The sequence below is a fragment of the Coregonus clupeaformis genome, chromosome 7, assembly GCF_020615455.1.
Source record: "Coregonus clupeaformis isolate EN_2021a chromosome 7, ASM2061545v1, whole genome shotgun sequence".
Lineage (NCBI taxonomy): Eukaryota > Metazoa > Chordata > Actinopteri > Salmoniformes > Salmonidae > Coregonus > Coregonus clupeaformis.
Window position 1 is genome coordinate 15,335,052 of NC_059198.1, and position 119,732 is coordinate 15,454,783.

The following is a 119,732-nucleotide window of genomic DNA, read 5'->3' on the forward strand; positions in this document are numbered from 1 at the left end:
CTTCATGGTCGAATTTCTGCAAAGAAACCACTACTAAAGGACACCAATAAGAAGAAGAGACTTGCTTGGGCCAAGAAACACAAGCAATGGACATTAGACCGGTGGAAATGTGTCCTTTGGTCTGGAGTCCAAATTGGAGATTTTTGGTTCCAACCGCTGTGTCTTTGTGAGACGCAGTGTGGGTGAACGGATGATCTCCGCATGTGTAGTTCCCACCGTGAAGCATGGAGGAGGAGGTGTGATGGTGCTTTGCTGGTGACACTCTCTGTGATTTATTTAGAATTCAAGACACACTTAACCAGCATGGCTACCACAGCATTCTGCAGCGATACGCCATCCCATCTGGTTTGGGCTTAGTGGGACTATTTTTTGTTTTTCATCAGGACAATGACCCAACCCACCTCGAGGCTGTGTAAGGGCTTTTTGACCAAGAAGGAGAGTAATGGAGTGCTGCATCAGATGACCTGGCCTCAACAATCAACCGACCTCAACACAATTGAGATGGTTTGGGATGAGTCGGACCGCAGAGTGAAGGAAAAGCAGCCAACAAGTGCTCAGCATATGTGGGAACTCCTTCAAGACTGTTGGAAAAGCATTCCAGGTGAAGCTGGTTGAGAGAATGCCAAGAGTGTGCAAAGCTGTCATCAAGGCAAAGGGTGGCTGCTTTGAAGAATCTCAAATATAAAATATATTTTGATTTGTTTAACACTTTTTTGGTTACTACATGATTCCATATGTGTTATTTCATAGTTTTGATGTCTCACTATTATTCTACAATGTAGAAAATAGCACAAATAAAGAAAAACCCTTGAATGTGTACAGTTTTGAGAATGACACAAGTATTGGTCTTCACAAAGTTCGCTGCTTCAGTGTTATGAGATATTATTGTCAGATGTTACTATGGTATACTGAAGTATAATTACAAGCATTCCATAAGTGTCAAAGGCTTTTATTGACAATTACATTAAGTTTATGCAAAGAGTCAATATTTGCAGTGTTGACCCTTCTTTTTCAAAACCTCTGCAATCCGCCCTGGCATGCTGTCAATTCACTTCTGGGCCACATCCTGACAGATGCTTGGAGTTTGTCAGAATTTGTGGGTTTTTGTTTGTCCACCCGCCTCTTGAGGATCAACCATAAATTCTCAATGGGATTAAGGTCTGGGGAGTTTCCTGGCCATGGACCCAAAATGTCGATGTTTTGGTCCCCGAGCCACTTAGTTATCACTTTTGCCTTATGGCAAGGTGCTCCATCATGCTGGAAAAGGCATTGGTCGTCACCAAACTGTTCTTGGATGATTGGGAGAAGTTGCTCTCGGAGGATGTGTTGGTACCATTCTTTATTCATGGCTGTGTTCTTAGGCAAAATTGTGAGTGAGCCCCACTCCCTTGGTTGAGAAGCAACCCCACACATGAATGGTCTCAGGATGCTTTACTGTTGGCATGACACAGGACTGATGATAGCGCTCTCCTTGTCTTCTCCGGACAAGGTGTTTTCCGGATGCCCCAAACAATCGGAAAGGGGATTCATCAGAGAAAATGACTTTACCCAAGTCCTCAGCAGTCCAATCCCTGTACCTTTTGCAGAATATCAGTCTGTCCCTGATGTTTTTCCTGGAGAGAAGTGCCCTTCTTGACACCAGGCCATCCTCCAAAAGTATTTGCCTCACTGTGCATGCAGATGCAGTCACACCTGCCTACTGCCATTCCTGAGCAAGCTCTGCACTGGTGGTGCCCCGATCCCGCAGCTGAATCAACTTTCGGAGACTGTCCTGGCGCTTGCTGGACTTTCTTGGGCGCCCTGATGCCTTCTTCACAACAATTGAACCTCTCCCTTTGACGACACAACAGTGGTAGGCCTGATCACCGACAACGATGAGACAGCCTATAGGGAGGAGGTCAGAGATCTGGCCGTGTGGTGCCAGGACAACAACCTCTCCCTCAACGTGACCAAGACAAAGGAGATGATTGTGGACTACAGGAAAAAAAAGAGGACTGAGCACGCCCCCATTCTCATCGACGGGGCTGTAGTGGAACAGGTTGAGAGCTTCAAGTTCCTTGGTGTCCACATCACCAACGAACTATCATGGTCCAAACACACCATGACAGTCGTGAAGAGGGCACGACAAAGCCTATTCCCCCTCAGGAGACTAAAAAGATTTGGCATGGGTCCTCAGATCCTCAAAAAATTCTACAGCTGCACCATCGGGAGCATCCTGACTGGTTGCATCACCGCCTGGTATGGCAACTGCTTGGCCTCTGACCGCAAGGCACTACAGAGGGTAGTGCGTACGGCCCAGTACATCACTGGGGCAAAGCTCCCTGCCATCCAGGACCTCTATACCAGGCGGTGTCAGAGGAAGGCCCTCAAAATTGTCAAAGACTCCAGCCACCCTAGTCATAGACTGTTCTCTCTGCTACCGCACGGCAAGCGGTACCGGAGTGCCAAGTCTAGGTCCAAAAGACTTCTCAACAGCTTCTACCCCCAAGCCATAAGACTCCTGAACAGCTAATCATGGCTACCCGGACTATTTGCACTGCCCCCCCACCCCATCCTTTTTACGCTGCTGCTACTCTGTTAAGTATTTATGCATAGTCACTTTAACTCTACCCACATGTACATATTACCTCAACTACCTCAACTAGCCGGTGCCCCCGCACATTGACTATGCAACGGTACCCCCCTGTGTATATATAGCCTCCCTACTGTCACTTTATTCTATTGTATATATAGCCTCCCTACTGTCACTTTATTTTACTTCTGCTCTTTTTTTTGTTTTTTTTTTTGTTTTATTCTTACTTTTTTGTTTAAAATAAATGCACTGTTGGTTAAGGGCTGTAAGTAAGCATTTCACTGTAATGTCTGCACCTGTTGTATTCGGCGCATGTGACCAATAAAATTTGATTTGATTTGATTTGATTTGAAGTTCTTGACGATCCGATAAATGGTTGATTTAGGTGCAATCTTACTAGTGGCAATATCCTTGCCTGTGAAGCCCTTTTTGTGCAAAGCAATGATGACGGCACGTGTTTCCTTGCAGGTAACCATGGTTAACAGAGGAAGAACAATGATTTCAAGCACCACCCTCCTTTTTAATGCTTCCAATCTGTTTTTCTAACTCAATTAGCATGACAGAGTGATCTCCAGCCTTGTCCTCGTCAACACTCTTACCTATGTTAACGAGAGAATCACTGACATGATGTCAGCTGGTCCTTTTGTGGCAGGGCTGAAATGCAGTGGATATGTATTTTGGGGATTAAGTTCATTTTCATGGCAAAGAGGGCCCTTGCAATTAATTGCAATTCATCTGATCACTCTTCATGACATTCTGGAGTATATGCAAATTGCCATCATCAAAACTGAGGCAGCAGACTTTGTGAAAATTAGGATTTGTGTCATTCTCAAAACTTTTGACCACGACTGTAGGTGTGTCCAAACTTTTGACTGGTACTGTATATTTTTTTGCATTCTTCTCTAAGGTCCAAACACTGATCTTTCCAATAATTACAGTGGGGGAAAAAAGTATTTAGTCAGCCACCAATTGTGCAAGTTCTCCCACGTAAAAAGATGAGAGAGGCCTGTAATTTTCATCATAGGTACACGTCAACTATGACAGACAAAATGAGAAAAAAAATTCCAGAAAATCACATTGTAGGATTTTTAATGAATTTATTTGCAAATTATGGTGGAAAATAAGTATTTGGTCAATAACAAAAGTTTCTCAATACTTTGTTATATACCCTTTGTTGGCAATGACACAGGTCAAACGTTTTCTGTAAGTCTTCACAAGGTTTTCACACACTGTTGCTGGTATTTTGGCCCATTCCTCCATGCAGATCTCCTCTAGAGCAGTGATGTTTTGGGGCTGTCGCTGGGCAACACGGACTTTCAACTCCCTCCAAAGATTTTCTATGGGGTTGAGATCTGGAGACTGGCTAGGCCACTCCAGGACCTTGAAATGCTTCTTACGAAGCCATTCCTTCGTTGCCCGGGCGGTGTGTTTGGGATCATTGTCATGCTGAAAGACCCAGCCACGTTTCATCTTCAATGCCCTTGCTGATGGAAGGAGGTTTTCACTCAAAATCTCACGATACATGGCCCCATTCATTCTTTCCTTTACACGGATCAGTCGTCCTGGTCCCTTTGCAGAAAAACAGCCCCAAAGCATGATGTTTCCACCCCCATGCTTCACAGTAGGTATGGTGTTCTTTGGATGCAACTCAGCATTCTTTGTCCTCCAAACACGACGAGGTTGAGTTTTTACCAAAAAGTTCTATTTTGGTTTCATCTGACCATATGACATTATCCCAATCCTCTTCTGGATCATCCAAATGCACTCTAGCAAACTTCAGACGGGCCTGGACATGTACTGGCTTAAGCAGGGGGACACGTCTGGCACTGCAGGATTTGAGTCCCTGGCGGCGTAGTGTGTTACTGATGGTAGGCTTTGTTACTTTGGTCCCAGCTCTCTGCAGGTCATTCACTAGGTCCCCCCGTGTGGTTCTGGGATCTTTGCTCACCGTTCTTGTGATCATTTTGACCCCACTGGGTGAGATCTTGCGTGGAGCCCCAGATCGAGGGAGATTATCAGTGGTCTTGTATGTCTTCCATTTCCTAATAATTGCTCCCACAGTTGATTTCTTCAAACCAAGCTGCTTACCTATTGCAGATTCAGTCTTCCCAGCCTGGTGCAGGTCTACAATTTTGTTTCTGGTGTCCTTTGACAGCTCTTTGGTCTTGGCCATAGTGGAGTTTGGAGTGTGACTGTTTGAGGTTGTGGACAGGTGTCTTTCATACTGATAACAAGTTCAAACAGGTGCCATTAATACAGGTAACGAGTGGAGGACAGAGGAGCCTCTTAAAGAAGAAGTTACAGGTCTGTGAGAGCCAGAAATCTTGCTTGTTTGTAGGTGACCAAATACTTATTTTCCACCATAATTTGCAAATAAATTCATAAAAAATCCTACAATGTGATTTTCTGGATTTTTTTCCTCCATTTGTCTGTCATAGTTGACGTGTACCTATGATGAAAATTACAGGCCTCTCTCATATTTTTAAGTGGGAGAACTTGCACAATTGGTGGCTGACTAAATACTTTTTTTCCCCACTGTATTTGATATGCTAAAACAGGATACAATGGTAAGAAAATTAAGAAAATATGTCAATCATACTATGTAAACATTTCCCTCACTAACTTCCCTCAAGATATTTTGTAATGTTATACTATATGCTATGATTCCTAATATGTACCATTAGCCATGACTCTATTCACTAACATGGAGCTCTGAATTACGCCATCTGAATACATATAAATAGACGTTGCATCATGCCTTTGCTACATGTACAAAGAACTAGATGAAAAAGAACATACTGTCTTGAAAGGACAATAATTCATGAGTTGGTGTCATGGAAAAAATTACCCATCACTATCAGACAAATATATATGGCTGCAAAGCTTCAGGCATATCTCTCTTATTCAGAAGGCCTCCTTTTTAGACAGCGAGTCAAGGATGTGAAAGTATTTGCATAGTGCAGTGAGGAAAACCTACTACTACACACACAAAGCTTCAGCTACTAGATATAGGACTCCAACTCCTAGATATGGGACAGAATAGAGAAGCAAAGGGACAGAGACATTCAAGGTTATTCTCCCAGTGAGACTGACCATAGGACGCTCTGTCGATTAGCCCCCCACCCTTAATCCCCCACAATCCTCTCCTAAAGCTAATGACTACAAAAGCTGCTGGATCAGCGAGATGATACGATTCTTCTGGAAGGTTCTGAACTACTGGTGAACTGTGATATTCTCAAGTCCACTTTTAATTCCAAACCTCCTGCTCCTGCAGTGGGGTAGAATAAACGATGAATGGGCCAAAACCTTCTCCACCGTGACCATCCCTGGTTTTGGGCCATTTCCACCCTCTTGCCATACGTTTTAACCTCCATTTTGTGTCTTGTCGTGTGAGGCAAAGGGTTCATTCATCTGACTCGTATCTGGAAATTAAATATGGGAAACGTTAGCAAAAAAGGTTGTTAGACAGGAACTGCAAACAATCATCATTCAGCAGAAGATGAATTAATCAATCCGTCTATCATTCCTGATAATTTCTTATAATAATCAACCGACTCACTTTGAAAGGCGTTTCCTGATGTCCTTGATCTGCTCGTTCTTCTTGGTGAGGATCTCCTTCATGTTGCGGTAGGCAGACGTCTGCTGGAACTTCCTATCCAGCTCCTATACACACACACACACACACACACACACACACACACACACACACACACACACACACACAGGGTTGCATGATAACCTCTTATTGGCAAATATAGCGGATATAATTGGGTCCATAGCTCTTGAGCCAAATGCTTACTTGAGACACTTCACCTAAGTTCACCCAATCTTCCATTGATTGCCATCAATGCATGATTTCTATGAAAGGTACCAGTATGGGGTAGAGGGACGTACCTTCTCTGCTAGGGCCAGCTGTTCCTGTACCCTGAGCAGGTCGTGTTTGGCAGAGACCAGGTTGTCCTGCAGGTCTCTCTGGGAAGCAGCATTGACACTCAGGGACTTCTGGTAGTCCTCCTGCAGTGCTGCCACCGTGTCCTCGAGACTAGTGATCTCCTGAGAACGGGTGGCCATCTTGGGGAAAGAAACACAGCACTTCAGTGGGTGGACTTTTAGGCTACGTCCCAAATGGCACCCTTTTCCCTATACATTGCAGAGCCCTATGGGAATAGGGAGCCATTTGGGATGCACCCTTAGATGGACATGTATTCAACACACAAAACATAGTGTCGGATTGATACATACCAGTTGTTTTCCATGAAAGCAAACAAAATAATAGTAATTGTTCAGAAAAAAATACGACAAAAGCTTCAACACATCATAAATACAAGGGGTCAACTTAGTTAAAAGGCAAAAATACTACAATGCACAAATCAAAATAGGAAGGAAACAGGAAATACTACTGAGTGAAAAGTAAAGTGCAATAGTCATCTTATGTTCCTTTGGCCCAGGTTTGTCTGTTATATTGTTAATCCATGACCTTATAGTGCTACAGTACCTGCTGTTCCCCCTGGACCTTATGCAGGTCTTTGAGAGCCCTCTCTGCCTTGGTCTTCTCATCCAACACACCCATGGCCTGAAACACAATCAGTATACTGCAAGATACTTCATAAAAGTGATACCAACATTGATCATTCAATTAGCAAGGTCAGGTGTAGGTTAGATGAAAACATGAGCACAAAATATGATGAAAGTTACAAGAAGTAGAGTGCATTTCAGTAAGAATAACAAAATAGGAAAAATCCCAAGGGGGGGTGAATACTTCCGCAAGCCACTGTACCTGGGTTTCCAAAGTCCGGAGCCTGCCTTTGAGCTTATCGTTTTCCTCTTGTAGCCTGGATATCTCCTGATGAAAAACCAATGTCATGTAACAATTACGCATGAGTCTCATACAATGACCTGGTGTTAATTCTGCTAACTCTATATTACCACAGGAGAGTTGAGTTCTTTACCTTGTTGAGAAGTTCAGATACCCCCCCACCTTCATTCAGCGGTGCTAACTTGGGCTTGCTAATTTCCTGGTTAGTCTAGGTAAGGAAGCAAGGCATGTTTCAAGTTTCAAATTACATTTTCACGTGCATAAGTACAGTGAAATGCATTTCTTGCAAGCTCTTTCCCAACAATGCAGTAATCAATATCAGTAGTACTATAAAATGAAGTAAAGTAGAGCACATACTCTCCCATCAATAAATGGCATGTATGCATGATTTCAGCCGTCAATGACCTTGATATCATGGACTTAAAACATTCACTTAAAAACAAAGTGAAACACACGAGTTGTTGTTGGTGAATTGTTCGGCCTCAAGTGAAAACCCACACCTCGACAAGCCTGAAGTGTGGATTTCATAGAATTGTTTTGCATTGGGGGTGGGTGTGAAGCGCTAGAAGAGATGTTACTATCAGAGGGCTGATGACCACACTGTTGTTCTTTATCTATGGTCACGTCGTGTGGTCTGCAGTTTCCAATTGTGATACGATTCAAGTGCTGTGTATCAAATCAACTCAAATTGTATTTGTCACATGCGCAGAATACAACAGGTGTAGACCTTACAGTGAAATGCTTACTTACAAGCCCTTAACTAACAATGCAGTTTTTTCATGTAAGTGCAATAACTCAGCTTTACCAGTATGAATAAACATGTAATAAATTCACACTTATTTTCAATGCGTGATTTCAGCTGTCAATGACTTTGATAACATCGACTTAAAACATTAACTTATAAACTAAGTGAAACTTAGTAGTTGTTGTTGTTGTTCAGCCTCAAGTGAAAACCCACACCTCCACAAGCCTGAAGTCTGGATTTCATAGAAATGTGTTGCATGGGTGTGAAGTGATAGAAATGTTTTGCATGGGGTGGGCGTGAAGTGCTAGAAGAGATGTTCCTATCAGAGGGCTGATGACTACAAATTGTTGATTTTCTATGGTCACATTGTGTGGTCTGCAGTTTCCAATTGTGATACGATTCAAGTGCTGTGTATTTAAAGTAAGTGCAATAATTCAGCTTAACCAGTATGAATAAACATGTAATAAATTCATGCTTATTTTTATATAGGGGAAATGGTTGCATAAAAGTCTAAGTGGTTGGGCTTTACAGTTAGCACTCACCTTATTTAGGTTTTTAAATTCAGTCTTCTCAAACTCCGCCACTTGCTCTAACAACTCTCTGCAGATAATTAAAATAAAAAAGGGGGAGAGAAAAAGAAAGACTAAATATTATGACATGTAAATTAGACAATTAGCACATTTATGGCTTAATTAATTTTTTTGTCATTTAGCAGACACTCTTATCCAGAGTGACTTACAGTAGTGAATGCATACATTTTCCATACTGGTTCCCCGTGGGAATCGAACCCACAACCCTGGCATTGCAAGCGCCATGCTCTACCAACTGAGCCACACAGGACCCCATGTGGGATACAAACAAAGCAGAGTAATGACAGAATGTTTGATATCATACAGTGAGTGTCAGTGTACTGACTTGTTGGCCTATTACAGCTACATGTTTCATTATGAAATTGATGTATAACATATTGCAAAACATTTGACGTCAAGTATAGCGGAGCAGCCAACTGATAGTTAAGTATCTTTAAGAAAAATAAAACACACTTGTCCTCCTGAAGACAGTTTAACATGAAATGCTTGTGGAGAACAAAGCACCTACACGCTTACTGCATATGTGGTTTGAAAAAGCTGCAGAACGCACGTAGATATGTGGCTACTAGGGGCGTATTCCCTGCTTCTGACGCCCTACTAACAGCCACACAGGATTGGGGCCTACCTAACACTTTCAAGGGCTTGGTTATCTTATCAAGTGACTGTAGGCGTACTACAAACTCAACAAAAACAATCTACAAAAGCACAGGCCTTGTTTTTTTTATGTTTTGTTTTTGTTTGACTGGTGTCAGTGTAATAAAGGTCAAATGGAGTTTAAGCTCCGTTAGCTAATATTCTCAATTCAGCAGATGTTAGTTGTTAGATGTCAAATACAAACAAAGACCTGCTAGCAGTGCCATAACTCAAATAGAATCCATATGGGCTCATGGCTTTTGTTGCACAGTAGTCATTCTAGTCCCTTGGAGTGAATTGTGCAGCATTATATAGCTCATCCCCTCACACTCATGCACCAACCTCGCAACTACAGTATATTCACAGCCACAGTATAGGCAAATCAAAGTCTTGTCTGTAAAGTACAAAAATGGTCTCTCTCGGTCAATTTGCCATGTAACCACAGCATTCTACCGTGCTGATGGACTGCCAGCTTTTCAATATCAAAAAGTTGGGGCTGTAAAAGGAATGGCTTTCCCCTCCCTCTCTAAAAGACACATTAACACAGTCCATGGGCCTGGAATTGTCCTCCACATCACAGAGCTATGCTATACATTTCACAGTGGCATGTTCCTGTGCCCCAGTAACAAGTTCAGATCCATCCACAGAGTGGGGGAGTGAGTGAGTGTGAGGGAAAAGTCCTTGGCCTCATCCTCCCATTTCATCTTATTGGTGGGGAAAAGAGGGAATGGAGTGCGGGAAACTGTTACCTGATAATCTATTACGTAATTGCTCCAAAAGCCCTAAATCAGAGTTTAGATTTCGGAAGGGAGGCATTGAGATGAATTGCGCGACCAGCTAGTTGCCAACGTTTCACTGCTGACCCGACTGTATTGTTCCCTGTTATATCTTTAGCAACTCTGATCTGAGGCACCATGATGAATGATCCTGTGGTAAATTCAGCGTGATAAAAGGGAATGCGCTAATACGTTTTTTGGCACAGTATCAGTATGCCCTCGAGGGGCAAAGTAAAAATGTGACAACACCTCCCCATGAGATATATAGCTGTTTTTAACGGTAGCGAACATTCCCACATCCCTCTGTGTCCAGGCTTGTTATTAAGCACTGCTGTAAGACATTCTTGGCAGCCATGCTTAGTAACCCTGGATGCAACAGGGACCTTTCATTGGCAGTTTTTTCTACACATTTTGTTTTGTCTCCACGTAGCCTAGTACATTTATATTTTCTTAATGGCATTAATTTGGACAAAAGTAGCTGCCAAAATACAGAAATGTACATGTTAACTTAAAAAAAAAAATCACTACACTGCATGTGGAGAAAAGCAAACTTCCTGACAATATATGCCAGGCAAGGCAGGCAGCATCAACCCAAACAAACATCACCTAGGTATCGTATCATATGAACTACTCCACCCGCACAGGTCACACAAGCTGTGGTTGGATCTGGCTACATTTCAGTGAGAGTAAGAAACCACAGAAATGGAAAAGCAGGGTACCATTCGCATAAGAATGAGTGGCTCGGCAATGACCTCAGTGCCTTGCATACACAGTGCACATGAAAAACACTGAAGGAAGTGGCTTCTGCTTTGAATGCGGGGGGGGCTCACTGCTCAAACACTTGATACATACATAATAAGTGGCTCTACTGACAGGCTACACACAGAGGCATGTTGGGGTTAAAAGGTTGCTTCCCACCTGAGTTTCACCCTGTTATTAACCCTTGAAATCCCATATACCTTCACACACTGCCTAATTCTCAGTACTACCTACTGCTATTTTTTATTATTTAACCTTTATTTAACTAGGCAAGTCAGTTAAGAACAAATTCTTATTTACAATGACGGCCTACACCGGCCAAACCCGGATGACGCTGGGCTAATTGTGTGCCGCCCTATGGGACTCCCAATCACGGCCGGTTGTGATACAGCCTGGAATCGAACCAGGGGGTCTGTTGTGACGCCTCAAGCACTGAGATTTACATTTACATTTTAGTCATTTAGCAGACGCTCTTATCCAGAGCGACTTACAGTTAATGCATACATTATTTATTTTTTCATACCCCCTGTGGGAATTGAACCCACAACCCTGGCGTTGCAAACGCCATGCTCTATCAACTGAGCTACATCCCTGCCGGCCATTCCCTCCCCTACCCTGGACGACGCTGGGCCAATTGCGCGCCGCCCCATTGGTCTCCCGGTCGCGGCCGGCTATGACAGAGCCTGGATTCGAACCAGGATCTCTAGTGGCACAGCTAGCACTGCGATGCAGTGCCTTAGACCACTGCGATGCAGTGCCTTAGACCACTGCGCCACTCGGGAGTCTATCATGTACTTCCATCTGTTTTAAATCTGAAAGTGGGCCTCAGCCTGCCCTCGCAGCCACCCCTCATCCCACCTCCAAGCCATCCCACCCCTCCTCACAGCCACCCCACAGCCCACCTGTTCTCCAGCTCCGAGATGTCAGTCTGCAGATGGAGGTAGAACTTCTCTGCCTGGGAGAAGAGCTGCCGGAGCAGCAGCACGTTGGTGTGGGCTGTGTTGATGAGCTCTGTCTCCACCTCTCCTCGCACCACTAGCTGCAGCCCGTCCAGCATGTCCCGCACCTCGTCCACCGTGAAGGTCTCATCCACTAGCCTAGAATAGAATAGAATAACTTGATTTCCCCGTGGGGGAACTTCTTTTAAAGAGAAAAACAATAATACACAAATACCATAAAATGCAGTCCTAAAAAGACGGACTTGCATTCCTCCGACCAACATTGTTGGTTAGCTGTGATAAAAAAAATTCTACAATTGTGTGACACAACACCTGCTGTCTTTGAGGTCCTCAAAGCAGGAGTCAATGGTCTTGAGTCTGATGGCCCTCTTGGAGCGTGCAAAGCGCATGTAGTTGATCGCCTCATTCTGATGGCCTTTATTGAAACCAAACTCAGCCTTCAAGGAGAGACAAGGAGGAACAGGGTCAATGAATCTGCAGATAAGTAACGTTAACTAGAATATCTAATCAGTGGCAGTGGCCCTCTTGATTGATTCACTATAGATTTGTTCCTTAGCTAACGTTAACTGCCTAGTTATTGTCTCAAGCACAACATCGAACAAGGCAATGGAGGGGGTCCTCCTATTCAATAAATGTACAGTACTGCAAGGTTATCTGGCTGCAATCACTAAACTATTATATGGATGGATGGCTAGCTAACCAGCAAAGAGCGCTGCGTTGTCATGGAAACATCATACCATGTAACTTCTAGCTAGGCAGCTAACGTTAGCGAGCCTAGTTGTTGGCTAGCTAGCTAACGTTTACGATTTGAATTCATATTCAGCACTTCGCTAGCTACTAAACTAGCTAACGTTAGTTAACTATCCGTGCAGTAGACCGCATCGATTACAGTGATTGGTCGAGCACTCGCTAGACAGCAAACTGTCCATACCATGTTGCTAGCTTAGCCAAATATACTGCTGGATAGGCTACTGGGCTCGTTTGAGTGGTAAGGCGAACTTAACCGACTGTCGACGAGAGTCGATGAGTGAAGTCGAGGTAGGTGCATATGCGACAGTCGAAAGTCGGACACTGATGTGGTTTTGTGAACAGTAAGGCTCAGTGCCATATGGCAGTGTTGCCATTGTTGATAAAATGTGTTATTTATCATGTCGAAATAAACATGTCGCCAACCCCCATATCCCACACTCACAAACTGGAAATATGTGTGTACATTCAATTGTTGAGAGAGCCTCAAATATCACATACATTTCACTTGTACATATCCACTGTATACATGAATTGTAGCAAAGTGGGTTCCTGTGTCAGTCATGTCTTTGGTCACGTTCGCGTGGGTCTAACAAAAACACCCTAATGATTGGTTGACAATAGAGCCTCCCACAATGAAGGCGATGGCTGCAGCATGAAGTTGGCTAAGAGCACCTGCAGAAACTTGCAGTCAAAAGTTAATGACCTTTAATCACATGATTTTCATGCAGTTGACATGTAGGCGCACGTCGGACAATTTTTATCCCCATAATGCAACACACTTTGAAAGGCGGTGACCATTGACAAAAGTGATCCGCTCGAACGTGCCCACTAGTAACTGCTCCTTGTTCTATCTGTGGCTAAACGTTACTAGTAGCTTACAGTACTGTTAGCTACTATAACTAGCTAGCAAGCTGTCTGCCAACATTTGGCTAATGTTACTCACCATTGTGACGGCAAACACCGAACTCATTTACTGCTAAATTGTAGGTTAACTGGCTAGGCCACAATGCACAAACTAACAGGTACAGTACGACTTATATGTATTTATTTATAGTGATATCTGAGAAGATTATCTAATAACGTTATCAGCGAGCCCTGCTTTTCAGTGCAGAGTGGAGATTCTTGGATACGGAACAGCGTCATTGCTTTGGTAACCACGGGGACCTTCTTCTTCGTCTTCTTCTTCTGTGGGGTTTATCGGCGGTTGGCATCCAACATTATGGTGCATTACCGCTACATACTGTACTGGAGTGTGAGACAGGGAGAATCTAAATCCTACCTACCAGCCCCGTTTCTCTTAAAAAAGATAACAAAATGTTTGAGACTGTATCTAATTACGTTCTACTCAGTATACTCTTTAAACTCATTTCCTGTAGCCCCTTCTCCCTCATACTGGTTCTCAGCCTCTCTCTTTCCCTCTCATACTGTCCACACTGTATCAGTCCATGCTCCACTGTCTGTGTTTCCTGGCAATAATCACACTTTCCTGTTGGATGCTTTCCTATCACATTTACAGTCTTATTCAACCGGCTGTGTCCCACCCTTAATCTTGTAAAAAATAGCCTCCTCTCTTCTGTCTCTTCCTGCCGTCGTCCCCTCCCCGACTTTCCTCTGTACTTGGAAAAAATGCCTGCCCTTAGTATCTCTATTCCACTGCTCCTACCATCTCTGCACCAACACTGTCCATATCAGTAATTTTTTCCTCTACCTTGCTCATTGAAACTACAACATCAACATCCCCACTACTAACTGCTTGTCTAGCCAGTACATCAACTGCCTCGTTCCCCTCCATCCCCACATGGGCTGGGACCCAAGTAAATCTTGTCTGTGTACCCATCTGGCTAACCCTGCCATGGGTTTGTAGTATCGTCATAAAGCAGGTATTGTCTGCTACGTGAGTTAAAGGACTGCAGACTCAACACTGCACATGAATCAGAGCAAATACACTACATTACCAAAAGTATGTGCTCGTCGAACATCTCATTCCAAAATTTATGGGCATTAATATGGAGTTGGTCCTCCCTTTGCTGCTGTAACAGCCTCCACTCTTCTGGGAAGACTTTCCACTAGATGTTGGAACATTGCTGCGGGGACTTGCTTCCATTCAGCCACAAGAGCATTAGTGAGATCAGGCACTGATGTTGGGCGATTAGGCCTGGCTCGCAGTCGTCCTTCCAATTCATCTCAAAGGTGTTCGATGGGGTTGAGGTCAGGGCTCTGTGCAGGCCAGTCAAGTTCTTCCACACTGATCCCGACAAACCATTTCTGTATGGACCTCGCTTTGTGCACGGGGGAATTGTCATGCTGAAAGAGGAAAAGGCCTTCCCCAAACTGTTGCCACAAAGTTGGAAGCACAGAATCGTCTACAATGTCATTGTATGCTGTAGCGTTAAGATTTCCCTTCACTGGAACTAAGGGGCCTAGCCCGAACCATGAAAAACAGGCCCAGAACCTTAATCCTCCTCCACCAAACTTTACAGTTGGTACAATGCATTGGGGGCAGGTAGCATTCTCCAGGCATCTACCAAACCCAGTTTAGAACTCGGTAGTGAGTTTTGCAACTGAGGACAGACAATTTTTACACGTTAAGCGCTTCAACACCCTGCGGTCCCGTTCTGTGAGCTTGTGTGGCCTACCACTTCACGGCAGAGCCATTGTTGCTCCTGTTGCTCAAGTCTGGTTCATCCTTGGGAGCAATTTCCAAACGCCTGAAGGTACCACGTTCATCTGTACAAACAATAGTACGCAAGTATAAACACCATGGGACCACGCAGCCATCATACCGCTCAGGAAGGAGACGCGTTCTGTCTCCTAGAGATGAACGTACTTTGGTGCGAAAAGTGCAAATCAATCCCAAAACAACAGCAAAGGACCTTGTGAAGATGCTGGAGGAAACAGGTACGCAAGTATCTATATCGACAGTAAAACTAGTCCTATATCGACGTAACCTGAAAGGCCGCTCAGCAAAGAAGAAGCCACTGCTCCAAAGCAGCCATAAAAAAGCCAGACTAGGGTTTGCAACTGCACATGGGGACAAAGATCGTACTTTTTGGAGAAATGTCCTCTGCTCTGATGAAACAATAATAGGACTGTTTGGCCATAATGACCATCGTTTGTTTGGAGGAAAAAGGGGGTGCCTTGCAAGCCGAAGAACACCATCCCAACCATGAAGCACGGGGGTGGCAGCATCATGCTGTGGGGGTGCTTTGCTGCAGGAGGGACTGGTGCACTTCACAAAATAGATGGCATCATGAGGAAGGAAAATTATGTGGATATATTGAAGCAACATCTCAAGACATCAGTCAGGAAGTTAAAGCTTGGTCGCAAATGGGTCTTCCAAATGGACAATGACCCCAAGCATACTTCCAAAGTTGTTGCAAAATAACTTAAGGACAACAAAGTCAAGGTATTGGAGTGGCCATCACAAAGCCCTGACCTCAATCCTATAGAAAATGTGTTGGCATACCTTTGGCTAAGTGTAAGGAAATGGAATCAGCACCAAGTTCAAGTGCAGTCATTGGACAGAGGGCTTATTCTTAGAGGTGATTGTAATAGCTATAGATCCTGCAATGAGTGACAATAAGGTAACAGTAAACAAAATGGGACAAACCATGAATATCAAATCAAAATCAAATTGTATTTGTCACATGCGCCGAAGACAACAGGTGTAATAGACCTTACTGTGAAATGCTTACTTACAAGCCCTTAACCAACAATGCAGTTTTAAGAAAAATATGTGTTAAGTAAGGAATAGATAAGTAAAAATAACAAAATAACAAAAATAGAAAAGTAACAAATAATTAAAGAGCAGCAGTAAAATAACAGTAGCGAGGCTATATACAGGGGGTACCGGTACAGAGTCAATGTGCCGAGGCACAGGTTAGTCGAGGTAATTGAGGTAATATGTACATGTGGGTAGAGGTGAAGTGACTTTGCATAGATTATAAACAGAGAGTAGCAGCAGCGTAAAAAGAGAGGGGGGGGATCCAAATAATCTGGGTAGTCATTTGATTAGCTGTTCAGGAGTCTTATGGCTTGGGGGTAGAAGCTGTTAAGAAGCCTTTTGGACCTAGACTTGGCGCTCCGGTACCGCTTGCTGACACTGCCTGGTATAGAGGTCCTGGATGGCAGGAAGCTTGGCCCCAGTGATGTACTGGGCCGTACGCACTACACTCTGTAGTGCGTTGCGGTCGGAGGCCGAGCAGTTGCCATACCAGGCGGTGATGCAACCAGTCAGGATGCTCTCGATGGTGCAGCTGTATAACTTTTTGAGGATCTGAGGACCCATGCCAAATCTTTTCAGTCTCCTGGGGGAATAGGCTTTGTCGTGCCCTCTTCACGACTGTCTTGGTGTGTTTGGACCATGATAGTTTGTTGGTGATGTGGACACCAAGGAACTTGAAGCTCTCAACCTGCTCCACTAGAGCCCTGTCGATGAGAATGGGGCCGTGCTCGGTCCTCCTTTTCCTGTAGTCCACAATCATCTCATTTGTCTATGTACCATGGTACAAACCGTGAATATGTATTGTACCATGGTACAAACTGTGAATGGGTATAAACTCTGTGGATTGGGAAACTACAAGTGCTCCCTTTTACTGCCAAACAACAAACAGATAATTTTGTATGGTGCAATGTGTATGTCCAATGTGAAAAAACGATTGGATTTAAGTTGATGGGCCTCTATAAGGGCCGCCAAATGAGCAGCGACGCTCCTCTGGGTGTAAAGTCTGTGGATTTGGAAACTAGAAGTGTTCCTGAGTAGAATGGACCCTTTACTCTGATACAACGTACAGATAATTTTGTATGGTGCAATAAATGATAGGAGTAGACACACAAAAAACATTGTTGAACATTTAGGCTTGACCTTTTTTTAAATAAACAAATAAATTACATAATATATTATATAAATAATTTAATTTATTCTTTGTATGATAACTAACATAAAACATATCGATAATTGTGCAAATTTTCCATCATTTTCGCCCTAATTATTCATTTACAAAGTATACAGGATGGGACTTTTATTCTGAAGGATTCCAAAAATCTGTGTTACCCATAGGTACTTATTTATTCACGCCTGCTTCACAGCGGTAACATGGGTCACCTTCAGGGGACCGTTGCGCTCTCCCAGAAGCTTGGCTGGTGCATAAAACCCACTAATTCAGACAAACAAAAAGTGTAATGGATCCACCTATAGAAATAGAATAAATAGAATGGAAATCCCATTTAAGTCAATGCTCCTTGATGGGTTGGCAATTCTATTTCTATGCATTCAATAGTCCAACGTTTACAACCTTGCAGATAGAGCTTGGAGTGAGTGTCTTGACTGGCTAGGTCTTTATCATACTTATTTTCCTGTGTATAATATGATCATAGAACATTATCCTAGTTGGCAACCTTCATTTATTTTCTAAATGACATTGTGGACAAGGACATAAAGTCATAGCCACTTCCTGCTGCTATGCGGAAAGTTGTTAGATTTTGGAACATTATATTGTAGAACCTATGGTAATGTTTATACAAATCATATATGCTCAATTAGTGTCTGCTAGACCCTACACCCCCTTAATGGAAAGCTATGATGACGAAAGGAATGTTACCATCCTACTATAAAAAACTACAAATGATTACAAAAAGCCTAAATCAACTCTGAATATCCAAAACCTATGTGCAATTCCATACAAATTTCAAGCATACTGGGAAGATGTCTTTGACACCCTAATACCATGGAAGCAGGACTTCAATTTTGCATATAAAACTTCAATAGATACATATTCAAGAGCCTCTCAGTTTAAAGATTTTCTATAAAATCTTGTCAACAAAGTCAAAATGCAGGTTCTGTAATGAAGAGGAGGAGGATATAGAACTAATGCATTTTTTTTTGGTACTGTCCGACAGTGGTTCCATTGTTACAGGTTCAAGACTGGCTTTCCCATCATTCCATCAAACTACATATTACCCCCAAATTATCATATTGAGAGACCTCAAAGTCCATATTCCCTCAATTAATAACATAATACTTCTGCTAGGTCAAATATTAATATTCAAAACACAAAGTTCTTTATCTCTAACACCCAACCTATTTATACAATTTGTTAGGCACAAATTAATCTTAGAAAGTACACTACAAACCAGAAAACTCAACAGCATTAAAGTAGGAGATTCTGAGCAATAGGGAGTGGTTTGGAAACTATTATTGAGAAAGTCCACAAAATTGTTATTGAATTCAAATGAATACACGTTACTATAAGGGCAAAACGTTCCATGTCTGCTTTATTTATAATTGATTGATCACATGGCATTGCTTATACACAGTGGTAATTATATACGGTAGTAGGCCTATCGTCTGTGTCGTGTACATCTTCCTCAGTTTTTTATGTCTTGTCATTGTCTTGTTTGTATTTCGTAATTTTTTGTATTATTTTTTTTTTAACCTAGACAGACACAGATATCAGTCCTTTCCACTCCTTGGGTTTTCTGCACTGTCATTTGCTTTGTTTACGTGGGTGCAAGGTGCAATAACGTAATGTCAGCAGCCAATCACTGATCCGTTGTTCAACTCTGTCCCAGACAATTATCAACATAACCCCTTATGCCTGCAAACATCTGCAACACACACACACACACACACACACACACACACACACACACACACACACACACACACACACATACACACACACACACACACACACAAACAGTCAGGCAGGCAACATAGACAGACAACCACTGCTGCACAGAGAGAAGGTAAACACTAAAGAGAGGTGGGTTAAAAAAGAAGAATAAAGAAAAAGAAGAACAACAAGATCAAGAGACGCTGTTTGTTTTGGAGGCCGGAGTAATGGAGATATTTAGTAAAGTGATGTTGGGAGGCCTGGTGTTGGTTCTACTGTGGTTGTTCATGCTGAGGAGGAAGAGACAAGTCCATCTACCCCCTGGACCCCGCGCCCTGCCGCTGATAGGCAACCTGCCTCAGATGGACAAACAGGCCCCCTTCAAGAGCCTTGTCAAGTGGAGTGGTGTGTATGGGCCAGTGATGACAGTGTATCTGGGGCGCCAGCGGGCCGTGGTGCTGGTGGGGTATGAGGCGGTCAAGGAGGCTCTGGTGGACCAGGCTGAGGACTTCACAGGACGAGCTCCCATCCCCTTCCTGGTCCGAGCTACCAGGGGATATGGCCTGGTCATCAGTAACGGGGAGCGTTGGCGCCAGCTACGTCGTTTCACCCTGACCACGCTAAGAGACTTTGGGATGGGCCGTAAGAGGATGGAGGAGTGGATACAGGAGGAGAGCCAACAGCTCATAGACAGTCTGGACGGCACTAAAGCCATGCCCTTTGACCCCCATCCCTTCCTGAGTCGCACCGTGTCCAACGTCATCTGCTCTCTGGTGTTCGGCCAGCGCTTCGACTACGAGGACGACAACTTCTTGCGCTTGCTCAACATCCTCACAAACATACTGCGCTTTGGAAGCACCCCCTGGGGACAGCTCTACAACATCTTCCCCTGGCTGATGGAATGCCTGCCTGGTCGGCAGCATGTCATGTTCAGCCAGGTGGATGAGCTGAGAGGCTTTGTGATGAAGAAGATCCACGAGCACCAGGAGACCATGGACCCAGGCATCCCTAGAGACTTCATAGACTGTTTCCTCACCAGACTCAACCAGGAGAAGGATGTGTCCTCCTCTGAGTTCCATTATGAGAACCTGGTGTCCACAGTGTTAAACCTCTTCCTGGCAGGAACAGAGACCACTAGCACCACTATCAGATACGCCCTCATGCTTCTCATCAAATACCCTAACATTCAGGACCACATGCAGCAGGAGATCGACACAGTGATTGGTCGACACCGCGTCCCTCGGGTGGAGGACAGGAAGTCCCTCCCCTTCACAGACGCTGTCATCCACGAGGTGCATCGATTCCTGGACATCATCCCGTTCAGCCTCCCGCACTACGCTACCAAGAATATCTCATTCAGAGGGTACACTATCCCTCAGGGCACCGTGATCCTTCCCCTGCTGCACTCTGTTCTGCGAGACCAGGACCACTGGGCCACGCCCACAACCTTCAACCCCGATCACTTCCTAGATCAGAGCGGAAACTTCCAGAAGAACCCCGCTTTCTTGGCCTTCTCTGCAGGTAAGCGTGCCTGTGTGGGGGAATCTCTGGCTCGTATGGAGATATTTCTGTTCCTGGTGTCTCTGCTGCAGCGTTTCTCCTTCTCCTGCCCTGGAGGACCTGACAGCATTGACCTCAGCCCAGAGTTCAGCAGCTTCGGTAACATGCCGCGCCGCTTCCAGCTCATCTCTACTCCCCGCTGACCAAGAGGGGAACTGCAGCTGCACCACAGGAGGAACACTCAGGAGGAGGAGGTGTAGAGATGAGGGACAGGTGTTTGGACCAGATAGTAATGCAATGTATGCTGAGGATTCAGGCCAGTGTAATCTGATGAGTTGGAGGCTGATCGGTCAAGCCGGCTGTCAGTCAGGGGGTCCAGGTAGCAGTGTATCTTTCACTTTATCAGTGTATTTGTGTCTAAGCAATTAAGTCAATGTACACTACCAGTCAAAAGTTTGGACACACCTACTCATTCAAGGGTTTTTCTTTATTTTTACAATTTTTTACATTGTAGAATAATAGTGAAGACATCAAAACTATGAAATAACACATATGGAATCATGTAGTAACCAGAAGAGTGTTCAAACAATAAAAATATATTTGAGATTTAAGATTCTTCAAATAGCCACATTTTGCCTTGATGACAGCTTTGCACACTCTTGGCATTCTCTCAACCAGATTCATGAGGTAGTCACCTGGAATTCATTTCAACTAACAAGTGTGCCTTCTTAAAAGTTAATGCGTTTGAGACAATCAGTTGTGTTGTGACGACAAGGTATACAGAAGATAGCCCTATTTGGTAAAATACCAAGTCCATATTATGTCAAGAACAGCTCAAATAAGCAAAGAGAAACAACAGTCCATCATTACTTTAAGATATGAAGGTCAGTCAATACAGAACATTTCAAGAACTTTGAAAGTTTCTTCAAGTGCAGTCGCAAAAACCATCACGCGCTATGATGAAACTGGCTCTCATGAGGACCGCCACAGGAATGGAAGACCCAGAGTTACCTCTGCTGCAGAGGATAAGTTCATTAGAGTTACCAGCCTCAGAAATTGCAGCCCAAATAAATGCTTCACAGAGTTCAAGTAACAGACACATCTCAACATCAACTGTTCAGAGGGGATTGTGTGAATCAGGCCTTCATTGTCAAATTGCTGCAAAGAAACCACTACTAGAGGACACCAATAAGAAGAAGAGACTTGCTTGGACCAAGAAACACGAGCAATGGACATTAGACCGGTGGAAATGTGTCCTTTGGTCTGGTCCAAATTGGAGATTTTTGGTTCCAACCGCCGTGGCTTTGTGAGATGCGGTGTGGGTGAACGGATGATCTTTGCATTTGTATTTCCCAACGTAAAGCATGGAGGAGGAGGTGTCATCAAGGCAAAGGGTGGCTATTTGAAGAATCTCAAATCTCAAATGTGTTTAACACTTTTTTGGTTACTACATGATTCCATATGTGTTGTTTCATAGTTTTGATGTCTTCACTATTATTCTACAATGTAGAAAATAATAAAAATCAAAAACTCTGGAATGAGTAGGTGTGTCCAAACATTTGACTGGTACTGTATACAGGGGTGAGCTAGGCGATGATGCTGCATGTTAGTTAGAGGATGCATCACATTGCATAGGAAGGAAAACTATCAGATTATACAATTGTGAAGTATTTTTCTACTCTTTCGCTGGCTTTATTCTTCTTTTTTAATCAGAAAGAAATACTATATTATGTATACAGTATACCGTCTTCATACAACTTTGGAATTTGTGTAATTAATTGTTCAAGGATGACATACATGACAATACAATAGAGTACATAAAGACAGTATACATTAGGCCTATTACATGACATGTTGACCTCTTGATGTGTGGATGCATATTATGCTGCCCTGTTTTTCTAAATGGCTCAGATAAGGTATGTTAACTAGCTAATTATGTGATCTGTGACCTTTTTACAGGCCCCTGACTCTGTTAACTTGTTGCTGCAGATCGGAAACCCCTTATCTGTTTGTTTGACAATATCTGATACAAAAAATGAATATGATATATAAATAGACAATGTGTGTGGGCTTTCATTCCCATTTGACTCCATGTGACCCAAATAAAAAGTTAGTAATTAGTTCATTTGGCCTCCCTTTTTGCCTCCTTTCTCTGAAGCTGGTAGATATCAATGTATGTTTTGTTTTGCAGGATCGTAGGGAAGCCAAATGCTCCCTTTTCCTCTTGTGTCTATCTATAATTAAATGTAGCTAATGGGCAGCACATGGTTAGTATGCCCCTGAATCAGATGCTCCATAACGTGACCACTCTGTGTCCCTGTCCCACTCTCAACATCACTCTGCCACTCAGTCACAGAGGCCAAGATGTTTCCCATCTACATTCAAGCGCGGTGAGTTCTTACACTTTATGCCAGGCAGGGACCCAGGTGTCACTAAAATCAATACTCTCAGTTTGTGGAACTAGCTGGCAGGACACTCCTACACTGTGTTGTATTGTTTAGAGAACAACATCTGGAGAACTCCAGATCAACTGTACGCTGATTGAGTGCAGTCAGTTCACTGTCTGAGTCACATTAGACAGAAATATCCCACATTTCTAGAAACTTTGTTAGTTTGCTCATTTCTATTTTGTTTGACAAGGCTATTGGTGACTGTGACCTGAGTTTAAAAGTTCATGTGATTTTTGTCTTTACCATATTAGTGACCAGACTTGGTTTTTAGCCTATAACTCTACAAGCTGAGGTCAAAACCAGACAAGTGTAATTTTATTGTTACATTCAACTTAGCTTCTTCTTTTATTTTGTTTTATCTACTCTGGGAGGGGGGAATGCACATTTGTTGAGGATGTTCTTGTGATGTGCAATATCTAAGTCAAATGAGGTCTCTACCAAAGTGCACTGTAATGGGTGGCAGGTAGCCTAGCGGTTAAGACCATGGGGCCAGTAATTGAAAGATTGCTGGTTCGAATCCCAAGCTGACTAGGTGAAAAATCTATTGATGTTCCCTTGAGCAAGGCACTTAACCCTAATTGCTCTGGAAAAGAGCGTCTGCTAAATATAATAGGGAGGTGGTGGAGGCTTCAACTACTTTATTTAATATTTGTATTACATTTTGAGATAATAGATACAGTTGCATAGCCTACTAATTTGCAAGTAGATGCCATCAACCCTAACCTATAGGTTATGTCAGGTGAAAATAGACAGGATCCTACCGTTCCTCGCTTTGTGCAGCAAGGTCAGGATGTTGTCTATAGGTAGCGCTACTACTCTCTTGATTAACGGAATTTTACAGTTCCAGGAATGTTCACTGTAGTGGGCAAGACTTCGTTCATTTTGCACCAGTTCAAAGTTTACATAACTTTTTTTTCAGAAGAGAACAAAAACAAAACAATTATAAAGCTGCCTTTATTTGCACTAAATTATTTAGTTCCATTCTATCTCTTGTCATTTATTTGCCTATTTTGTGTTTTGTTCCCCTTCAGAAATAACAAAAACAATCTGCGCCTGAATGTGACCACTATACTGATCCTCCTCATAAATTGTGATATAACCATGACAGGGAGTGAATGTATCGAGATGTACAGTATCTTATTATTATTATTAATAATAATAATATAATTGTAATTAATGTGTAGGTAACCTCTGCTGGGAAGAGACAGAGGAAGAGGCGAAGCGAGAGTGATAACGGCCCAAAATCTGTCTTCTTCAGCAGGTAGCGTTTTTTGGTTTAGTTTTTCGCTCATCAAGCGAGGAGTTTTTGTATGGAGGTCAATGAGTGTCGAATTTGGTTAACAAAACATTTTATGGGTTATTTGCTACGTGTGGGTTATTTGATCGAATATACGTTTTGTAATGCTTAGGTTGTTACGACGGTACTGACATAAGTATGACACGTGACATCCCGGCAACTTTGAGAAAAAAAACACTTTATAGCGGAGTTCTTCTGCCTGTTGTCCACACGCGTATCTGCCCTCTCATTGGCTAGAATGGTCCCACTTGATCTTGCCTCCTCCCGACTGCCTTCCATTTCTGAAGACGTTTCTTTTCATTGTTAGAGCGGCCACTTGAGTATTTGGTCAATATAATGGATAATCTGTGGTAGAGAGACATTTATGCAGGTGTTTATTTTGGAAGGCATCTTTCTTATCCCATTTTATATTAATCTGCTAATTCTCTGGGTTCACTGATTATTGGCTGATCTAAGGTCATCTATGCATTTGTTACTCTCATTACCCAAGACTGAGTCTATTTGATATGATACTGATCCTAGATCTGCGCGTAGAGGCAACTTTGCTTAGAACCATAGACGTTAAGCTTAGAACGCGCTACTTCCTGACAAACCAATCAGTTGAAACACTCATGACCGACAGGTTTCGCGCGTGCGCTTTCAGCACTTTCGGCTATCAGGAATATGGCAGCGTCCTGAGGCCAGAGTGAAGATAGCGCAATTAAGCAGCTACAGCATCGGATTGGAAAAACAGAAACACAACAGCCACGCACATTGGAGGGTGGGGGTTCAGGGTCGGAAAATAATCGCATCGGGTAGCGAACAAACAGGTAATTTCATCTGCGATTGCCACAATGCACAACTCATTTCCTTCATGTTTCAGCTCATAGACAGAGCTAAGCTAGCTAGCGTGGCTAACCTAGCTAGCTAGGCAGCTTACTAGCTTCCCCCTTTTGCGAAAAACACATCCAGTTAAAGTGTGTTGATAATAACATAAAACACTGTGACAGTTCTAGGCTTCGCTTGTCATGATATTTACAATGTTCATCACGGGAATGGCCATTTCGACTCGTCTTTACTCGGTCTCGAGACTCCTCCCAACTTGGCCCGCTCGAGCTGCACTTGAATGTGGCCCTACTAGCCGCTAGCTTGCTACCCAAGCAGAGCCAGATACACAGCGGCTGCCAAACGGGGTGTGATCAAAGTGAGTCGGCAGTTATTTTATCAAATTGCAGAAACCCATATATACATTATCTTTCATTGTGTCTGCGAAAGCATCTACCTAGTTAGTTTTTCTAACGGAAGTTAGTTATGTCAACCTATAGCAAGGTGTTTGAAGAGCCTTGTTTTGGTCATAACCTGTGTGATATGTACTGTGAAATACATTTTCAAGTTTTATTAGTCGTATGTACAGGACACACATGGTATACACCGAGAAAACGAAATGCTTACCTGCAAGACATTTTGCAATCATATTGTACATTTGAAAGCGGCATCTACATTATCAGGCTGACTGCACTGTGTTGTGGTTGGCATACATTCTCAATAGGATTTATTGTGCTCCTACAGCTACATGAAATAATTAACTTTATTTATGGGAAGCAATTTCAGGAACAATGCTCATTATTCTGCTGTGTTATTAGTACATGTAGGGGATTTTACTTCCTAAATGAGTGGTGGTAACATGTGGGGAATAATATTTGTCGATACCTTCATTCGGTCTACAACAAATGTGATAATGTAGGTAACTCCATCCACCATTTATCCAAGATTGAAGCTTTGGAAGTAGCCTTATTAGTTAGTCAGTTAATTAATTAGTCAGTGCTCAATCAGACACATAATAAGACTAATGTCCACTACAAAGGCTGAGATCCACAAGGCCTAGGGGGGGGCAATTCCACGGTAACAGAATGATGCTGAGACTAAGATTCTACACTTTAAAATGTATGTCAAACAAAAACCAATCATTGCAAAGTTAAACAAACCATACAACTCTATACACAAGGACTACTTTTAAGAATTTCCACAAACCGTCATTCTGTTACCAAACTTTGCATCTGCACTGTTCTTCAAGTAGGCCTAAATGTGTTTTTCTAAAATGTTCAGTGGACATTGTTAAAAGTAGTCCTTGTGCATAGAGTTGTATGCTTTGTTTAACCTTCAATGTTTTTTGTTTTTACATACATTTTAATGTGAGAAATCTGAGTCTCTGCATCATTCTGTTACAATGGAATTGCCCCTAGTCATTGATTGCATGGACGCTATGTAACGATAAACAGATCACAAGACCCCTTTCCCTAAAGTTATCAGTTGCAGCAATATTACCAACTGATACAATGTTAAAGAACCCTAGTGGAAATGTTGAGGCACAGAATTATCAAACCTCAAGTGTGTAAAGCCAGGCATTTCTTCCTCAGTAGCAGAGTGCTATTATATTAGCTATCACTAACCAGGTTTCCATCCAACCTTTTTATACAAGTGAAGTACATTTCAGATAAAATAACGTTACCACAGGCATGATGGAAACAGCAAATTTGTCGGTAAACTTTCCAAATGTCGACAAAACAAAATATGCTAGATGGGATCTTTTTGTGTCTTTAAAATGAATTATGTGAGAAATGGCGGTGGAAACACTTTTATTAGCAAATATTGACATAATAACCATCATATCGGAGTAAATTGGAATCACGCAATGATATTGTGTGGTCCTCCCACTACGACTCGGGGGAAAGCATGCAGTTTATTAGGCTACAGATGAAATAAGTTATAATGAACTTCACAGGGTGGTGAAAGTGCTGTGCACGGTAATGAGTTTGATGTTCCTTTCCAATCAATATCAAGGGTCTTATTCTGGTGAAATGATGATCGATGCTTGGCTGCCGTTTGACAAATACAAATGATATTTTGTCCATAAAAATCTCATCATATAGGTAGCCTACCTGCGCTGTATCTGTGAGCTGTTGGCTAGAGCGCACATGCCAAGACCATAGTGGGCACATTCGCTATATAACACAATTTTGTTTTTGACAAAACCATCAAAGTTGAAAATGCGATGGAAACCCATTTAACTCGTTTTTTTAATTCGGTACATGGGAATTTAACCTCAAGTTATTTTTCTATGCACTACGTCATCACACACAGCGTTTTATCCACAACAAGGTAATTTGATGTAAACATTTGCATATTGTTTTTATGCGGATTTGAGAATAGTTGCATGAAAATCTGTCGCCAATTGGATGGAAACCTAGCTTCTGTGTTATTTATATGCATCTATTTTCCCCTTTGATGGCATGGACTTAGAATTTCCCCAACGTTTAATTTGTTGTTTTAAACAGTTTCTATTTCCATCCAGGCAAGCACTGTCTGCTGTTTGTAAGATAAATCTAGCAAGTGATGATAAAAACATAGGAAACGTGTGTTGTTACACCATGCTCCTGGCTTGCTAACTGTGTTCCTCTCAGACAAATACGATTTGACTCTTTATTCCCATAATTGTTATGTGTTATCTGTGGCAGTTGCTGTTATCTTAAAATCTTGTGCAGAACTCCAATGATTTAGTGTTATTGCACAGTCACATGTCACATGAAAGCAGGTTACACAGTCACCCAACGTTCAGAGAGGCTCTGCGCAGTCAGCACTGTTCACTCACTGCTTGGAAACCATACGCTGCCTCACAGGTCGTGTAACCCCCCTACTGTGAGGTGTCCTTACAATCCTTTTGCAGCTCTGCCTTGTTGATTGTGTGTATACCATCCCTTGGCAAGCTAAGGAACTATTTTCTCCAGGACCAAAGTACTTTTCTCTATAATTCTGCCTGGTCTGAGATGGCTTGTAGCTCTGCAGCTATTGATCCACAGGAAGAGCTGGGAAGGGCCATCAGATGACCACATCCTGGAATCTGGGCGTTCTCTTAATACCCCTCATCACGGTAACATAATTAAACTGCATGGCCTTTGAGTTGAGAGGAGTGCAGGGCACGTGGTCACATTTATGCCCATTGGAAACGTCCATCGCTATTATAAAATCACATCCGTCTGGGATGGATTAAATTCATTAGGAGGAATGGTTTGATGCATAAAAAATAATGTGCACAGATTCAGAAATGTTTCTTTTAGCTTAGATGACTCTAGCTCTGGTTCTCTTTCAGAGGAAGTTTGATAACTAACTTTAGGATTAGTCAGCTAGCTCCTGTCTGGTTTTCTATAGGCTATGTGTCAGTAGTGAGTCAAGAGGGAAGAACACCCATCAAATACGTTGCCTAGGAAGTTTGAATGATGCAGTTCTCCGTGATTGAATCTTCCCATTAAGAAGGGTTCTACTCGTCTCTTGGGGACACACTGGCCTTTCATAAGGATTTATTTCGCTGCCCCTTGCTGCAGGCTGACATGGAGAGGAAGGAAAATAAGTCTGTTATTTCCAGGAGGATCTGAGCAGAGTGCTGACTACGATTCCCCATGTGACACTGACAATGCAGTGGCCAGCAGAGCGAGGTTAATACTGCTCTCTGGGCACGATTTACTACTAGTCTACTACTACTCTCTCACTGTGCTGTGTGTCTGTCTGTCTGCTAGTTACTACTAGTTTTACTTCTTTTTTTATCCAGTGACTTTCTTTGTGATTTTGTGTGACTGTAGTTACAATCCACATAGGCCTAGGTCTAGTATTCTCAACACAAGTACAGAAAATATGGAAACCTCTGTTTGCCGTCTCGTTATGACACATGGCCAATGTTCCACTTTCTAAGGGAATCTTCTGCTACGAGTCAAATTTAGTGTATATAAATATGGAGGTTTTTGAGGGTAAATCAGGAGTGAGATTTAAATAAATTATGTCTGAAAAAACGGTTCCCTCAGGTTTCATTGTTTTGTCATGATGATCAATACATTCTCTTGGTATGCTGAGATGACCGGCTCAAAGGCTGCGTTTTTATTTTTGCAATGTTGTTGACCACTTGCATGCAGTTTCCATCCCATGTTGCTGTATTGGCACTATTTCCCCCATTGCCTGTAAGTAGACTATGCCTCAGTCTCCACTGAGTGTCAGTGAATATTTGCACACATAAGCTGTCAACGAAGAGATGGAGAGAGATGAATGTAAACTCTATGTGAAAGTTGAGGGCATCCACAGTGACTCTGATTCTAATAGTTGCTGTGATGGCTTTAGAAAAGGAATCAGTCAGAAAGAGTATCACATCTATCGGTTGTGTCGATTCCACTCTAATTTGCTGTTCAACACTGTTTATTCCATGTTTAGCACAACAGAGTTTGCCAGCGATGCGACAGGACTCTCCCAGCCAGCACAGGGAGTGTCAACAAGGATTTCCATGCGAGGTGTAGAATGTGATCCGCCAGTGTGAAGTGTGTGTGTGGCAGGTTCTTTTGGACAGTGTGTGACATAAGGTGCAGTAATGGAAGTCTTTAAGAGCAGGGTGGATCCTGTCTGACTTCTCAATAGAACTAAGCTTCTGCTTATCCAGATGCCTCTACTCCACTCCCAACTCACATGACTACTTCAGATAGCAGTAGGAGGGGAATCCATCCCTCTCATTGACCTGTGCTCTTCACGCGTAATTGAATTAGCAAACCGTAGGCCTAATTCTATGCTTGCTGCCATTCGCTCAAATGAAAGTTGCCTGGTGTCCAATTCCACTGCTCTGACCTCTATGTACTCAATGAAGCGATACTAAAGCGAGACTAAAAATCCCATTTCATCATCCCTTTGTGTCTGTCTTACCCTGACCTTGTTCTCTTGTGTTGCAGGTCTTGCCAGAAGATGAATGTCGTCAAAGACAACAAAGACCTGGCCTGTTTCTACACCACCAAACACTCCTGGAGGGGAAAGTAAGAGACACCTCATATTCTAACATTCCTTTCCCTGAAAGACCTCGCATTGATACTGATAGGATTTCATTGGTTGAATGAATGTTTTCTCTGTTCTTGGGGCTGGTTTGCTAGGCCGAGTTGGGTAATTGCTCCTTACTACTTCACTAGTCAAGTACCATAACTTCTATATGCATTGCTGCTTTGTGAAAGATAGCTTCGTTTTCTTGATGTTCAGGTCAACTAGGTAATGTCAGATCCGGTACATTCCCTTCTATTCTTTATCATTCTCTACCATCCCACACAGATCCTAGTTGTAGGCCTAGCAATCAGACAGCAGAACAGACACACTGATGTCAACAAGCCAAGGGAAAGGGCTGAAATCCCTGACTCAGTGCTTCCATTGTGTGTGTGTGTTTCCTTATCTTCAATGGGGGACAAGGTGTACATAAATCACTAGTGTCAGATTCTCGCTAACCTGAATACATGTCTCTGAAATCCCAATACCTAGATACCACAGGTTAGACTGCGCTCGTGATCTATGACATAAGGTCCATAAATACAGCTCAATGGTAACAACCATGAGGTCATGAATCAATGGGATCTAGATCTATATACTATGGAAAGGGAAAATGTTACTAAACAAACTGGTCCCATCCCTTTTCTCTGGTTGGCCTCAACAGTGGTGAGACATTGAGCAGTAGACAACGGGACCACAATACCTATACCTGCTTCCTAAATAGCTTTGTCCCATAAAGGCAGCCATTGACTGTGGTAACTTTAGCAGTAGTGCTAGAGAGCAGATTATCCACGGGAAGGGGAGGGTTGAGGGCTTCATAATATATCATCTTCTACTCTTCCTGCTCATGCTCCGGGATGTGTCCTCTTGGGACCTGTGGTGTGTGTGTGGACACTGTGAACTGGACAGTCAGTGAGTGAGGCCAGGGCATTGACTGGGAGGTCGAGAGAGAAGGGTTTGGTGTATTACGTAATGTTGTTACTCCTCTTCGCTCCCTGTGGAGCATAAGGCCGAAGCAAGGTCCTTTGCGGCTTTCTCAGCTTCACCCCAAGACAGTTTTGTTTGTATAGCCTACAGTAGACTATTTGCTGTGGCTTTATGGAACTCAATGGCAATGCAGGCGACTGTACGCAGGCACTTTACTGGAGTGCAAAGCCGAGCTTCTCTACTGTGAACACAGAACATCTGCCAGGGGGCCAACCTTAATTACAATCAACCTTGATTAGCCTGCACTCTTGTTAAAGTCCCAGCGTGAGCAGCACTTTTGTCCTTTTAATTAGAACCTCCTTAGTCCTGAAATACAGTAGAGAGCAGGTCCAGTTTGAAGAAGCTAGCTACAAGCCTTGGTAGAAAAGGTTCTCCACCGATTGCACGGTTTCAAAGGGCTTTTTCTGATGTGTGTGTAGTAGTATTTTCCTCTCCCACGGCTGTGTCCCTTGTGTAGTCTTAGTCCTTTTAAATCCTGTGGCTCCTGGCATCTTAAGGCTGTATTAGATTTGGCCCGGCGTGGCAAACAGGCTGCTCAATGTTGTGGCCACACAAAGGACCTCTCTCAGAGCCATCGCTGCCTGGATCGTGGACCGTCAAGAATCTCCGCTCCCCTGCTGCCATGACGAATCTGCTCTGAGCCGAGTGTGAAGGATTCACTCTACACACACAGACCACATAAGTTATGTTTAGGCTACAGTTTACACATACTCCTTACACACAACACACGGCTGCCAAAACCAGTTTACCAGGAAACTGGTTTTGGCAGCCATGTGTTTTGTGTAAGGAGTGTGTGTTTGGCCAGTGGTGATTCTGAAGGCCTCAGGTCCTGGTTTTGCTTTATTGGATTGTTAATACCCTTAAGGTCAAGCCAAGGTTATGAGGACAAGTGCTTTCCAAGATAAGTGTTGAAGTTGTTCTAGGCGCATACTTTCCTAATGGGATCTTAATGAGGATCTATAACAGTGTGGTAGCTAGCTAGCTAATGCCTAACCAGTAGTCTACCACTTAGTTTAGCGTCACCTAGCTTCATTTAGCTTAGCTTAACCGCCAGTGAAGGAGTGAAAGCTCCATTACTCAGTAATCTGATTGACGGACTGCTTCTTTTGTCTTCTTCTGATTCAATCAAGGCTCAGACTACATATCTCATCCTGTATGATGAAGTGGAATGGAGGCTGCTGTCCAAAGGGAGGCTTTTGTTAAAATGTCAACTTACAGTGCCTTCAGAAAGTATTCATACCCCCTATTCCAAAAAAATTTGTGTTACAGCCTGAATTCAAAATGGATTAAATTTATTGTTTTTATCCAATATCTCATTAAAATAAGTATTCACACCCCTGAGTCAATACTTTGTAGAAGCACCTTTGGCAGCGATTACAGCTGTGAGTCTTTCTGGGTAAGTCTCTAAGAGCTTTCCACACCTGGATTGTGCAACATTTGCCCAATATTATTTTTAAAATTCTTCAAGCTCTGTCAAATTGGTTGTTGATCATTGCTAGACAACCATTTTCAGGTAGATCTAAGTCAAAATTGTAACTCAGCCTCTCAGGAACATTCACTGTCTTCTTGGTAAGCAACTCCAGTGTAGATTTGGCCTTGTGTTTAAGGTTATTATCCTGATGAAAGGGGAATTCATCTCCCAGTGTCTGGTGAAAAGCAAACTGATCCAGGTTTTCCTATAGGATTTTGCCTGTGCTTAGCTCCATTCTGTTTCTTTTTTATCCTGAAAAACCTCCCCAGTCCTTAATGATTACAAGTATACCCATAACATGATGCAGCCACCACTATGCTTGAAAATATGGAGAGAGGTACTCAGTAGTGTGTTGTATTGGATTTGTCCCAAACATAACACTTTGTATTCAGGACAAAAAGTGAATTATAGTGCCTTGTTGCAAACAGGATGTATGTTTTGGAATAATCGTATTATGTACAGGTGACCTTCTTTTTACTTTGTCAATTAGTATTGTGGATTATTTACAATGTTGTTAATCCATCCTCCGTTTTCTCCTATCACAGCCATTAAACTATGTAACTGTTTTAAAGTCACCATTGGCCTCATGGTGAAATCCCTGAGCGGTTTCCTTCCTCTCTGGCAACTGAGTTAGGAAGGATGACTGTATCTTTGTAGTGACTGGATGTATTGATATTTGAAACACTTCCCAAAGTGTAATTAATAACTTCACCATGCTCAAAGGGATATTAGTGTCTGCTTTATTTTTTCATACCTATCTACCAATAGGTTTCTTTAAAAAAAAGAATGTTAAACACTTAGTGCACACAGGGTGAGCATGCAACTTATTATGTGACTTGTTAAGCACATTTTTACTCCTGAATGTATTTATGCTTGCCATAACAAACATTTCAGTTTTAATTAATTTGTAAGAATTTTGAAAACCCCTTTTCTACTTTTTCCACTTTGTCAGTGACCAAAATATGTCAATTTAAGACATTTTAAGTTCAGGCTGTAAAACAACAAAATGTGGAAAAAGTCAAGGGGTGTGAATACTTTCTGAAGGCACTGTACCTGTAGTCTAATGGCGTTTTCTCACAGTTTTGAGCTATACTTTGAATCAGGGTTTGATTATTTGTTACATTGTATTTTTTGGGGGGGTTCCGGTTGATTTCACATTGCCAATGCAGTGGTGTAAAGTACTTAAGTAAAAATACTAAAAGTACTACTTAAGTAGTTTTTGGGGGTATCTGTACATTACTTTACTATTTATATATTTTTTTTACTTGCACTTTTACTTCACTACATTCCTAAAGAAAATAATGTACTTTTTACTCTATACATTTCCCTTGACTCCCAAAAGTACCCATTACGTTTCGAATGCTTAGTAGGACAGGAAAATTGTCCAATTCACACACTTATCAAGAGAACATCCCTGGTCATCCCTACTGCCTCTGATCTGGCGTACTCACTAAACACATGCTTAGTTTGTAAATTATGTCTGAGTGTTGGAGTGTGCCCCTGCTGTCTGATTTGCTTAATATAAGGAATTTGATACTTTTACTTTTTATACTTAGTATATTTAAAACCAAATACTTTAAGACTTTTACTCAAGTAATATTTTATTGGGTAACTTTCACTTCTATTAAGGTATCTTTACTTTTACTCAAGTATAACAATTGGGTACTTTTTCCACCACTGGCCAAATACCAAATGGAAAAAAATTCCTCAACAAACCACGTGTCCATGCAAGTCAGTTGTTTATTGGACAAAAATGCTCATCTATTATTATCAATCCATGTATGATTTATCATGAAGCTTCACTTGTGTGTCCCAATCTTCATATTACATTCGCTTTGGTCTTCCAACAACATGCAGAAGGAAACAGCGCAATAGCCGCTCTAACTGCAACGTGACTAGGCTATATGCAGTGGCCTATAGCCCCAGTCTCTCCTAATCTAAATCGGGTCGCTCATAAATGCGCTGCTATACTCACAGAATGTTTCAGCGATATTAAGTTATGATGATGCGTGCTGCATTTCATCAAATGTTTGCACTCAAACAACCAATAATACTGTGCGACTGGTTCTTTTCGTGTGTTTGGTCTGGACTGCATTCTCACCTGCAGTGAACTGCACCATGGTACGAATTGAATCGGACCGAGACCACCCTTTTTGAGCGAGCCACGGTGCGTTTTTTAGTGTGCTCCCGAGTATGGATAGTGTTCACACCAGTCCAAATGAACCAAACTAAGAGGGTAAACACACCAATTCGGTGTGAAAGCCCCCTAAATTGTTCAACATTTCTAGGCTAAGTCAGATTTCCATGCACATGGACGTCTCATTCAGTTTGTGCAGATGTCCATTACAAAGTCTGTTTTAAATGGCTACTGGATTTTCCTAGCATTAGCATGTTAGCTAAATGTTTGGCGGGTTGCACATAGCAACATTCCTAATGATTTGGATTCAGTTATGTTCGATTTTACCATTAGAGATGTGGGGTTTGTGTGTGAGCTGCGAAAGAGAAGTGGTTGTACCAAGGTTTCCAGCAGACACAGGAAGTTGCTTAAAGTGATGCGTTATTCTGAAATCTGAGGCCGGGAAAGGAAAGGAAAGCAAAACCCCAAAGTATGCACAGAGTGGAGGAGGGATGGCTTTAAAAGGCATAGATGACTGAAGAAGTGGTCACTTCAGTTATGCCTAGTTCATTTCTCACAGGGTTTTCTGCTGTGTCAGTGAGGTTGAGGGCTGGACTGTGCACTCTGCTGCATCTTGTGCTTTCTCTCATATAAACTCCCGTTACTGCAGGGTGTCAGTGAGGTTGAGGGCTGGACTGTGCACTCTGCTGCATCTTGTGCTTTCTCTCATATAAACTCCCGTTACTGGAGGGTGTCAGTGAGGTTGAGGGCTGGACTGTGCACTCTGCTGCATCTTGTGCTTGCTCTCATATAAACTCCCGTTACTGGAGGGTAAAACCTTCGTCTCTGTTACACCCTGGTAACATAATCTACCATAACCACCCCCTGCCTTCCTCCTCTGTCCCAGGCAACAGTGAGGAATTGTAAAGAAGGGAAGAGACATGGATTCAGTCAATGGAAAGGCTCTTTCAGTTTGTGTGTGTGCGCGTGTATACAGTGGGGAGAACAAGTATTTGATGCACTACCGATTTTGCAGGTTTTCCTACTTACAAAGCGTGTAGAGACGGAATCTAAAACAAAAATCCAGAAAATCACATTGTATGATTTTTAAGTAATTAATTTGCATTTTATTGCATGACATAAGTATTTGATCACCTACCAACCAGTAAGAATTCCGTCTCTCACAGACCTGTTAGTTTTTCTTTAAGAAGCCCTCCTGTTCTCCACTCATTACCTGTATTAACGGCACCTGTTTGAACTCGTTACCTGTATAAAAGACACCTGTCCACACACTCAATCAAACAGACTCCAACCTCTCCACAATGGCCAAGACCAGAGAGCTGTGTATGGACATCAGGGATACAATTGTAGACCTGCACAAGGCTGGGATGGGCTACAGGACAATAGGCAAGCAGCTTGGTGAGAAGTTCAAGATGACGGTCAATCACCCTCGGTCTGGGGCTCCATGCAAGTTCTCACCTTGTGGGGCATCAATGATCATGAGGAAGGTGAGGGATCAGCCCAGAACTACATGGCAGTACCTGGTCGATGACCTGAAGAGAGCTGGGACCACAGTCTCATAGAAAACCATTAGTAACACACTACGCCATCATGGATTAAAATCCTGCAATGCACGCAAGGTCCCCCTGCTCAAGCCAGCGCATGTCCAGGCCCGTCTGAAGTTTGCCAATGACCATCTGGATGATCCAGAGGAGGAATGGGAGAAGGTCATGTGGTCTGATGAGACAAAAATAGAGCTTTTTGGTCTAAACTCCACTCGCCGTGTTTGGAGAAAGAAGAAGGATGAGTACAACCCCAAGAACACCATCCCAACCGTGAAGCATGGAGGTGGAAACATCATTCTTTGGGCATGCTTTTCTGCAAACGGTACAGGACGACTGCACCGTATTGAGGGGAGGATGGATGGGGCCATGTATCGCGAGATCTTGGCCAACAACCTCCTTCCCTCAGTAAGAGCATTGAAGATGGGTCGTAGCTGGGTCTTCCAGCATGACAACGACCCGAAACACACAGCCTGGGCAACTAAGGAGTGGCTCCGTAAGAAGCATCTCAAGGTCCTGGAGTGGCCTAGCCAGTCTCCAGACCTGAACCCAATAGAAAATCTTTGGAGGGAGCTGAAAGTCCGTATTGCCCAGCGACAGCCCCGAAACCTGAAGGATCTGGAGAAGGTCTGTATGGAGGAGTGGGCCAAAATCCCTGCTGCAGTGTGTGCAAACCTGGTCAAGACCTACAGGAAACGTATGATCTCTGAAATTGCAAACAAAGGTTTCTGTACCAAATATTAAGTTCTGCTTTTCTGATGTATCAAATACTTATGTCATGCAATAAAATGCAAATTAATTACTTAAAAATCATACAATGTGATTTTCTGGATTTTTGTTTTAGATTCCGTCTCTCACAGTTGAAGTATACCTATGATAAAAATTACAGACCTCTACATGCTTTGTAAGTAGGAAAACCTGCAAAATTGGCAGTGTATCAAATACTTGTTCTCCCCACTGTATGTGCTTGTGTGTACATCATGCACCAAAGCCTGGCTGACTGTAGACAATAGATTTTCCAGCTGTAGTCAATACCCCAGTGCCTAAGTGCTTATCACTGCCTTGCTTTCCATTAGGCCTCGGCGCAACTCTAGAAGCTGTGTACAGCACAACAGCACACTAGTGTGTTTGTTTTTATATACCCAGTGTACTTTACCCTCCGTGGCGGCCAGTCCCGTCAGGTGAGAGTGATTCCTGTCTAAAGTCTCACTCGGGTTAATATGCATACTGCATACTTTACTCTAGTTGTCTATTAATGGAAATAAAGCTTGGCCTTGGAATTCATCTCTTGTTCAGGATATCTTCTGGGCTTAGCTGTGGTACGGCTTTCGAGAAAATCTAGATATTCAAACCAAACAGCAAAGGTGGGGAAGATCAAGCCTTCACCCCCATCTCCAGTAATAATGAATAGTTTATCCATCTAACCTATTGTTTTAGCCTGAGGTTTATCACTGCCAATTAAATGTTCCACTGCTTCCAATAACACTCGTATGAACTTTCATAGCAGTGCCTTTATAATGATATAAAGCTATCTCTGAGGTCATGGTGGGGGAGACTGAATGATGACTGTTGTTGTGAGGAGCAGCATATCATGCCCTGCCCTGTACATGACATAACCTCTGACCCATGTAAATAGGCTATGGCTATGTAGAGTTTCCTGACCATGTGACCTGCCCAGGAAAACAACTGAGCCCCTATTTAAAGCCTTTAACCTGGGCCCAGAGTAGAAAAACAACCCTGGCCCTGGCTACTACAGGACCGGTACCTGTCTTGGGCTGTTCTAAACTTGGGCTGGGTGAGTGGCTGTCTCTGCCTGGAGAGGATGAATAATGAACCAGTCGTGTACTTAGAGCTGAGAGCGAGGGAGGGTGGAGTTGGCTCAGGCTAGGATGAAAGGAAAACCATGTGCTTGCATGATGATAGAGGAGGAGAGGGAGCTCAGTTCTGCTACTGGGATTTATTCCACCCAAACCTTGACTCCGATTACTCTCAATCTACCTCTGGATGTCTATACTGATATCTGGGCACACTCAGATGTGGCCTTTCTACCTGTTTTATCCACTTTCTGTTTCTCTTTACCTAGTGAAGATGTGTGTGTGTGTGCACAGGGCACACGTCAGAATGTTTTGTGTTGGGGACAACAGTGATTAGGAGGTGCTGAAAGTGCTCTTTTCAGCTCATACACACTCTCCGTGCAGCTGTTGAAGAGAGGCAACTCTGTGTGAAGTCAAGGTCTACAAGCGTGACAGTCTTCTCATGAGAATATGCCTATGCCTAAATGTGTGTAGGTAGAAGATTGTAAGACGACAAAAAAGCCAAATAATAAGTAGTTGAAAATGTAGGGTCTACGTGATCGTAGTCATTTTGAGACGCAGAGCAAGGAAGGTTGCATGACTGTCGTCATAAGGCCGGTTCACCCTTCCTGTGTTGGGTCAATGTTCTTATTCTCATCTGTCAGTCAGTCAGCTTCCACCGAATCTGTTGCCTCACTCATTCAGCACATTTTAAAAGCATCAGCGTGACCCCAGCATGGTTAGCAGTATGTTGGAAGGTAGCCAGAAAAGTCCAGTCCATTCACTTTGTCCAATTAAACAACCCAGGAAATAAGTCCTTTGGCGGTTAGCTTAGCAACATCTGAGCCTCACGTCTGACTTCAGCCTGGTTTAGTGTTATAGTTCAGTTCAGATGAAAAGTTGTGGACAGGTTTTTGTTGCTATAGTATCTTGGCTCGAATATTTCATTTCAGAGCTCTCTCTTATCCTGTCAGTTTCAGTTTCGGTGCCCAAGTAGCATTTAGGTTAGTGTGTGTGTAGTCTGCCCCCAGCCTCTACACATCTACATGTTTGTATCTACAGTATCTGCCCAGGGACTACAGATGAAAACTAGCTAGCTCGTTAAATGTGGCACATTTACAGCAATGTTAATTAATGTACATTGCCCCTGTCAAATAAATAAATCCATCCTTTTTGATTTGAGGTCTTGTCTGCATCACAAATGGCACCCTATTCCCTTTGTAGTGCACTACTTTTGACCATTTGGGATGGATATTTGTTGGGATGTGATGCTACTCCTCAGTATCGCACTTAATTTCATTTTCAGCATTTGGCTGCTGGTGGTGAAGTGAGTTAAGGTTTAGCGGCCTTAGCCCTAGTGTGTTTCTCTGTGTGAGTGGCGACGTTCCCAGCTAGCCTAGTCTCCCCCTCTTTGTCTGAGCGTGGCAGTCTGATGTAGAGGAGAGGGATCAGGGGTGCAGCTTAGCGGAAACTCTTCAGCCGGTCTGAGGTAGCTAGGGTGGGGGGTAAATGGCTGGAACATCAGACCCCCCCCTCCCGGACACACGCAAACTTGCGCACACACACACACACCAGGGCTGCACGATTTGGACATATCTAATAGCCATTTTGTGATTTTCATTCACGTTGGTGAAAACTTGATAGTTCTATGAGACATGGTTAAAACAAGTGTCAAAGTAGAAAACGGCCCATCTAAAATGAGATCACAAGCTGTTCTATATGAACATTATTTTAGATGTTATATAAAAACTTCAAAACAACCAAGCACACAATTTCTTTAGGAAGTATCCTTTCAATGGTTTGGCAATGAAAAAGCCAGGAAGAAGTTGTTCCATTCAGAACAAGGCATGTCATTGCACAAACACATGCTGATGTACTTACTCTACACACCATCACGGGTACTAGGGTATGCAAACATTTGTGAGCTCAGTGCATTTAGCCAAATATTATTATAATTAACTAGGTTTCCCCTTTCATCTGTGATTTAGCTAGCTAGCGATTGGCATTAGCGGCTAATGAATTTTGTAAGCACAGACAGCATGCTAACTAGCGTTTTGCATAGAATAAGATACACAAACGAATAGTATAGCATAGAAAATGTGGATTTTGACAGTATGCTGACTGCATGCGAGTGCCATTTGCGGTGTGGTCAAGCCTCGAAGAACAGCCTCCTTGAGTGGTTGGGAGCGGGGCTGCAGGAGGTGTGTGGCGTGTGTCTGGGAGCCGGGTACAGGAGAGAGAACTCACCAGCAAAAAATCACAATTATAAACTGGGTGGTTTGAGCCCTGAATGCTGATTGGCTGAAAGCCGTGGTATAGCAGACCGTATACCTCTTGTATGACAGTTATCTTTACTGCTCTAATTACATTGGTAAACAGTTTTATAATAGCAATAAGGCACCTCCGGAGTTTGTGGTATATTGTCAATGTAAATATTGATAAATAATGAATATACTGTACATGCGCCAATTTAATTCCACACAATTATGCTAATTAACCTATAGACCGATAAGCATGATCAGTCAAATGTATTTACATCGACTGGTATTTCCATCAATGAAAAGGCTAAAAAGTCTAACATCTAATGGAAACCCTGTGTAGTAGGTGCCAGTCGCACCGGTTTGTGTGTCAAACAAGTTTCCCGTGTGTATCAAGAATGGGCCATCGCCCAAAGGACATCCAGCTAACTTGACACAATTGTGGGAAGGATTAGAGTCAACATGGGCCAGCATCCCTGTGGAACGCTTTCAACACCTTGTAAACTCCATGCCCTGACGAATTGAGGCTGTTCTGAGGGCAAAAGGGGGTGCAACTCAATATTAGGTATTCCTAATGTTTTTTACTCTGTTTTTTAAACACAGTCCGCTTCACTGTGGCTGCGCATTTCGACTCCCTCTGAATGTGGCAGGCAGTCACATTTCTCATAGATCTTGAGCACACTTCCCTTGACTTATATATTAACTCAACCGCCCTCTCCCTCAGTGTCAGCTACTACTTGGTTTATGTATGTATGTACAGTGAGGGAAAAAAGTATTTGATCCCCTGCTGATTTTGTACGTTTGTCCACTGACAAAGAAATGATCAGTCTATAATTTTAATGGTAGGTTTATTTGAACAGTGAGAGACAGAATAACAACAAAAAAATCCAGAAAAACGCATGTCACAAATGTTATAAATTGATTTGCATTTTAATGAGGGGAAATAAGTATTTGACCCCTCTGCAAAACATGACTTAGTACTTGGTGGCAAAACCCTTGTTGGCAATCACAGAGGTCAGACGTTTCTTGTAGTTGGCCACCAGGTTTGCACACATCTCAGGAGGGATTTTGTCCCACTCCTCTTTGCAGATATTCTCCAAGTCATTAAGGTTTCGAGTCTGACGTTTGGCAACTCAAACCTTCAGTTCCCTCCACAGATTTTCTATGGGATTAAGGTCTGGAGACTGGCTAGGCCACTCCAGGACCTTCATGTGCTTCTTCTTGAGCCACTCCTTTGTTGCCTTGGCCGTGTGTTTTGGGTCATGGTCATGCTGGAATACCCATCCACGACCCATTTTCAATGCCCTGGCTGAGGGAAGGAGGTTCTCACCCAAGATTTAACGGTACATGGCCCCGTCCATCGTCCCTTTGATGCAGTGAAGTTGTCCTGTCCCCTTAGCAGAAAAACACCCCCAAAGCATAATGTTTCCACCTCCATGTTTGACGGTGGGGATGGTATTCTTGGGGTCATAGGCAGCATTCCTCCTCCTCCAAACACGGCGAGTTGAGTTGATGCCAAAGAGCTCGATTTTGGTCTCATCTGACCACAACACTTTCACCCAGTGAATCATTCAGATGTTCATTGGCAAACTTCAGACGGGCATGTATATGTGCTTTCTTGACCAGGGGGACCTTGCGGGCGCTGCAGAATTTCAGTCCTTCACGGCGTAGTGTGTTACCAATTGTTTTCTTGGTGACTATGGTCCCAGCTGCCTTGAGATCATTGACAAGATCCTCCCGTGTAGTTCTGGGCTGATTCCTCACCGTTCTCATGATCATTGCAACTCCACGAGGTGAGATCTTGCATGGAGCCCCAGGCCGAGGGAGATTGACAGTTCCTTTTGTGTTTCTTCCATTTGCAAATAATCGCACCAACTATTGTCACCTTCTCACCAAGCTGCTTGGCGATGGTCTTGTAGCCCATTCCAGCCTTGTGTAGGTCTACAATCTTGTCCCTGACATCATTGGAGAGCTCTTTGGTCTTGGCCACGGTGGAGAGTTTGGAATCTGATTGATTGATTGCTTCTGTGGACAGGTGTCTTTTATACAGGTAACAAGCTGAGATTAGGAGCACTCCCTTTAAGAGTGTGCTCCTAATCTCAGCTCATTACCTGTATAAAAGACACCTGGGAGCCAGAAATCTTTCTGATTGAGAGGGGGTCAAATACTTATTTCCCTCATTAAAATGCAAATCAATTTATAACATTTTTGACATGCGTTTTTCTGGATTTTTGTTGTTGTTATTCTGTCTTTTCCTGTTCAAATAAACCTACCATTAAAATTATAGACTGATCATTTCTTTGTCAGTGGGCAAACGTACAAAATCTGCAGGGGATCAAATACTTTTTTCCCTCACTGTATGGTTATTCAGTTCCAGTGACAAAACACTAGCAGTTTTTCAGAGCGCCACTCATCCGGTACAGAATAAACGTCCGCCTCCGAAATGGCACCCTATTCCCTTTATAGTGCACTAGAGAATAGGGTGCCATTTGGGATACACACAAGTTCCCTGTTCCATTGGTCTCACTCTGTCCAGTGTCAAACTCCCCATTTACATTTTACATTTTAGTCATTTAGCAGACACTCTTATCCAGAGCGACTTACAGGAGCAATTAGAGTTAAGTGCCTTGCTTAAGGGCACATCGACAGACTTTTCACCTAGTCGGCTAGGGGATTAGAACCAGCGACCTTTCGGTTACTGGCACAACGCTCTTACCTACTAAGCTACCTGCCACCCCCTAGCCATCCCCAGACATAATAAGGTCTTTATTTCTGCCATGGTTATTTCCAGCTCAGGAGGTATTTCGTGGAGCATTGACTGATGGGGGAACAAGGTTAGCATCAATTCATCAATGCTAATGGAATTCTCAAGCCAAGCCAATGCTAAGCTAACATCTGTCACTTCAGAAGTACCATCTCTTAGGCTACAGCAAGGGCAATCATGTCCACCACCTACCTCACTGCAGTGCTCCACAGTCCACTCCACACTGATTGTCTGCATCCCAAATGGTACCGTATTACCTAGGGCTGGCACAATTACCGTATTTTATGGATGAACACCGTCATGAAAATAAAAGAACTGTCCTAACCGTAAAAAAGATATATTGTTTTGTGTGTGTGGTACGAACAGCTGACTGAAGACAGGACGGCTGGGCAATCGTGTGGTTGAGTCCGTTTCCGCAGTAACATGGACTCTTTACAACATAACTTTGGTTGCCTTGCATTCATTTGGCAGAACAATAACCATCATCCAAAAGTCCATGACTGTTACAGCCCTGCTATTACCTATATACAGTTGTACGTTTGACCAGGGCCCATAGGTCTCTGCCTCTAGTCAAACGCAATGCACTGTACAGGGAATAGGGTGCCATTTTGAGATGCAGACATTGTTTTGGCTGTTAAGCTACCTCCTGTGTCTTGTAGATCCTTGTATAACAGATGTTGTGTAAGTAGATATCTGACATACTGAGCTCTCCTCCTCTCTGTTCCAGGTACAAACGAGTCTTCTCCGTGGGCACTCATGGCATTACCACGTACAACCCCACCACGCTCGAAGTCACAAACCAGGTCAGTGGACTCACCTTTAATCCTGTCATGTTTTCTCAAAGTCTGAGTCATGTGAAATCCATGTGATAAGTACCATTATGTGATGACTGTCAACATATTTTTTTCTGTTTAGTCCTAAATATCCCAGTGGTTATGGTTTTGTTCAGCATATCTCCTGTCACCAACTTGATGAATATCTATGACCTGTCATTTTCACTGTTATGGAATGTGACTTGTTGACATGCGACATGTTGGTCTCTCTGTCTCTGTCTCACTCTCTGTGGTGCCCTGTAGTGGCCATACGGGGACATCTGTGGCATCACCCCGGTGGGCAAGGGCCAGGGCACCGAGTTCAACCTCACATTCCGCAAGGGCAGTGGCAAAAAGTCAGAAACGCTCAAGTTCTCCACAGAGCACCGGACCGAGCTGCTCACAGAGGCACTGGTGAGAGAACACACCATTGGTTCTGGAAGAATATACTTTATAAATACCTGAGTAGCTTAGTTCAACTGCCTTACCGCATCAGAACCCAAATATACGTTTTTTTAGTCTAATGTTTGTAAACCTTTTAAGCAAACATTGTATAACTTCAAAAACATGGCTAAAGCTAGCATTTTGATCTCATGGGTGGTCAGTCCATAGCTCCATCTATACATTTGAGAGGGGTTACATTTCTTAAGCCCCACCCCTCAGCTGTTTACCCCAGAAAGTGGTGAGATGACTGCTTAGTAGTTCTTTGAATCCCAGGTTGCCCCTTTAATCAATATGTTGTAACGGGGAACTACACTCACCTCCTACCACCAGCACCCATGTGTAGCATCAGCCATTATTTTTTAATGAGAATGCTCACAACACATTAGCAACAGTGGCCGACTGTTGGTCGCTTTAGAAACACCATCACATACAATAAAAGTAAGGCTGTCAAATGATTAATTGCGTTAATGGCATTACTTAATTTTTGAATTTCCTCAAATTTGGCCCTAAAGAAAATATTTGTTTATTTCTAAAAGCAGTGCATTGAGTTACAGGCATACTATGCTTTGATTGTAAGGGACGGAAACACAATTATCTACATTAGAATGTTGTAATCGCATGTTCACCATAAACAACACAAAAGTCACTCTAACATACAAGCTATTAATGCTCCCTCTTAGGTGTTTAGGTAGGCCTACTCCCTCTTATCAATGTGCTTGAAGGTTAACACCTGCACACAGCACACACAGCTTTAAGTACTGTTAAAGCTTCAGAAATTCTAAATGAGTGTGACTATAGGACAAAATAACTGGCTCTATGGATACAAAGAACAAAGAGCTTTTAAACTTGTCCAACAATGTTCTGAAAACACTGTAACCGTCTGTACTCTTCAGATAACTACACACACAATCATACACAACCCACTATTGCATATGCAGCCTACCTTTTGAAGCATCTCTTTGAGTAGGCTATCCCTTTTCAGTTCTTCCTGTGCCATCCAAATTTGGGCATAGCCTAGTCAGTGGTCAATGTATCAGGTTGCTTGGTAACATGGTAACAATGTTTGTTATCAAACCAACAAATAGCTGCTTGCGTGTAGTTTTTAAAACAGCCTGCGACATGCGCAAGAATCTGCGGCAGAAAGAAAAAAAACATAGCTCTGGTAATATTGGGCATAACTTTTACATGATTTTGTCTAGAGGCTTCAATCAGGTGCAAGCATTGACTGTAGCTGTGTTCCGTTTTGTGTTCTGCGCTTAAAAGGGTCCGTGCGGAAATGAGTGCGCTTAACTAGAGTCCATGCCTCCGCCAAAACCTAATTAGCATGATAAAACATCTGTTTAAGCTAGAGATCTGTTTTTTTGCATGGGCTAGGTCTCAATCCGCCGTTGTCGGCCTTCCGCATCTGCAGTGGAAGGAGGCAGAGCTACAGCGGTGTTTGTCAGACCAGGAGACATCCCTAAAATCGGTCTTCTCAAGAAAACGTCTGTAGCGTTCGAACGGTTTTGACCCCTCTATGGAAAGATGACACACTCACGAAAACAATGGAGTTCTCCGTTTTGCTCTATGACCCCCGCAAGCGTCACGGGACTCATCTGAAGTCGGTGCTGCCGATCTGCCTACCTCTGTCTGTAGAGTCCGAAAGTTTGGCCTACACACTAACATGACCCCTCTGTGAAAAGGTGAAACTCACTAACACGTCCGTTGTTTTGCTCTGGGATGCCCACAAGCATCACAAGAATAGTCTGAAGGTAGCCCGGTACCAGTTAAAAAAATAAAATATGGAAATATATATGGAAGTAGTTTTATAAATAATTATCTGATCTTTCTTATCTCTCAGCTATAGGACAGACACTTCCTTTTGATAAATTTTTTGACTATCTGTTTTTCAATGTATGAATCTGTTATTCATTGCGTTTCTATGGGCTAATAGCAGTATTGCCAAATTTATCCCCAAAAAAAGTATATATTATTTTTTTTATACCTAAATGGGTTCTAAAATTAAAAATCTAATTGCTAAATAATCCTTGGTATGACGATCTTAAAACAATTCCATATCTTGGCCTAAAGAATCCCCCTTAGACTCTAGGGGGTTAAAATGTTAAGTGCGGTGAAGAAATGGAGACAGGATTAATAGCGTCAAAACATTTTACGGCGATAAACAAAAAGCAATCAAGTTGTCAAAAGTGCGCACACACACATCTAAATTGCAGTGGAGGTGAAACATTTTTGCTGCAAAAACGCTCATTGTCTAAAAATGTAGCAAAAAATTATAGCGCTTGCAAGTTACAGGTCCCTTGACACACCACGCAGAAAACAAAATGTGTTGATGACATGAAATTGGTATTCTGAGGAGGTGTAAGAGATTCTCTCTCTAATGAGTCTGATATTTCCCATAAGACTCCAAAGTTCCTCTTTCTAGTGAGTAAATGGGAACGGCACCTCCGTACCTTCAGGCTCTGATCAGTCCCTACACCCAAACGAGGGCACTGCGTTCATCCACCTCTGGCCTGCTGGCTCCCCTACCTCTGCGGAAGCATAGTTCCCGCTCAGCCCAGTCAAAACTGTTCGCTGCTCTGGCACCCCAATGGTGGAACAAGCTCCCTCACGACGCCAGGACAGCGGTGTCACTCACCACCTTCCGGAGACATTTGAAACCCCACCTCTTTAAGGAATACCTGGGATAGCATAAAGTAATCCTTCTACCCCCCACCCCTTTACTCCAACCCCCCCCAAAAAACACAAAAAAAATAAACACATTGTAAAGTGGTTATCCCACTGGCTATAAGGTGAATGCACCTATTTGTAAGTCGCTCTGGATAAGAGCGTCTGCTAAATGATGTAAATGTAAATGCAAATTAGACCAGCATATTCTTCTCAACCTTTTATTTTTATTTATTTTATTTTATTTTTATTTAACCTTTATTTAACTAGGCAAGTCAGTTAAGAACAAATTGTTGATAATTGCAAGACAACCATTTTCACATCTTGCCATAGATCTTTAAGCCGATTTTAAGTCAAAACTGTAACTCGGCCACTCAGGTACGTTCACTGTTGTCTTTGTAAGCAACTCCAGTGTAGATTTGGCCTTGTGTTTTAGGTTAATGTCCTGCTGAAAGATGAATTAATCTCCCAGTGTCTGGTGGAAAGCAGACTGAACCAGGTTTTCCTCTAGGATTTTGCCTTTGCTTAGCTCCATTCCGTTTAATTTTTATCCTGAAAAACTTCCCAGTCCTTAACGATTACAAGTCACCCAAAACATGATGCAGCCACCACTATGCTTAAAAATGAGTGGTACTACTCAGTAATGTATTGGAATTGCCCCAAACATAAGACTTTGTATTCAGGGCAAAAACTTAATTATTTTACCACATTTTCTGCAATATTACTTCAGTGCCTTGTTGCAAACGGGATGTTTTAGAATATTTTTATTCTGTACAGGCTTCCTTCTTTTCACTCTGTCAATAAGGGTAGTATTGTGGAGTAACTACAATGTTGTTGATACATCCTCAGTTTTCTCCTATCACAGCCATTAAACGCTGTAACTGTTTTAAAGTCACCATTGGCCTCATGGGGAAATCGCTGAGGGGTTTCCTTACTTTCCTGCAAATGAGTTAGGAAGGACACCTGTGTTTTTCCATAAATAGCCACTCCTCACCCCTTTTGCAATCTATCACAACTGAAAATATTGTAACCACAAATATCAATGTCCTTATCCGACACCGAATCATTCAGCCAAGTCTCTGTGAGAAACAACATATCAGGGCTCGCGTCCTGCACCCACACATCAAGAAGGCCAATCTTTTCAATCAAACTCCACACGTTTGTGTTCAACAGCCTAATTAAACTTATTCAAAGGATGATATCAATCATCTAACTAAAAAGAAACAGTGCATTAGGAGTTTTTTTTTAATGGATGGCAATGCATCACAGCCCGTATTCATAAAGTGTTGCAGAGTTAAAGTGCTGATCTAGGATCAGGTCCCCCCTGTCCACGTAATCTTCATTATGATCTGTAAGGCAAAACAGGTCTTAGATCAACACTCTGAGAAGTTTTATGAATACGGGCCCAGATTACAATGGATACATGTTTAATCTGATCTCCCCTTCTCTCTGCAGAGATTCAGGACAGACTTCTCAGAGGGAAAGATAACTGGCAGGGTGAGTATTGAGTGAGGTAATGGAGAAAGGAGCGAGTGAATGAAGACCTGAACGAAAGAGTGAAAGGAGAACAGAATGCATGACCTCACTACAGAGGAGAATGGAATGATATGAATGCCGATATGAATGAATAAAAGGTGGAGGAGGGGGAGCAAAACAAATGAGTAAACAAACACTGCACACATCCCAGGGCCATGTTGAGGAGAGCAGAGAGGGGGAGGAGGAAGGGCATAGTGGAGCAGCCTCTAGTTCTTCTTCCTGAGTTGATAATAATAGGATCTGTGTTCTCTCTCTCTTTCCCTCTCCTGCGCTGAGCTAGTCTAGGAGACGCGATCAGGAACCCTGAGGGTTTTATTGAGTGTTCCAAAATGGCACCCTATTCTCTATGTAGTGCACTTCTTTTGGTCAAAGTTAGTGCACTATATACGGAATAGGGTGCCATTAGGGACAGAGCCTCTGTCCATGTTTGTTTTCTCCTCCATCAGCACAATCCCATTTCCTTGGGGGAGAGAGGTTGGAATAGAACAGCAGCTCGCCTGCTCCCGTAAGGGAGACTTTCATCTACAGCACAGATCAATACAAATTCTTGGTGATCTCACCGAAGAGGAGCACAATGGTTGCACCCCAAATGCCTCCCTATATAGTGCACTACTTTTGACCAGAGCCCTATGGGTCTCTAAGGGGGTTTCTAAGCATTATCATTACCTAGCTCTGGTCCAAGGCATTACTGTACGTGCTGCTTGCCGACGTTGCGCACGTAATGCCCCGGACCAGAGCTAGGCGTGATGATGCTCAGAGCTATATCATGCAGTGATGCTATGACATTTGTCCACTTTGTTAACATTTGTGTCCCTCCTGTCAGCGCTACAACTGTTACAAGCACCACTGGAGCGACACGCGGAAGTCGGTGAGCCTGGAGGTGACCCCGGGGGGCATCGACCAGATCGACCCCCAGACCAACCGGGTGGTGTGCTCTTACGACTACCGTTCCGTGGAGGGCTTTGCAGAGGTCAACGACTACCAGGGGGGCTTCTGCATCCTCTATGGGGGCTTCAGCCGCCTGGTACGTACCTAGGGGGGAGGGTAGTGTGTGTGTGTCTCTCTCTCTAAACCAGGGCTCTCCAACCCTGTTCCTGGAGTGCTACTGTCCTGTAGTTTTTCACTCCAGCCCTAATCTAGCACACCTGATTCTAATAATTAGCTGGTTGATAAGCTCGAGGGAGGGTGTGAGAAACATCCGCGTAAAGAGATGCTCCTGCAATTATTCAACTGGGAACATTTTCACGCTGGGAGAAATGTTACAGCATGACGTCACAATCAGAACACAATCAGAATGATTGGGAAGGTTTTTACATGACACCCTGCTCTAAAGGTTTGTTTGTCTGTGTGCAAATGTGTTTATGCCCTTGAGAAATCCTACTGTCCAGGACTTGACTCACCATTCTTATTGCACCCCAACCCAATCCCATCCCTTTATTCACCTTCCTATTGCCTCTCTCTGCCCATACTTCCCATCCCCCTCTCTCTACCTTCCCATCCCTCCCTCTCTTACCTATCTCTTTCCCCCCGATCCCTCTCTCTCCAACTTTCCATCCCATCTTCAGCACCTGTTTGCGTCAGAGCACCGGGACGAGATCATCAAAAGCGCCATCGAGCACGCGGGCAACTTCATCGGCATCACACTGCGGCTGCGTAAGGACCCGCTGACCTTCGAGGACTTTGTGACGGATCGACTGGGGAAGTACGGCTCGGACGAGTCCATCACCTCCCTGGCTGAGTTTGTGGTGCAGAAGATCTCCCCACGCCACTCGGTCAGAATCACTCCTATCCCGATCACTCCGTCCATTACTTTTATAAATGACCTGTTTATTTGACCTGTGTTGACCTTTTATGAGGATGCAATTTTTCTTTATTATGACATCGAGATGAAAATGTTATTTGTAGTCAACTGGCCCTTATAGACTTGAGACTAACTTCTTCTGTGATGTTTGTCTCTGACAGGAGCCCGTTAAGAGGATCCTGTGCCTGACAGAGACATGTCTGGTGGAGAGAGATCCAGCCTCCTACAACATAGTCACCATCAAGCCCTTTGGAGAGGTGGGTGGCTGCTACAACTCCTACATAAATACTGGGGCTGACTCATAGAATTGGTAGAAGAAGAATTTTCCATGATGTGTTATAATGTGGATTTCTGTCTGTTTTATCCATTATATTTCTATGGCCCGGCCTCTGCCTCAGGCTCTGTTAAATGCCATGTTTGTCTTTTTCAAATAAATTGGACTGAAGCACTGTTGTTTTAGTGTAATTTGGGGTAAACGCTGTGTGTGTGTGTGTGTGTATCTGCAGGTGTTTGCTCTCATCTGCGATGCGGAGAACCCCCAGGTGTTCACCATAGAGTTCATCAGAGGCCAGATCAGGAAGTACTGCTCCACAGACCGGTACAGTGAAACACACAGCTCCTATTGTACACATACGGTATCATGAGTGCCATATTTGCCCTCTACAGTTTCCTTCCACAGGTTTTTCTTTTTATACCAAATCTGTCGGTCTCACTCTGCTCTGCTGTTCTTCATGTGTTCATGTGTGTTATATTTAACCCATCCCACATCTGTCTTTCTCTATTGTTTATAAGTGTGTGTATTTGTGGGTCATATCTGTTTCCCTCTCCATCTTATTGACTGAATCTGCTGTGTGTGTTTAGGGACTCCCTGATGGCCAGTCTGCTGGACGGGGTTCGTGCGTCGGGTAACAGGGATGTGTGTGTGAAGATGGCCCCCACCCAGCGGGGCCAGCGCTGGGGCCTACTGAGCATGCCTGTGGATGAGGAAGTGGAGAGCCTGCACCTCAAATTTCTGGCAGTTCCCCCTAGTGAGTAACACCTTTCACGGGTGTATTCATTAAGCACCAAACTATTTGAACTTGTCCAATAAGCCATTTTCATTTTCAGTTGCAAAATGTTTTTCGTTTGACCCAGGTTTTTATCAGTGACCTGAAATGGCCAGTTTAATATTATATCTTTAAAGGACTGAGGGTTTGAACATGTGTCCCTGTCCCTCAGATGGAAACTTTGCAGACGCAGTGTTCAGATTCAACGCTAATGTATCCTACAGCGGTGTGCTGCACGCCGTCACCCAAGACGTAAGTGTGTTGAAACCTACCAAGCGACAGTGTGTGTTTGGTAGTGTACTAGGCCTATTTTTAACATTCCTCTCCTCTTCTGGTCTCTCAGGGTCTGTTTTCGGAGAACAAGGAGAAGCTGATAAGCAATGCCGTCTTGGCCCTGCTGTCCCAGGAGTGTGAGCTGCCGGGCCCCAACGCTGAGCTGGAGAGCCACTTCCAGGCCCTCCGACGCCTGGTGGCCTCAAAGGCCGGCTTCCAGGCGTTCACACAGCTTCCCAAGTAAGGCTTCCGACACACACACACACTACTGCCCCTTCTTCCTGACTTTCCATCTCTCCTTTCACTACCCCTCTCTCCCTTCTTCAAAGCTCTGACTGTCTAATTGTGCTTTTCACCTCTCCCTCCTCTGCTACATTCTCCCAGTCCTTCCGCTCCTACTGGTAGTTGTTGCTATGCAGTATTGTGTAGCGGTGTTGTGGGAAGTGTGTAGGTAACAGACGTACTCTGTCATTCCAAGGTCTGGTCAAGGGTCTGGATTCACAGATGGAACGTAAATATTAATCCATACATCTCAGTCTGCCCTCTGTCTGTCTTCCCTGTCTTCTCTCTCCATCTACTACTCTCCTTTCATCTGTCTACTACTCTCCTTTCATCTGTCTACTACTCTCCTTTCATCCGTCTACTACTCTCCTTTCATCCGTCTACTACTCTCCTTTCATATGTCTACTACTCTACTTTCATCTGTCTACTACTCTCCTTTCATCCGTCTACTACTCTCCTTTCATCCGTCTACTACTCTCCTTTCATCCGTCTACTACTCTCCTTTCATCCGTCTACTACTCTCCTTTCATCCGTCTACTACTCTCCTTTCATCTGTCTACTACTCTCCTTTCATCCGTCTACTACTCTCCTTTCATCTGTCTACTACTCTCCTTTCATCTGTCTACTACTCTCCTTTCATCCGTCTACTACTCTCCTTTCATCTGTCTACTACTCTCCTTTCATCCGTCTACTACTCTCCTTTCATCTGTCTACTACTCTCCTTTCATCTGTCTACTACTCTCCTTTCATCCGTCTACTACTCTCCTTTCATCTGTCTACTACTCTCCTTTCATCCGTCTACTACTCTCCTTTCATCCGTCTACGACTCTCCTTTCATCCGTCTACGACTCTCCTTTCATCCGTCTACGACTCTCCTTTCATCCGTCTACTACTCTCCTTTCATCCGTCTACTACTCTCCTTTCATCCGTCTACGACTCTCCTTTCATCCGTCTACGACTCTCCTTTCATCCGTCTACTACTCTCCTTTCATCCGTCTACTACTCTCCTTTCATCCGTCTACTACTCTCCTTTCATTTGTCACACACAGGGAGATCAAAAGAGAGGTGACGTCATCCATCTCTCTTCTCCACCTCTTTCTTCGTGTGTGTGCCCATCTCTTTCTGTCTCTCTCGCTCTGTCTCTCTCGCTCTCTGTCTCTCTCCTGATCTGTATCTCTCATGTATCCAGGACACTGTCTCTCTCTCCTCTGGGGTCACTGAGATGTATGAGAGGATTTCCATTCTTTGTTCCTGTATAGTTGAGAATGAACCCCCAGACCCTTTTAAAATGATATTTGTAGACCAGAGATGCCATAAAAATGAGGCTGTTTGTCTGCCTTTTTGAAATTCCAGTGTCAATGAGTGTCCCCCTTGTCTCCATATCATGTCAATGAAATGAATTAATGAGTCTTTGTCTAGTTTAATCAGTGTGTGTGTGGTGTGTTGTGTTGTGTTGTGTTGTGTTGTGTTGTGTGTGTGTGTGTGTATTGCAGGTTCCGGGAGAAGTTGGGGGTGAAGACGGTGAAAGCTCTGAAGAGGAACAACAACGGAGTGACACACGCCGCTATAGACATGCTCTGTGCTCTTATGTGTGTAAGTGCCATTTGGATTCCCCTGAGCTGAAAGTTCACACACACAGACAATCTTACACACAATTCTGGTGTGGCGACATGACACTACCGAGAATGTGACTGCCGTTGTAAATGCACAATTTACATTTACAACATTTAATTGCAATTTTATTTGCATCCTTCCAGCCGATGCACGATGACTATGACCTGCGACAGGAGCAACTGAACAAGGCCTCCCTGATGTCCTCCAAGAAGTTCCTGGAGAACCTTCTAGAGAAGTTTGTCAGCAACGTGGTACGTGTTTCAGCCTCAGCCTCTACTAACCTTTTTTGATATTGGTGCTGAAACCTGGGAGCGAAACCAAAGGAAGCCATCTTGCTTCTTTATTAACAGTCTCCTTCACTCTTTTTTTTTCTTCCCCTTCTATATACTCCCCCTCTCCCTCCAGGACCACGGCACAGGGGCACTGGTGATCAGCTCGCTGCTGGACTTCCTGACCTTTGCCCTGTGCGCCCCCTACAGCGAGACCAGCGAGGGCCAGCAGTTTGACATGCTGCTGGAGATGGTGGCCTCCAATGGGCGCACCCTCTTCAAACTCTTCCAGGTAGCTAGGAGGGGCGAGAGAAAGGTCTGGAATCCATAACTGATATGCTCCGTTTCAGTTTGGGTTCCAGGCTAAGAATAAGAGAAAAGGAAACCGTATAAGGTATGTGTGACGATCTGTTTTGACGGGATTCATTTAACGTTGTCTCAGTGAGTTGTTGTTGTTTTCCAGCACCCCTCTATGGCCATTGTGAAGGGAGCAGGCCTGGTGATGAAGGCCATCATTGAGGTGAGGTTGGGGGGAGCAGGACTTGATATGACAAAGGATAATTATTATGATTATATTGGCGATGATCAACAAATTATGATTGTTTTCTTTATTAGGAGGGGGATAAGGAGATAGCCACTAAGATGCAGGAGCTGGCACTGAGTGAGGGGGCCCTGCCCAGACACTTGCACACCTCCATGTTCACCATCAGCTCAGACCAGAGGATGCTCACCAACAGGTAAAGGACTAAGGGTCCAAATCGGTTTACGTCAGATTTTTACGTACATCTCCCATAACGTCCATGCATGATTTACTCAATCAATTACGCATCCTTATCTCAAGTTAGGATTCTGACAAATTCACTCATGGTTTTGAAACTGTTCCTCCTACAGGCAGCTGAGTCGTCACCTGGTGGGCTTGTGGACAGCAGAGAACCCCATCGCCATGAGCCTCCTCAAGAGAATACTGGTTAGGCTCCCGACAGGTGTTCAGTAGGGCTGTGACGATACCAGTATCGCAATATTTTTTCCATGGCGAAAATGAAAACACGACGCCCTCTTTGGTCCTTTAAAAACCTGCTGTATGTAAAATATTGTGTGCTATAGCTTAGAAAATAAATACATGTGACTGGATTGCAACATAATGATGTTTGTTTCCAACATAAATCTGCTTCGTGTTTTGTTTCCTTGCCACGATGGTAAGGAGTATCGCAATACTGGTATCGTCCCGACCCTAGTGTTCAGGCAATTCACTTGTGTACCATCCATACGATTAGAGGCAGGGAATTTGATAGTGTACAGTCTCTCCATCTCTCTCTTTCTTTCTCTCCATCTCTCTCTCCCCTCAGCCGACGGGGCTGCTGGCGTACCTGGACAGCCCTGATCCTGTCCCGGAGAAAGACGTGGACAGGATGCACATCCGGGACAATGTCAAAATCGCCACGGTAATCTGCAGTAGAGACAATAATGACATTCCCCTTTACGCACGCCATACACCGTTGTGGTACCTTTAGAAATGCATGTATGCTTGGATGTTATTAGTACTGTATATATTTTTTTACTGACTGGCCTTTTCCTGTCTGGTCCTTACAGGACCAGTTTGGTCAGCAAAAGGTGCCCGACTGGCAGCGGGTGGCGGGCAAGGCAGCCAAAGAGGTGGAGAAGTTTGCCAAGGAGAAGGCTGACATCGTGCTGATGCACTGGAGGGACAAGATGGGTATCGCCCAGAAGGAGGTGAGGAGGGACTCACTGCTCACTTTTCTCCCCCCATTCAGGGGCTTCATTCTGGCCCAGTAGCACTAATGGTGACGCCCTCATTCCGGCTCCTCTGGCTCTTGCTCCTCCTGCTGGTGCTGAGTTGTATTGCAAGCTCTACTGCTTCCATAGCCATCTGCTGGACTGGTCCAGGTACTGTAGTACCAGTTAGCATGGCTAGCATCGCTATCACCCTGCAGCTTTGCCATGGGGGAGACACTCTGGGAACCAGTGGGTTCTGAACCGCATTGTAACAAATCCTCTGCTTTGCTGTTTTTGACGCTGCTGAACAGATATGCGCCGCTTGCTTTGTGTTGCGTCTGCCCTCGTTTGTATGCGTCAGAGGGATCCACAGAGATCTTGGAAGTGTAGTGTTGCTGGGATTGATGTTAAAACTCTTGGTGCAGTTATGACTTCTACTTAGAGCAACATAGGGTATGAATGATGCCACTGAGTAAAATTCTGTGCATTATGGTGACAGAATGAAATGCAAGCATTTACAGTAACAGTTAATGTCGCCAAGACGGTAAATGAGAGATGTCTTGTTTAAAGGACTAATGTGTGTCCTTGAGTAGAGCCGACCATCTGAACGGGTCAGTTATTAACAGAAAACACTCTCTCTGCCCTCTTCTCCTTTGCTATACGGGCCACAGCTGCGCCTCTCGTTTGGCACAAATCTTTAATCAAATCTCCTTTTAAATCAACTGTGCCACAACGCTGCCACAAACCGAAGTTCACCTATACTTTATATGACCATCACTGGGTTTTTCCTGGGTTTTTGTCTCACCACACAAGGTTTGTCTAAGTACCAAAATAAACAGGAACTTGGATTCTGAACGAGACTATTGTTAGAGGGCTGACTGTGGGTGAAGGTGATTCCAGCTCAAATCAATCATTTAATTGAACTTTCTTTCCTTTATCTGCGAACCAATCACCTCACACACTCTACAATCGCTACTACAACCGTTGTGATTTCCTTTCCATTATTATTAATTTGATGATACAGTAAAATAATGAACCCCTATGTCATCGCGACTGGAGGCTGTCTTACTGTTTTTGTCGATATAGATTTTGATTGTATGATGCAGATTGCCTTTGACCTTCTAACTTCATTGAGAAGCATCTCTGTTTGATCCGACTGAGGACCAATAATCTCTCTGTGTTGTCTCTTGCCCCATCCTCCCCCTCTTGTCTGTTGTTCTTTGCTGTCAATCAAATGCAGCAGGACAGAAATAACCTGGTAAGTAGAACTGACCTATGGGAACCCCTCTTCCTCCTTTTTGACCCCTCCCACTCTTACCTGTCAGTTTTAGAGCTCATGTAACACATGTTGTGGGATCCCATCTCTGTATTTTGATTTTTGTCACGGTTTATGTCAAAGGTTGTGTGTTTTTGTTGGTGTTTGTTATCATGACAGTATTTTTCACCTGGTGGTCAGTGACATTAAACGTTTGAATTCATTAATACAGTAAAAAAGGTATTTGTTAAAAAAACATATTGTAACATTGTGATAGATAAAATACATGCCATTCAATACATGCCAACCCATACCTACATGCCATACCTGACTCTGTTGTACCTTGAACGTTGTCTAGATCAAGATCTATATGTTCCCTTGCCAACTCCATTGCTGTCATTATCAAGCCAAAGATGAGAATTTGGCATGACAATGATTGACAGGAAATTGGCCTGATAGCCTGAGTGCCAGTCAATTCATGCTATTGTGAACGCTGGTGTTAGTGGTGTCATAATCATCGTAGCTGCAGTCATCCAATCACATCGTATCATCCACTCATGTAGAGCAGTTGTCCAACAACGCAGAGTTGACCATTGGAAAGGTCTAGTGTAGTAGTGACTGCCATTGTTCTTGGCTGTACTACAGAATCCCAACCAAAAACCTGTCGTTCTGAGAAAGAGGAGACAGAGGATCAAGATCGAAGCCAATTGGGAGCTCTTCTACTACAGGTACATTTGGTCACTTACTCACAAAATGGCCACCTTACTGTCTCTCTTACTAATATAGACTTTTGTGTTTTATCCTCTATATAAAAATACAAAATGTTTAATGTTTCTCAGGTTGGAGCAGCCTTCTACTTTAGAGGATAAAATAAATTCAATCAATCAATTCATGCATTAAAAGTGAATATTTTGATTTTGGATAAGTAGTCCCATCTCCATCTCTGGTTCTCCGGTGTCCTAGGTTCCAGTTGGACCACGCGCGGTCCAACCTCATCTGGAATCTGAAGACGCGGGAGGAGCTGCGGGATGCTCTGGAGGGAGAGATGAGGGCCTTCGGCGTGGACCGCGAGCTGGGCAACGCTAGCGTCATCTCCTGGAACCACCAGGAGTTTGAGGTCAGGGGTCAAACCAAATTATGACCATATTATATTATGATCATTGATTGATCGTGTGGATTGGTAGCTGACTTGTGGTGGGTGTTTGCGTATGTGTTGCAGGTGAAGTACGAGTGTCTTTCGGATGAGATTAAGATTGGTGATTATTACCTGCGTCTGCTGCTGGAAGAGGATGAGACGGACGAGTCGGGGGCCATCAAGAGATCGTAAGACATCAGCTACCTACAGCACAATCAGCTATGTCTAACCCATCTAATGAGAATATTGCTCTTAAATCCAATCGAAAGGATAAAGTAAAATGTTCAAATTGTTACATTTCCCCAGAGTTTCTTTAGCAATTTCCCTCCCTCTCGCTCTCGCTCAGGTACGAGTTCTTCAATGAGCTCTACCACCGTTTCTTGCTCACCCCCAAAGTCTCCATGAAGTGCCTGTGCCTGCAGGCTCTCACTGTCGTCTATGGGAAGTGCTGCGAGGAGATCGGCCCCTTCACCGACACCAAGTACATCATGGGCATGCTGGACCGGGTCAGTGCTGTGGCACACACAAACTGTCAGAGATCCGTTGGGACAGTTTTGTAATGGTAACAGTCTCTCTCTCTCCCCCTCTGTATTTACAGTCTACAGACAAACTGGAAAGAGACAGACTGATCCTATTCCTTAACAAACTCATCCTCAACAAGAAAAATGTAAAGGAGGTGATGGACTCCAATGGAGTCCGTATCCTAGTGGACCTGCTCACCCTGGCCCACCTACACACCAGCCGAGCCACCGTCCCACTACAGGTAGGTCTTTACAACTGCCCTGTCTGAACCACCCAAATTGTAGCATATTCTTTATGTTTTGATACAGTTACAGACCATGGAAGCGTATAGCTGTCGGAAGTCCAATAGAATTTCGACAGCTATATGCTTCCATTACAGGCCAGTCTGTCTGGTTTCATGTTAATAACGTACGTCTTTGTCTGTCAGAGCAACGTGATCGAGGCTGGGGCGGACATGAAGAGGGAGAGCGAGAAGGAGTGGTACTTTGGGAACGCAGACAAAGAGAGGAGGGGCCCCTTCAGCTTTGAAGAGGTACGTTTCTACTGAATGCAAAACCAAGACTGATGCTAAGCTCTACCCCAGGGTTCATCAACTAGGTTTGGCCTTGGGCCACATTTTCTCTGAGCTAATAGTCGGAGGGCCAGAACATAATTAGCATATCATATTAGCACAATTAATAGGCCTACACTACAAATTGAACAAAATATTTAAGACATCTGCGTAGTACATCATAAATTCAGTGACAATAACATAATAATTTCGATCTGATTAAGCTCATAAAATCACCAATGTCTCCATAAATAAAAAATAAAAAAGGTATGTTTTTCCTCTGTGCGTTGATTGGTGGGGAAAAACAGGTCTACGTAGCCTACTGTAGTCTACACTACTTTTATGTCAACATTTGTTCAGAACAATTAGCTTGATAGCAAGAGAAAATGTTGCTCTCAAAAAGTATCAAAAGAAAGGTGGATAATAAAAATTGAAGTTTCAGGGAAGAATGGACAGAGATATGCCTTCATCTTACCACCTTTCTCCAAAGCCAAGCCACTGTGTCTTATTTGCAATGAAAATGTCGCTGTTTTGCAAAGAATTCAATCTCAGACGGCTTTATGAATCTAAGCATGGTACTTTCAAAGTGGCCTTCCCGCTCCAGACAGAGGCCCGACGCAGAAACATTTAAGCACTAACTGTAAGCTACACACACAGCAGCAGAATCCTCCTTCGTGGCCTGACCCAACAACAGAAGGTCACAAGTGCCTCCCTAAAAGCGTCCTGGGTTCTAACCAAACACAACATGCCCTTCACAGATGCAGAGGTATTTAAAAAGTGCATGTTGACAGTTTTGGAGGAATTGGTTACCGACAAGTCTATGGATAGCATAATTGCGTCTGTCAAACAGGTGCCCCTGTCTGCGTCAACAGCCGGCCGCAGCGTCCATGCACTATAATAATAATAATATGCCATTTAGCAGATGCTTTTATCCAAAGCGACTTAGTCATGCGTGCATACATTTTTTTGTGAATGGGTGGTCCCGGGGATCGAACCCACTACCTTGGCGTTACAAGCGCCGTGCTCTACCAGCTGAGCTACTGAGGACCACCATGCACTGGTGGATGATGTGCATAGGATTGTTCTGGAGGGGCTCAGTCAGGCTGAGCATTTTTCCCTGGCTAGTGATGAGAGTACTGACAACACCGATGTAGCACAATTGTGTGTATATGTCCGTTATTTTCATGGAAATGACTTTAAAGAAGAGCTACTGCCACTGATTCCCCTCGAAGGACACACCACTGGGGACATCCTATTCACAAAGCTGGAAGAATTGTTTACGCAACATGGCCTGTCATTCGAAAAAGTCAACTTTGTGGTCACCGACAGGGCTCCTGCTATGGTGAGTAGACACAGGGGCCTGGTCAGCAGGTTGAAGGAAATTGCCCCACAAATGAATGGCTTGCATTGTCTCATCCATCAAGAGTGGCCTGTGTGCCAGACTAAACAGTGAGCTAAAAGATGTGATGGATAAACTAATGCGCATAATCAACTTTGTCAGGGAGACCTCACGCACCCAAGAACGTATTTTCCGCAAGCTTGTGACAGAATCAGAGGCGGCCACCCACGATGATCTCCTTTCACAACGACGTGCGCTGGCTGAGTAAAGGAAAAACTCTAGAACGATTCTGTGAACTACATGACCAGGTTGTGGATTTTCTCAGAAAAAGCCAAATGAGGGCAGCAGTTGACCGCCTTCGTATTCTGGAAATTGAGGAATTCCTCTCTGTTGCTTTTTTGGCTGACATATTCTGTCACTTAAACGGGTAAATCTGCGGTTACAAGGAGGAGGGACAGCAGTCGTGGACATGGTGGAACAACTTGAGGCCTTTACTAAGAAGCTTGAGTTGTTCTATTTGGACTTGTCATCCGGAAGGCTACTGCACTTCAGCACACTGAAGAAACGACAGGCAGAGGGACCAGGCCGCAGCATTGTCAGAGATGGAAGATTTCATCTAGCAGCTGAGGGACAACTTCTCCACCAGATTTGAAGACTACAGCGTGACCAAGGATATCATTGCGTTTGTACGTGATCCATTCACAGTCCGCCCAGGTGGAGAATTCTCCTCTCTTGCTAAGAAAACGATACCCTCGCTGGAACTGGCCGCAATTCAAACTGAGCTGGGCGGACTGTGCAACTTTCCCGTTAAGTAAGTAACTTAGTATTTAATAAATAGTCATAGGCTACTGACATTATTGTGATTATTATTAGTGGTTATCCAGGGATATTTTAGGTCTCATGCTGACAGTATTTTCTGTTTTGTTTTGTCATTACAGTAGCAGGTTATCCCGAGACTCCCGATACAGACATTCAGACACAGACATCGCCTTTTTTTCTTTAAATGATTGTTTTATGTAGGATGCAACCTTTTTGGCCAGTTGCAATTGTAAGTAGGCCTAATAAATAAATCCCACTTCTATTAGGCCTTTTTTATTTTACAACTGCGACCTGGCCAAGATAAAGCAAAGCAGTGCGGAATAAACAAAACGTACAGCCAATAACACAATAGAAAATCTATATACAGTGTGTGCAAATGTAGTAAGTTATGGAGGTAAGGCAATAAATAGGCCATAGTGTTAAAATTATTACAATTATAATTTAGTATTAACACTGGAATGATATATGCAGAAGATGATGTGCAGATAGAGATACTGGGGTGCAAATGAGCAAAATAAATAACAATGTAAATTACAATATGGGGATGAGGTAGTTGGGTGGGCTAATTACAGATGGGCTGTGTACAGGTGCAGTGATTGGTAAGCTGCTCTGACAACTGATGCTTAAAGATAGTGAGGGAGATAAGTGTCTCCAGCTTCAGAGATTTTTGCAGTTCGTTCCAGTCATTTGCAGCAGAGAACTGGAAGGAATGGCGACCAAAGGAGGTGTTGGCTTTGGGGATGACCAGTGAGAAATACCTGCTGGAACGCATACTACGGGTGGGTGTTGCTATGGTGACCAATGAGCTATGATAAGGCGGGGATTTGCCTAGAAGGGATTTATAGATGACCTGGAGCCAGTGGGTTTGGCGACAAATATGTAGTGAGGGCCAGCCAACGAGAGCGTACAGGTCACAATGGTGGGTAGTATATGGGGCTTTGGTGACAAAACGGATGGCACTGTGATAGACTACATCCAATTTGCTGAGTAGAGTGTTGGAAGCTATTTTGTAAATGACATCGCCGAAGTCAAGGATCGGTAGGATAGTCAGTTTTACGAGGGCATGTTTAGCAGCATGAGTGAAGGAGGCTTTGTTGCGAAATAGGAAGCCGATTCTAGATTTAACTTTGGATTGGAGATGCTTAATGTGAGTCTGGAAGGAGAGTTTACAGTCTAACCAGACACCTAGGTATTTGTAGTTGTCCACATATTCTAAGTCAGAGCCGGCGAGAGTAGTGATTCTAGTCGGGCAGGCAGCGTTCGATTGAAGAGCATGCATTTAGTTTTACTAGCGTTTAAGAGCAGTTGGAGGCCATTGAAGCGGAGGTTTGTTAACACAGTGTCCAATGAAGGGCCAGATGTATACAAAATGGTGTCGTCTGCGTAGAGGTGGATCTGAGAGTCACCAGCAGCAAGAGCGACATCATTGATATACACAGAGAATAGAGTCAGCCCGAGAATTGAACCCTGTGGCACCTCCATAGAGACTGCCAGAGGTCCAGACAACAGGCCCTCCGATTTGACACATTGAACTCTATCTGAGAAGTAGTTGGTGAACCAGGCGAGGCAGTCATTTGAGAAACCAAGGCTATTTAGTCTGCCAATAAGAATGCGGTGATTGACAGAGTCCAGATTGTCTAGCCCAGCTGATTTGTAGTGGTCCAGATTTTGCAGCTCTTTCAGAACATCAGCTATCTGAATTTGGGTGAAGGAGAAGCGGGGGGGGGGCATGGGCAAGTTGCAGCGGAGGGTGCAGAGCTGGTGGCCGGGGTAGGGGTAGCCAGGTGGAAAGCATGGCCAGCCGTAGCAAAATGCTTGTTGAAATGTTTGATTATCGTAGATTTATCGGTAGTGACAGTGTTTCCTAGCCTCAGTGCAGTGGGCAGCTGGGAGTAGGTGCTCTTATTCTCCATGGACTTTACAGTGTCCCAAAACTCTTTGGAGTTAGTACTGCAGGATGCAAATTTCTGTTTGAAAAAGTTAGCCTTTGCTTTCCTAACTGATTGTGGATATTGGTTCCTGACTTCCCTGAAAAGTTGCATATCGCGGGGGCTGTTCGATGCTAATGCCGTACGCCACAGGATGTTTTTGTGCTGGTCAAGGGCAGTCAAGTCTGGGGTGAACCAGGGGCTGTTCTTAGTTCAGAATGTTTTGAATGGGCCATGCTTATTTAAGATGGAGAGGAAAGCACTTTTAAAGAATAACCAGGCATCATCTACTGACGGAATGAGGTCAATATCCATCCAGGATGCCCGGGACAGGTCAATTAGAAAGGCCTGCTCGCTGAAGTGTTTTAGGGAGCGTTTGACAGTGATGAGGGGTGGTCGTTTGACCGCGGACCCATTACGGACGCAGGCAATGAGGCAGTGATCCTGGTTAAAGACAGCAGAGGTGTATTTAGAGGGTAAATTAGTCAGGATGATATCTATGAGAGTGCCCATGTTAACGGATTTAGGGTTGTACCTGGTAGGTTCCTTGATAATTTGTGTGAGATTGAGGGCATCTAGTTTAGATTGTAGGACGGCCGGGGTGTTAAGCATATCCCAGTTTAGGTCACCAAGCAATACTACTCTGAGGATAGATGGGGGGCAATCAATTCACATATGGTGTTCAGGGCTGAGGGGGGTCTGTAGCAAGCAGCAACAGTGAGAGACTTATTTCTGGAAAGGTGGATTTTTAGAAGTAGAAGCTCAAACTGTTTGGGCACAGACCTGGATAGTATGATAGAGCTATGCAGGCTATCTCTACAGTAGATTGCAACTCCGCCCCCTTTGGCAGTTCTATCTAGACGGAAAATGTTGTAGTTGGGAATGGACATTTCAGAATGTTTGGTGGCCTTCCTAAGCCAGGATTCAGACACTGCTAGAACATCAGGTTTGGCTGAGTGTGCTAACGCAGTGAATAACTCAAACTTAGGGAGATGGCTTCTGATGTTAACATGCAAGAAACCTGGTCTTCTAGTGCGTTGGGTACAGAGAAAAAAAGGGGGCGATTTCCGGAATAGATTCAGGGCATTATGTACAGACAAGGATATGGAAGGATATGAGTACAGTGGAGGTAAACCTAAGCGTTGGGTAAAGATGAAAGAGATAGCATCACTGGAGGCACCGATTGAGCCGGTCTCCGCGTGTGTGGGGGGTGGGACAAAGTATCTATCTGAGACAGGTTGAGCAGGACTGGGGGCTCTACATTGAAAAAGTATAGTTAGAACTAACCGAAATAGCAATAGGCAAGGCATATTGACATGGGAGATAGGCATAAAGCAGTCACAGGTGTTATTCGAGAGAGCTAAGACAACAGCTGGTAATGGCGACGAAATTTTGAGCTGAGGCTAAACAGATCAACAGGATGGGTTACCGTATAAAGGAACAGTCCAGCAGGCATCAGCTGTGTAGCTGAGTGATCATAAGGTCCGGTGAACAGCAATAAGTAAGTCCGGGAGCAGTTCAGTGGCTGCTACGCTACAGGCGAGCTGGAGGGACGGCTGTTGATTGCGTGTGCTAGCGGGCCGGGGCTAGCAGATGGTTCTTCGTGGTCGTCGCAACGGGAAGCCTGTTGAAACCACATCAGACGATTACGTCGGCAGACCAGTCGTGATGGATCGGCGGGGCTCCGTGTCAACACTAGGAGGTCCCGTCCGGTTGACAGAGAGGTAGATAGCCGGGAGATGGGCCTGGCTCGAGGCTAGCTCAAGGCTAACTGGGGTTAGCTTCAGGACAGTGGTGATTAGCCAACAACGACAACAGCCATTTGGTTGCAGCTAGCTACTTGCGATGATCTGGTGTTAAGGTCCAGTGATTCAGTGATTCCGGCAGAAAATCCAATATGCTCTTGCTCGATAGCGTGATGTTGATTGCGCTGCGGTTGCAGCTTTACGTTTCAGCACCACAAATGGTCCGCTGCCTGCTTTATTAGTTGACTGTCTCCTGCATTCTCACTCCTCATTAATTAAGTTAAAATGTAACTTTTGCATTATTTAGGTAGGGTCACTTCCTTCTTGGGACATTGCATTTGGGACTTTTTGCATCTCAGGTCCAAGATCATTTTATTTAATGAAAAAAATATTCATAATTGCTTTGGGGGGCCAAATAATATTGCCATATTTGGCCCGCGGGCCCCCAGTTGGGGAACTCTGCTCTACCCCAATAGGTCTGTTTCTCTTGATCCAGTGCCATTGATTAGGTCTTTTTTGGTATCCAAGACAATGTTCATTTTGTAACATCGGTGAACTATCCGTAAGTATGCTATCTTGATGACTGAAGATATCCACATTTCGCCCATCAGATGCAGGAGTTCTGGAGCAAGGGCGTGCTAACGGCCAAGACGCGGTGCTGGGCCCAGGGCATGGATGGCTGGCGCCCCCTGCAGGCCATCCCGCAGCTCAAGTGGTGCCTGCTGGCCAGTGGACAGGCGGTGATGAACGAGACGGACCTGGCCACGCTCATCCTCAATATGCTCATCACCATGTGCTCCTACTACCCCAGCAGGTAGGGAGAAGATCCTCAGTTATAACTCTTTTTTTTTAACTGTCTCTTTCTTCTCTCTCACTCGACCATCCCCCTCTCTCTCTTTTGCTGACACAAAGTTGAAAATGTGAAAATGTGTCTGTCTTTCCCCAGGGACCAGGACAATGCCATTATTCGTCCCTTACCCAAGATCAAGAGAATGGTCAGCGACAACACCTGCCTCCCTCACATTGTCCAGGTGAGCAGAACCAGCCTATTATTAGGTCTATCCTTCCTACCTCAATGGGACTTCCTGGTTAAATAAAGGTCAAATGTGTAATATTTCCTCTCTTCACCTCCCTATATAAAAAATACCCTGATGAAGGTTGCTTGAGACCAAAACGTTGGTCAAATAAGATCCATTCAATTGTTGGAATCAACATTAAAAGTGAGCTGGATAAAAAAATATATTTAAAAAATTGAGCAAATGTCATGTTTTCTGTTCCCTTCTCCAATCAGCTTCTACTGACCTTTGACCCCATCCTAGTGGAGAAGGTGGCCAACGTGCTGTACCTGGTGATGCAGGATAACCCCAACCTGCAGCGCCTCTACCTCACCGGCATCTTCTTCTTCATCATGATGTACACCGGCTCCAACGTGCTGCCTGTGGCCAGGTCCGAGATGCACATGTACACACACGCATGTCATACACACACATGCGCACTAACACTTTGCTCTTCAGATAGGTCTTTTAAGTTGTGCGTTTGGACTCTGTCACATCTTGTGTTTTTCTTTAGGTTCCTGAAGTACTGTCACCTGAAGCAGGCCTTCAAGTCAGAGGAGGCCAAAGGTACAGATATCGTCCAGCGCAGTGTGCTGGGGCCGGTGCTGCCTGAGGCCATGGTGTGTTACCTGGAGAACTACGAGGCAGAACGCTTCTCTGAGATCTTCCTGGGAGAGTTTGACACGCCGGAGGCTATCTGGAGCAGCGAGATGAGGTAGACACAAGCTGTCTGTCTGGGGGGAGGTCTAACAATTGTTTTGAAGAAGATTTTTCTATAAGTTTGTCTACATCTACCTCTTGTGTGTTGGTTTGTGTGTCTGATGTGTGTGTCATCCCCCCTGCCCCCCTCCAGGCGGATGATGATTGAGAAAATTGCGACCCACCTGGCTGACTTCAGCCCACGGCTGTACAGCAACACACGGGCCCTCTACCAGTACTGCCCCATCCCTGTAGTCAGCTTCCCCCAGCTGGAGAACGAGCTCTTCTGCAACATCTACTACCTCCGACACCTGTGTGACGCCAACCGCTTCCCCAACTGGCCCATCCGAGAGCCCGTATGTTCAATGTCTGTATGTGTGGGGGGGGTATTGACTGTGTGAGTCTTGAGAGAAGGGGCTTGTGAAAGGTTGATTTGAAGTTGCTTGAAGTGAAAGTGTGTATGAAAGGTGTTAGTGTATGAGCGAGATGGAGACTGTTAATAGTGCTCTGTGTTGTTGTCTGCCACCTGCAGGTGAAGCTGCTGAAAGACACCCTGGAGGCCTGGAAGAGGGAGGTGGAGAAGAAGCCTCCCTCCATGTCTGTGGACGACGCCTACGAAGTCCTCAACCTGCCCAAGGGACAGGGACAGTAAGTGGCCTTGCAAACATAAAGAAGAAGCTTCTCCCTCTCCTCTACAAGAGGTCTATCGGTACTCTGTATATGGAATATGTTTGATTTTGGTTTCTCCACAGACACGAGGAGAGTAAGATCAGGAAGGCCTACTTCAGACTGGCCCAGAAGTACCATCCGGACAAGAACCCAGAGGGCAGGGTACGTTACGTCACCATTTCTGCACCCTATTTCCTACGTAGTGCACTATATAGGGAATTAGGTGCCATTTGGGACACAGACATCATCCGAGTTTGAGGAGTTTTCCATCCCTGTCTTGACGCATTACCTTCATTGTTCAGAGGGGTGTGTGTTAATAACTGTCTCTGTGTGTTCAGGATATGTTTGAGAAGGTCAACAAGGCCTATGAGTTCCTGTGCACCAAGTCGTCCCGCATCATCGACGGCCCCGACCCCGAGAACATCATCCTCATTCTCAAAGCCCAGAGCATCCTCTTCAACAGACACAAACAAGGTCTGGCACTAATACTCGCAGTTTTCTCCACTGTCTGTAGTTATGTTATACGCATCAAAAGTGAATACACATGGAAGGTGCGTCACAATCGCTAAATGTAAACACAATTAGAGACACCATCATTTTTGGAGGCATGATATTGACGTGGCAGTGTTGCTGTAGCTAGCAAAAGAGTGTAGGAGCAATTGCTAACTAGCTGTATAAAAAAAATATTTAAAAAATCGGCTGGTTTGCTAAGCGTCTGGGTCATTAGCCACCGCAAATCTCTTTGCTAGCAAACGTGACGCTGTCTCCAAAACTGCAAGGTGTCTCCAGTAGTGTTTACTTTTTGACACTTTTGATACTTTCCAAGAGTATTATTAATGTAAACTGTTGTTGTCCTCTTGTCAACAGAACTTGAACCCTACAAGTACGCCGGCTACCCCATGCTCATCAAGACCATCACCATGGAGACGGGTGATGAGCAGCTGTTCTCCAAGACTTCCCCCCTGCTCCCGGCTGCAATCGAGCTGGCCTTCCACACGGTCAACTGCTCCGCCCTAAACGCTGAGGAATTACGCAGAGAAAGCGGCATTGAGGTATAACTAACAACACTACTGGCTATTCGGATATCATGATCATATTCATTAGGCACCAAACGGAAGTAAACTGACTAAACAGGGAGTTGTCCAATAAGAAATGCTAGTTTTCCTTTTCCATTGCAAAAAGTGTTGCTATGTTTTGAAACGGTGTGCACTAATGAATACGACTCAGATACTACTGTTGCAACAATATTCACCTTTTCTGATCGACATTCCTACATTCATACTTTCATGGTTTATAACATGATCTAAAAAAAGTATCCCCCATCCACCCTTTCCGCCAGATTCTGTTGGACGCCCTATCCCGGTGTGTCGCTGTTTTAACCGCTTCCAGCAAGTCTGATGACATGGCTGTTCAAGTAAGACCACCAGATCCACAGTGTAGAGCCGTGGCCGAGACACATATACGATTCCCCCACCGGAGACTGGGGTTCATTCCTCGTGTCTACCCTTTCCACTGTTTCTGTCTTCCCCTCTAATTTCCTTACTGTCTGAATAAAGTGTAAAATCCCCTTTTATTTATATATATACATATATATTAGAATACAGTGCTAATAATGTGACATAGATGTTTGTGGATGTTGTGTATTCTTAAATAAATATATATATATATATATACACACACACACACTACCGTTCAAAAGTTTGGGGTCACTTAGAAATGTCCTTGTTTTCGAAAGAAAAGCAATTTTGTTGTCTATTAAAATAACATCAAATTCATCAGAAATACAGTGTAGACATTGTTAATGTTGTAAATGGCTATTGTATCTGGAAACAGCTGATTTAAAAAAAAAATGAATATCTACATAGGCGTACAGAGGCCCATTTATCAGCAACCATCAGTCCTGTGTTCCAATGGCACGTTGTGTTTGCTAATCCAAGTTGATCATTTTAAAAGCCTAATTGATCATTAGAAAACCCTTTTGCAATAATGTTAGCACAGCTGATAACTGTTGTGCTGATTAAAGAAGCAATAAAACTGGCCTTCTTGAGACTAGTTGAGTATCTGGAGCATCAGCAATTGTGGGTTCGATTACAGGCTCAAAATGGCCAGAAACAAAGCGACTCCGGGATGCTGACCTTCTAGGCAGATTTGCAAAGAAAAAGCCATATCTCAGACTGGCCAATAAAAAGAAAAGATTAAGATGGGCAGTCTGAGATATGGCTTTTTCTTTGCAACTCTGCCTAGAAGGTCAGCATCCCGGAGTCGCCTCTTCACTGTTGACGTTGAGACTAGTGTTTTGTGGGTACTATTTAATGAAGCTGCCAGTTGAGGGACCTGTGAGGCGCCTGTTTGTCAAACTAGACACTCTAATGTATATGTCCTCTTGCTCAGTTGTGCACTGGGGCCTCCCACTCCTCTTTCTATTCTGGTTAGAGCCAATTTGCGCTGTTCTGTGAAGGGAGTAGTACACAGCGTTGTACGAGATCTTCAGTTTCTTGGCAATTTCTCGCATGGATAGCCTTAATTTCTCAGAACAAGAATAGACTGACGAGTTTCAGAAGAAAGTTCTTTGTTTCTGGCAATTTTGAGCCTGTAATCGAACACACAATTGCTGATCCTCCAGATACTCAACTAGTCTCAAGAAGGCCAGTTTTATTGCTTCTTTAATCAGCACAACAGTTTTCAGCTGTGCTAACATAATTGCAAAAGGGTTTTCTAATGATCAATTAGCCTTTTAAAATGATCACCTTGGATTAGCAAACACAACATGCCATTGGAACACAGGACTGATGGTTGCTGATAATGGGCCTCTGTACGCCTATGTAGATATTCCATTAAAAATCAGCAGTTTCCAGCTACAATAGCCATTTACAACATTAACAATGTCTACATTGTATTTCTGATCAATTTGATGTTATTTTAATGGACAATAAAAATTGCTTTTCTTTCAAAAACAAGGAACTTTCTAAGTGACCCCAAACTTTTGAACGGTAGTGTATATATACATATATATTAGAATACAGTGCTAATAATGTGACATAGATGTTTGTGGATGTTGTGTATTCATATATATGTAAGAATACACAACATCCACAAACATCTATGTCACATTATTAGCACTGTATTCTAACCCATACATGTCTGGCTGGACATTAGTGGTTCAGTGTTGAAAGGGGCTGTGTTGTGTTGCCTGTGCCTAGGTGTGCGGCCAGGTGTGTAAGTGCTACAGTGTAGCGGCTCAGTTTGAGGAGTGCCGGGAGAAGATAATCGAGCTCCCTAACATCATCAGGGACCTGTGTCACGTGCTCTACTATGGGAAGGTGAGATCTCTACTTAATCATGTAACAACAGCCTTGTATCGCTGGCTCTGTATACACTGTGATACCACTCTATCATCCAATGCAGAAAGGGCAAACATAAAAAATAAAAATAAAGAGATTTTAAAATTGAGCCTATACATTCAATTGAAAGCAATTTCTCTTGTACTCTCTCAGGGTCTCCCGCGGACGGCGGCGCTGGCTGTGCAGTGCGTCAGCTCCTTCGCTGTGGATTACTTCCTGCAGACGCACCTGTACCATGCCGGCGTGCTCTGGCACCTCCTGGTGCACCTGTTCAACTACGACTACACGCTGGAGGAGAGTGGCGTGGCCACCAGCCAGGACACCAACCAGCAGGAGGTGGCCAACAGCCTGGCCAAGCTTAGCCTAGTGGCCCTTAGCCGTCTGGGAGGCTACACCCCGCCACCCCCACCCCCCGGAGAGGGAGGTGTAGTGGAGACTAACGGGGTGGAGGGGCAACCCCCGGAGAACCCGACGATTCGTAAGAGCCTGGCAGCCATGCTCACCCCCTATATTTCAAAGAGGTTAGGGTCGGTGGCACCGGCTGAGGTTAGTGATATGGGAAACTGTAAAAGGTAGATATGCAGATTAGACACAATAACACACATACTCATAGACCCACTAGTTAAAACACTCTTGACGATATACTATGATATGCCACACTTCACACACACATTCACTCATGCTTCTGTTTCCATGTCTACTAGGTGTTGAAGCTGCTGAACAGTAACTCTGAGAACCCCTACCTTATCTGGAACAACGGGACCCGGGCCGAGCTGCTGGAGTTCCTAGAGGACCAGCAGGAGGCCAACATCAGGAGGGTGAGCAGAGCAGAGCACACGGACTGGCTCTATCATATGTTTCAGCATGGACGTCCGTTATCGCTGTAGAATTGGGTCGTGTTCATTAGGCACCATACAAAAGAAAATGGTCTGAAATGTGGAGGGACTACCCAATTAGAAACTCTTGTTTTCCGTTGCAGTGTTTTGGAATGTTTTCTATTGCATGCCCTAATGAACATGACTCTGTATTATTGGGCATCCTGTGTTGTGAGTATAGTCATGTCTCTCTCTGTCCTAGGGGGAGAACGATAAGAGCTTTGGCTCAGAGTTTGTGTTCAGCGACCACGGTAAAGAGCTGATCGTGGGCGAGATCTTTGTCAGGGTCTACAACGAGCAGCCTGCCTATCCTCTGGAGGTGAGCCCCAACACTCGGTGTAGCGTTTGACCTTGCCCCATACTCCTCCCAGTTACTGTCAACCACTGTTCAAGCAAATTGCTACTAACAACATTGTAGTCATTGTCATGTTCATAGTCATGTCATTAAGTAGCACTCAGTCACGGTAATCCATTTGCTTCATGCAGCTCACAGTAATATCTGAAAACCTGCAGGTAATTATCTGGTAATACCTAGGTATTTAGCTACAATAATATCATTAAATAGAACGCTAGTAATTTGTTGTATTTCCATTGCTATATCCATCCATAGATTTAGTTTAGTTTGTATTATAAGCCTATAACCATGTCTCCCTGGTCTCCATGGTCCAGTACCCCAAGGCGTTTTCAGCCAGCCTGCTGGACTACGTGGGCTCCCAGGCCCAGTACCTCACCACCCTACTGGCCATGTCCCAGAGCAACAAGGTGGAGTCCCAGCAGCATGCCGAGAGGCTCCGCTGGGCCGAGATGGCCCTGGAGGCCCTCCGCAACGTCATCAAGAACAACCCAGGTACACAACAACCTACTTCTATGATTTCTACAGTCACCCCTACTACTACTGCAGTCAAAACGACTACTACCATTTATCCCACTACTATGAAAAGTACTTTTTAAGATTGCTGAAGCAAGTACACACATTTTGCTTTAGGAGAGTTAAGAAATGCCCCTCCTAGTAGTTTTTTGAACTGTCTTCGTTGCCTTTTCTCCTCACCTGAGCTAACTGAAAGTGTGCTCATTGGTCTTTGTGGTTTGCTGACTTGACTCTTTGTGACCCCCAGGTTCGGAGACGGAGTGCATCGGCCATTTCAAGCTGCTGTTCTCCTTGTTACGGGTTCATGGGGCTGGGAAGGTACAGCAGCTAGCACTGGAGGTAAAACAGAACTAAAATATTCATTGTTTTATTTCATTATTGACTGAATTTGTTATAGAACATTTAGTAGAACACTTTCATGTGATATCCTGTGGGACACATACAGTGGGGGAAAAAAGTATTTAGTCAGCCACCAATTGTGCAAGTTCTCCCACTTAAAAAGATGAGAGAGGCCTGTAATTTTCATCATAGGTACACGTCAACTATGACAGACAAATTGAGAAGAAAAAAATCCAGAAAATCACATTGTAGGATTTTTTATGAATTTATTTGCAAATTATGGTGGAAAATAAGTATTTGGTCACTTACAAACAAGCAAGATTTCTGGCTCTCACAGACCTGTAACTTCTTCTTTAAGAGGCTCCTCTGCACTCCACTCGTTACCTGTATTAATGGCACCTGTTTGAACTTGTTATCAGTATAAAAGACACCTGTCCACAACCTCAAACAGTCACACTCCAAACTCCACTAAGACCAAAGAGCTGTCAAAGGACACCAGAAACAAAATTGTAGACCTGCACCAGGCTGGGAAGACTGAATCTGCAATAGGTAAGCAGCTTGGTTTGAAGAAATCAACTGTGGGAGCAATTATTAGGAAATGGAAGACATACAAGACCACTGATAATCTCACTCGATCTGGGGCTCCACGCAAGATCTCACCCCGTGGGGTCAAAATGATCACAAGAACGGTGAGCAAAAATCCCAGAACCACACGGGGGGACCTAGTGAATGACCTGCAGAGAGCTGGGACCAAAGTAACAAAGCCTACCATCAGTAACACACTACGCCGCCAGGGACTCAAATCCTGCAGTGCCAGACGTGTCCCCCCTGCTTAAGCCAGTACATGTCCAGGCCCGTCTGAAGTTTGCTAGAGTGCATTTGGATGATCCAGAAGAGGATTGGGAGAATGTCATATGGTCAGATGAAACCAAAATAGAACTTTTTGGTAAAAACTCAACTCGTCGTGTTTGGAGGACAAAGAATGCTGAGTTGCATCCAAAGAACACTATACCTACTGTGAAGCATGAGGTTGGAAACATCATGCTTTGGGGCTGTTTTTCTGCAAAGGGACCAGGACGACTGATCCGTGTAAAGGAAAGAATGAATGGGGCCATGTATCGTGAGATTTTGAGTGAAAACCTCCTTCCATCAGCAAGGGCATTGAAGATGAAACTTGGCTGGGTCTTTCAGCATGACAATGATCCCAAACACACCGCCCGGGCAACGAAGGAGTGGCTTCGTAAGAAGCATTTCAAGGTCCTGGAGTGGCCTAGCCAGTCTCCAGATCTCAACCCCATAGAAAATCTTTGGAGGGAGTTGAAAGTCCGTGTTGCCCAGCGACAGCCCCAAAACATCACTGCTCTAGAGGAGATCTGCATGGAGGAATGGGCCAAAATACCAGCAACAGTGTGTGAAAACCTTGTGAAGACTTACAGAAAACGTTTGACCTGTGTCATTGCCAACAAAGGGTATATAACAAAGTATTGAGAAACTTTATTTTCCACCATAATTTGCAAATACATTCATTAAAAATCCTACAATGTGATTTTCTGGATTTTTTTCTAATTTTGTCTGTCATAGTTGACGTGTACCTATGATGAAAATTACAGGCCTCTCTCATCTTTTTAAGTGGGAGAACCTGCACAATTGGTGGCTGACTAAATACTTTTTTTCCCCCAATGTATATACTTGCAAACGTATCTGTTTTCGAAATCAACCAATCAATCAGCCCATATGCATGCACTGTATATTTCAATCCCTGACCTAAGACCTGTTTTTGTGTCCTCCCTAAGGTTGTGAACACAGTTACCTCCAACCAGGACTGTGTGGCCAACATCGCGGAGTCCCTGGTGCTGTCCAACTTACTGGTGCTACTGCACTCTCTGCCCTCAAGTAAGACCACAGAACACCTACTGCATCTAGTCCTTTCTGCTAGCTATATACACTTTTATTCAAAAACGACCTGTCTGATTTTCTGTATCCCTTTCAGGCCGGCAGCTTGTACTGGAAACTTTATACGCCTTGACCTCCAACACCAAGATAGTCAAAGAAGCTATGACTAAGGGTCAGTATTATGCCGATTTATTGTTAGTTCTTGAATATACAGTATAATATTCTGTTGTGTATATGGGCTTATATCATCGTCTGTTGCCATGGGTAACCGTCCCTCTTTCCCTCCCTCTCTCCTCCAGGTGCGTTGATCTACCTTCTGGACCTCTTCTGTAACTCCACCCACCCCCAGGTGCGCTCCCAGACGGCCGAGCTCTTCTCCAAAATGACCTCTGACAAGCTGGTGGGGCCCAAGGTGAGGCAGTGTCCCTGTGTGGAGGATGAAAGGGAGAGACCTATCCCTCTGTAGAGACTACTTTAGGACTGCGTCCCATATGGCAACCTATTCCCTATTTAGTGAATAGGGAAAAGTAGTGCTCTAAATAGGAACTAGGGTGCCATTTGGAAGTATTTTTGCCCTCACTCATTCTCTGTCCCACATCTTCTGTCTTTCTCTCTCTCCCTCATCCCTCTCTCTCTCAGGTGCGTCTGACTCTGATGCGCTTCCTGCCGGGCGTGTTCATGGACGCCATGCGGGACAACGCGGAGGCAGCAGTGCACATCTTCGAGGGGACGCACGAGAACCCGGAGCTCATCTGGAACGACGGCTCCCGGGAGACTGTCTCCACCACTGTCCGGGAGATGATGCTTGAGTACGCAACCACCTTTCTCTCGCTCTCTCTCACACACACACACACACACACACCATGTGGCTTTGTAGTCGTTAGGCCCTAAATTGTTCCTGACCCTGTAAAGTGTTGACATAATGACAGCACAATATTTAGCTGTGAAATTATGTAATACACCATTTATACTGTATATTTGATTTGTGTCTTTTGTACGATATATTCCTCCTTATCCTCTGCAGGCACTTCAAACAGCAAAAGGATAATCCTGATGTCAACTGGAGAGTAAGTGTATCCATATTCAATGTAATGCTGTTCTGTATGTTGTGGATTTCATCGTAGGCCTACAGAGAATAAGAATAAACGCTCAAACAACAAAATAATCACATGGGATGCCATTGTACTAATGTTTATGATATACGGTGTGTTGACAGCTGCCAGAGGAGTTCACGGTGGCGTATGGGGCGGGGCAGGGTGAGCTGGCGGTGGGCGGAGTCTTCCTACGTATCTTCATCGCTCAGCCAGGCTGGGTGCTGCGCAAACCCAGAGAGTTCCTAGTGTCCCTCCTGGAGACCCTTACTGAGCTGTACGAGAAAAACAACCCCAATGTGAGTACACACACGTGTTCATCTCCTTGCATGAGATTATCTCGCTGAGTGAATTTAAAGCACATTTGGTACACACACACACTTCCTGTAACTGAGCAGAAAAAAATATCTATTGTCATCTCATAGAATTCCCTGTATCTCCATTTTGGTTTGATAAACCTTTCGCTGCTCGTTTCCAACAGGGTGAGGCCCTGGAGACTGTTACCACGGCGGCGGTGTGTTTGTTCAGCACCCAGACCCAGCTGTGTGACCAGGTCCCTCCCCTGGGCCACCTGCCTCGCATCCTGGCTGCACTGACCCACAAGAACAACGCTGTGCCCAAGAGCTCCATCCGCCTCATCCATGTGCTGTCGGACAACGAGGTGCGTTCACAGTGTAGGGCTACAACAAACATAAATTCATGATATTTAATGGGCAAGATAAACTGACTACCTTAAGCTATAATTGGCTAATGTAGTGGTATAACTATAACCAAGCCAGTTTATCTTGCCCATTAAATATCATGAATTTATGTGCCGTCATTTTTATATGTGTTGTTATTCCATGTCATTTGAGTGTTTTATATAGTCCTGATTGATTGTGAGGTCAACGATCTTCCCAAGTACACTAAATATGTGTTATATTTATTTCTGTCACACGTGGAAAGGTATTTAAGTTGAATTCCATTTTTCTGTATGTGTGTGCAGCAATGTGTGCGCTCCATGGCCTCTCTGGAGACCATCGGTCCTCTGATGAGTGGGATGAAGATGAGGGCGGACATGGCAGGACTGGCCTGCGAGGCGCTCAACCGAATGTTCCAGAGAGAGCAGACTGACCTGGTGGCTCAGGTACCTCATCTCTATTATGGTTACATCCCAAATGGCACCCTATTCCCTATGTAGTGCACTACTTTTTTACCAGGGCTCTTGTCAAAAGTAGTGCACTATAGGGAATAGATAGCAATTTGGGATGCATCCCATCTCTCTCTTTTTAGGTTTCATTTTCTCACACCATTTCTTACTGTTAATTCCTTAGCAAAAGACATGTTGTGTGCCGTCCTTTTTATATGTGTTGTTATTCCATGTCATTTGAGTGTTTTAATGTGTTTGTACGTGCACACACAGGCCCTAAGAGTGGATTTGGTGCCGTACCTTCTGCGGCTACTGGAAGGGATCGGGCTGGAGACCTTAGACAACCCCTCGGCCACCAAGGCTCAGATCGTCAAGGCTCTCAAGTCCATGACACGCAGTCTGCAGTATGGAGAACAGGTAAGGCACCACTGGCTTTATGTTAATCAAAATATCATCCAACATATCAACAGGGCTCCAGACTAACATTTTCCCCTGATGGCACTGGTGCCACTAACTTTTACAGAATGGCTCGTTCATCACAGCAGCAGGCCCCAGCGAAACAGGGACAGGGCAGAGACTTTTATTACAGGAATCATGAGGATAATGCATATCACTGTTTAAACAAATCATGGTTTTAGTAGCCTGAAAAAATTGGATGTTTTGGAGTGAGGTGAGCATGTAGAATGTGCAGCTTGCATCAATGCAACCAATTAAAAATGTAACTCGCACAGCCAACTCAAAAGGACGCAAAATGTGACTAAATTGTCGCAATATTAACTACCTGTAGTATACTGAGGCAGAGCACAGCTGTTTGATGTATTTGAACTTGTAGTTGAAATGTATGTATTGTGTTTATGTTGTGTGTAATGTATTGTGTACAGTGTTTATTTTGTATACAGCAGTACCGTGTGTCTAAGACACTTTTCCCCTCAGGACATTAAAGTTGATCTTATCTTAACTGCTATGGTACTGTACACGTGTATCAGTCTGAGTGGTCCTGTGTTGCAGGTGAATGAAATCTTGGCTCGGTCCACTGTGTGGAGTGCCTTCAAAGACCAGAAACATGACCTGTTCATCTCTGAGTCCCAGACCGCAGGGTACCTCACAGGTAGGAATCTGCACACACTCACGCGCTCACACACATTATGTTATGCACTACAAAGAAGGTAAGTTTAGAGGGGGCATTCTACGAGCTCAATCTGAATCCTTCGTTCTTCTATGCTTCCCTTGGGCACTTTGTGGCTGCTGCCTCTTCACTTTGTGCTTAGTACCCTCCCTCCTTTTCCTCTCTTCCTCCTTTCCTTCCCTTTCTCCTCCTTCTCCTCTTCCTCCACATTTCCTTCTCCAGGTGTGTCCACTCCCTCTCTCATGGCAGCCAGCAGCCCCCTGCGGAGTGGGCTGTAGTTTCCTGTGCAGGGCCCTCCCAGCGCTCCTCCTCTCTCTTTGCTCTGACGCAGGTAGACTTTATCCTTGCTGTCATGCCACCCTCCACCTCCACTCTTTGACCTGTCACCCTCCATCTTGTGCCACTTCAGTTTTTACATTTCCACTTTTCCCCACTCATCTCCATCTCCAGACATGGATTGGAAAAACACTATACGGATGAAGTTCCTGTAGCACAAATCAATGGGTGAATCCTCTGAACCAGTAATGTGGCAGCCCTGCCCTTGATAAGCCAACAGTGTCCCTAATAAAGTAAACAGTGGCAATATGCTCACTGACACTCTCGGTAGCAATAGTTCATATACTCATATACCTCCATGCCATCTCTAGTACCACCTCCCCATACAACCAACCCTGTAGCATAACCACACGATGTAGCACTTGCATCAGATAGTGACTTTCACTTGCACCACATCATGCCTCCTCAGTCACCCAGTTTGAACATTCGCAGTGGCCTTTAGTATGTCTTGGCTTGTAAAATTCTGGCAACTTTCCAAGAATTCTCGGGTTTAATAAATCCTGTTAGGACTCCAGATTTCCTGTTTATTCCCTCCTGATTCCAGAAGTCTTACAACCTCAATTTCTGAAACAACTGGGAATTTTTGGAAAGTTACCAGAATTTTGCCACCCTAAGTACAGTTGAAGTTGGAAGTTTACATACACTTAGGTTGGAGTCATTAAAACTTGTTTTTTAACCACTCCACACATTTCTTGTTAACAAACTATAGTTTTGGCAAGTCGGTTAGGACATCTACTTTGTGCATGACACAAGTAATTTTTCCAACAATTGTTTACAGACAGATTATTTCACTTATAATTCAGTGTATCACAAAGTTTACATACACTAAGTTGACTGTGGCTTTAAACAGCTTGGAAAATTCCAGAAAATGATGTCATGGCTTTAGAAGCTTCTGATAGGCTAATTGACATAATTTGAGTCAATTGGAGGTGTACCTGTGGATGTATTTCAAGGCCTAACTTCAAACTCAGTGCCTCTGCTTGACATCATGGGAAAATCCAAAGAAATCAGCAAAGACCTCAGAATAAAAATCGTAGACCTCCACAAGTCTGGTTCATCCTTGGGAGCAATTTCCAAACGCCTGAAGGTACCACGTTCATCTGTACAAACAATAGTACACAAGTATAAACACCATGGGACCACGCAGCCGTCATACCGCTCAGGAAGGAGATGCGTTCTGTCTCCTAGAGATGAATGTACTTTGGTGCGAAAAGTGCAAATCAATCGCAGAACAACTGCAAAGGACCTTGTGAAAATGCTGGAGGAAACAGGTACAAAAGTATCTATATCAACAGTAAAACGAGTCCTATATCGACATAACCTGAAAGGCCGCTCAGCAAGGAAGAAGCCACTGCTCCAAAACCGGCATAAAAAAGCCAGACTACGGTTTGCAACTGCACATGGGAACAAAGATCGTACTTTTTGGAGAATTGTCCTCTGGTCTGATGAAACAAAAATAGAACTGTTTGGCCATAATGACCATCGTTATGTTTGGAGGAAAAAGGGGGGACCTTGCAAGCCGAAGAACACCATCCCAACCGTGAAGCACGGGGGTGGCAGCATCATGCTTTGGGGGTGCTTTGCTGCAGGAGGGACTGGTGCACTTCACAAAATAGATGGCATCATGAGGAAGAAAATTATGTGGATATATTTTAGCAACATCTCAAGACATCAGTCAGGAAGTTAAAGCTTGGTCGCAAATGGGCAATGACCCCAAGCATACTTCCAAAGTTGTGGCAAAATGGCTTAAGGACAACAAAGTCAAGGTATTAGTGGCCATCACAAAGCCCTGACCTCAATCCTATAGAAAATGTGTGGGCAGAACTGAAAAAGCATTTGCTAGCAAGGAGGCCTACAAACCTGACTCCGTTATGAGGAATGGGCCAATATTCACCCAACTTATTGTGGGAAGCTTGTGGAAGGCTACCCGAAACATTTGAACCAAGTTAAACAATTTAAAGACAATGCTACCAAATACTAATTGAGTGTATGTAAACTTCTGACCCACTGGGAATGTGATGAAAGAAATAAAAGCTGAAATAAATTATTCTCTCTACAATTATTCTGACATTTCACATTCTTAAAATAAAGCGGTTATCCTAACTGACCTAAGACAGGGAATTTTAACTAGGATTAAATGTCAGGAATTGTGAAACTGAGTTTAAATGTTTTTGGCTAAGGTGAATGTAAACTTCTGACTTCATCTGTATGTCTCACTCTTATCTAATCCTCTGTCTTTGTCTCTCTCTCTCTCTCTCTCTCTCTCTCCCCCCTCTCTCTCTCTCTCCCCTCTCTCTCTCTCTCTCTCTCCCCCCTCTCTCTCTCTCTCTCTCTCTCCCCCCTCTCTCTCTCTCCCCCCCTCTCTCTCTCTCTCTCTCCCCCCCTCTCTCTCTCTCTCTCTCTCTCCCCCCCTCTCTCTCTCTCTCTCTCTCCCCCTCTCTCTCTCTCTCTCTCTCTCTCTCTCTCTCTCTCTCTCTCTGTGGTTCCTGCAGGTCCAGGTGTAGCAGGCTACCTTACAGCAGGAACCGGCTCCACAGTGCTGCCCAGCGTTCCGCCCCCTGTGGACAATGACATTGGAGACTCGGGTTGATTGACTGAGTGACAGACAGACTGAGAGAGAAGTGCTCAGGCATCCAGACTACCCTGCGGCTCACAGGCTGCTGCTCAGAGAGACTGCTCAGCTCCCCGAAGGAGAAAGAGAGGGAGGAAGGAGAGGGGGCCATCATTTTACATTTACGTCATTTAGCAGACGCTCTTATCCAGAGTGCTTTTTTTTTTTTTTTCATACTGGTCCCCCGTGGGAAACGAACCCACAACCCTGGCGTTGCAAACGCCATGCTCTACCAACTGAGCTACAGGGGATATCATCACAGACTATCATTGACTGTCTCCTAAATGTCTGCCATCAAACGCTTAAAATGTCACTATCCTTCCCCTGCCCCCAAACAGTCGTCGTAAACCTTTGTTTGATTGTTTTAAAGCGAATGATAACACTTGTTGTCGAATCTACTTTTTTTTCTTCTGTTTTTGTGCTTTGTTTTTTCCAATGAGACAAAAATAGTTTACTTTTGTATGAATATATTTTTTAATCTTAATTTTTTTTTGTGGGGGAAAAGACAAACGGAAGAATATCTGGGCCTACCTCTCCCTCCATTCTCTTCTCCTTCCTCTCCTCCATCATGCCCGGTCTCACTACTCTGCCTGGCAACACACACCCTCACAGATCACAGCCACTAGTCCTGAAGGAGGGTACTGTATGTGTATCTGGCCTGAACATGTAATCACTGGACAAAGATGAACTTAATCTCCTCCGCTCACCAGTTTACAGGACCAGTCAAACCTTTCCTAATTTTATAATGTATGTTTTAGTGTCGTATGGAAGAGGTTGAAAAATGTGAGGAGGAACTCACAGAACTGTGGTGTATTATTGCTTTGACCTCCCCTTCCTCTAAAAGGAACAGCGCCGGGGACTTTGAGACAGAAGCTGACGTCTAGTCTTGCCCTGTCTGCCCCTTTTGAAGTGGCCATATGTGCGTTCGTTGTCTCCTTTCTGTCTTACCCCAATCATGATGATCCTGCTCCATACTTTGCTCTACTCACTCTATTTGGAGTTTATCGTTTCTGCCGAAACCAACAAAAATGTTGTATGTTATTTTCCTTCCCCAGAATGCAAAAAGCACTCTAATATTTATAGGTAAATAAGTCTTTACCAACTCAAATGAGCTTCTGCTAAGACATGAGGAATGATACTGACTCTGATTATAAATATATGACTAGTGCAATTGTGAAATGTTCAATGTAATATGATGAACTTTCTATATTGAATGTACATTTTTTTTTCAATCAGTCGTACTTGTACATACAATTTTAAGAATAAAAGGGAACCCACAGTGTTATTTTCTCTTCATGTGTGTTTCTATTTTCAATGATACTGAGAAGAATGAATGACAATATAAAGTACAGTCAGATAAGAGAAATGTCAAACTTTATACCAAAGTGGGGTATAGCAACACTACATACATTGACAGAACAAGCATACTCTTGTGCCATAAAGGTCCAGAATCTTGGGCTGCAGTACAGATACTAACAATATACATCTAATCAATGTACAACTCATACTTGTTAGTATTTCAGTTATTTCTGATATTTTAAGTAAACTGGGCTTCAGATTTGACCCTTTCATTTTGGGGGGGGGGTCATCTTAATGGTGTGCCATTGGTGGCATGCTGAATCAGCTACACAGCAGGCAGCAGCAACGGTAAGTGGAAATCGTGTTGGATTTGAGTTTATTTATATGCCTGCCAGCAGAGGGCGCACATACAAGTTCACTTTATTTTCTTAGGACCCCCACAACCTCACTTCCGTCTGCAGCTGATTACCATTTCCGCGCGCGAATAGCAACACCTTCAAGATGTTTGCACTATTGTTTTCTTTTTTTCCAGAGTTGTTGTACACAAGTGATCGAGGCAAATGACCTGTGAATTACGATAACAATGATTGTTTGTTCAGGTTTAAACATTTTATTTTGATGGTCTTCAAGCTCTGTGAATGACGAGTTCGGATTCGAGCAGTCGTCCACTCGTCTTCATTTGGGCCACTCGCGAGCTCGATTCCTTTTAAAACTGTTCATGTTGTTTGCTAGTTTTAGATAAGTTAACAAACCTAGTTATTTCCTAAAGGAACAATATATAATATTGGAGGTCTAATAAGGTAAGAACATTGGTGAACCAGGGCCCGGTTTCCCAAAAACATCTTAAGGCTTAAGTTCATTGTTAGAACCATAGCTACGATCCTATGGTTCTAACGATAAACTTGGACTTGGATGCCTTTTTAAACCGGGCCCTGAACTGTTCCCATGGCCCAGACGTTTGAGCATATACACACCGCACATTCGCGGCCATAGCAGAAAGTGACTGCCATGTTATAATTACTTGTCAGCTAATGTTAGCTAGCTAACGTTAAATATGTAGATGACACTATAGTCACTAAAATAAGTTAAGTTAGCTGGTTAACAATGTAATCTAGCAACTAGCTATATTCTCTGTAGCTAGCTAACGTAAGCTATATGTCACGAATTAAAGAGCCAGTATTAGCCATATGACTGTTCCTAATTCCATATAACGGGTTAATGCACTTCTGTCACATGGTAGGTTGACGATGTCAAAAAGAGATGGAGATGGCTTCGTTGTGAAGTTTGTAGAAGTCAATGGACAAAAGACAGACCTTGCTGTCAAGGCCTATGAGGTGAGTGCCACTTTGATTATGATACCAGTGTCCATGACTAACCACTAACATTTGATAGTAAAATGGTCATGCTTTTTGTTTCTCCAGCAGTGTTTGTTATTGAAATTAATAATATTTATTCTCCTTCTGAAACAGGCCATCATGGCGCTCCAGTCAGAGAATTACTTGAAGAACATTGATGAGGAGACTGCATTACAGATGGACCATAATGACAAGTCTCTATTCGTCTTCAGTACCTTTTCCACCCTAGCCTTCCACCACTGCACAAAGGTCTGTCTCAAGACGCACATTTTCCCAAACCTGGCTTCTACCTACAGTGAGGGGAAAAAAGTATTTGATTCTCTGCTGATTTTGTACGTTTGCCCACTGACAAAGAAAGGATCAGTCTATAATTTTAATGGTAGGTTTATTTGAACAGTGAGAGACAGAATAACAACAAAAAAATCCAGAAAAACGCATGTCAAAAATGTTATAAATTGATTTGCATTTTAATGAGGGAAATAAGTATTTGACCCCCTCTCAATCAGAAAGATTTCTGGCTCCCAGGTGTCTTTTATACAGGTAACGAGCTGAGATTAGGAGCACACTCTTAAAGGGAGTGCTCCTAATCTCAGCTTGTTACCTGTATAAAAGACACCTGTCCACAGAAGCAATCAATCAATCAGATTCCAAACTCTCCACCATGGCCAAAACCAAAGGGCTCTCCAAGGATGTCAGGGACAAGATTGTAGACCTACACAAGGCTGGAATGGGCTACAAGACCATCGCCAAGCAGCTTGGTGAGAAGGTGACAACAGTTGGTGCGATTATTCGCAAATGGAAGAAACACAAAATAACTGTCAATCTCCCTCGGCCTAGGGCTCCATGCAAGGTCTCACCTCGTGGAGTTGCAATGATCATGAGAACAGTGAGGAATCAGCCCAGAACTACACGGGAGGATCTTGTCAATGATCTCAAGGCAGCTGGGACCATAGTCACCAAGAAAACAATTGGTAACACACTACGCCGTGAAGGACTGAAATCCTGCAGCGCACGCAAGGTCCCCCTGCTCAAGAAAGCACATATACAGGCCCGTCTGAAGTTTGCCAATGAACATCTGAATGATTCAGAGGAGAACTGGGTGAGTGTTGTGGTCAGATGAGACCAAAATCGAGCTCTTTGGCATCAACTCAACTCACCGTGTTGGGAGGAGGAGTAATGCTGCCTATGACCCCAAGAACACCATCCCCACCGTCAAACATGGAGGTGGAAACATTATGCTTTGGGGGTGTTTTTCTGCTAAGGGGACAGGACAACTTCACCGCATCAAAGGGACGATGGACAGGGCCATGTACCGTCAAATCTTGGGTGAGAACCTCCTTCCCTCAGTCAGGGCATTGAAAATGGGTCGTTGATGGGTATTCCAGCATGACAATGACCCAAAACACAATGCCAAGGCAACAAAGGAGTGGCTCAAGAAGAAGCACATTAAGGTCCTGCAGTGGCCTAGCCAGTCTCCAGACCTTAATCCCAAAGAAATCTGTGGTGGGAGCGGAAGGTTCGAGTTGCCAAATGTCAGCCTCAAAACCTTAATGACTTGGAGAAGATCTGCAAAGAGGAGTGGGACAAAATCCCTCCTGAGATCTGTGCAAACCTGGTGGCCAACTACAAGAAACATATGACTTCTGTGATTGCCAACAAGGGTTTTGCCACAAAGTACTAAGTCATGTTTTGCAGATGGGTCAAATACTTATTTCCCTCATTAAAATGCAAATCAATTTATAAAATTTTTGACATGCGTTTTTCTGGATTGTTTTGTTGTTATTCTGTCTCTCACTGTTCAAATAAACCTACCATTAAAATTATAGACTGATCATGTCTTTGTCAGTGGGCAAATGTACAAAATCAGCAGGGGATCAAATACTTTTTTCCCTCACTGTACTTATCCTCACATGTCACAACATGTTAAGAACACTGTCAGCATTCGGCGATGAAGTGTACTGAAAAATAATCAGTAGTGTAAAACTGTGTTTGTCTCTGTGAATAGTTGGGCTGTCGAGTGGTGAGTCCACTAGTGGTGCTCTTCTGCCTTCAGCAGCAGCGCTGTGTGCCCAAAGCAGAGCAGCCTGTCTACAACATGGCCATGGCTGATGTCACCATCTCCTGCACCAGTCTGGACAAGGAGGCTAGGGTAAATCCATTGCGTTCCCCTGTACTCTGCTTGACTCGTCAACAATGATGCCAAGTGTTTTTGATGCCAATTATGTAATGAATCCACATCAATGGCCTTACAGGGGAACTCTTGAAAATAGAACCAGAGCGTAATTTTACACTGAGCAGTGCGAGCCTCTTACGGAGCCGTGCTGCTTAGGTCCAGGTTACATTGAAATGAATGGGAGCGTCTCACGCCCAGAAAAGGTTACGCATCCAATGTAGCAGGCCTGTTAGTGACTCGGTGTGTCTGTCTCTGTACTTCCAGGCTGACGTGATGGATCTGGTGCAGCTGATGGGTGGGCGGGTCTATCGGGACCTTAACGTGTCTGTCACTCACCTGATTGCCGGGGAGGTGGGCAGCAAGAAGTACCTGGTGGCCGCCAGCCTAGGGAAGCCCATCTTGCTGCCCACTTGGGTCAAAACCTGCTGGGAGAAATCACAGGACAGGTAATAGCGCTTTTTATGCCTTTCTCATTTAGCCAGAGACATTAATGAAAAGCTATGTCTGTAATCAACCAATGATATAGCAAGTATGTTAAAAGTGTACATCTAGTTTCAAATTGTATTAGTCATATGTACGGGATACACATGGTATACAACATCCAACGAAATGCTTACTTGCAGGTTCCTTCTCGACAATGCAACAACAATAAGAAATAATAAAATATAAGAATACTAACAAAGTAAATAGCTCAGAAAAAAACACTGAACAACAATATAAGCGCAACATGTAAATTGTTGGTCCCATGTTTCATGAGCTGAAATAAAATATCCCAGAAATGTTCCATACGCACAAATAAAACAATGTTGTGCACAAATTAGTTTACATCCCTGTTAGTGAGCATTTCTCCTTTGCCAAGATAATCCATCCACCTGACAGGTGTGGCATATCAAGAAGCTGATTAAACAGCATGATCATTGTGCTGGGGACAATAAAAGGCCACTCTAAAATGTGCAGATTTGTCACACAACACCATGCCACAGATGTCTCAAGTTCTGAGGGAGCGTGCGATTGGCATGCTGACTGCAGGGATGCCCCCCAGAGCTGTTGGCAGATAATTTTATGTTAATTTCTCTACCATAAGCCGCCTCCAACGTCGTTTTAGAGAATTTGGCAGTATATCCAACCGGCTTCACAACCGCATACCACGTGTAACTACACATTTACATTACATTTACGTCATTTAGCAGATGCTCTTATCCAGAGCGACTTACAAATAGGTGCATTCACCTTATAGCCAGTGGGTTAACCACTTTACAATGTTTTTTTTATTTTTTTTATTTTTTATTTTTTTTATATTTTTATATTTTTTTGGGGGGGGGGGTAGAAGGATTACTTTATCCTATCCCAGGAATTCCTTAAAGAGGTGGGGTTTCAAATGTCTCCGGAAGGTGGTGAGTGACTCCGCTGTCCTGGCGTCGTGAGGGTGCTTGTTCCACCATTGGGGTGCCAGAGCAGCGAACAGTTTTGACTGGGCTGAGTGGGAACTATGCTTCCGCAGAGGTAGGGGAGCCAGCAGGCCAGAGGTGGATGAACGCAATGCCCTCGTTTGGGTGTAGGGACTGATCAGAGCCTGAAGGTACGGAGGTGCCGTTCCCCTCACAGCTCCGTAGGCAAGCACCATGGTCTTGTAGCAGATGCGAGCTTCAACTGGAAGCCAGTGGAGTGTGCGGAGGAGCGGGGTGACGTGAGAGAACTTGGGAAGGTTGAACACCAGACGGGCTGCGGCATTCTGGATGAGTTGTAGGGGTTTAATGGCACAGGCAGGGAGCCCAGCCAACAGCGAGTTGCAGTAATCCAGACGGAAGATGACAAGTGCCTGGATTAGGACCTGTGCCGCTTCCTGTGTAAGGCAGGGTCGTACTCTCCGAATGTTGTAGAGCATGAACCTACAGGATCGGGTCACCGCCTTGATGTTAGCGGAGAACGACAGGGTGTTGTCCAGGGTCACGCCAAGGCTCTTCGCACTCTGGGAGGAGGACACAACGGAGTTGTCAACCGTGATGGCGAGATCATGGAACAGGCAGTCCTTCCCCGGGAGGAAGAGCAGCTCCGTCTTGCCAAGGTTCAGCTTGAGGTGGTGATCCGTCATCCATACTGATATGTCTGCCAGACATGCAGAGATGCGATTCGCCACCTGGTTATCAGAAGGGGGAAAGGAGAAGATTAGTTGTGTGTCGTCAGCGTAGCAATGATAGGAGAGGCCATGTGAGGATATGACAGAGCCAAGTGACTTGGTGTATAGCGAGAATAGGAGAGGGCCTAGAACTGAGCCCTGGGGGACACCAGTGGTGAGAGCACGTGGTGCGGAGACAGCTTCTCGCCACGCCACATGGTAGGAGCGACCGGTCAGGTAGGACGCAATCCAGCCCAGGACCTCCACATCTGCATTCTTCATCTGCGGGATCGTCTGAGACCAGACACCCGGACAGCTGATGAAACTTGGTTTGCACAACCAAAGAATCTCTGCACAAACTGTCAGAAAGTGCCTCAGGGAAGCTCCTCTGCGTGCTCGTTGTCCTCACCAGGGTCTTGACCTGACTGCAGTTCAGCTTCGTAACCGACTTCAGTTGGCAAATGCTCACCTTCGATGGCCACTGGCACGCTGGAGCAGTATGCTCTTCACGACTGAATCCCGGGTTTCAACTGTACCGGGCAGATGGCAGGCAGCGTGTATGGCGTTGTGTGGTTGAGAGGTTTGCTGATGTTAACGTTGTGAACAGGGTGCCCTATGTTGGCGATGGGGTTATGGTATGGGCAGGCATAAGCTATGGACAACGAACGCAATTGCATTTTATTGATGGCAATTTGAATGCACATAGATTCCGTGATGAGATCTTGAGGCCCATTGTTGTGCCATTCATCTGCCAGCATCACCTCATGGTTTAGCATGATGATGCACGGCCCCATGTCGCAAGAATCTGTACATAATTCCTGGAAGCTGAAAATGTCCCAGTTCTTCCATGGCCTGCATACTCATCAGACATGTCACCCTCTGGATTGACGTGTATGACGGGGTGTTCTCCTTCCCGCCGATATCTAGCAACTTCGCACAGCCATTGAAGAGGAGTGGGACAAAATTCCACGGGCCACAATTAACTGCCTGATCAACTCTATGCGAAGGAGATGTCGTGCTGCATGAGGCAAATGGTGGTCACACCAGATACTGACTGGTTTCCTGAACCACGTCCCCACCTCTTTTTTTTTTTTTTCTTCAGTTTTTTGTGTGTCTTTGACCAACAGTCATGTGAAATCCATAGATTAGTGCCTAATTAATTTATTTCAAGTGATTGATTTCCTTCTATGAACTGTAACTTTGTAATTGTTGCATTTATATTTTTGTTCAGTGTATATAATACAATTTTTAGCATAAGTATAATACAGGAAGGCACAATTTAAAGTCCAGTATTTACACGTGTTTTGGGGAAGGGGGGGATTGGGTGGCAGGTGTTTACATTTTGCAGTATTTAGCAATCATAATAAGAGTCTGGTAGCAGCAGTTGTGTTTGTGTGTGAGTGAGTGCATGTGTGCTAAGGTGCGGAGAATCAGCAGGTGGTCAGTTCAAGTGTTCAGCAGTCTGACGGCTTGAAGATCTCTGAGCCTGTTAGTATCAGACATCATGCTCCGATACCGTCTAGCCGACCGTAAGGGTGTGAACAGCTTGTGGCTGGGGTGTGTGGGGTCCTTGATGATGCTGCAGGCCTTCCTCAGGCACCGTGGTGTCGTCAGCAAACTTGATGATGGAGTTGGTGTCGTGCAAAGCCAGGCAGTCGTGGGTGAACGGGAAGTACAGCGGAGGACTGAGGACACGCCCCTGTGTTAAGAGTTCGTTTGGGGGAGGTGTTGTTGCCAATCCTCACAGCCAGTGGTCTGCCCGTCAGGAAGTCCAGGATCCAGTTGCAGAGGGTAGTGTCCAGACCCAGGGCTCTGAGCTTGGTGTTGAGCTTGGAGGGAACAATAGCGTTGAATGCTGAACTGTAGTCAATGAACAGCATTCTCGCATAGGTGTTCCTCTTGTCCAGATGTGTTACGGCCGTGTGAATAGCGATGGAAATGGCATCTTCCATGGAGCGGTAGGCAAATTGGAGTGGGTCCTGTGTCCCTGACATGCTGGCCTTGATGTGGGCCATGACCAACCTCTCAAAGCACTTCATGATGACTGGGGTGAGTGATACAGGGCGATAGTCATTTGGGCATGTCACATTGTTTTTCTTGGGCTCTGTGACAATGGTGGTGTCCTTGAAGGAGGTGGGGACTACAGCCTGGGACAGGTTGAAGATGTCAGAAAAGACACCCGCCAACTGGTCAGCAATGCCATCTGGGCCGGCGGCTCTGAGTATTCACTCTTTAAAAAACAAAAAAGAGAGTTTTCCTCACGTCAGCCTCGGAGAGAGAAAGCACTTGGTCGTCCGGAACAGCGATAGCCTTCTAGGATGGCTCGGTATTGTCTGCCTCGAAGCAGCAATATAATGTGTTAAGCTCGTCTGGGAGGGAGGCTTCGGTGGGCACCACACACCTGGGTTTGCCTTTGTAGTCTGTGATAGTCTGTAGTCCTTGCCACATGCGTCGCGAGTCTGATTTGTCGAACATCAATTCAAGTTTGAGTCTGTATTGTCTTTTTGCATCCCTAATGGATTTGCGGAGCTCTTGCCTTGTACGCGTCACCGGGGTTCGTTCTGCTGACATTGAATGCTGCAGTACAGGCTCTCAGCATGGTACGGATATCTCTGTTCATCCAGGATTTTTGATTGGGGTATGTCCAGATTGTTATTGTGGGTACATCATCATCAACACATTTCCTAATGAAGCCTGTGACTGACAATGTATATTCCTCAATGTTGATGAATGAGTCCTGGTTGGATGAATCTTTTAACATATGTCAATCAGTATTCTCAAAACAGTCCTGCAGCATTGAGTCTGCCTCCTCTGTTCAGTGCCTTACTATTCTCTGTATTGATGGCTCTCTCTTGAGTTGCTGCTTGTAGGCGGGGAGTAGGAACAGAGACGTGATCTGATTGGCCAAAGTGGGGGCGTGTGTTGGCTTTGTATTCGTCACAGATGTTTGTATATACATGGTCCAACACATTGTTTCCTATTGTGGGGCAGGATACATGTTGGTGATGTTTTGGAAAAATGTGTTTTAAGCGTGCTTAGTTAAAGTTGCCAGCAACGGCCTCCCGAGTGGTGCAGCGGTCTAAGGCGCTGCATCGAAGTGTTGCGGCGTCACTACAGCCTGGGGTTTGATCCCAGGTTGTGTCATTACCGGCCGTGACTGGGAGTCCCATAGGGTGGCGCACAATTGGCCTAGCGTCATCCGGGTTAGGGGAGGTTTTGGCAGGGGAGACTTTACTTGGCTCAACGCACTAGCGACTCCTTGTGGCGAGCCGGGGGCCTGCAGGCTGACTTCGGTCATCAGGTGTTTCCTCCGACACATTGGTGCGGCTGTCTTTCAGGTTAAGCGAGTGGGAGTTAAGAAGCGCGGTTTGGCGAGTCATGTTTCGGAGGACGCATGACTCGACCTTTGCCTCTCCCGAGCCCGTTGGGGAGTTGCAGCGATGAGACAAGATCGTAATCACGAAATTGGGGAGAAAAGGGGGGTAAGAATTACAACAAAAAACTCCAGTGAAAATAAAGAGGATTCTTGCTTGCTAATGATCTTGTACAGTTCGCTGAGTGCCGCCTTGGTGTTTGCTTGTGGCGGTATAATACACAGCTGTGATAAAACACGTGAATTCCCTCTCCATATAGTGGGGTTTGCATTTTAGCATCACATTCCAGGTCGGGTGAAAAGGAGCTCGAGATGCTTTCAACTTCGGTACACCAGGAATTGTTGATAAGGAAACATATCCCTCCCCCCTACTCTTACAGAAGCCGCCGTTCGATCCATATGAAAAATGATGAAGCCGTCTGGTTGAATAGCGGAGTCGAGTGTATCATCCATAAGCTATGTCTCTGTAAAAACGAAGACATAGCATTCCCTGATGTCCCTCTGCGATTGAAGCCTTACTCAAAGTTCACAATGTTTATTTTCCAGCAATTGGACATTAGCCATCAGAATACTAGGAAGAGGTCGTCGTGTAGCCCATCTTTTCAGGCTAGCTTGGAGTCCCCATTTCCTCCTTCGTCGCCGGCGTTGCCTTCGGTCATCTTGGTCAGCAGCAACCGATAAGCCCGCTATGCGTGGAACAAAGGAGCAAATGTAGTATTCCAGGTCTAGGAGGCTGAGAGAAGTGTGTAGCTTCAGATTCATGATCGAGAAGTGTTTGACGGTCGTAGGCAATTATTGCACGAACATTCTGAGCAAACAAAATAATAAGACAAAAATAGCCATAAAAAAGCAAAGTCGTGCAGGAACCGGATTTCAAAGTCGTGCAGGATTTCAGCCTTCCTCAGCACCGCCATCTCATCGTATTTACTAGATGCTCCATGTAGCTGCACTTCTATTTCAGACTGACATAAATTTAAAGGTGCAATATTCAGTCATTTTCTGGTTGCTAAAATTCTAATAGTTCGCCTAATTTCAGTTTGTGACAAAACAAGCAATGCATAGTGTAGAACAAGCAATTCATTACCATCTAAACCGCTGTGAAATATATTTTCAGTAACCAAATATATTGTATTTTCAGCTGATTTGAAGCTTGTGTACAAAACTGAAAGTAAAAGACGCAAAAACAAAGCTTAAGAACAGAAATCATAGAAATGGCACACAAGAACAGATCTACTGCTTCTTAGACTTGCTTTAACTGAGAATTACAGATCTACATTTTTACATTTTAGTCATTTAGCAGACGTTCTTATCCATAGAACTCACATTTCAATGTGAATTTGGTTGTCACTCAAAAAGTTACATATTGCAGCTTTAAACAGATCTACTCATCCCCCTGTCCCGGTCTCTCTTTCCCCCTCCAGCCTCTTCAGATACACTGACCTGCCCATAGAGGACTACTTGTGCCCTGTGCTCCGGGGCTGCACCGTCTGTGTCACAGGCCTCTCCACAGTGGAGCGTAAGAAGGTGCAGAGGCTCTGCCAGCAGCACGGGGCCAGCTACACCGGACAGCTCAAGATGAATGAGTGCACCCACCTCATCGTCAGCGAGCCCTCGGGTAGGTCGAACTTACCATACCGTTATTGTCCAACTTAGTTAGGTTCAGAATCAGTTCAGCACACATCACAAATACAAAGAAATTAAGAAGGGATAAATCCAGCTTCAGCCACGCAGATTTTTTTTCTTCTCATAATCACAAGGACAGTCTACATGCTTTAGCCCTGTCCTTCTGATGTCCTTTCATATAATAACAGCTTTAGGTCGTAGAGTTCCTGAGTCTCTCTTACTGCCACCCAGTTTCCATCACTTTCACTGATCCCTCTCTTTGTCTGTGCCTGCAGGTCAGAAGTATGAGTGTGCGCAGAAGTGGAACGTCTTCTGTGTGTCTCTGAACTGGCTGTTTGACAGCATCGAGAAGGGCTTCTGCCAGGACGAGAGTCGCTACACGGTGGAGCGAGGGGCTCAGAAAGCCAGCAAACCCCACACATCTACCCCCACCGGCACCAGCAAGAAGAAAGAGGGTGAGGCGCCAAGCTCAACATTTAATATTTCAATTTTTATTTAAGAATTTTAGGACTGATTATTCAGTTCAATAGTAGGGATGTGCACGGTTATTTGAATATCCAAATGGATGTTTGTATTCGAATACTTGAGTATACATTTTTGCAAAAACAAATCAATATAAGCCTATTTTAACTGGAATTTAACAACAAAAGGCTTTTTCTAAATTACATTTAAAATATCAATGTGGCATTCTTCCATACAAGGATATACCATGACATTTCAAATTATTAATTTTATTAAACAAACGTTTTATGACGTGCACGGTGCGCCCCATGAAAAGACCAATAGCCGGCCTGTTTGAGTTTATTTACATTTGTACAGGGACAGTGCACTTTAATAATCTTTTCTGTAAAATTGCAGGTTTTAGCTAGCTGGCTAATTTTCAACCGCAGTCGCTGGGCAGGTTATTAAAATCAATAACAATACAGACATGCAGAGCAACATAGGACAAGCAGCACGCAGACAGAGCAATAGCCCAAAAGGCAACAAAACAAAATGCATAAAAGTATTTCCACACCTCACAAGCTACAGACAACATGGAAAGCGGCAATACGGTAGCCTTCGTGTGTAGCGTGTTTGTTGGCCAATCAAAGCGTCAAAGAGGCTCAGTGTGTAGCAAATGGAGTGAGAGCTCACTAATGCAATGCAACATGGAATTAAATTACGAAATTAAAAGTTAGTGAAATGAGAAGGAGTAGGCTATAACGAGCAACCAACAGGTAAGCTGTTTTATCTGAATGGGGTTGGGGAAAAAGCACAGCATGTGGCCTCAATTAGCCTAGCTAGCTATAGCTGTCTAGGTTCTCTAGGCTACTCCAGTCAAGACGGGCACTGTTAAATGGGATGATGAATAACATTGTGGCTGCTACAAGTTAGCTAGTCTTGGCTGTAGCCGAGTTGCCTTTGCGTCTCGCTCTCCCTCTGTCTGCTCGCTACACACACCACCCTCCGCAGCTGCAGCAATAGAGGAGAAGGGTCTGAATGCGGCAAGTGTCCAGGGTTCAATAGAGCGCCAGCCTCTCTCCCTTGCGCAGCAGTGCTCAGGTTACAAACGTAGCTACGTTAAAAAAATTGTATTTTGAATATCCGGATATCCGACAGATATTCATGATACTATTCGAATAGTAAAATTACTTAAAACCCCCATCCCTATTCAATATATCTGTATTGACTCTGAAGGGCAATTGTCGTGTAGCGTAAAAATACATATACATACATAAAAACACACACAGCAAATATCCATATTATAATGCTTCAAAGTGCTTAGAAAGAGCCCCTGGTCACAACAATGAGGTCATTTGTTGTTGTTGTTTTCCTTCAGAGGGTGCGTCTCTACTGGGGTTGAGCCACATTTCTGTGACCAGCAGCATGACGGTGAATGACACGGCCTTGACTAATGCCACGGTCAGCCGGCTGGACACACCAGACCCTATCGACGTGCTGGACATCACAGTTGGCCCCGCAGATGACCTGCTGGACGGCTGCAAGGTCAGGAGGAGGTCCTCTCAACACTTCATCTTGATATGAGCCACTCGATTGAGATCCTATAACTCTCTATTAGAAGAAAACATTTGATTTGAATTCTCTGAGCCACTCTCTCTATGGAGTAATCACAGGTTACTTTCCTTACTGAGGCCTTCAGTTCCAGTTCCATTGCTCTTATAGAAATGTGCTAACCAGAAGTTCAATTCCGTTCACTTACAGACATGACATATAGAGTCACATACCTTATGGTTCTTTATTCCTTATGGTTTCTTATTGTAAAGGGTTTTAGAAAACACAAGTTCAATTTCCGCTGTCTTCCCCTGTAGCTGTACCTGTGTGGGCTGCCAGGGATGAGGCTGGAGAAGCTGCGTCGCCTGGTCAACATGGCCGGTGGCCTGCACTTCAACCAGCCCAGCGAGGAGCTCACCCACGTGGTCATGGGAGAGACTGACCAGGACACCAAGACCTTCCTGGCCAAAGCCACACACAGGTCAGTCAGTACCACAGAGCTGTCACAACAGCACCCCAACAAGACCACTGGCTGTTATTAGACACATACAGCCATTGCATATCCATAATGTATTACGCTTAGGTTGATAAGCTTTGTCATTAAACCATCATTTGTTCTAGTACGGATAACACAGGAGGTTGGTGGCACCTTAATTGGGGAGGATGGGCCTGAGGTAATGGCTGGAGCGGAATTAGTGGAATGGTATCAAATACATCAAACACATGGTTTCAATGTGTTTGATGCCATTCCATTTGCTCCATTCCAGCCATTATTATGAGCCGTCCTCCCCTTAGCAGCCTCCACTGACGGATATAGATGCAGGAAAGCAGTCTTGGACCCAAACCCTGTAGATAGGGTTGCAAAATTCCAGTAATGTGCTCAAAATTCCCAGAAATCCCAGTTGGAATATCTCTGGAATCAGGAGGGAATAGGCAGGAAATCCAGACTCCACCAAACCGGAATTCTGGAAAATCAGGGAATTTTTGAAAATAATTTTGCAACCCAACCTGTAGTCAGGTAGGAAATAACCTATGAGGAGTATCTTGTGCCTTGATGTGATCCTATCTTTCTGATCTCTCCTCCAGGCCCCATGTAGTGACGGTGCAGTGGCTGCTGGACAGCTTCTCCAGAGGCAGCCTGCTCTCCGAAGGGGACTACCACCACCCAGCCTGTCTGCCCCCCGCCCCTTCAACCGTGGCCATGCCTGCCCCCCGCACCTCCGCTTCCCGTCCCTCCTCCACCTCCTCAGCTGCCCCCCTTGCCCCCGAACCAGCTACCCCTCGACACAGAAAGGCAGAGGAGGACATGCTCTCTCAGTACATGGATGATGACCAGACAGTGGGTAAGGGAGGAGCTCCTCTGTGTAGACTCAGTGTAGCAGCAAGACCACAACTCAAAGGAGTCACATCACGGGTCACCTGTAGCCTCATGTTGGTATTCTGTTTATGTTTGATTGTTATTGGAGATGATTGTGAAGAATATTAAGATATTCACATTGCCTAATGTTGTATCACCACTATACAGTTTTTCCTGTTGACATACTTGTTACTGTTAGCTTGATTGAAAGTCACAGAACCTGCCCTCCCAGGTACCATGTGCCACCATAATATCCTCCTAACTTCCTCTCTTCATCCGCCATTTCTTTCCTCCAACCCCAGTGGAGATGCCTCCACCAGCTGACAGCAGTCGCCACAGGAGGCAGAGCTCTGCAGCACCAGAGCCCTGGGTCTCAGCCCCAGACCAGGCTTCTACTGCAGCCGAGGGTGGGGCCGGAGCTGACTCCACCCTTCAGGAGGCCGGTGAGGCGGGCCTGTTTGCGGGGAAACGCTTCCTCCTGGTGGGCTTTGGGGCCGAGGCGGAGGCCCAGCTGTCGGTGCTGGTGACGGAGAACTGTGGGAAGGTCCTGGTGGGGCGCACGCGGGCCGTGGCCGACTACGCTGTGGTGCCCCTGCTGGGCTGCGAGGTGGAGGCCACTGTGGACGAGGTGGTCACTGATACTTGGCTGGTAAGAGAGGGGATGTTGACAAACATTCTGGCTCCGTGTTTTTGATGTCTTTCTGGTGTGGTGTGGGTGGGCTCTTTAGGCCAAGTGTGGGATTATCAAATGTGTGTGCGAGTCTTCACTAAGCCATATTGTGTGAGTTTTAACCAATGTGTCTTTTGTGTAGGCCATGTGTGTGGAGCAGCAGTGTGTGTTAGAGCTGGGCTCACACCTCTTGTTCAGCCCTGTGTCAGTGATGGAGGGCCGCTCCCCTCTCAGTGACTGTGTCCTCTCAGTCAGCCAGTTCACCGGGGCGGAGAGGGAGTCCCTGGTAGAGCTGGCCAAACACCTGGGAGCCAGGTAACCACCTAACCACCACACACACGAGGAAGGACACAGTTTGCTCTTGTAGTAGTATACAGGTTGCACAGTAGATAAATGGCACCAGCTGCAGTTTAAAAAAATAAAAATAAGAAAAAGGCTACAGTTCAAGTACAGCGGTTGCTCAGTTGAAGGGCCACATTGTACACATGTTCATAACAGAAGCGGAAGATGTTGATTTGAAAGCGTTATGATGATGCTGGGAGGGCCATGGTGCTGTCACTTTTGCACAGGATTAAAGCTCATAGATGCTCTTAAACTTCTAGGCTCACTGAGCAGCCCTGCAGTGGCTCTGTTAAATGCACAGTCCCAGGTTGAGCAGGACAAGATGATTACTGCCAACGGTGATACACTGCACCCAGACTAGCCCCAAGGCAAGCCGCACACGCCTGGGAGTCATTATGCTCAGGTAGTGGATGCTGTGGCAAATAAACGCACATCTATCACCATGATGTCTAGATTCATCGAGAGTTTAAAAAATCATATCAAAATAACAAAATGTGCCTTGCACCATCCCCAGAATAGAGTACATCACAGGGAATGCTATAACAAAGCATTGTGGAAGAACACAGATCAATAGATTGCTGAACAACGTGTAGGACGGCTGCCAGAGCCATTCTTTGTCTCACCAATCCGTTGATTATGTTGCTGTTCACCAGTAAAGTCAGGAGAAGAATGGAAAGGATAAAGGGTTTCCCTGAAGTGATGTGCCAGAAAAAATGGGCATAAGAATCAAGCTCCTCTTGAACAGAGCACACGGTACTGTTGGGATTTGTTGAAGCCATAGTGTAAGACTTGTTGATCAGATGTAGTAGTCATTGGATCCTGAAGGGATAGCTCAGTGCGTCTGCTCTGCTATATTCTACCAGACTCATCAGATGAATCTTTCTGATGTGCCGTATTCTCGATGTACGGAATGCAGCCCTATAATGGGAGGTAACTCGCAGACGATTGATCAACTAAAACACTATAAACCACACTAAAGCTTGTCTGCTCAGAGGAATTGTAGGCATAGGCCTATCCCTAGACTCCATTTACACAGGCAGCCCAATTCTGATATTTCTTCCACTAATTGGTCTTTTGACTAATCAGATCGGCACTTTTGCCAATAATGGGCAAAAGATCAGAATTGTGCTTCCCGTGTAAACGCAGCCTTACAATCGCCAGTGGTGAATCCAATACAAAATGTAAGAGGCTGGCTGCACGCTCGCATTAAGAATGGACAGAATATGTTCCAGCCTTGCCTTATATTTAGCATTTGAATAGCTTCATTTGAATAGTAAATGTGTCCATTTGAATGGACACATTTACATCAAAGGACTGCACATTTTCAATAGGGCTGTAGGTGGATCCAACCTTTCCAATGAGACCTTAGGGAACCCCTAAGTCAATACTTGATGAAGGCACCATTAGCAGCAAAAACAGCTGCAAATATATTCAGATAAATGCTTTGTTGTTTTTTTTGACATTCTAATTTTATTATTGCATCATACTCCGTCACACACACACACTGGATATACTAGTCCCTTCTTGTCACAAACAGACATGTATTGCACTGAGAACGAAGTAACCTGTGGCTTATGTGTCAAACTGAAAGCCTGCAACAAGAACATTTGTGGCATATTTGTGCGTAGTTTCTCTTGTCTTACTATTTTCTCACCTTTCCATCTATCCATCCTCTGGACAGTGTCCAGGACTACTTTGTGCGCATGGCCAACCAGAGGAAGGCCATGCTGGCTAGTACCCACCTGGTGCTGCAGAGCCCTGAGGGCACCAAGTACCAGGCGGCCCAAAAGTGGGGGCTGCCCGCTGTCACCCTGCGCTGGGTGCTGGAGTCTGCCAGGACGGGCCGGAAGGCAGAGGAGGGGAGATACCTGGTGGACTTGCCCTGTTCTCCAGGTCAGTCTGCCTAGCAATCATAGAGACTTCTTGAATGGATTTTAATTGAATGGAAAACCATATTTTCCTTTTTTTTTTTTTTTCTGCCAACAGCAGTGGGGGATGAATGATGTTTTGGCAAAACTTTTAGTAACTTCTGGGCCGTTGAAACCTTAGCATTTCATTTATTGAGAGGGGATGAGTTTTGCACGAACAGTTAATGCTCTGCTGTATGTGATATATTTCATCTGAATCAGTTTATGTATTCCCTCTGTTCCCCAGAGAGAGAAGAGGAGAGTTTTGTGGGGGGCTCACAGAAGCCATGCATGCCCCCTCCCCCAGCCCGTAACAAGTCCCCAGAGATTCCACTGCTGGGCCCCCAGAGCGGGGTGGCCGTCACCCCCCTGGACACGGGCCGGTTCCAGAGTAAGGTGTTCCGCTCCGTGCTTGACCAAGGCCAGCTAGACAAGGACTGTACCACTCCGGGAGGTCAAGAGGGGGACAGGAAAGCAGGGGGGCAGATAGAATCCCCGGCGCTGCAGTTGGACACCCCCTCCCGCTTCCTCTGCCGAGACCAGCTCTTCAGACCCACCTTCAATGTCAAGGTAAAACTCACTTGTCTCTATAGTGCGCTATACACTGAGTATACAAAACATTAAGACCACCTGCTCTTTCCATTACATAGACTGACCAGGTGAAAGCTATGATCACTTATTGATGTCACTTGTTAAATCCACTTAAATCAGTGTAGATGAAGGGGAAGAGACAGGTTAAAGAAGGATTTTTAAGCCTTGAGACAATTGGGACATGGATTGCGCATGTGTGCCATTCAGAGGGTGAATGGGCAAGACAAAATATTTAAGTGCCTTTGAACAGGGGCTATGGTAGTAGGTGCCAGGTGCACCAGTTTGTGTCAAGAACTGCAACGCTGCTGGGTTTTTCACACAACAGTTTCCTGTGTGTATCAAGAATGGTCCACCACCCAAAGGACATCCAGCCAACTTGACACAACTGTGGGAAGCATTGGAGTCAACATGGGCCAGCATCCCTGTGGAACACTTTCGACACCTTGTAGAGTCCATGCCCCGACGAATTTAGGCTGTTCTGAGGACAAACGGGGGGCTCCAACTCAATATTAGGGAGGTGTTCCTAATGTTTGGTACACTCGGTGTATATGGAATAGTGTGCAAAAACAGTCATTGACGGAATAGCGTTGAGCATTGGGGTGTTACGGTGACCGTAATACCACCACACCGGCAGTCACGAGTCATGACCGCAGTCAAATTCCACGTGACCGTTGAGTCACAGTAACTAGGCTTCTCCAAAACTGCACTCTGATGCCGCTGATGGTCATTAGTACCCTTCCAAACTTGCTAATGGCCTAGTACTCAGCGCCCTGGAACACGGTTGGAAAGCACATAGCCTACAGAGCCTAGTGAAACATTTGTTCTCATAAGCCCAGTCATTGAGCAATCGAGTTTTGACTGGCCGTTATTTAAAAGAGGATTCCAGCTTTCTCGTGCTGCTATATTTATTGCTCAATTCTTAAAATTAAGGACATTAATTTGCTTTATAACCGGTGTAGCCTACCTGGCATATTAAAAACATAACCGCACGTAACTTCCATTCGCTATTCGAGTGCAGGCTACAGATGACGTGTACAAACATTTGTGGACCATTTTAAATCTAAAAGAATTCAACCCATACTGTATATTAGTAGGCTATATGTAAAGACCAGATTAAATTCTGGGTGAGAATATTAAATGCTTGTCAAATAGTGAATGCGAGACTGAATTGTGTTTAGCCTGCGCAAGAAACAAAGCAGAGCTCATGCCTTTCATGCTACTTTTTTAAAAATAATTATGCAGCCTTACAATGTATTACAAATCTAAACGTATAGCCTAACGTTTATCACAACTAAAGTTGCATAGATAACTGTAAAATAAGCATATAGGAGGGACCTGTTTCTTTGTTAACTGCTCACCCTCGGAAATGCGTTTGGGGGGGAAAAATATCCTTTCTATTTTATTCAGCTATGTTCAATTGTATTCTTCTTACTATAAAATAATGCTACAGGAATTCATAGCAAATCTTGCCTGCTAACTGAACTAGTGTAGCCTACAGCCATATGGCATAGCCAGATCAGGACCTAACATAAGGACGACTCAGAATGCGCTATATTGTTCTTCTGAAATGGGCTACATTTTCTTCATATAATGTTTCTTTAGACCTGCCTAAAATAAATAATTGATTTATTGTGATTGTGTAGGCTATATTAAATTGATTTATTAGATCAATATTTTACATTAAAATAAAGTAAAGGGTTTAAAGTATCCAAAACAACCAAAAGATAGATTTCCACAAAACAGATTTTCGTTGCATTTTGTGTTTTTCCCAACAATGAGTCGGCGTGACATCAGATGGGTTCTCGAGATGTTCCAAAGGTCTGTAGATGTTCCAAAGGTCCGCATCAGTGGCTTGTAGGCTATGCGCAGAAGCCCGGAGAAGCTGAACGTGTTTATGTTAGAGAAATTTCAAGGTTTTTCAGCTTCATATTCATCCTCTCCAGCACCACCCGAACATCAACATGTAACAATTGCACCTTTCTATGTTTTGTAGTAAAAAAAGATAGAGGAAGATCAATGTTTCCAATGACATCGGTGTGCATCGTGTGATTTTAACCAATTATAATTAGGCATTGTCTACTAATTGGTTGATGTCATTGGAAACACTTATCTTCCTCTATCTTTTTTACAAAACATAGAAACGCGCCAATTTCTCATATGTTGGGGTGGTGCTGGAGAGGATGAATATTTTTTTTACATGTCCCTTTTAATGGTCAATTACCGGGAGACCGGCAGTTATTTGCATGACAATCACCGGCTGACAAAATGTAATGACCGCCACAGCCCTAGTTGAGCATTATATTATAACAACACACCTTGAAAGTATGTATTTATATATGACATTCCAGGCTGCGTTAGAGGCGTTGGACACACCAGGGGGCAGGTCACAGCAGAGTCAGAAGGTCACGACCCCGCTGTCAGAGATCATTGGGAGAAACCTGAAGGTGGCCCTGGCCAACAGCACCCGCGGCCACGACCTTGACCTCCAGGCCCTTACAGCCAGCCCTCAGCTCAGCAAGGAGACCTACGGAGCGGTACAGTACAGACACAGCCAAGTTCATATACACAGTTGTTTATATGCCAGTGTGACTGGTGTCTCTTTGTGTGCCTGTAGGTGGAGGAGAAGGAGGCTGCTGCCCTGGCTGGTGTGGTGATCTGTGTGAGTAAGAAACTGAGCAAGAAGCAGCGGGAGCTCAACGGCATCGCTGCCTCACTGGGAGCTGGCTTCAGGTACTCCTCTCAACTCAACAATACATACTCGCAACTACGTCTAGAATGTTAGTCATTTTTATTTATTTTTTATTTCACCTTTATTTAACAAGGTAAGCCAGTTGAGAACAAGTTCTCATTTACAACTGCGACCTGGCCAAGATAAAGCAAAGTAGTGCGATAAAAACAACAACACAGAGTTACATATGGGGTAAAAAAAACATAAAGTCAAAAAAATAATACAACAGAAAATATATATACAGTGTGTGCAAATGTAGCAAGTTATGGAGGTAAGGCAATAAATAGGCTATAGTGCAAAAATAATTACAATTAATATTAACACTGGAATGCTAGATGTGCAAGAGATGATGTGCAAATAGAGATACTGGGGTGCAAAAGAGCAAAATAAATAACAATATAGGGATGAGGTAGTTGGGTAGGCTAATTTCAGATGGGCTGTGTACAGGTGCAGTGATCGGTAAGGTGCTCTGACAACTGATGCTTAAAGTTAGTGAGGGAGATAAGAGTCTCCAGCTTCAGAGATTTTTGCAATTCGTTCCAGTCATTGGCAGCAGAGAACTGGAAGGAATGGCGGCCAAAGGAGGTGTTGGCTTTGGGGATGACCAGTGAGATATACCTGCTGGAGCGCATACTACGGGTGGGTGTTGCTATGGTGACCAATGAGCTAAGATAAGGCGGGGATTTGCCTAGCAGTGATTTATAGATGGCCTGGAGCCAGTGGGTTTGATGACGAACATGTAGTGAGGACCAGCCAACAAGAGCGTACAGGTCACAGTGGTGGGTAGTGTATGGGGCTTTGGAGACAAAACGGATGGCACTGTGATAGACTACATCCAATTTGCTGAGTAGAGTGTTGGAAGCTATTTTGTAAATGACATCGCCGAAGTCAAGGATCGGTAGGATAGTCAGTTTTACGAGGGCATGTTTGGCAGCATGAGTGAAGGAGGCTTTGTTGCGAAATAGGAAGCCGATTCTAGATTTAACTTTGGATTGGAGATTCTTAATGTGAGTCTGGAAGGAGAGTTTACAGTCTAACCAGACACCTAGGTATTTGTAGTTGTCAGACCCGTCGAGAGTAGTGATTCTAGTCGGGTGGGCGGGTGCCAGCAGCGTTCGATTGAAGAGCATGCATTTAGTTTTACTAGTGTTTAAGAGCAGTTGGAGGCTACTGAAGGAGTGTTGTATGGCATTGAAGCTTGTTTGGAGGTTTGTTAACACAGTGTCCAATGAAGGGCCAGATGTATACAAAATGGTGTCGTCTGCGTAGAGGTGGATCTGAGAGTCACCAGCAGCAAGAGCGACATCATTGATATACACGGAGAAAAGAGTCGGCCCAAGAATTGAACCCTGTGGCACCCCCATAGAGACTGCCATAGGTCCAGACACGACACTTGCCATTAATGATGTGCCATCCAATACTGTGTGTGTGTTCCAGGTGGTCGTGTGACGACACCGTAACCCACTACATCTACCAGGGTCGTGTGGGGGACAACACGCGGGAGTACAGGGCTGTGAAGGAGCAAGGGGTGCATGTTGTGTCCCAGCACTGGCTGCAGGCGGTATGGAAGGTTTCCAGTACACACACACACACACACACTAAACACAAATGTTCTGCATAAAGTAAACGACAGGCAGGCTCTATTCTTATATCAGACTGAACAGTCACAAAACGTGTTGCTGTAGTTCGTGTGCGTGTTTGTGTGTGTCCTCAATACTGACTCATTGCTGTCTCCAGTGTGCTGAGGATCAGAGACACGTGTCGGAGTCTCTCTACCCGTTCACCTACAACCCCAAGATGAGCCTGAACCTCAGCCAGATGCCTCCTGACAGTAGCCGGAGGTCTCCCCCTGCCACCTGCACCACACAACTCAGAGACCTCACTGAGGCCCAAGAGAACAGGGTACGTTCCTTACAGAAACCGCTCACCTCTAGATCTGGGGCTGTATGTATTAAGCGTCTTAGAGTAAGAGTGCTGATCTAGGATCAGGTCCCCCCCGTCCATGTAATCTTATTCATTGTGATTGAAAAGACAAAACTGATCCTAAATTAGCACTTCTACTCTGAAATGCTTGATACATACGGCCCCTGTATTGCTCAATGGTTTGAGTGTCTGGGAAATGGTGCATGGAGGCTGTCAGTTAAAGCTTTTTTATCATAACCTCGTCTCCCTCAGATTGAAGATAATTCCGTAGAAGACGCCACAACCTCCCATCACGTCACTGAAGGAGAGACTGACCAAGAGCAGGGCCAGGACAATGCAGAGGAGAAAGGTGGGGCTCTTATGCACTGATGATCCACTGATCTGCCCTTCTGTGCTCAAGTGCATTGAATTGAAACATTCCGGGTCCATACTTGTGAACTCTTGCTAAGACCACAGGTTTAAACTTTTTAGAGAAACTATAATAGTTGTTAGCTAATGGACAAAATTCAGTGTTTTTGCTTATGTTTCACGCACATCCATGTGCTTTTACGGAAAAAGATGGAGGACGATTATACAACAAAAGTTTATATTCGTTTATCGTTAAAATAAAATAAGAGGCTCATGATCTTTGTCAAGTAGCACTAATTTACCCTCCATTACTATCACCAAAGATGGTGGATAAATTAATGTCTTACTCAGGTCGTTTTAAAATGGTCCCAGTTCCGGTCTGCTTAAGGGGTGGCTCTCCCATGGACACCAATGCGATAGCAGCTCTGTCTGGTCTGCTTAGTTCATTGACTGTATATGAACCAGGAAAAATGAGCAAGTGGGACGTCTCGCTTCCTCTTCCAGCTCTGCTATCACTGCCAGTTGCTGTCCATTAAGGTGGTATGATTGGAATCTTTTGAATACGGTAAGTGTGGGTTCGAGTCCCCCTTGCGACAAACTCTACTGCTGGTCCTCGAGTAAAGTACAACATTATAATGATGCATATAAAATGTACAATTTAAATGTACACGTGTATGCAATATATATGATTATTAGCAGTATGTTTGTCTACAAGGCTGAAGATAGAAGCAGCTCCTCATTAAATCTATTCTTAATCTTCATTTTCAAGGTGCTGGCTGCACTTCCCTTCTCAACACACTAACACAATAAGTGTAACTTCTACATTTCAAAGTACAAAGAAAATATCCTCTGAGATTTGAACCCTTGCTGCAAACTCTGAAAATTAGCACGTTTTCCAATGGGAAAAGCTAACAGCTAGCATAGTTGTAAAAGCTTTAAACCTGTGGTCTAAGCAAGAGTTCGTAAGTATGGCCCCTCCTGGTTCATACAGAATATGAGGCTGTTGACTGAAAAAGTTACGTTTGCACTTATCAGGAGTGAACTGAATATCTGTGAGTGCAGGTCCCCAAAACACACACATACATACACACTTCACTTTCTTTCATTCCCCTCATCCTCTGACCGTCTCTGTCTCCCAGACCTGTCAGAGACCCTGGAGATGAGGGAGAACCTCCAGAGGCAGCTGCAGGAGATCATGTCAGCAACCAAGATGACCACCAGCAGGCGCTCTTCAGCCCGCCTGGGCTCCGTGGGGACAGACTCCCATACCCCTGGCCTGGGCTCCGTGGGGACAGACTCCCATACCCCTGGCCGCAACGCAAACGTCCGACGCACAATGGAAGCACTGCGGTACGAGACACCGACAGACCGGGGGGCTGCAAAATGTGAAAATAACCTTCAATTAACCTTCACTACTCAGTTTCCCTGTGCCGATGACCAGATCTGTGTCCAGACAGTCATCCCATTGTTTGGTTTTCAAATTCCTCTGCGCTACAAATGTTTAGATTTTACTTGAGACTGAGTTGAATTTGTGCTGTAAGTTTGTTGGATGTTTACAATGTAAATATTTGTTTGCCATGTAAATAAGGCATGTACATAGTTACAGTGTGAAAAAGGGCTAACTCTCTCTGTCTGTGTCTCCCTCTTCTGGTGTTACTCAGGATGTCTCGCCAGGCAGCCGTGGACCTGAACACAGAGCCGTCTCAGAGTGAGCAGATCGTGTGGGACGACCCAACTGCCCGGGAGGAGAGGGCCAAGCTTGCTGACAACCTGCAGTGGCCCGGCAGCCCTTCCCAGCACTCTGTGCCCCTGGCTGTACCCTCAGCAGCACCCCTATCCCACTCTGACAATGCCGGAAACGCACTCCGGGACTCCATGACCGACTCTGAAATGGTGGAAATGGGTGAGGAGGAGGGGAATTAAAAAAGTAGTCCCCTGTCTTCAATCATACTCAAGTGTTGCTAAAGTTGTAAAGTTTCAAAGGAGTTAAAAAGAAAGTGCAATAGAACTTAGAAATTCTGTTTTTTCAATCTTGTTATATATGCCAACGCACCTGCAGCAAGAGATTCTTTCTATTGAGGTGCCAAATATTTACCTAATGAAAAACATTCTCCCTCCTATTCAGCGGAGTGTGACATGATTGACCAGCAGATGGGTGAGAAGGTGATGACCGTGCCAGAGCCTGACCTCCTCACCCCTAAAGCCCCCAGCATCGCCTTCCCCCTCGCCAACCCCCCCGTTCCCCCAGAGCCACAGGTAACCACACACACCCTCCCTACCCTCTTGTAAGGTGATATTATAAGTAAATGTTTAGATGTGAATTGTTACTTAGCTGCGCAATGGTGTACTGTGACAGTGACGCTAAAAGTCTGTACTGTCAACAGACCGAAGAAGAGAGTGAGGCGGCGAAGGAGCCTCCTCGGTTCCAGCTGTCCTCCCTCAACCCCCAGGAGAGGATAGACTATAGTGCCCTCATAGAGGACCTGGGTGAGTCTCAATCCTGCTCCCTGACCACCTAACTAACTAGACGCTATCTTCTTTACCGTCTCTGTGGTACATATGTCATCCCGTGTGGCTCAGTTGGTAGAGCAAGGCACTTGCAACGCCAGGGTTGTGGGTTCGATTCCCACAGGGGACCAGTATAAGAATGTATGGACTCACTACTGTAAGTTGGTCTGGATACGAGTGTTTGTTAAATGACCCAAATGAAAAGTAGCCTCAACTCGTTGGTGCGTCTCAAATTGTCACCCTAATCCCTATATAGTGCACCACTTTTGACCAGGGCCCATAGGGTTCTGGTCAAAACTAGTGCATTATATAGGGAAAATGGGGCATTTGGGACCCACCCTCGTGTCTACTTTTTTTATCTGCATTGGTCTTAAAACATTGTATTGTTTCTTTCTCTTCTGAGACGTCTGTTTGTCAGTCCCCCTATTGCATTTGTCTGTCTGTCTCTTTGTCTGACTATACATGTCTGTGTTCCTGTAGGGGGCGTGGTGCTGGACAAACAGTGCTTTGACCCCAGCTGCTCCCACATCATCGTGGGGAACCCCCTGAGGAATGAGAAGTACCTGGCAGCCATGGCCTCCGGGAAGTGGATCCTGCACCGATCCTACCTGGAGGCCTGTCGCTCCGTGGGACACTTTATCCAGGTCAGGATCTGCATCAGACCACCACAACATGCCACTATTTCCTCCACAGACTCCTAGTGCCATCTTTTTGGATTTAATCTTTATTTAACCAGGAAGTCCCAATGAGGTCAGACATCTTTCACAAGGGAGAACTATCCAAGAAGGGGCAGCTCAGTTAAAAGATACATCTTGTTTATGTATCTTGACTTTAATGGAGAGGGTGTACATACTGTGTGTGTTCCAGGAGGATGCGTACGAGTGGGGCAGTAGCTCCATCCTGGATGCCCTACCCTCCATCAGCTCCCAGCAGAAGAGGCTGGCATTGGCAGCCATGCGCTGGAGGAGGAACCTGCAGGAACACAATGACCTGGAGGGAGCGTTCAGCGGTTGGACCGTCATGCTAAACATCGACCAGACCAGAGAGTCAGGGTTCAGACGACTACTGCAGTCTGGTGGAGCAAAGGTACAAACAAAACTCTTAAAGGGTAACTCCACCGCTTTTCAACCTCATTGTCATTATCTCCAGCACAATACCAGTGTCAACATATGTGAAAACGGCACATTTCTACGTTTTGTAGAAAGACATTTGAAGTTAAAAAGTTATAACCGATGACCTAATCAAAAGTTAAAACATACTATTTTTAACTTAGATTTTCAAACTCTGAGATTCACGGTGACGTGGGAGCAAGAAAATACCCTCCCTTGGGCTAGAAACTCGTTGCAGGTTTTGAAAATCATTTTTTCATTTAATCCTGTGATGTCACAGAGACTCATTTCTTAATACCTTATCTTTTTAACCACAGATCATAGAAACGCACATATGTAGACACTGGTTTGGTGCTGGAGATGATGAATATGAGTTTGAAAAATGGCGGAATTGCCCTTTTAAGGCCTTTTCTCACCAACTGCGTTGAGATATTTTCTTCCTAATTCCGAAAAAATACAGATTCCAGTTTTGACATACTAAACCATTCACCCCAAGTCCAATGCGTTTTTCCCTTTACGTATCCAAAACAATTGCATAAAATCACTAGCGCTGCTGCGGTCATTCTCAGTGGCAATATGTTGTTCAAAGTGGCTAGAGAGGACACAGTAATGAGAGAAATTCTATACTACTGGAAAACATAATATGCTACTGAAAATATTAGGATAGGCTATTCATTCTATTGGATGAGTCATGAAAGGAGCTTGGCTACATTTCATTCAGTTGCACCCCATTTAATAAGAGAGGAAACTCAAAACTGGCACCTGTCGTCATTCCTTGCACATATGCTGACCATCATGACGCTTGCTGCCTACCGTTTTCTTTCAACCTGATTAAAAAAGAGATGAAGTCCAGACAGGCTAGGCCTGGGAAACTTTCTGAATGGACATAGAGAATTAGTAACTCATACATGCACACCCACCCACCTAAAAGGACCCATCAATCAAAGCCGCCTGCAACGCATCTCACTCAGACACTTAAGCAAATCACATTATTCGTTTTCCAGAAACATATTAAAGCCTTGTCTTAGCTTCAAATTTATAGGGGAGTGCCTTCAGAAAGTATTCATACCCCTTCGACTTATTCCACATTTTGTGTTACAGCCTGAATTAAAAATGGAATAAATAGATTTTCTTCTCACCCATCTACACACAATACCCCATAATGACAAAGAGAAAATGTTTTAATAGAGATGTTTGCGAATTTGATTAGAAATTAAATACAAAAATATCTAATTTTTATAAGTATCCACACCCTTGAGTCAATACATGTTAGAATCACCTTTGCCAGCAATTACAGCTGTGAGTCTTTCTGGGTAAGTTGCTAAGAGCTTTGGCAGTGTTCCAGAATTTATTTTTGCATGCAAAAAGACTCCAAAATCAAACATGTTCAGAATAAATTATTGACGGATTGCGGCAGGACTGTATTTCGCAATTGACTTGAACGGTGTCATAAGCAAGACGTGCTCATATAAAACAATTTTTTGACTTGGTGAGAGGGCCTTGACTGTCTTCTCTTCACTTACTGTTTCTTAGTATGGAGAAAGCTTATGATAGAAACTTCTGCTTTTCAAGTATCTGACTTCCCATCTCCTCCATACCTTTGTAGATATTGACAACGTGTGCACTTCTGGATGTTACTCCATCCACACTCTTGCCTAACCTCTTTCTCTGTTCTCCCTAACCCTCTCTCCAGGTTCTCCCCAGTCCCTCTCCATCTCTGTACAAGGGAACCACGCACCTGTTTGCAGAATTCAGTCGGTTGAAGCCGGGAGACTTCCGGGTGGACGTGCCAGAGGCCATGTCCCAGGGAGTCAAATGTCTGAAGCCAGAGTTCATCGCAGATTACCTCATGCAGGTTGGTGAGACTGTAACTAAAGCACATAACTGCCTCACAAAGTGACATATGCTGAAGGGAATATGTGTCTGACTACTTTTTAAAGGCAGTTTACAGTGCCTTCAGAAAGTATTCCCACCCCTTGACTTTTAACACATTTTGTTGTGTTACAGCCGGAATGTTAAAATGGATTCAATTGAGATTTTTTGTCACTGGCCTACACACAATACCCCATAATGTTAAAGTGGAATTATGTTTTTAGAAATGTATTAAAAATGAAAAGCTGAAATGTCTTGCTTTAATAAGTATTCAACCTCTTTGTTATGGCAAGCCTAAATAATTTCAGGAGTAAAAATGTGGTTAACAACTACCATAATAAGTTGCATGGACTCGCTCTGTGTGCAATAATAGTGTTTAACATGATTTTTGAATGACTACCTCATCTCTGTACCCCACACATACAGTGCATTTGGAAAGTATTGACTTTCTCCACATTTTATGTTACAGCCTTATTCTAAAATTGATTTTTGTTCTTTTTTTCTCATCAATCTACACACACTACCCCATAATGACAAAGCAAAAACAGGTTTTTAGACATTTCTGCTAATTTATAAAAAAAATTATAACTGAAATCACATTTTACGTAATTATTCAGACCCTTTGCTCAGTACTTTTGTTGAAGCGCCTTTGGCAGCGATTACAGCCTTGAGTCTTCTTGGGTATGACGCTACATACTTGGCACACCTGTATTTGGGGAGTTTCTCCCATTCTTCTCTGCAGATCCTCTCAAACTCTGTCAGGTTGGATGGGGTGTGTCGCTGCACAGCTATTTTCAGGTCTCCAGAGATGTTTGTTCAAGTCCGGGCTCTGGCGGGGCTACTCAAGGACATTGAGACTTGTCCCGAAACCACTCCTGCGTTGTCTTGGCTGTGTGATTGGGGTCATTGTCCTGTTGGAAGTTGAAACTTCGCCCCAGTCTGAGGTCCTGAGCGCTCTGGAGCAGGTTTTCATCAAGGATCTCTCTGTAATTTGCTCCGTTCATCTTTGCCTCGATCCTGACTAGTCTCCCACTCCATGCTGCTGAAAAACATCCCAACAACATGATGGTGCCACCACCATGCTTCACTGTAGGGATGGTGCCAGGTTTCCTCCATACGTGACGCTTGGCATTCAGGCCAAATAGTTCATTCTTGGTTTCATCAGAACAGAGAATCTTGTTTCTCATGGTCTGAGTCCTTTAGATGCCTTTTGGCAAGCTCCAAGCGGGCTGTCATGTGCCTTTTACTGAGAGTGGCTTCCGTCTGGCCACTCTACCATAACGACCTGATTGGTGGAGTGCTGCAGAGATTGATGTCCTTCTGGAAGGTTCTCCCATCTCCACAGAAGAACTCTGGAGTTCTGTCAGAGTGACCATCGGGTTCTTGGTCACCTCCCTGACCAAGGCCCTTCTCCCCCAACTGCTCAGTTTGGCCAGCTCTAGGAAGAGTCTTGGTGGCCACTGTGTTCTTGGGGACCTTCAATGCTGCAGACATTTTTTGGTACCCTTCCCCAGATCTGTGCCTCGACACAATCCTGTCTCGGAGCTCTACGGACAATTCCGTCAACCTCATGGCTTGTTTTTTGCTCTGACATGCACTGTCAAGTGGTGGACCAGTATTTAGTCAGCCACCAATTGTGCAAGTTCTCCCACTTAAAAAGATGAGAGAGGCCTGTAATTTTCATCATAGGTACACGTCAACTATGACAGACAAAATGAGGAAAAAAATTCCAGAAAATCACATTGTAGGATTTTTTATGAATGTATTTGCAAATTATGGTGGAAAATAAGTATTTGGTCAATAACAAAAGTTTTTCAATACTTTGTTATATACCCTTTGTTGGCAATGACACAGGTCAAACGTTTTCTGTAAGTCTTCACAAGGTTTTCACACACTGTTGCTGGTATTTTGGCCCATTCCTCCATGCAGATCTCCTCTAGAGCAGTGATGTTTTGGGGCTGTCGCTGGGCAACACAGACTTTCAACTCCCTCCAAAGATTTTCTATGGGGTTGAGATCTGGAGACTGGCTAGGCCACTCCAGGACCTTGAAATGCTTCTTACGAAGCCACTCCTTCGTTGCCCGGGCGGTGTGTTTGGGATCATTGTCATGCTGAAAGACCCAGCCACGTTTCATCTTCAATGCCCTTGCTGATGGAAGGAGGTTTTCACTCAAAATCTCACGATACATGGCCCCATTCATTCTTTCCTTTACACGGATCAGTCGTCCTGGTCCCTTTGCAGAAGAACAGCCCCAAAGCATGATGTTTCCACCCCCATGCTTCACAGTAGGTATGGTGTTCTTTGGATGCAACTCAGCATTCTTTGTCCTCCAAACACGACTGAGTTGAGTTTTTACCAAAAAGTTATATTTTGGTTTCATCTGACCATATGACATTCTCCCAATCCTCTTCTGGATCATCCAAATGCACTCTAGCAAACTTCAGACGGGCCTGGACATGTACTGGCTTAAGCAGGGGGACACGTCTGGCACTGCAGGATTTGAGTCCCTGGCGGCGTAGTGTGTTACTGATGGTAGGCTTTGTTACTTTGGTCCCAGCTCTCTGCAGGTCATTCACTAGGTCCCCCAATGTGGTTCTGGGATTTTTGCTCACCGTTCTTGTGATCATTTTGACCCCACGGGGTGAGATCTTGCGTGGAGCCCCAGATCGAGGGAGATTATCAGTGGTCTTGTATGTCTTCCATTTCCTAATAATTGCTCCCACAGTTGATTTCTTCAAACCAAGCTGCTTACCTATTGCATATTCAGTCTTCCCAGCCTGGTGCAGATCTACAATTTTGTTTCTGGTGTCATTTGACAGCTCTTTGGTCTTGGCCATTAGTGGAGTTTGGAGTGTGACTGTTTGAGGTTGTGGACAGGTGTCTTTTATACTGATAACAAGTTCAAACAGGTGCCATTAATACAGGTAACGAGTGGAGGACAGAGGAGCCTCTTAAAGAAGAAGTTACAGGTCTGTGAGAGCCAGAAATCTTGCTTGTTTGTAGGTGACCAAATACTTATTTTCCTCCATAATTTGCAAATAAATTCATTAAAAATCCTACAATGTGATTTTCTGGAGAGAAAAAAAGTCTGAATTTGTCTGTCATAGTTGACGTGTACCTATGATGAAGATTACAGGCCTCTCTCATCTTTTTAAGTGGGAGAACATGCACAATTGGTGGCTGACTAAATACTTTTTTCCCCCACTGAATAGACAGGTGTATGCCTTTCCAAATCATGTCCAATCAATTGAATTTACCACATGTGGACTCCAATCAAGTTGTAGAAACATTTCAAGGATGATCAATGGCAACAGGATGAACCTGAGCTAAATTTCAAGTATCAGCAAAGGGTCTGAATACTTATGTAAAGGTATTTGTTTTTTATTTTTAATAATTTAGCAAAACTTTCTAAAAACCTGTTTTCGCTTTGTCGTTATGGGGTATTGTGTGTAGATTGATGAGGAAAACCTTTTATTTAATCCATTTTAGAATAAGGCTGTAATGTAATAAATGTGGAATAAGTCAAGGGGTCTGAATACTTAATGAATGCACTGTACAATTTTCTGTAAGGTCCCTCAGTCGAGCAGTGAATTTCAAACACCGATTCAACCACAACGACCTATTGGTAGATGGGTACAACATTTAAAAAGCAGACATTGAATATCCCTTTGAGCATGTTGAAGTTATTAATTACACTTTGGCTGGTGTATCAATACACCCAGTCACTACAAAGATACAGGCGCACTTCCTCATTGGACAGCGAGGAAGGAAACCGCTCAGGGATGTCATCAGGGATTTCACCATGAGGCCAATGGTGACTTTAAAACAGTTATAGTGTTTATTGGCTGTGATAGGAGAGAACTGAGGATGGATCAACAATATTGTAGTTAATCCACAATACTAACCTAAATGACAGAGTGAAAAGGAAGCCTGTACAGAATACAAAATATTCCAAAACATGCATCCTGTTTGCATTAATGCACTAAAGTAAAACTGCAAAAATCGTGACAAAGAAATTAACTTTCTGTCCGGAATACAAAGTGTTATGTTTGGGGCAAATCCAACACGTTTATATTTTCAAGCATGGTGGTGGCTGCATCATGTTATGGATATGCTTGTCACCGGCAAGGACTACAGAGTTTTTTTAGGATAAAAAGAAAACTGAATAGAGCTAAGCACAAGCAAAATCCTAAAGGAAAGCCTGGTTCAGTCTGCTTTCCAACAGTCACTGGGAGACAAATTCACCTTTCAGCAGGACAATAACCTAAAACACAAGGCCAAATGTAAACTGGAGTTGCTTACCAAGACGACATTGAATGTTCCTGAGTGGCCTAGTTAGTTTTGACTTAAATCTGCTTGAAAATCTATGGCAAGACTTGAAAATGTCTGTCTAGTATTGATCAACAACCAACTTGACAGAGCTTGAAGAATTTTAAAAAGAGTAATGTATTGTACAATCCAGGTGTTGCAAAGCTCTTAGAGACGTACCCAGAAAGACTAAAAGCTGTAATAGCTGCCAAAGGTGACTCTAACATGTATTGACTCGGGTGTGAATACTTATTTAAGTGAGACATTTCTGTATTTCATTTTCAATAAATGTGCCAACATTTCTAAAAACTTTGTCATTATGGGGTATTGTATGTAGATTGGTGAGTGGGGAAAACAATTTCATACATTTGGAATTTAGGATGTAACACAACAATTGTGGAATAAGTCAAGGGGTATGAATACTTTATGAAGTATTCATACCCCTTGGGTAATTCTCACAAAACTGACCTTTTACCAATTTATAATTTTTCACGAAATGTCCTCTTTGTTCACTGAAATTAGCATCTGTACTTATCTATTTCATAATTATGTTTTTGGATCAGATTATGCATTTTACCACAATTCTCACAAAATTCTCTTTACTGCAAGTAAAAGTCCCAAAAAGTAAAAAACGAATCAATTTCTATTAATTTTTTTACATTGCTCTCCTAATGAAAAGACCTGAGCTAAACATGACATTGAAAATAAAAATATTAATTTCAGTTATAAAATTAAATCGCACTTTAATATTTGTAGCTTTTTAGCGGGTTCAGTAATGAGAAGGCCAAGTGGGGTAAAGGGGGTGTTTGAGAATAAGAACCTCATTCTGAAGGCATTTAAGCAAATAATTTTACTTGTGGCTCATCTAAGGACTACTCATCTAGATCAGTGGTTTTCAACTGATTTTGCCTCGGGACCCAAATTGAACCTGGTTGTCTCAGTCGCGACCCAATATTCACATCGTGAAAATACCATTTCGTAAACTATTTTTAATGCTATATTAAATGTAGCAAGTTAAATGACAAGGGAAGAACATTCCCACGTCTTTCATTGTCAATAATTAAATGTTGCCCATATTCTTGATGAAGAATGTTAGTAAACTCACTGGTTTGAGACTACAAAGTCAACCAAAATGGCGCTTCTAGTAGCTCTATATTAAAAATACTGTTTTTTTTTATGTAAGTTCATTATCATTTCTAAACACTTTCTACCTGGTTTAAGTTCAGACTGGAGTATATATTTTCATTTACTCAGACACCCGCAACCCATTCAAAACCTCCCGGGTCGCGACCTACCAGCTGCTCTAGATGCATCATGGGTGAATAAAACTTTATTTAAAAACTGATTGGAGTTTTACAGGAACTTTTAAAAAGTGTTTTGTTAATGAGACATGTCCACAGACAGTGTTTGTACATAATAAATATAGTTGAATGTTAACTTAAACTAGTAACAGTAGCTAACGTAATACTTCCAGGTCAACTGTAATATGAATACCATTGTAAAGCAGAATTTCTCCCCTTTCCAGCAAAGTCAATGATGAGATCTTCATGCTGCCCGTCTCTGCATGATTGTAGAAAGCAATGGAACTCCGCCGGGTCTTTTTAAAAATGGCGGGTGGTGAAGTGAAAGGGGGAGATATGAATACAATTTTTTTATGATTTATGGACAAACTACAGCAACATTTTTGTTTTATTCAAATAAGTTAGGTTTTTCTAAAGTAAAATGGTATAAAATGACCCGAGAATTTAATCTGGACGCATTTCGGTAATGAGAATTTGGGGTGAAACTGTACAAAATTCTGGCAACAATTTAAACATTGTTTAAAATAAGACGCTTTGCCAAAAACAAGACATCTTAGGCCTCAGAATGATAGTTGATTTTTGCAATTGCATCATGGTTCTGTAACCAATTTGCTACAGACATGTTTAAAACTGGTTTCATGAGTATCACCCATAAGTAATTTTGGGAAGGTCTAACGCGCGTGTCAAACTCATTCCACGGAGGGCCGAGTGTCTGCGGGTTTTCGCTCCTCCCTTGTACTTGATTGATGAATTAAGGTCACTGATTAGTAAGGAAGTCCCCACACCTGGTTGTCTGTCTTAATTGAAAGGAAAAACTAAAAACCGCAGGCATTAGTCCTCCATGGAATGAGTTTGACACCCCTGGTCTAAAGTGAAACCAGTTGGTTAATATTTGATCCATAAAATGGTAAGGTGCCTTCATTTAACCATACTATGTGATCAACCTTCTCTATAATACCCACCCTGGCCAGTTAAAGGTTCCCCATGTAACGTTTCCACCTGCAACTAGCGCCCAAATGCCAATTACAGTGAGGGGAAAAAAGTATTTGATCCCCTGCTGATTTTCTACGTTTGCCCACTGACAAAGAAATGATCAGTCTATAATTTTAATGGTAGGTATATTTGAACATTGAGAGACAGAATCACAACAAAAAAATCCTGAAAAACGCATGTCAAATGTTATAAATTGATTTGCAATTTAATGAGGGAAATAAGTATTTGATCCCCTCTCAATCAGAAACATTTCTGGCTCCCAGGTGTCTTTTATACAGGTAACGAGCTGAGATTAGGAGCACACTCTTAAAGGGAGTGCTCCTAATCTCAGCTTGTTACCTGTATAAAAGACACCTGTCCACAGAAGCAATCAATCAATCAGATTCCAAACTCTCCACCATGGCCAAGACCAAAGAGCTCTCCAAGGATGTCAGGGACAAGATTGTAGACCTACACAAGGCTGGAATGGGCTACAAGACCATCGCCAAGCAGCTTGGTGAGAAGGTGACAACAGTTGGTGCGATTATTCGCAAATGGAAGAAACACAAAATAACTGTCAATCTCCCTCGGCCTGGGGCTCCATGCAAGATCTCACCTCGTGGAGTTGCAATGATCATGAGAACGGTGAGGAATCAGCCCAGAACTACACGGGAGGATCTTGTCAATGATCTCAAGGCAGCTGGGACCATAGTCACCAAGCAAACAATTGGTAACACACTACGCCGTGAAGGACTGAAATCCTGCAGCACCCGCAAGGTCCCCCTGCTCAAGAAAGCACATATACATGCCCGTCTGAAGTTTGCCAATGAACATCTGAATGATTCAGAGGAGAACTGGGTGAAAGTGTTGTGGTCAGATGAGACCAAAATCGAGCTCTTTTGGCATCAACTCAACTCGCCATGTTTGGAGGAGGAATGCTGCCTATACCCCCAAGAACACCATCCCCACCGTCAAACATGGAGGTGGAAACATTATGCTTTGGGGGTGTTTTTCTGCTAAGGGGACAGGACAACTTCACCGCATCAAAGGGACGATGGATGGGGCCATGTACCGTCAAATCTTGGGTGAAAACCACCTTCCCTCAGCCAGGGCATTGAAAATGGGTCATGGATGGGTATTCCAGCATGACAATGACCCAAAACACACGGCCAAGGCAACAAAGGAGTGGCTCGAGAAGAAGCACATGAAGGTCCTGGAGTGGCCTAGCCAGTCTCCAAACCTTTAATCCCATAGAAAATCTGTGGGGGGAGCTGAATGTTCGAGTTGCCAAACGTCAGCCTCGAAACCTTAATGACTTGGAGAAGATCTGCAAAGAGGAGTGGGACAAAATCCCTCCTGAGATGTGTGCAAACCTTGTGGCCAACTACAAGAAACGTCTGACCTCTGTGATTGCCAACAAGGGTTTTGCAGTCATGTTTTGCAGATGGGTCAAATACTTATTTCCCTCATTAAAATGCAAATCAATTTATAACATTTTTGACATGCGTTTTTCTGGATTTTGTTGTTGTTATTCTGTCTCTCACTGTTCAAATAAACCTACCATTAAAATTATAGACTGATCATGTCTTTGTCAGTGGGCAAACGTACAATATCAGCAGGGGATCAAATACTTTTTTCCCTCACTGTACATACCAGTAGTAGCAAAGAAATAGAAATCCACCAGAGTAAAACATTTTTAGAAAGGTGCGTGACACTGCAAATTAGCTTTTTTTCCATGACTAGCCGGTCCGGTTGGTGTGTGTGTGTGTGTGTACAAGTTCTTCACATCCTTGCAACTTATGTTTTTTTAGTGGATTATGATAAAGTAAGAAGCAGTACCAAGCCATTTTAGGCGTTTCTAAGCAGTGTCCTTGTAAAACCATGAAGGAATCTAAATTACGGCTAAAATATTACATGTTGCTCCACTAACAAAATCAAGACTGATACTAAACCTCTCATAAAAGTCTGTATTTTTGTCCAGGAGCCGTCTACACCAATAGAGATGTACTATCTGCCTCAAGCGGCCCAGTGTCTGCCAGCGGGCACAGACGCCAGCCGCGCCACCCCCACCCACAAGCGCAAAGTATCAGGATATTCCTCCAAGCTCAAGAAGACACGCCTCAAGTGAAAACATCGGCATTTAGAGCTGTGGTGTCAACAAGTAAATTCCATCATTTTAGAAACGCCCTTGCAAGCCATAATGATAGTATGTCTGTAAATAAGAATTTTTTTTAATTAGTTGTATGAAAATAAAATGAATGTGACAAGTGGTTGTCGTTGTGATTGATTGCCGCTTTCACCAAGAGTCGGAGACAAAATGTCTCAAGCGCTCAACACAGAGATGCACTGTCAATGTATGTCCTGTAGAGGGCACTCTACAATCAGCTTGCATCCCAAGCATCATACCTGGAATGAGTGTATTTTAGTTTTTTGTTCTTAGCATCATATGCTGTACCATTGAGCTTTCTTTGCACCTCTGAGTGTACTGATACCAAAAGCATGGAAAAAATGTTGTAACCTCTCCTTTTTCCATTGACAACGTGAGTCCTCTCTGAGATCAATTCAACCTGCTGGGAACTGTGATAATTGCATTTGTTCAGGGTGTCACACCAGTGTCTCTCTGACCCATGCTGTCACACATCCTTTATCATTGTCATTACTGGCACCAGCCTTGTTACTCATGGCAACCACTTACCACCACGCTGCTGCCATTGCCTCTCTAAGCTGTAATTGTCATTTTTGACATGATGGAACATTGATCTCACCTACCAGATTCCAAATATGTGTATGTACAGTACCAGTCAAAAGTTTGGACACACCTACTCATTCCATGAT

The 119,732-nt window shown here is 44.1% G+C and overlaps 4 protein-coding genes across 9 annotated transcripts; 3 read left to right on the top strand and 1 right to left on the bottom strand.

The window, feature by feature from the left end:
- Positions 1–5,107: 5,107 nt before the first annotated feature.
- On the bottom strand, positions 5,108–13,727 carry LOC121569922 (leucine zipper transcription factor-like protein 1). Of its 2 annotated transcripts, none has more exons than XM_041881264.2 (10): positions 13,544–13,727; positions 12,163–12,287; positions 11,794–11,988; positions 8,676–8,733; positions 7,522–7,596; positions 7,350–7,415; positions 7,068–7,145; positions 6,467–6,625; positions 6,132–6,235; positions 5,108–5,994 (listed from the first exon to the last, which is right to left on the bottom strand). In XM_041881264.2, exons 1-10 carry the CDS (start codon positions 13,568–13,570, stop codon positions 5,976–5,978), a joined length of 906 nt encoding a protein of 301 aa, XP_041737198.1. In that variant the 5' UTR covers positions 13,571–13,727; the 3' UTR covers positions 5,108–5,975. The 2 variants fall into 2 exon arrangements, with proteins under 2 accessions (XP_041737198.1, XP_041737197.1); XM_041881263.2 differs by having other exon boundaries at positions 6,467–6,643.
- A 5,511-nt stretch (positions 13,728–19,238) lies between these two features.
- On the top strand, positions 19,239–21,218 carry LOC121569921 (cytochrome P450 2F3). Its single transcript, XM_041881262.2, has one exon. The coding sequence runs from the start codon at positions 19,442–19,444 to the stop codon at positions 20,915–20,917; it is 1,476 nt and encodes a 491-aa protein (XP_041737196.1). The 5' UTR covers positions 19,239–19,441; the 3' UTR covers positions 20,918–21,218.
- Positions 21,219–25,081: 3,863 nt separating this feature from the next.
- LOC121569920 (dnaJ homolog subfamily C member 13) lies at positions 25,082–81,030 on the top strand. 4 transcript variants are annotated; one of them, XR_006001400.2, is made up of 55 exons: positions 25,082–25,270; positions 30,200–30,280; positions 43,957–44,032; positions 44,306–44,455; positions 48,605–48,646; positions 49,509–49,709; positions 50,251–50,457; positions 50,648–50,743; positions 50,993–51,084; positions 51,348–51,514; positions 51,705–51,784; positions 51,876–52,045; positions 53,581–53,680; positions 53,845–53,952; positions 54,107–54,262; positions 54,434–54,490; positions 54,586–54,707; positions 54,862–54,937; positions 55,317–55,412; positions 55,561–55,701; positions 56,945–56,962; positions 57,605–57,687; positions 57,923–58,076; positions 58,179–58,282; positions 58,441–58,600; positions 58,693–58,857; positions 59,044–59,148; positions 65,609–65,811; positions 65,944–66,028; positions 66,289–66,443; positions 66,567–66,767; positions 66,906–67,107; positions 67,284–67,399; positions 67,504–67,582; positions 67,759–67,894; positions 68,288–68,472; positions 68,760–68,834; positions 70,621–70,740; positions 70,915–71,307; positions 71,466–71,579; positions 71,839–71,955; positions 72,306–72,483; positions 72,752–72,843; positions 74,637–74,736; positions 74,834–74,908; positions 75,036–75,148; positions 75,376–75,545; positions 75,761–75,803; positions 75,953–76,126; positions 76,309–76,488; positions 76,813–76,953; positions 77,230–77,373; positions 77,965–78,064; positions 78,305–78,413; positions 80,911–81,030. XR_006001400.2 is itself a non-coding variant. In XM_041881257.2 (54 exons), exons 2-54 carry the CDS (start codon positions 30,213–30,215, stop codon positions 81,006–81,008), a joined length of 6,783 nt encoding a protein of 2,260 aa, XP_041737191.1. In that variant the 5' UTR covers positions 25,082–25,270; positions 30,200–30,212; the 3' UTR covers positions 81,009–81,030. The 4 variants fall into 4 exon arrangements, 3 of the variants coding, with proteins under 3 accessions (XP_041737191.1, XP_041737195.1, XP_041737194.1); XM_041881257.2 differs by lacking the exon at positions 78,305–78,413; XM_041881260.2 differs by lacking the exons at positions 25,082–25,270; positions 78,305–78,413 and adding an exon at positions 25,308–25,644.
- A 1,762-nt stretch (positions 81,031–82,792) lies between these two features.
- LOC121569919 (DNA topoisomerase 2-binding protein 1-A-like) lies at positions 82,793–119,167 on the top strand. 2 transcript variants are annotated; one of them, XM_045221177.1, is made up of 27 exons: positions 82,793–83,128; positions 83,569–83,662; positions 83,798–83,932; positions 85,689–85,832; positions 86,121–86,302; positions 92,767–92,960; positions 93,244–93,423; positions 94,788–94,954; positions 95,278–95,441; positions 96,047–96,303; positions 96,620–96,966; positions 97,130–97,302; positions 99,011–99,222; positions 99,484–99,806; positions 102,176–102,361; positions 102,442–102,557; positions 103,993–104,116; positions 104,293–104,457; positions 104,731–104,827; positions 105,966–106,176; positions 106,488–106,729; positions 106,952–107,082; positions 107,211–107,313; positions 107,815–107,978; positions 108,202–108,420; positions 110,137–110,298; positions 118,879–119,167. In XM_045221177.1, the coding sequence occupies exons 2-27, from the start codon at positions 83,576–83,578 to the stop codon at positions 119,023–119,025; spliced, it is 4,632 nt and encodes a 1,543-aa protein (XP_045077112.1). In that variant the 5' UTR covers positions 82,793–83,128; positions 83,569–83,575; the 3' UTR covers positions 119,026–119,167. The 2 variants fall into 2 exon arrangements, with proteins under 2 accessions (XP_045077112.1, XP_045077113.1); XM_045221178.1 differs by having other exon boundaries at positions 118,862–118,979.
- The last annotated feature ends 565 nt before the right edge of the window (positions 119,168–119,732 follow it).

Bases quoted from the DNA above. Each gene is read 5' to 3' on its own strand.
- LOC121569922 (XM_041881263.2), bottom strand. From the start codon at position 13,570: ATGAGTTCGGTGTTTGCCGTCACAATG. The intron at 7,597-8,675 runs GTGAGTGCTAAC...TTCCTTACCTAG, and splicing joins AATTTAAAAACCTAAATAAG to ACTAACCAGGAAATTAGCAA. The intron at 6,236-6,466 runs GTACGTCCCTCT...GTGTGTGTATAG, and splicing joins AGCTGGCCCTAGCAGAGAAG to GAGCTGGATAGGAAGTTCCA.
- LOC121569921 (XM_041881262.2), top strand. From the start codon at position 19,442: ATGGAGATATTTAGTAAAGTGATGTTGGGAGGCCTGGTGTTGGTTCTA.
- LOC121569920 (XM_041881257.2), top strand. From the start codon at position 30,213: ATGAATGTCGTCAAAGACAACAAAGACCTGGCCTGTTTCTACACCACC. The intron at 50,458-50,647 runs GTCAGAATCACT...TGTCTCTGACAG, and splicing joins AGATCTCCCCACGCCACTCG to GAGCCCGTTAAGAGGATCCT. The intron at 76,127-76,308 runs GTGAGTACACAC...CGTTTCCAACAG, and splicing joins ACGAGAAAAACAACCCCAAT to GGTGAGGCCCTGGAGACTGT.
- LOC121569919 (XM_045221177.1), top strand. From the start codon at position 83,576: ATGTCAAAAAGAGATGGAGATGGCTTCGTTGTGAAGTTTGTAGAAGTC. The intron at 94,955-95,277 runs GTCAGGAGGAGG...CTTCCCCTGTAG, and splicing joins ACCTGCTGGACGGCTGCAAG to CTGTACCTGTGTGGGCTGCC. The intron at 96,967-97,129 runs GTAAGAGAGGGG...TCTTTTGTGTAG, and splicing joins TGGTCACTGATACTTGGCTG to GCCATGTGTGTGGAGCAGCA.